Genomic DNA, 124,269 nt, shown 5'->3' with positions numbered 1-124,269 from the left:
ACACTGGCTGAATGCACATCTGACACACTCCCTTCCTTTGTGGTGCAATCCTGTGGAAGTCATTTCATTTACTGGGCTTTCAACTTCAGCCAATACGGGGGCTTCAGGGGTGGGGGTGGGGTGAGTAAGTCTGTGTTTAATCAGCCTGCCACAAACCATTCCTCTAAACAAAATCAACTATGATGTCCAGCAAAAAGATCTCTCAACAGAAGATTGAATTAAACAAATAAATGGGCTTGTCACTTTTTCATTTTTTATTTATCCTCTTGGCACGGCTGCGCCCGCCACTCCACATTATTGCTGCAAATAACAACTGTGTATTAACTTGTGGATTGCGCTGCACAGTATATCAGTATTACCAGTGTTTTAGTAGTCAATGTGTAGGCGTTATCCATTGACACTGATGAGACTGATGAGGAAAAACTGAAAACAAAAAAAAACTGAGAGAAGTGAAAGAAATGGCTCAGAAATGGATGAAAAGGCATAATCAGTTGCTTCTCTCACACAACTGTGAGTTCTTTCTCCTTTGTTTTCAGCCATGTAGAAGGGAATTAGGGCATGGCCCACTGTCCTCAGAGTGACTTTCCATCTTGTAAACCGTGTTTTATTCTCCTTAAATCGTCACCGGTTGTCAGAAACTGTCTGTGCTCAAGACGGGGCATTGACACTGTCACACCATGGTCTGTTAATCAGCCAACCTTGTTGCCTACCTCTTTCAGAAAATCTATGATCACACTGTTAGTGCAGCCTTGTGCTGTCACGGCCAGCTTTTGGCTCCGCCGCCATACGCTCACACTTCCCACCCTTCCTTCGCCTTGTGTGAGGATTATTCAGCAGCTGAGGTGAGAGTCCACTGAGAATAGGCTGTAAAGTGTCAGTCATGGTTACCCAGAGTGGTGTTGTCTTAGACAATGTAACTAGGTGAAAGTGAGTGAAGGAGATAGGAAACCATCAATATGCTCCCTGTGTAAATTGAAGAAGGTCATGATTTATGGCTCCCGGCTACAGAGTACATACATGCTGAATCTACTCTTTTTTTCTCTCTCTCTCTCTCTTTCTCTCCCTCTCGCTCTCTCTTTCGCCTGGCTCAAGGACAGGTAAGGGTGCCTTTCTCCGCAGCTCATCCCCACCACCATGCAGTCTGTGGCACTTTGTGATGGACAGCCCAGAGAAAGGCAGATGTTTTCAAAATGAGCTGAGCGCCATCTATAGGTAGTGACACCACACAGGGAGCACAGGGGAGGCAGGGAAGGGAGAAAGAAAGAAAGAAACCATCAGATATGCATCATAATGGTGCACTCTGCTACCTGTGATACTATTCATCCACCTGCCTCTTTGGATCTTTCATCACCTCATCAGTCACGTCCGTCTTTTTCGGTCTCCTTTTACTTGGGGACTCAGACGGAGAGGGGACAGCTGTGGGTTTTTGCTAAGGCCTCGCAACAGCTGCAAACCCCGCATGGCACTGCATCTGTTCAAGTCTCGCAGGCCTGTATCTCAACTAAAGCAAGTTACATTACAGTTCATAGTGGGGTTCTCTCTGGTCTTACCCTATTAACCAGTGAGCAGATGGAAATTATATGGTAGGGTGTTAGGCCTGAAAATGGACTTGCAAGCATCTTGCTGTCTCAGGCAGGCTCATACTTAAAATGGGACAATTTAAATAAGGCCACATGAGAGAAATCAGGACTGGGCTGTAAATTCATTTGAGGTGGCACAATGAACACAATGAAGTCTTCTCTGAATCTTTATTATTTATTTGGATGATTTATTATGTCTGGGCGCCTCTGACGTTGTTACTTTGCCTTTGGAGGGAGCCAGACGTAACAAATGGAGCACTCATTAGCATTTGACCTCCACATTATGCTTTGTTTACCTGCCTCTCCTCACCTCTATATCTCCTCAGACAAAATCAGGGCTTTCACAGAAAGCCACTGAGTGTGACACAGTTTTGTTGCTGGGCGGTAAAGGTAAGTACCACATTTGCATTGCAAGATTTCTCAAACAACTTGAGTATGCAGAAACAGGAGGAGTGGGGGTTAAAAAAAAAAAAAAAAAAAAAAAAAGATGCTCTGCTCCTCGGGGACGTAGCCACTCCCAGACGTTGTCGTCTAGGCTCTGGAGTCCTGACAGCTGCTTAAATCCCAGGAGATGATAGAAAGAAGTATGAACAAAAGTTACAGTAAAGAGTCACTGGCACATCCTGAGTGTGTGAAGGGAGGAGACTGGTGTGTTTGGATTGGAAGTTGCTCATGACTAATTGTTTATGGGCAGAAATGTCATGAATGCTGTAAAACATAGAATATAGAGCAGCTTGTGCTTTGCTTTTTGTCAGTTGTGCAATGTGATCACACAATCTGGTTGTACAATTCAAAAAATAAAAGATTCAGCATTTCCAGGTTCCCATACGCAACCCAAAAATTGCAACATTTAAAAAAATGAAATGAATTTTGGTCTATGTAGATGTTTTATTGTGCCTTGTGCCTCATACAACTATGACAGAAAAGAGAAAGCACTTGATATAAGCTGCTGGTAATATCAAATAAAATGTAAAAATGAATTAAATGTAGCTGACAAATAAAGAAAAAATCATTACAATTGCAATTATATGCTGTGTGCAGTAATAACATTTCCACGTTTCATGGGCAAGCAGGTCATGCATCCAGTATGTGTAAAGAGAATCTTAAGCAACAAGTAATGGCGAATTGGCAAACGTCCACAAAAATACACTCACACACCACACACACACACACACACACACAGTATATTACCAGACTGGGGGGTGTGGCAGGATGCTGTGTGTGCAGTAGTTAATTGCGCAACGAGAAACTGTTCTCTAATTTATTTCTTGCCTGTCCATACAAGAGTGATCATGAAACCCCATTCATTTCACAGAACACAATTTTCATATTTAATGAGCATGACTCCAATACAATTACAGTAATTAGTCAAATCTCACTCACGGCCAATGGAGCTCGCCACCATTATTAGTGGATCTTATTAATGATGTTGCACATGTGGTGCTCATAGGGTAATTGAGGGCATGTGTGGGTATGGGAACAGGGGTACTGGGGATTTGAAAGCAGTGGTGGTGTCAGTATGTTTTCTGTCTATATTGGGCTTTATGTTAAGTGGAGGTCTGCTTGATATTAACTTTGAGATGTTTAAACATGATGGCAGGCAGTGCTATTGATTTAACAACATGGTCAGCTGCTTCTTTTTTTTTTTTTTACCTTGAGCTTTAAACAGGATAACTTGAATTCTACACAGATTAACTGTAGTGAAATTCAATCACTGACTTTGGAGAGACACATCACTCAGCTGCTCCGTTAGCTGACCTGAAAGCTTGCATTTTACAAGCTGCTTTAAATAATTGCATATCAGTTCGCAGCATCACCGCTGCACACTGGACCCAGGAGAATCACAACAAAAAAGACAAAGGGAGAAGCTGGAGAAAGAAGGCCATTTACTGTGAGTGATGATACTGCAGTGTCTGACATTTTGGAGGGTTTGTGGAGCTTCTCTTTCCTAGACTGATCCTTATTAAACCTACAGTGTACATACGGCTGTGTTGTTTCTGCAACAAGAATATGCAGCATCGAGTGACACACCTCCCCTGATATGGAAGGTGTGCAGATTTTTCTTTGTATTGGTATGTGCAGCTGGAATGAGAGGATTTTTTAAGTGATATTACATACAACTTTGATTAACTTTTTACATCTCATTTATTTCTTTAAGGCAACATAGCAGTACTTTGTATGCACACTATCACGAAAGTTACATGTCTTGTGTGTTTCACGTGCTTTGAACCAGTTAATGTCAGGGTTGATGCGTATAAGGAAGCAATAATTTTAATCAAAGAAAGTGACTTAATGGCCTCTTATCCAATTAAGGGCAGTGTCACCGCTGAGTTAATGAGTGTGACGCCGTAACAGAAAAACCTCTATTAACACAACATAATTAGCGGAACATAGTGGAATTAGACAGCAGCAGTGACAGTGCTTTGGTGTTTTTAATAATTAAACACTGGAAAAGACAACAATTAAGCCAGATCTTAAAACCCTAGTCTCATTCAAGCCAGAAAGGACATGTATTGTTTTTTGGGAAAGCCCTTGAGACGGGGGCCCGCTGGTGTGTGAAGTTTGACTTACAGTTCAAAGACAAGAGCTGAAAGTGAGGGAGGTCATGACAACGGGGGGATGAATTCAAAGAGGCCAGAGCACAGAGAGCACTGTAAAATTTACAACATTATTTCTGCCTTTGGTGCTCAGCAGAAAACATGAGGGCTTGGATCTGTTGACTTTACTTGGAGCAAATTTTTAGCACAGATTAATGTCCCATATGGCAGCATGTTGCTGCCATCGTAACAGGAAACAAAAGAACATTAAAGGTAATTGGTGTCTTGTCATAACGACATAATGTTCTCATTATAATAAACACTTGATCAGAGTTGTATTTCTTATTTTTGCAGTTTTGTGCTGCTATAATTCCAGATTTCATTTAAGTTTCTCTTTATTAACCTTTAGATCAGCTACGACTGACAAACATTCTGGTCAAGACTAAAATATCTTCTTAACTAATCGATGATTTGCCATGAACTTATATAAAGACATTCATGGTCCCCTCACAATTGTAACTATGGTGCTCCTTACTTACTCGTCATTTGGTCAAATTTCAATTTGCATGTTAGTATTGTCATTGTCAGTATGTTAGCATACTAATGTTAGCATGTAGGAAGAAAGCACCATTGTGCATAAAAACAGCCTCACAGAGCCACAAGCTTGGCCGTTCACTTTTACTTGTCCAGAACCAAATGGAAGACTCACAAAGTTAGCACCTACCTGGTGAACACAGTAAACAAGCATTTTTTTTCTTCTTATTATTTTTAATCAACAATAGAGCCAGAAATTTTTCTCAGGAGTTTTTTCTCAGGAGTTGGTGGAGACCAAAAGCAGAGCTGAAGTGAGAGTGAATTAGACTTCTTTTTGCCAGAAAAGTAGCCTCAAACATGAGATGAATGCTAATGTTGCTAACACATTTGTCATGCTATTACCTGGTGGGGTGACATGTCAGTGCCTCCAAGAGGCCAAGAAATAAATCATTACAGGTTTGAATTTAAAAAGTACTTGACATTGACACTATTTTTTTTACATTTGTTTATGTAAATTAATTCTCCTAACAGGGCCTTGTTCAGGACTCAGTGTCAGCGCTAATAGTGAAGGGTTGTTGGGATGCATCTTAGTCTGAACCACCCGATTATTCTCACTGCAGCATACTGGAGGGCAGGCCTTATTAGTGATGTGCTAATGTGACATTAATTGCTTTTACTTTTTCACTCCATTAAGAGGCTGCTATCTGTTTCAGGAGCCTGGCCAGATGGTTTATCGGCTCTGCTCTGGCAGTGGTGTTGCTAATGGACTGAAGCACGGAGCTGTAAAATAACGACAGCAGCAACAGGCGACCATGAGAAGTGCCCATAATTGAACAGTAAGTGCAGAGGTACAGAGCACCTGTCACATTGTAAAAAAAAAAAAAAAAAAAAAAAAAAAAAAGCAGGAAAAGTGATTTGAACACTGGGTGGTTGTTTGATATTGACTTTCACTCAAATATTTACCTGACAAAAATCAAGAAAAGGAATTTCAGGGAATAGAATAGCTGAACAAAACTGAAACCCTTGACCTCAAATTGATCAAGCCTGTTTGTTTAAAGTATTTTTAAGCTTTTGTTGAGGAGCAGTGACAAATCTTCATCCAAAATATTGGCAGTCATTGACTATATGCTGGAAATAAGGCCATCACATTGAGCAGTAAAGCCAAGACCAGGGTCAAATGCTAAATAAGTGGAAACTGGCACAGGAGACACCCAGGGGAAGCCTCTTCCTCTGTGTCCTTATTCTCTTCCCTCTCTGTCCTTACTCTCCAGTCCACCCCCACCCCTCTACCTTTCCCCTACCTTGATGCCAAACCTCCATGACCTAGGCCAAGATCAATAGCACAGTTTAAAGAGGATGGACTGTGTAAATTGAGACGATAGATTTTGCCGATGAGGATGCCTTGACCACTGATGGCCTCTGACTGGTGCGGTAGCATTTGATCAAGTCAAACATTGATGGCTGTCAATACATTCAGCACAGAGAGGTTTGGATCCTGTCAGTGGGACATCAAGATTTGAAATGAATCGGGTTTGGGTCCAAGATGAGTGGTCAATTCTCAGATCATTTTCTGTTTGAGTGTTATAGTTTGGGGCCATTAGGGACCCGGAGTTGCAGGCAGGTATTGGCAAATGGGCATCCAATAACAACGTCCCATGGGTGTTCATTGTGCAGATTCACCTTTTTCAGTTCCCAGTGGCTGATGTTCACACTCCTCCTGTTAACATGCTTAATATTAAGAAAAAACATTAAAACAATTGCTCAATTAATTGTTTAGTTGCTGCTTTTATCTGTTTTACATCATTTAAAATTTTATATTTACATTCATATTTAAATTTTATGTTTTAGCTGTTGGTCAAACCAAAGAAGACAGAATAAAGAATTTGACATATTATGCTGAGACTTGATTATGAGATCTACACATGGAATAGCAAATCACCCATTCCAGTTAAGATGCACATTATGGCTGGTAATGGGTGTGTGAATCTGAGGTAAGGACCTCTTCTCCATCACTTTTTGATCACAAATGTTTTTCATGTTCAAGTGTTATAAGGAATTAGTGTGTGATTTGTGCACAGAGTTCTTTGTGACACTAATTGCTGTTTCAATTTTTCACATTATTATTATGGATCAAGTTGGAATTCCCCACATATAACCTAGATGTCATACAAATTAATTCATTATATGCAATATTCTTCTTTGCAGCAGTTTTAATGGACCATGTGTATGATTATTTATATAGTTTACAACTTCTCAGTGGGATGTCACATTAATTGTGCCCATCCCATGGCAAACAGCCTCCAACCTCCAGGTGCAACTCCCACTCAGAGGGCTGAAACTGGAATTTCAAATGGGAACATTTGGAGTTTCACAACAGGTTTTTAGTTGTATAAGAACCCTTAGTGACATTTTGACATCAGGAGAAGGTCAGGAAACAGCAGCCAAATTACATTAAATTTGTTAGGTTGATATTAAAAAACATTCCAGCTAAAATCATACACAGTATACAGAGCTATGCATTTATCACACTTACTACTGCATGTGCATCTGTGTGTCTGGAATTATTGTGTGTAGAGAAAACTCTCCAAATGTTTTATAAAATCTAAAGCGTTAATTGATTGTTTTTGTTATTGTTGTTGTTGTTGTTTTTCACGACTTGTCCATCACATAGTTAGGAAAGCCTGTCAAACACACAAAACAACAAAAAATATAATGTTACTGAAGGAAGCGTCTGTGGTTTAGCTGAAGAAGTTAGTTTCACTGGCAAGAAATTCCTGCATATTGAAGGAATGGGCTAAGAATGTAAGCTACATAAGTGCATAAAAAAATGCTGACCCAATACACTGACTGAACGGGTGAAGTCATGGTGTAATCCATCCCAGCAGCACAACTATGAGCAAGATTTATATGTTTTTTGAATGTGGAAACCGACCTATTTTACACTTTTGTATAGCCCACATGAGCAGATAGCATCTTGGCATCGAGGTGAATATTTCTTCACTGAAAACACAAACATTACTCACCTACATTTACACAGTATGCATATCAAACATCACACTTTGTAAATGTAGAATGTGTTAGTCATAATTCTGCTTATCTCCCATGTGTGACAGTTTAGTATATATACACCAACCCATTACCGCCACTGTAACTTATATGCAACAACACAGTCTGTTGAACCTGGAGCCAGCCAGCTGCTCATATTAATCAAACAGGCCACTTCCCTTTATCACACAAAGCAAATAGTCATAAATGCTCTTATCAGCCTTTCTAATAGTGTGGATGTTACAATCAGATTCATGGTGGCATAAACTATTACATTTCATAGTTATCATATCGAACGATCACTTCTTTTTCATGAGCATCATTTATAACCGTCAGACACATTGTTGCGTAATGAAATTCAAAGCAGCCTATCGGCTCGAGGGATCTCACACTCTGTTTACTTAAATTTACATATATTTATGTGGATTTTGTTTTTCCACTACAGGCGAACAGGCATGATGAATGTACAGCTATGGTCCCGCTGGGACATGTGGTTCCCTGCAGAACTGATCTGTGGTCAGGCAACTTCTATACTTTACTGTAAAGTCCAACATTTTATTTCAGTGGTGCCTCTTCATCATCTCAACGTCTACTGACAAAGAAAGACTCGTTTCCTCAGTAATATAAAGATGACATAATTTCACCAGTATCTAAATATAGTAACACACAAATAATGTCAGGGTTTGTAAAGTCAGATGTTTTTAGTCACAAAATATTGAAAGAAAATGAGATTTTAAAAAAAACTTTTCTATTCACAGCAAAAACAACAGCTCTGTAGCCAGGTATCAGCAAACAGAGTATTTTTTATTTACCATCCTGTGAAAGACACTGCAGCAATCAAATGTGAGGCAAATTGTCAGACCTTTGCTTTGTGTACTCCCCCTTTAATTTGGAGCACTTTGATTAATCAATTAATATTCCTTTCTCAAGGTCTTTTTATAAACCTCATCATTAATAAAAGCAGACATTCAATTAGCAGCCAAATCTTGATTGCCAATTTTGTCATAAGTCGCCCTCTCTATGCTTTTTTTTTTTTTTTTTTTTGGTTCGTTATAGTTGGGAGTATAGTGTGGGTAGGAAGAATTAACTAATTTCATTAATCTAATTGTCATCGCTTTCAACCATCCCACTAATAAGTACAAATTAATATGATTAATCAATTTGACGACATAAACTCATTCAATTACAGTTTTTCAAAGGCAAGTGGGTGTGTTGGGGTGATAGGGAGGTGCGGCGAGTGAAGGGAGGTGGGCGGCTGAGCAGCTTGCTCTGTGAGGATCCCAGCCCACAAAATTGAAGTCAAGTCAGGCAATTAGTCATTGTGAATGATAAATAAATGGTGATGAAATGTGGAGGGCAGATACTCTACTAACTACAGTCTGATCTGATTTGAGGAAATTTGTTTTGTTTTTGTTTTTTTAGTAGAAAAATAACTAGAATACAGACCATAAATTATTGACTGTTTCAGTATTTTAGACCAAACTGTCTCCATCTGCTTTTACCCCCAAAACAGATCTGTTTTCAGTAGTTTCATTTTTAGATATGATATCATGCAGAACTGTCTGCGTCTGGTTATGATACATGCGCAGATAACAGCTGAGAAAGCACAAGCTCAGTTTCAGCATATTCTTACTCAAGTTTTTTCATTTTCTTCCCTTGTTTACTGAACCACAACTGGAGTTAGGCATGAACTGAATGAGCACAATATACAGTAAACTAAGAAATTAATATAAACAGTGCTGTAATGCTGCATTTCGAAAACTGTGGCTAGGCATTTCTTTTCTTTTCTTTTTTTCCTTTTCTTCTCTTTGAGAGTAGATTACTGCTCTAAATGTATTACATTCTGTGTGTAGTGTATTATACTATATGGTTTAATGTGTACTCCTGGAAAAGTACTGGTGATGGTCACAAAAACAACACCAGTGCCAGTTTCCATATTTTATCCATAAAACAGAAGAGTTATTAGTTTGTGTTGGAAATGGTCACTATGCATAATATCTTCCATAACAGTGAGTAAAATCTTTTTTTTTATCTGTTGAGAAACACTTAACAGGCAAAATAACTAGATTTTTGGCAAATCCAGTAAATTCAGTGCCTTACAAATAAAGGCTCAGTTTCCATCACATTGCTGGAAGAATCATATAAATTATTTATATAGCACATTTAAAAACAACAAGAGTTGACTTAAAGTACTTTACAATTAAGTAGTGTGGGGATAAAATCAGTGCAAGAGAAATGAAAGATTTAAGAATATCTGAATAAAACCAACAACAAACTAAAATACAGTAAAAAGACATTAAGATAAAAGATCAGGAGGAAGTGGAGAAGAGCACAGCATAAGTTGAATCATTAGTTGTATTCTCAGTATATTAGATCAATCCTACTTTGAATTTAATAGACATTTTTCACAGCAGACAGTCTAACTTCTCACTGTAAGAGAGACTGGTGTCTATAACATTAATGATGAATCTGTTCTGCTCAAGTGTTCGAGTCAAGCCGTACAATCTGACAGTGAGGCAGCGTTAATGATATCTGGAAGCAGCTAAACTGAATTCAGCCATCATTCATTTTATTATTTACACTCGTGCTTTTCTTACTTATCTTAAAATGTGTTTGATGAAAAAGGCCTGTGATAAAGAGAGCTGTTGATTGTGGTCTTAGCAACAATGTTACATGTCATAACATAGACTTAAGACAGCCACAAGCAAAAACACATCTAAACACTATGTCTGAGGGTCACATGTTTAACCAGCATTTGCAAGGTCATTGTTTTAGATGATTTCCCTCCTCCTGTGTGTTCCTCACTGTGCTGTAGTTGTCCAAATCCAAATCAGGCTCCTAACTAAGATTCAAATAGTATGAACTGCTCCAGATTGATGAGTCTGGAGCCTGTGTACTCGGAGCAGCTGCTGAGGTCTGATTTGTATATTTCAGATCTACTGCGCTGAGAGGAAGATGTGCTGGCACAGCGCTTTGGGTGATGCCCTTTAATGCGCTCTATCTTATCGGCCCAGCATCAACCCCCCCCCCCCCCCCCTATTCAAACCACAGTCTGATTGAGCAGGGTGATGTTGTTTGGGTTTTACATTGGGAATAGTTTATAGAGGCACAGTTTCTAATTTGTGAAGTGAGGTACCATAGAGGAGACAATTAGACCAGGGTTCGATTGGCGTAGAGAGGCTTGGATGCTGACAGTCAAGAGAAGGCTTTCAAATGTCATACCAATTAATCTATCCAGCCATCAAACAATATTCTGGAAACAAAGTCAGGGGGGGCGATCAATCTGCATCACTTTTCTCCTCACCGGGTTATGGGAAAATTGATTTGTCAAACAAAGCATTTTGGAAGCAGTGCATGGACTTGTTCGGGATCCATTAGCCACCATTGAGCATTTTGTTTAACATAGGATTTTCATCACAGAGAAAATGCAGTGTCCTCAATACTGTGAGCTACAACTTTACGATTTCTGATTTCTTTGTTCTTGCTTAGAGAGCTTTTGAAAGTGCTGATGAAGATTGAAAAGGGCTAACTTCTAATGCATTTGAAAACTGTTATTTACGTTGTTTTTTACACACAGGCATATATGAACATTGTGACAGTCCTCCTCAGTCCTTCATCCCTCCCCTCCAAAACAGCACCAGGCATTAGTACCAAGTATCAGTGTTATTGTACACTGTGGGGCTATCCTGCCATCCTATACAGTGTGGCTGCCCTAAGCTGTAGCATGAATTCCCTGTGCAGTGTATTGTTCTAAGACAGAACTGTATCACATTGTGCCCGTCATGCTGTTTTAGAGGGGAGAGAGCTTCCTCTATGGGATTTCACCACCCCCATCCCCTGATAATGTATCTCTCCCTAAAGGCTAGGCCTCCGTGACCTTGTCTTATTCATCGAGGGCGTCTTAAGCGAAAGAACTGAATCCTGAATGGGCCATTTCCCCTCTTTTAACACCCCTTTAATGTCATCAGTGAAATATGAAGTCATTAGGCGATATTAAAACACTGCTGACAAACTAATTAACGGGAGACATTAAACAGGACGGGCTTGATTAATCCGCTTTAACGATTCTTTTTAAGTGGTTCTGGTCAAAATTAATACAGATTTACTGGTGATCTTAAGACAAAAAATACTCTTGTGTGTATCAGACCTCAAGGGCAACCTAAAGTCACTGGTTTTTTACCTCCCACTGCAGCACCCCCCCCCACCCCCCCACCCCCATTTCTAAACACAAACAAAAGTCTGAAGTCACACAGTTGTTCAGACAACAAACTACTATAGGTTGTATGGGCACACACACTGTTGGTCTATCCTCACAGATTTTTCAGTTTTCTGATGTACTGTTTCATATAGAATTTACAGTAATCATGTTGTTATGTTATTGTTATGTTGTTAAAATAAATGCATTTTTGAATGAATGAAATTTAGTTGATTTGAATTACTTTTTTAAAAATAACTTTAATTATTATTATTGTTGCTGCTGCTGCTGTTGTTGTTGTTGTTTCAGTAGTCAGTAGTTCCTTGTTGAGTACAAATGTCTTTGTAAATGTCTCCCTCTTGTGGTAAAATTACAGATCCAGGGTCAGCTGTTGGGCATCATGTAATGTATTTAGTGTGGGTGGCCACGTAACAGAGTAGTCAGTCAGTCCCTTTGTATATATGCATTTGGTGAATTAAGTAAGAATAAATATTATTAGCATAATACATCAATTGGGACAGTAGACAGTATAAACACGGCATAACTGATGTAGAAGACATGGCTATCAAAGGTGAATGACACAGCTACTGCTGCTACTGAGCTGATAAAAAACATCAAGAGTGTAAATGTGATACGTTTTTTCCCTAAAGAAACCTAATTCACTCAGCATTTTATCACTAGTGTTCATCAATGTATATGGCAAGCACAAAGAAATCTTATAGAAGAAAATACAGAACTGAAAGCACGAGAACGGTGAGTTAAATAACAGCAATAATAAATCAAATAATAATGAATAAATTAAAGAAGTGTTCTCAAAAATGCTCTTCTAAAATGACTGTGCAGGCTATATATTTTTAGTTTATCAAATGTGTAAAGCCTGGAGGAAAAAGGTAAACATTGGATATGTTATTTGAAAAACAGCATTCATGTATAAATATTTTACATTTATTTTCATATTTCATAACATAAATCATAACTTATATGTTGATATGAGCGGAAGCGGTCACCTGAGGAAGTGCGACGTGTTTCCGTCATCAGTGACGTGCATTAGCCGTTCCTCGACACTGCTGTGTGTGAACGTTTTTGTAACATAGGCCTGTTTTCATAAGGCTAAAAGTGCACATTTATATCTTTAACGAAGAACTGTTTTTAACCATATAAGTGGTATTTAGAATTTCTATCTAATGCTGCCTGGTCCAGCCTGGAAATGAAAATGTAGCTATCGATTTTACAAAAGGTAGGTCAACGTTAGCTGTTAGCTTTATTAGCCACTCAGGCCCGGCTGTATATGAGCACAAAGGCCGTGCACACCGCCTCGCTTCCTAACAATGTACCCCTCCTGGGGAAATTATGGTGGACCTCAGTCGCAAAACTATGGAGGGCCTGGGCCTCGTAAGCAACCGGGTCCCGGCCACGTCGGACCGGCCACGGGGTTCGGCAGCTTCGAGGCCCCGTCCAGCGGCTCGCTGTTCTCCAGCCTGCAGGAGCAGCACCTCCAGCAGATGCAGCAGCTACAAATGCTGCACCAGAAACAGCTCCAGTCTGTGCTACAGCACGGCAACAGTGCTGGATCGTATGGTGGTGGGTATTCAGGGTCACCGTGGCATTCAGAGGGCCCAGGACATTCAGACAACAATGCTGGTGCTCAGTCCTACTATAAACAAGACGATACTCCGGCTCAGCCGACGAGAGGCCCCGCTGCTCCCAAGCAGGGTCACCAGCAGCCGCCTCCGCCTCCACCACAACCGCATCCCACCGAGCCTCAACCGGGTCCTCCTCCAGAGCCTCCTTCATCAAAACCACCGGAGAACAGCGGCGCCCCCAAGACTAAAGAGGCCAACCAGAAGGATTCATCCGCAACAGAAGACGACAAATCCTTACCTTTGCAGGTAAAGTTCTGGATCACTTTGTTTTGAAATGTTTGGGTGCTAAATCTGATATCATTTGTTCATTGTTATTCATCTGTTATCACGTTCGTTGCTCTAACTATAGCAGAACCTACAACTTAAGAACACTTGAGCAAACTTTATTTAATTGATGTTACTTGAAGTGACCCCCTTTCTGGGCTCTCTTTAAGTGTTGCTTGATGGCATTTATCTACCATTGGTCATTATATGTGCCTGTCCCTGTCCTGTTATGTTGGTGGGATATGTCACTCTTGTGCACACAAACACAATAACAAATAAAAAGTTCATTAAATAAACAAATAACAACTTGGGTATGCTCAGCATACCCAATTTAAATATAGATATCAAGTGGACTTGCTGACAGCATGTGATCTGTTACATGGTTTGTAAAGGCCCTGTGTCAAGTGTTTATGTTTTTTCTGTTAAATAAATCCCTGGAAGTTACTGAACTAAGAATAGGGCAAGGTTCCTCACATACTCTGACACGTGTTTGAAATTGTTTCATCCAGGAACAACAGCAGCTTTGGTACAAACAGCATCTTCAGAACCTACAGAAGTTGAAGCAAGAGAAGGCCAAACAGAATCACAAAGAGAGTGATGGTTCTGTGTCACAACCCCTGAGCCAAGCAGTTCCTCTTCCTCCATCAGAACCACCAAAAGGCACACCCCCTCCACCTCCACCAAAAGACGAACCCCCAGTACCACCTCCACCACCTGTGGATGCAAAGGTAGGCAGTCCTAACATGGTAGAGAGATGTTAAGGTAAGCAGTCAAACTTGTTTTGGTTAAATGGGAATTCCATTCATTTTAAACATCAAAGACAGTTTTTGCATATTGCAAGAATACTGCTACATATGTGGTAAAACTTGTATAAGTTGAGTCAATTTGAGCTGGAGCTGAGGACTTGACAATACCAGACCTCTGTAGCCCACTCCTCATTTCTGCTTGACACGAAACAGCTTGAGGATACATTTGCTGTTTCTTTCTTAATATGCCTGAACCTACAAACAAACCGTTGAGTTGCATTTTGGGTAATGTAGATGTCAGGTTTTGACAGGGAAGAAGAATGTGTGGAATAAAAGATGATGATATCAACTTTGATCACTTTTTAAACTGTCCATCAAAAGTTCTACATTGTTGTAGCATGCTAACTAGTGTCTTCATAAATGAAATCAAATGAATCAATGCACAAGACATAAAACTCTAATAAACCAGTGTTTATTCAAAGGCTGCACATCCGGTTTGTGACAAAAATATTACTGGGCTTTGATTGCTGTAGTCAGTGATGGAAATTTTATCATAACTTAAAAATTAAACAGTTCGCTGTTTTAATGCATTGTAACAGCAGCTAGTTAACCATGTTTATTTATTATTATTTTGGCTTTTTAGTTGTGAGCTAGGGATTCATTTTTTCTGTTAAAATGTTTTTATTAAATATTCTCAGCTCACAACACTTCAAGAAAATTGTAGCAATGTTGTAACTTCTGTTGTCTACATATCTAGTAATTGCTGCATTTTTGTGTGTTCTATAAATGGAACAATGCTGCAGATAATTCTGTAAAACTGTAAATTGGTACAGATTATTCTCATTTATTGGCCTGGTTTATGAACTACTACTTAATGAAATGATATGAAAAGTGCCATAGTCAGCCTTTAAGAACATGTCAAATCCTGTCTTAAACCAAGTATACTAAACAGATCCAATTATCAAGACACCTAAACATTGTTTGTATTGTTTGCATGAATTTTCAGAGTGAAAATGTGGGAAAACCACCTACATTGACTGATACAGTAAGTTTCAACACCCACTCTCCCATCACCATCATATCCATAGATGTGTAACTCCAATTCTTGTGATAACTGCCATGCCATGAATGTGTGAAACTCACAGGACTCAAGCACATTCAGTCTTCTTTCTTCTTGTAATGGTAATTAATGACAGTAATAATGACTGTGCATTGAATGTAATTGTCTAGAATCTAGACTCTAGATTGTCTTTAATTGTTTAGGCACGCCCACTTTGCTGGTTGTAATTACAGTTATCTAGATTTTTCTTTCTTTTTTACAAAAATATGCCGTTTTTAACATATCAGTGTCCAATGTCAATTAATGACCATACCATAATTCGTGCCACATTTCTGTGCTTGACAGTTAAGGATACTTGGTGCTGCAAAAACAATTTGAGCAGTACTCAAAAACCACTAAGGTTTGATACCCGGGGCCTGTTAAACCAAAGTAACACACTGAATGATTGTGTATTATGTTATCAGTGGTGCCTTGCCTCCATCTCAGAAATTTGTCATCACAAACTACCACACCATATCCCATGTCAAAAATATCCTTTGGGAGCCATGCTTTGCTTCAATTTCATCACAGCTTTAAATATTCTGAGTAGACAATAAAGTATGAATTTGTATCTGAATCTTGCCTTGTTTCTGTTTAAAGCCTGAAGCCCCACAAGACCCAGCAGAGGCTGCCCGCCTCCAGCAATTACAGGCTGCAGCAGCGCAGTGGCAGCAGGTGCAACAGCAGAGAGCAGGTATACAATACCAGGCTCTCATGCAACATCACGAAAAGCTTCAGCAAGTCCTGGAAAAATATCAACAGTTGATTCAGCAACCTACAGACCTTCAGGTGGGTAAATTGTAGTTCCTTTGACAGCTACAATCTGGCTGGTTATTTTCCCTGGTATTGAGATGACCTGTACAGAAAATGAAAGGTGTAAAGAAAGCATAGTATGTTTAGTCAATCCAAGAGATACTCTAAGACAATGTAAGAGCTGCAACAGCTGGGATCTTCAACCCCTGCACCATCGAGAAGTTTTCATTCTTATGTGTAATCTCTCAATACCTATTTTAAAGAGTATGGTCTAGACCTGCTCTATATGAAAAGTGCCTTGAGATGACTTTTGTTGTGATATGGCGCTATAGAAATAAAATTGAATTGAATTGAATTGGTTTCTTTATTGTACATGTACCTTTTAAGATAAAACCTTAACCAAAAATTAATGGTATCCCCCTTTCCTTAATGTCCTTTGTTGCAGTCAATGTCTGCTGAGATGCAGCTGAGGCACTATGAAATGCAACAGCAGCAGTTCACTCCTTTATTTCAAGACTGGGATCGCTCATTTTCCCTGTGGTATGAGCAGTTCCAGACCTATCCCCACAAAGACCAACTGCAGGACTATGAACACCAGTGGAAGCAGTGGCAGGAGCAGATGAATGCCACCAATGCCCACCTTCAAGAAAGGGTGGCCACTCTGACTGCCATGGTGCCATTTGCTGCAGGCCAGTATAATAGTGGAATGATAGGACAATATGGCCAGTTCCCTGGACAAGATATGCAAATGCAGCAGCAGTCGCTGAGCCTGGGTATACAGCATTCTCCAGTCGCTGCTGGTCCCAGATCTCAAGGTCCACGGCCCACTGGGTTTGGGCCACAACAGGAGACACCTGCTGGACCCGCTGTGAGAGGAGGTGGCCCTGCCGGCATGGGAGTCAGACCCCCAGGTCCTCCAACTATTCAACCACCGAGCTTCAACAGTGTTAGAGGTCCACGGTCAGTAGGGGTTGTTTCATACTACTGTGTGGTTGTCACCTCTAACTTTAAAAAATACATCACAACATATTTGGGATATGGCTGTCATTTAAAGAAAATATCTAGTTTGAATAAATTGGAACTGACACCTAATTCAATCTGTATCCCACACTGCCCCTGTCACTCTACCCCACCCAGTATAATCTGTATTCTAGCATATCAATCTTGCTATCTTATTGATGCTTGCTGTCTCACTAGTGATGACTTTTTACGAGCTTCTTGATAGAGTACTGAGAACATTGGTGAAAAGGATAGGCAGTCAGACAAGGTTATACATGACATGACATTGACCTACTTGTTTCTGGCACCCCTGTTACCTCACTTGGGTGGCAAGCTAGCAGGGGAGTCCTCAGATTTGTTATTGTTCCAGAGTAAGGCAGCACGTCTTACAGAGTAGGTAAATGGTCTTTGTTGGTAATTTTGTCATCTGCAGTAGAGAAGAATGATAGAAGAAGAATCCAAAATACTTACTGTGCTTCTCAGACGCTTCATTCTCATAATTATCCAATTAGCACAGCTTAGTTAACTGATTTATCAGTAGGATGTGCAGTAGGTGAAGTTGAAGGTGAATTTCAAGAGAACCTTTTGCTGAACAACAAGGTAAACTACTTCAAACAGTCTGATGAGCTCCTAGATTGTAAATATTAAACTCAAATCTGTCCTTACAGCTTGAATATTAAATTTCTTCCCATGTTGGAAAGAATGTTTTTTTGAATTTTGGATAAAATTTTTTGTTGTCTTTCTTCTCCCAGACCAAACAACCCTAGGTTTGACCAGCCACAGCAGCGCTTTGATGGTCCCCCAAGGTTTGACCAACCACAGCAGCGCTTTGATGGTCCTCCCAGATTTGACCAACCACGACAGCGTTTTGATGGTCCTCCCAGACTTGACCAATCACGGCAGCGCTTTGACGGTCCACCTAGATTTGACCAACCTCGATTTGGGCAGCAGCCGCAGAGATTTGAACAACCCCCAAGGCACCCTGGCCCTCCACCTCGCTTTGAACGTCCACCTGTGCCCCAGCAAAAACAACAGCAAGGTCCCCAACCTAAACTAGATGCAGCCATTAAACAACCTTCCAGTACAGAATCCAAGACTCCAGGAAAATCAGACACGCAGCCACAGTCTGAAAAAGTAGAAAGTGAATCAGAACCAGATAACAAAGACAATGGTGAGGACTTGACAGATGACAACTTGCTTGGAAATGAGGGTTTTTTTGTCCAAAGTGACCCAATTCCTCAGACATTAAACACAACGTCAGAGGAATCAGATGCAAATAATGCTGCTGACAAGAGTGAAGGTCCCAAACCTGTCAACAGCAAGCCTCCAGTAACTGCTTCTTCTACTGTGGCATCAAAAAATACTGCTGTTCAGAATCCCCTCAAACCAGATGGATCATTGACAAACAACAAGCCTCCAATGGTTCAAAAGCCTCCAGGAATCCAACAGGAGCCACAGGCTTCTGGCCAGATGCAGTCAAGACCAGAGCCTCCAAGGCCTCAGCCTGGTAGAGGACGAGGCCAGCCCCCAATGCCTGTCCATGGGCGAGGTCGTGGGCAGAGGGGCCGTGGAGAGTTCAGGGGACCAAACACTGTCCCGCTTGGGGAGGAGGTGGGAGATATGTCCTATGACTACATGTCACCTCAAGAGAACATGGGGATGCCAGAGGAGCAGCAAGAATATCACTGGGAGAATCCTTCATATGAGGAGTTTGGTGGCGAGGAATCTGAGGTGCCCCCTGAAGAAATGTGGATGCCAGAGGAACATCACTTTGCAACAGAAGAAGAATATTATGAACAGCCCATGGGAGGACCCCACATGGGGAGAGGAGGTCCCCCAATGATGAGAGGGGGTCCCCCAATGATGAGAGGAGGGCCTCCAATGATGAGAGGAGGTCCACCCATGGGTAGAGGAGGTCCACCCATGGGCAGAGGAGGTCCACCTATGGGTAGAGGGGGACCACCCATGGGTAGAGGAGGTCCACCTATGGGTAGAGGGGGACCACCCATGGGTAGAGGGGGACCACCTATGGGTAGAGGGGGTCCACCTATGGGCAGAGGGGGTCCACCTATGGGAAGAGGGGGACCACCTATGGGAAGAGGAGATCCAGTGGACAGGCACTGGGAAGAACCTGAATCAGTGGAGTACACAGAGGAAGATGACCCTTACTGGGGAGAAAGAAGACCTCCAATGAGAGGAATGAGACCTCCGTTTCCACCTGGCAGGGGTCGGCCCCCACGTGGTCATCCTGGTTTCTTGCACCAAGGACGAGGACGCCCTCCTCACCCAGCACATGGGCCAATGGATCGTGAGCCATTAGGTCATGGTATGGACACTGACAATGCTGAAATTGATCCAGCAAGGCACCCCATGTACCATGGACATGACCCTCACAGCCATCCATTGCATCCCGATGTAGGAAGAGGCAGGCGTCGTGTGCCACCACCACCACCCCACGAAATGATGGATCCTATGGAGGAGCCACTGTACGATGAAGGAGTGGAGCGAGAATTAGGGTGGCAATCGGCACATGGCAGAGGCCACCCTATGCCTCCACATGAGATAATGGATAGGGGAGGAATGAGGAGGAGACCTATGGGTCGAGGATTAGGAAGAGGTATGTGGCGGCCAGGTCCAACCCATGAGGAATATGAAGAGGGATATAATGAGGTTTATGTTGAGGATTACAGTCATGGGGAGGATGAGTATCGCTGGAGGCCACCACAGGACCGTCCTTCTGATGACTATCGGCATGAGGCTAAGTATTATGAGTCGGAATGGGATAGAGAGCGTGCTCCTCCTGAGAGGGACTATCCACCCCGCATACCTCCCCCAGAGCCCTACAGGGATAACCGCTGGTTAGATGAAAGGGAAAGGGGTCATGCATATCCATATGATGAGCAAGACAGGGGAAGAGGAGAACTTCGAATCCGTGAATATAGGGATGAGCCACAGTACCGACAGGAAGAGCCACCATACCCACCACCACCTTCAGAATGGGATAGGTCTTCTAGACTACCTCCACCACCAGAGAGAGGGTATCCTCCTGACTATGAAGATCACAGACCTCGCTACGAGGACCGCAGAGAAGAGCCTTCATTGGATAAACTTCCACCTCCACTCCCTACTGCGCCTGTATCACATTTACCAGAGACCTCTGCTGAACCAGCACCACAAGGAACAAGTGGAGCGAATGTACTTGCTCTCTCCCAGCGTCAGCACGAGATCATCTTGAAAGCTGCTCAAGAGCTTAAACTCATTAGGTAATTTCTAGACATTAATCATTGAATAACACATTATATAATATTAATTATATATTAATCTTATATGTTAGATTCACACAAATGACATTACTTCGCTCTTGTGGCATCTAGTCAGTGTTGTATTATTTTCCAAGATTTGAAATATCATCTCCATCTTCCATTCTTTTGGGTCTGCAGGGAACTGCAGGAAGGGAAGACCCCCGGTCCTGAACCTCAGCCTGCACCAGCTGATGTCATGTCTGAGCTTCCTGCTGGTCTTCTTGGTCTGGAGATCCCACCGGATGTCAGGAATGTTTTGAAGGTAAATGATAATCACTAACACTTAACTAAGTTAGCCTCATTCTAAAGAGAGTGTTGCTGTAAGAATTGGTCATGTAAGCTGATTCAAAACACGTCTGCCACGTGGCATATAAGGAGCAGCGTGGCCCCTAGAGGACACTAGGCAGACTTTTTGTTTTACGTTACCTTATATTCACTAATTCTATTTTTGTTAATACTACTACTTTGCAATATTATACCTAACTGTTATATCTATAAAATATCAAATCTGTTATTCTCAGGGCATGTCTGCAGCTGCACAGACAGCTGCAACTGAACCCATGTCTTGGGATAAAAAGCCTGCTGCTATAGATTACCAGTCAGTCCTCCCTGCTGCACCCACAGCTCCAGTGATTCCAAAGACTGTGGATTATGGGCATGGACATGGTATGAGCAGTAAAGACAAAAACATTTCTTCATTTTAAAAGATAAAACAGGTGAAATTTTCAGATTTTGTTGCTGATATTAACACTCTTTTCAGAGCCTGGTGCTACTGTTGAGCGGATCTCTTATGGTGAGAGAATTGTGCTGAGGCCTGACCCAATGCCATCAGACAGGGGTTATGAGAAAGGTGAGTTTCAATACAGTAAAGCCTATATTTTTCTACTCAAATAGAGCTTGCTGTTGCAATTTGCCAACCACTGTTCTCTGATGAACAATTCAACTCTCTTCCTAGAACCTCTCTGTCCCAGAGATCCTTATAGCAGAGACCCCTATTATGAAAGACGACCAGACCCTTACATGGACCGCCGGGAGTACAGTCGAGAAAGGGATCTATACAGAGAAAAACCTCCACTTGAATATGATAGAGAAAGATTTGAGAGGGAGCGCTATCCCCCAAGAGAAAGAGATGACAGGTAACATGTTTCCACAGTGCCCCTGACACCCTATGTTTTTCCAAACTATGGGGAAGTGTGCTGCTTCCTTACATGTGTAATATTCTTTTCTGTTTGTCTGTTTTTGATCCAAGCACACAGTCCATGGTTGAAGAGAGGTACTATATCACATTGTGATACATTGTGATTAGTCATCAGTGTGTGCGTTTGAAAACAAGAAATTCTGTTGAGGAAATTAAACTTGATAACCCTCCTCTTCTGTGTAGATCTCCACTGGCACCTCCTCTACGCTCAGCATACAGGGAGAGAGAGCGGGAACTTCGAGATAGGGACCGCAGTGGCAGTCGTGATCGAGATGAACATTATGGAAGGCCTGGCTATGACAGACCTCCATATGAGCGTGCTGGACTTGACCGCAGTGTGCCTGAGCGTTACGGCCATAACTCCTCGCCTTATGGTATGTTGGCATCTGCTTAGAAACATCTATTCACATACCACAGCTGCATTTGAACCTTTGCATAATGCAATTTAGAGAAAAACTTAAACAACAAATAATATCATACAGTGGACAGAAGAAGTTATCCAGAGGATAGAGGGCCTCCCACTGTGCCACCTCTACCACCTCCACCTCAGCCACCCCCACGAGTCGAGAAGAAGCCAGAAATCAAGAATATTGATGATATCCTCAAACCGCCTGGCAGATTATCTAGGCCTGAAAGGGTACTAATTACTGCTGCAGTGTTTGTTGATATAACAATATCACATTATTAGTTGACATAATATGAAGTTCTCGTTCAAATTATTTAATTTAACAGATTGTCATCATAATGAGAGGACTTCCAGGAAGTGGAAAAAGCCATGTTGCAAAGCTCATACGGGTGAGTGGATTTATATCAATAAATCACAGTGTAATGTAATTATAATCTAATGTAACTGAACTTTAAGCACAATATAAATTAACAACAGCAACAATAATCATAGAGCCTGTTAATGTTCTCCCAAAAATGTTTCTTGACTTAATAAATGGTATTACCTTTATAAAAAAGTAGACATATGAAAACAATGCTTTTCAATCTCATTGACGATATTAAGGACAAGGAAGTCGATTGTGGTGGTGCCCCACCGAGAGTTCTCGTTCTGGATGACTATTTCATGACGGAGGTTGAGAAAGTTGAGAAAGACCCAGACACGGGCAAGAGAGTCAAAACCAAGGTGAGTCTGACATACAACCATAACAGAGTGGTATTTAAGTATTCAGTTGGACAAAAATGAAATTAAAATAAAATGTTTTGCAGTTACTATTAAATCTTACAAACGATGTAACACAAAAATCTGTCTTGCAGGTTCTTGAGTATGAGTATGAGCCAGAGATGGAGGATACCTACCGGAGCAGCATGCTTAAAACGTTTAAGAAAACTCTGGATGATGGCTTTTTCCCCTTCATCATTTTAGACACTGTTAATGACAGGGTTAAACATTTTGATCAGTTCTGGAGCGCAGCCAAAACTAAAGGCTTTGAGGTGAGTTGTGTTCATGAATGAGTCAGAAAAAAAGTTGTTCCAGTCTGCCCTGTGTTAAAGAATAACTGCCATTTCTAGACAAGGCAGATCAAACTAAACCATTTTTAGATAAATAATACTCAGAGTTTCTCCACAATAAACTTACACGGCGTCAGGACTCAAGTTTTTAGTGCAAATAATACTTTTAAGCTCAGAGACCATATTGACAAGCCAAACCTTTTTGTTTTTTTGTTTTTTTTACATAAACATTGAGTGCTCTGCATTAGTGTGTAAAAGGAAAATGAAAAAACTTTGTCGGCTGAAAGTAGCTGCGCCTTGAGCCCGTCCTTCCCATGTACTGTTTCCCAACGTGGTTAGTAACTGTACCTCTTGCGGGGATGCGATAGCTTTGTTCTCTTCTACAGTGTAATGCTCACATGCTGCACTGCCTTTTGCCTGCTTCATCTTGCCTCACATTTAAGTTTTCTTGACCTTTGACCGCTTCTTCCTCTGTCACATTAGTATTTTGTTTGAAGTGGTATAAAAGTTAATTACACTGCATGTGAGCTCCAGAGAAATGAACCTGAAATGAAACAAACATGGTTAACAGTTAACTGATAAATGAATTTAAATGGGTAATCAACATCCCTTTAAAGACGTTTTTGTTTTGTTTTTTTCAAGGTGTATCTGGCTGAAATCACTGCAGACACCCAGACTTGTGCAAAGAGAAATGTCCATGGACGCACGCTTAAGGATATAATGAAGGTCTGTAATATCAGTTGGTGCTCTCAGTACATTTATGAATGTCGACTATCGTGAACACATATTAACTGAGCATTTTGCACACAGATGTCCAACAACTGGGAGCCTTCACCACGTCATATGGTGCGCTTAGATGTCCGGTCCCTGCTTCAGGATGCTGCTATAGAGGAGGTGAGGTCTTCAAGACTTGACGGTTTTCAAAATATTATTGTTCTCTGTTATTAACTGGGCTAAACTAACCTGTGTTTGTGTTATTAGGTTGAAATGGAAGACTTCAATCCTGATGATGAGCCCAAGGAACCCAAGAGAGAAGAGGAAGAAGAGGGTGATCTGGTAGGACATGAAAAGTTTAAATTTATAGTCACACAGTTGTTAGACTCATCTCCACTTAACTTGTATTCCCATCACATCTTGTACAGAAATTTAATATTAGCCAGTAGTCTATTAATCACATCATTGTTTTGTTTTACACCAATGAAATCAACAAAATAGGTAAAATTCCTGTTAAGTTATAGGTTAATTTGTTAAAAAGTTATTTTATTTCTTTCTTTATTTTTATGTTTATGTGGTAATTGGTGAGAAAAAATAGAAGGGAGCAAGATAGAGACAGTTGAGTAGTTTATCATCAGTCAAAATACAGTAATGAATCAGTCCAAAATATAATTATAGTTACATACAGTTAAGTTACAGTTCATTAAGTGGGAGCAGTCGTAGGTGTTCCTGTTCAGGTTTTTTTCTTTCAGCATTGGCTCAGATTTCATTAGTAATGTTTATTTGATTATTTAGATTAAATTTGAATTCATTTTTATCTTCACATGAAGGGTTTTAATATGAATATGGTTGCTGTAGTGCCACCAAAAAGAGTTCCCAAACTTCAGTCTGCATCAGTTTGAATGAGGCTGAATCATTCTACTCAGTTTACATTTTCTTGAAAGGCACATTTTCTCAAAAAACATTAAAACAAAATATTTAAAAAATGAAAATATCATAATTGAAAAGACAAGAAGAAATGTCTGTCTGTGTTTTAAAAAAACAAAAAATAACAAAAACCTTTTGCTGTGCCAAGCACTCTTAATAATCTGCTATTGATTTTTTTCTGATGAAATCTTCTTATTCATCTGCCAAATAGATTTCACAAAGATGAGGTATATATTATAGATATATGAGTTGGTGTTTACAGTAGCATTTATCATTAAACATTTGAGTGCTATAATTACTTATCCAGCTCTTAAGATGTTGTACAACTATACCAATGAAATTTGAACAAACTACAGAAAAGAACATTTTACAAAGCTATCCTGTTGTTGATAAAATCAGTGATGAACTTCCTGATATCCAAAACATTTCAGTGTAAGATTCTCCTCAGTTGTGTCTCCACCTTTAAAACTGTAGCATATTTTGAAAGTTTCAAATGCATCCTATGGTACTACCTTATACGGGATTGTCTCCGTATGGAGTCGACAAAACTCGTGACCAAACTGGACGGCTGGTCAAAATGTCATGACTCTGTGATCATGATGTGTCATTTTAGTAAAATGACAGAAGTAAAACAGCGAAAACAACAGGCCAACGGCCTTGTACACGGTTTCCTAATAAGCAAGCACATATTATGAAAGAAATCACTATATATTGTGTTTCTCCTGTGTCCTAACAAATCATGTTAAAGAGACAAACCAGGTCCTTAAATTGTATACTTTCTACTTTCTACGCAGAGGTTATCGAAACAGTCACTGGTAGAAATGACTCTTGATAACCTAGTTTAATGTGCTTCAACTCAGAGTGCAAATTAAATGCATCATCAGTGGCAATGGATCTCGCACATGAGAGTACTGCCTATCTACACCACAGTCACAGCTGGGCTGGCAGTGATTCATCTTAAAACACAAAAACTTGAACTGATTAAAAAAAACTCATCTAAAATGTCTGTAATACATTTTCACCCATTAATAATGTGGTTCAGAATGAACTACAAACACACACATGTATATATAAATATATATGTACATATATATGCACATACACACACACACACACACACACACACACACACAATTTTTACATCCTCCAGAAACTACTTTACTTTACTTTAACTAAAATTACTATTATTATTAGCTGTCAGTGAGCTGCAAGTGAGCATGCTTTTGCTCTTTATAGTTTACATTAGTGCTGAGAAATACAAAAGACAAAGAGATTCATCCTGTTAAGGTTCTAGCAGCAGTGCCTCACGGCACCATACATCTGTTAATATGGTGCAGCACTAGCATTGGAAATGAAAATGCAGCAGGAGACCATTTTTCCTTCAAAATCACATACTTGAGCTCTGCACTGACTTTGTATTTTTATGTTTTTTGTCTTCCTTACATGCCTTATAAAAATGTGCCAACTTTCTGTAAACACAACCACATTTCAAAAGTTAACTGAATTGTATATAAGCATTTTTTGTCTAAAAATCCACTGTGAATTAAAAAAAAAGAAATTTCTTTCATTTGTGGTATTCCTAAGGGCTAGAGCTAAGTGTGCTCATGTAGTTATGCACAATTAAAACAAGTCCACCAGGCTTGACTGCTGAAGCCATTACAGTTTCTAATATCCAGATATAATAATGCCACCAAAAACTTAATGAGGGTTTCTAACACCTCCAGTGTTTGAATCCCAAATAAGAACATGGCAATCACCAATGAACTTGAGGAAAGATTTATTGATTGCTAAGTCAAGACTTGTTTGTTGTTTCTGATTGTGTTCATCACTGTCAGGACTGTTTAAACACCATATTATATAGAATGTTACACTTGGTGAGATACTTCTATTGCTCTGAATTTTGTTAATCCATATTTGGATATGTATTTATAAAGAAACACAATAATTTATAGAAATTACATTATATCACATGCCACAGTGGTAATTGACTGTTTTAGATTGTATTAAAGTTTTTCTTCTTCTTTTGTTGTAAATCTTTCCTGACATCTTAGCTAAACAGTTGTGGATGAAATCAAGGAAAACTTACAACAAAAGGAAGGTACAGAAGTCAGTTTATAATCTTACATCAAGATCTAATGTCTAAAGCCCCTTTTAAACCGAGATCCTGCTATGATGCTATGAAAATTATGCCGACTTTACTCATTTACACTGAAGCAAGTCGCTTCAGTGTAAATGCCGCCACCCGCATGAATTTAGATGGCATGTCCAGTGTTATAGATTACAAAGCGTGACATGTAGCACAACTGTGTTTATTCAGCTCTGTAACTACCTCTACTGCCGGCATAAAGGCGGAACAACAACGTCCTGCCATTCTGTGTTTGTACCTTTTATACAGAACAATGAGTCTGGATAAATGGGTTATATTCCTGTGTGGAACAGGCTGCGTAAAAGGGGCTTTAGCCTCAGCCTCATTGGTAATTGGTGTTGTGGACATGGAAATGAAGGTAGACACATTTTCAGCTTCATTAAAAGATAAAAGATCACCTCTAAAATAAACTGATTATAGTCTACAAATTTCACCAAATCAAGCTCTCCCAAACCTGGACAAAATAACTTTGATGTGTCTCCATGTATAAATAAAAAAATAAATGTTCATTGTTTGCAAAAACAGACATTTTATATTGCTTTAGATGATGCTTCAGATGAGCAGAAGAGTCATATAAAGATTTTAAGTCATAACAAGAAAATGGGCTATAATTGCAAGCTTTATTTTTATCTCCAGAACAACTCTATCCAGGGACCGAGGACATGAAACACTCCATCTAATGTGTGTGGACCTGTGGTACATGTTTGGTACTCGCAGGACAAAACACCACTGTGTTAACAGAAATATCTCTATTAATCCTCCTTGTTGAAAAGGATACTATATGCTTCACAGTAAAAACTTACAAATCCTTCTGCTTCTAGTATTACATTAAAAACATAATTTTTTTTCTTTTTTTTCTTGAAAGACAGGGGTAGTGGTGCTGCACCATGTTATTCTGCTGTAGCACCATCATTCCTCCCGAAGAAGAATCTTAAGACACGGTAGTCTTAATTTACCACACCCTGTGCCTATTGTGAAGTGCTTTACTACACAGGACAGGCTGTGGAACAGGGCATTTGCAGCAGTCAGTTGCACGTTATCCAGCCTGAATTTAATTATTCTTGCTTGGTTTGTTTTTGTTTTTTTTCAGTATTCTTCAGTCAAACTCTGTACTGAGAAAGTGTGTTATTATGGTAAATAATCTGAGCAGACCTCGGCTTTTGGCTTGTATAGCAACAGGTTGCCTCCTTTTATTAGCCTTATTTATCATTTTGTATATTTAACTCTGAAATCCAGAGCACCTGAACCTGGATTAAACCTAAGTTTGCATTAGTGTATCACTTTAAAAAAAATCAAGATTGAAAGAATTCAAAATAAGAGTACAGCAGTTGCCTTTTATTAAATCGACAAATGGCCTTATTTTTATTTGTGACTTTGCCATCCACAGTGTAGAACCTAAAATACTTCCACATGCTGCTTCTCAGATGATTTGGTGTTGTGATTATCCAGTCAGGACAGCTCTGCTCACTATTCATATTTGTAACAGGACAACACTGTATTACCATAAGCTTAATTTACTGATAAGTCAGTAGAACATGTAATAAATCAAGTTGATGGAGTGCTCTCTGCTGGATCACTAGCAAACTACTTCAAATGGTCTGATGTGCTTACAGAGACTGCAGCATACATTTTGAACAGGTCATTTGCAGTTCAAATATGAACTTTTCACCCACATTCAAACGAATGTTGAAATTTCAAATAAAAAGTGACAGCCCGAGTGTCTTTAGCAGTCATGTTTTGTTTTTGTTATTCATCAAGTGGAGTGATACTGGTATATTCTGCCTATATTTACCCAGTATGTAACACTGTTACAGAAATAATTACACGATACATCTTTAAATATACCAAAGAAAAACACTGACTTGCTTAAAGTGGTTACACAGCAAACATCCCAGCAGGTGTTTTCACCTACTCACCTGTATCTTCCAGGAAAGCTTTGTTCATCTTCAACCTTAGCACAGATCTAACTAGGAATAATGATTAAAACATCTGTGTGGGTGCACAGAGCTTCAAGGTTTTACACAGAAATTTAAAAAAAAATCTTTTGTCCAGTGTGGATACATCCTAAAAGAAAACCTAACTGAAATGGTAAAATAAACAAAGCACAACAACAAATAAAAAAAAGAGTAACTAAATAAATAAATAATGTGTCATATTTTTGTGTCATATTTTATCAAACTCATTAGCTAGCACTTTCCCAATATTCAGGAATATTACCTGGATTTTTCAGTGTTTAAAAGCAGACTAAATGTTATCTAGAGCTGCTGTCAAAGCAACAATTCATTCAAAGCAGCGGTGTCCACCCCATCAGTATACCAAAAAAAAAAAAAAATATATATATATATATATATATATATATATATATACCAGTATATTTTTACCAGAGATTTATACCAGTATTTGTTTTCTTAGAGAAGCAGGAGGAGATTAATAATGTTGTGATAAAACTGCTGTTCTGAACAGAACATGTGAGCAATCAAATCACTAACATCTTTGTTATTCGAACTGACAGGTTTTTACCACAAACAGTCTACAAAGTATAAGGAGTTTAGGGGGAAAACATCATGTATATATGAACAAAGACTGAGTCAATAAAAAAACTAAACAGATTTTATCAAAGAGACTGACATAGGTGAAACGAGTGAACATGTTGTTGTTAATGCAATTTAAATCAGCTTCACTCATTTTATGTCCTGTTGAGGCTCTGTGCTCGATCATGTTACTGGGAGTAAAGATTTTAGCAGGTTTTCATTCATAGCTGAGCTTATCTTTGAAAAATGAACCTCAACACCACCGGTATAAAAAAGTGGTGTCTCTTTAATTGAACAGTTGCGTTACATGATCATAATGTTGTCATAACGTTGCTTTGCTCTCACAGTTTTATCATACAGGTATCTCAGATAACCTCTGTGGTAAACAAACTATCCTGTACGTATTTGAATATATCAAAAGTTCCTGTAAAAGCTGGTCTTAAGGGTAAAATAACAAATGTAAGAGGAGTGTGTCCTCATTAAGGAACTGGCTGGTGCTGAGAGTGGGCTGTCAGCATTTTGCTGTTAGCTAGCCAGCCAAATTACATCAGAGTGCAGCTTGACAGCTGAAGATTGGAGGATTGGTTGGGAAAAAGTGATGCTATGTCACAAAAGCACACGCTGTGCTTTTTGTCCATGATGTGTTGTTCATTTGTGTAAACATTTGAGCAGCAGTACTGCAGACTTGTATTCAGGGCCTTTGTTCTTTATAATATTAATTGGGAAAAAATGAGGAAAAGGTGAATGTAAAATGAAATCACGTGATTGTTAGTTCACACAGACAAACTACATGATTGGGGGTTGAACAGCTAGTCTGAGTGCAGATACAGGTTTGTTTGATGATCTCTGGCACAGACTTTGTGTTCTCCAAAGCAGAACACAGCTGTTGTCCATTCTTACTTTCCTGTTGCATGTGACCAAGTTAGTTTCTATCAACTTTTAGGATGAAAATGTTTGTATGTCAGTGTTACATTATGTGTTCTAACTAGATGATATTTCATGCAGACTCATCTTTCAGTTGTCTTTGTTTATCTTTTTACCTCTGATAAACCAGTCTCCTCTCTTTTCAGCCAACCCCTTTTTCCATGCTTTCTCTCTCCTCCCCTTCTCTCTGTATCACCCCGATGTTTAACCATTGCAGTGTTTCTTTATATAATACAGGGCTACATTCCAAAAAGCAAATGTGAGATGGACACGTCTGAGGCTAAACTTGGTGGGTATTCCCATTTGTTAAGTCTTTATTCTATCAGTGATTGCCCGTCTTTTACCTCTGTTATATAGAGGTACAAGCCTGGAGGTATTGGTTTGATTTATGATATTTTATAATTGTATCTTTTTATTATGTGTATGAGTTACGTTTTGTATGTAATGACCATGTCCATTAGGAGAGATGGTCCATCAGTGAATCACACAGTGATTACTGTTGCCAGACTTTAGGCGCACAGCAGAACAACCCAATGCTGTTTGTGTTGTGGTTCTAGATTAAAAGATGCTGTTTTTAACTCTTAGAAAAACATGTCTTAATACATGGTTGATAATACTGTGAAAACAAAAAGCTCAGGTTCTGCATATGAGGCCAGAATGGGGGACATTCGCCTCCTTTGCCATAAAATTATTTTTAAATCCAATGCGCTAGAAATATGAAGGAGAAACTGCTAAAACAAATAATTCTAACTGACTGAATTTGGCTTTTCATGGATTATTTGAGTGTTAGCATGATGATCTTAAGGTTTTTATAAGAGGCCAGAGGTGACCTGAACAGTAATCTTCATTTATACAGACAAGTTGGATGGTCTGGGGAGCAGTGGGAAGAGGAAGCGTGAAGGTGAACACACGGCAGGCCTGGAGGATTACCTTCAGCTGCCAGACGACTATGCCACACGCATGTCCGAACCAGGAAAGAAACGGGTAATTTGACACGCTGCACTACAAAGATGTAGCTTTGGTCAAGTGTATTTATTTGTTTGTGAGGCAACACAGATTTTTAAAAATGCAACAATCCAAGTACACCAAGGTTGTTTTTGTTTTGGAAGTCCACAATTTTGCATAATGCTAAATGTTAAATAATGTAACTGATTTACCTGATACCATGCCCTGGTTGTTCTCCTTTTTGTTTAGGTTCGATGGGCTGATCTCGAGGAGCAGAAGGATGCCGATCGAAAGCGCGCTATCGGCTTTGTGGTGGGTCAAACTGACTGGGAGAGAATAACGGATGAGAGCGGTCAGCTGGCACAAAGAGCTCTCAACCGTACCAAGTATTTCTAAGAAGATAATCTTATCCCCCTTTTTTCCTTCATTGAAAGGTAGGTTTGTTACTCTTGTAAAATATTAGGATGGCTGTAATGTTAATGCTGTTAAAAGTTAAGTCAAAAGAATCAAAGCAAATAATAGTGATTGGTTTCCCCATTCTACAATTTAAAATATCTCCATAGTAATACACTTTTAATGATTTGTTGAGGACATGTTTGACTCCTTTTCTTATTGTATGCCCTCTATTGAAAATGTATGATCAGCAAGTTCATAAATTCAGTTGAATAGAAGTTGAGATCCATATGCAATGTTACATCCCCTCTTCTCTCACCATTGTTCAGCAAGATATTTCCTTGAAAAGTATAGTTAATAGTAAATAAAATGCTATGAGTTATTCCTATGTAAACTGACATCTGAATGGGAGCATATATTTTACTGATTAAATGTGTAATGACCTCTATCATGACATAACTACACTTGTAACAGTCCTCTATGCTGTATAAAGCAGTGATTAATAAAATCTGCCTGATTATACTTGAATTTACAAGACTTTAATTTAAAGAGAAAAATGTCTTTACTTATACCTCACACACATCTGTCTTTTGCCAAATTATCAGTGATTTATTTTTCTTTCTGCAGGTGTCCAGAATGTGAAAACACCAAAGCTTATGCGTGGTGGAACGTGAGACTCATCAAGGTGTTAATCACCAATAGCACCGATATCAAACTCTTGGTCATTCATTGATATGTATACAGTATATATTTTTTTCTTTATTTTAAAAGAGACACTGTTCACCAATTAATTTGTAGTTTATGATTCTGTGCTACTTCAGGTCATGTTTCCTGTACGCGGTCATGTTTCTTGCTGTTTTATACACTTAATATTTTATGTACTGTATACCTGTAGCACTGTTTTTTGGTCCATGCATACTTGAAGAAAGACAATAAAACTTTCACAAAATCACCATCTTGGGGAGTCTTACTGGAGGTTGTCATCTGCGGTTCGTCAACAAGAAGTCCTGCAAGTGTTTTCTCATTGGAGGCAGAAAGTGTTTGAAATGATCAGATCATTTACAGCAATGGTCCGTTGTATCACTTGTGTTGTCCTTGTTTTTATAGGATGCCTGTAATCAGGGTTATCACAGTAAATGGTTAAGTTAGGAGAATAAAAGAAAAAGAATAAATGGCATCATGACATACTTGCGATGTGGGTTGTTTTTATGTACATGAGAAATATCCAGTCATGTCTACGTTGGCTTAGACAATTCACATGACAGTTACAGGGTACAAGGCTAATTTCAGTGTGTAACTTTATTTATCGTATCTCTTTACAGCTTTACACCTTTGTGAACTGCTTCCCAATTCCATAATGGTAGTGGTTTTTGTTTTTCGTTTAAAGCAAACAATACTGAGAGGTAATTGCTGTTAAGAGGATGCTGTCATTTACAAGTTCCTAAAAATTTTAAATCAAAGCAGTTTACTGTTGTAACAAGTATGTGCTTGTTGCAGTATTTTCTTTGGCTCAGTTTGTTGCTTGAATGGGTTTGCAAGTGTCAGAGGATGGGGTGCAACACAAGTACATGCTTCCAGGACCATCTCACTCATGGACACTTTGCACTTAGATTATTAATATATCTCTATCTCTTAATAGATACAACGTGTATTACCATGGCTCATAATTAAGCGGGAAGGTAGTATGCAAATGAAATGCTTTATTTTTGTACAAGTGTCTCACAATTGAGTTAAACTTTTAATCAAGCTGAAAACAACTGGCTGCAAATTTATCTGTGGACTACATACAAGTTAAAAGGCTTGTGTTTAGACAGTATATCTGCAATGACTACTTAGTGTGATACATTTTAAATAAACAGTGGCACATTCAACATGTATTAGTTGGCAAATTGCACAAGTATGCCCAGAGATGTGAGTTGCAATCAAAAAGTTCTGAGACTGTGCCTTTAAGAAGTAAAAATGTACCTGATTTAAATTTGGCTGCCATCTCCTTCGAAGAGGTCACCTTTTGCAGCTATACACCACTCCCAATGCTCTTGGTGGGCTTGGAATACTTCATGGAAGTCCCATGAAGTAAACACATCAAGCACCATTGTTGGACCTCCCTCACTGTCTCAAAACAGCAACCCTTCAGTTTGAATTTCATTTTGGGGAAATCTGGCCAGTAAGGTGGGTGGAGAGCAACTACTGTGTTGGTGCAGCCAAAGAAATCTTGCATTTTCAATAGCACGTTGTCATAATGGAGCACCCAGTTGCCATCATGCCATAGTTCAGGTCATTTGTGTCAAATGTTTTCCCTTATTGCCATAGAGTGGTGCAGTTGAACTCAGCATTGACAGTTTGATGCTAAGGGACGAATTCACACAACCTTGCGAATGTTGAAGAAAGCAACAAACATGCTCTTCTTTGTGCTCCTGATGTACCCTCTTTGGTTTTGGAGACCACGGGCTCTGCCATTGCAGAGTCTGCTGTATGGTCTCCAGATCATAGTCATAGACCCAACTTGTCACTGGTGATGATCTTTGACATGAACGTCGGGTCATCTTGGACCTGCTGACGGAGATCCTTGCAGACTTTGACACAGTGCTGCTTCTGCTCCATGGTGAAACCACAAAAGCACACCTGCTGGTTTATTGTTAGAAGTAAAGCGGAATACTGACTCCCAAAAGTATTGCTCACACCTCCTGCATGAGCCTTACCCTGCCAAGCACTGCTCATTCGCAAAAGGAACAGTCTCTGAACTTCTTGATTGCACCTTGTGTGTTGGATTGTCTTGCTGTTGAGTTTTTTGAGGAACTGTGTTCAATGCAAATGCCTATGTGCACATTGCATATAAATATTAAAATGAATCAAGTTCAGCCTCACAGAGTGTGATTATCACGGTCAATGAATGCCAATATAAGCAACTTTTTTCCTACAAATTTTGCACCTGAGAACCTGAGAAGCCAGAATTTTCATACATCAGAAATTTGCATTTGGAGCACCAACACTGAAGACAAGGATCAGTTATACATGAGAACACAGCGCCACTGATGAAGACTGTTTGATTTGAACAGTCAACTGCACTATGATTTGGAATGATTTAAATGGATCCATATGGTACGTATGGAAGAGCAAAAGAAACAGCTCTTTTACCAGTTTGTAGGGGGTGGGTGAGATATTAAACATGAATTACTGATTCAGTCATTTTAGAATTTATGTAATTTCCATTTTATATACACTGTACATAGATACAGAGTGGCAATAATGACCTCTGCTGAATATTAAACATTTTTTCTGATGTGGTGTGGACATTATTTTGTGCTTATTAAAGATAAATGCATCTTAAAAACTAACTGTGTTGTCTGTTGCACTTTGTGAAAACTCTGTTTCACAATTGTTTATCCATCCATCCATTACCTATACCACTTATCTTTAAGGGTTGCGGTGGGGCTGGAGCCTATCCCAGCGAACTCTGGGCAAGAGGCACGGTACACCTGGGACAGCTCGCTAGTTCATCCATCAGCACGGTCATACAAAGTATGTATTATTGCTATATAATATGGCTGGATATAGCAAAATACATATTATGACAAACTACCTCATGATGCAATAATAACATCTGGTGTTGACTATCAGTCTGCCACATGTATGGAGACTGGAGATGTGCCAGCATGTACTTCATTTTCCAGATAATCTGATTTACAATGTAGTGTGCTATTTTAAAAAAAAGGCAGTTTGCTTATCAAGGCATGTGTAAGTCCAAATTGTGACCGTAACCTTTTTGACACGTTGTCCTCTGGTTGGCTCTTATCCAGAGTGATGACTGTTAAATTCAGCTGGTACATCACTGTCCAGTTTACAGATCACCTTGTAGATTGCTTTCTTCCAGGACGGATCACGATCTTTGCCCATTGAAATGGCAATGTAAAATTCTCTCAGTGTAATCTCGGCAACCTCAAGGAATCTGTCAGGGACCTGCAAATCCACATGAGAAGATTAAAAAAAAAAGTAAAACCCTTATATGCGTACTGTTTCATTGTCATTGTGCATGTGTTTGACAAGGCAAGTAATGTAGATGTACTTTGAGATAATCAGAATCAGGCTTGGCAAATGAACGTAAATAACAGGTCAGTTTTTACTCTGCCTTTTTTACCTTTAAACTTTTTTTCTGTTTTTATGTACTTGAATAATAATAGCAATTTCTGTTGTAACTCGGTGGGATACTGAGCTCAATGGGAGCTGTATATTGGGTTGCCAGGATTAAAAACTGCTTTACTTTGCCTTCAACATTCAGTTCACTGTTAAAGGCCTCCCTCTGAGGAGACACAGCATATGTGTGGTATAACTCTCCCTTCAATTTGTTTTTAATACCTGTGCCCACGAAATGTCCTGGATAAGACAATTTGTTGTCGACCTCTGGTGTTGACAGTATTTCAAAATATGTCTTTGAAATTTCTGTACTTCAGTTTGTTGTTATTTATATGCCAATAGTGAGCTGATACTGAACTCTTTTTTTTTGTTTCCTATGTTTTTAAGGCCATTTTTGCCATAGTGGCCTTAACATGATGGTGATGTAAAGTTGTAAGTCACTCTGATGTTAAAGGTCCCTTTTTGCAGTTTTGGGCTTTTGAGAGTTGTGAGACAAACATGGTAAAAACTATGATTATTAGTCCAAAACAGTGGTCCTCGATTGCACTGGGAGCATGTCCCCTGACGGACAATTTGAAGCTTTGATGAACCAAAGACAGCATGTGGCAGAATTCTGCAAACTGACCAATCAAAACATGTGAAATGAAGCCAAATACACTGGTGCAACGTGCTGTATGTGCCATTATTGATTTAAGTTTACAGGGTACAGAAAATAGCACACAAACCAAAAACAATGGCCAAATCATTAAAAGTTTGTATGACTCTGGCAAAGAAGAAAAGGAGGAAACCTTGCAGAGCTGCAAACCTTAATAACATGCTTCTGCTCTCTCGTCAGATTAAGACCAAGATTTCATTAGACACATCTCACACAGTGTGACAGGCAGTCAACTGCCACAATCACTGGTGGCGCAGTCTAAAGATGCCTTAAGTCAAGCAAGATATCATAATAACCAGCCATGATTCCCTGTTTCCTCACCACTGTTCATGCTCCCCAGAGGATGAACACTTTCTATTTTAGTTCAACTGTATTGATGACATATGAATGTTTACATAAATACCATCAAAGAAGAATCTAAAGCCCTAATGCTCACCAGGTTTTTTAATGCCACTAACAGGTGACACTCAGTAAGAGATAGGGTTGCTTTGGTGGCTATGTAACAAGTATTTATGCTTTATGCGCTTTATGTGCAATGCAGCCATGGCTAAACACAAGGGGAAAAATGCAAACACAAAATGGCGGAATGTCATGCATAAAAAACAGACTTCGGCTCCTTCTCCTAAAATGACAGCCACATGGATTTTTTCAGAGCTTTGACTGTTTACATTGTGAGAGGGGGAACTGGTTTGAGACAAAGAGGGCAGCCTGTGTTTTCATTCCATCTGACATGCATGTTTGATTTCAGCTCCTGATCCCATATGAACACACCCAGCATCAGTGCAGGGTGTGAACACACCCAGCATCAGTGCAGGGTGTGTTCATAAGTATATGTGAGACCAAACAGGGTCTCAGTGCAGTGATGACTGTCACAGAACACACAAAAAGAATATCAAAACTGTTTGATGTGGCATTGACAGTGATTATACTGAAGTAAAACTTTAAACATAGGTTGAAGTATATAGGTTACTTTGGCATTTCACCCCCTGCTATCCTCTCTCTGTCCTCTCTGTCCCTGCAACTAACTTTGGCCTTTTTTGAATTTTTTTATTGCCTTTGTAGATTTTTTCTCTGGAATCTTTGAAGCTTCACACGCAGTAGAAACGTATCTGCAAGGCTTGAAAATCAATTCAGTTTCCTTTAAAAGATAAAAGGAATTAGAAGGTATTAGGAAGATATGTCTTAAATTTACAGTTTACAAGTCTTAATAATTTTGTCCTGCCTGCAATAGGTTAATGTTAATAAATTGTTTTATAATCCATGTGCCGGCTGTCTGGAGACGTTATACACCAATAAACTACAAGCTAAAAAGTAATCAATGTGTATATTGTGACAGCAGATTGTGTGAACAAGAGGCTGTTCAGTTCTTTATGGAGCTGGGAAGCTCAGCAACTCATAATGGACAAATGCCAATTTTAGAAAAACTGTACATGAACTTACACAAATCAATAATTCTTTATTGGGTTTTAATTCATCCATTTTCTGATGCTTAACCAGGTCCGATTTAATTAACACACTTCATTAGTTCTATCATTACTCATTACTAATATATAATACTAAATCATTTGCAGCCATGTCATCCCTGCTGGTTTTTCATTATACTTTAATTTTTTTGGCAGAAACTCTTCCTAAATGTGCAGTGCTGTTTTACCATATTTCCATAATATATTTAATTTTTAAAAGAATTAAAAAGCAATATAATGTTGCACAGGCACTCCCACACTTTCACTGTTTATCCTAGAAAGTGAAAATAGTAGAAGTCGCTATTTAATTAATACTCGATGTGACATTGATACTTCACGGTGTGTTTCTGTACTGAACAGGCTGAGTTGTATGTATTGTATGTATTAATCAACTGTGTTCATCACAGTCTGACAGTGTCAACAAAAACTGAACATTATAGGCATCATAGATAATTGTCTTCATGGTAGGACAGTTGTATTGGATTGCCTTGGATTGTACAGGTGTGCCTAATTAAGTTGACACCGAGTGTGTGTCACCACATTGAATATGTAGCAGTCTGTGTGAAAGAAAACACAAGTAGCCTGGTTTACATGTTGACTGACCAGCTGTGGTCAATGTACATATCAACATGAACAGTGTTCAACTGCATTAAAATTCACAGATTACAGAGAAGATGCTAATCACAGTGACACTCACAATCATTTAATTACAGCTTGTACCCATGCATATGAATACACAGCCTCTGTGTTCTTCCCTGTTAACACTACATCTGACGGCCTTGGATAATTAACATCAGATTAGGCTATTTTCTGCTTGTGTGTTCACTAATACAGTGGAGACTTATTTACTTGTTACTGACTTTATGAAGTTATGACTAAAAAATAGCTCAATGTGAGAAGGTTTCTTCTCATATTGTTATGTTACTGATGAAACCTGAGATGTCCTAATCCTGAACATATCACCTCATCTCTCTCTCATTTTATTCTCTGTCTACTATTTGATGAGCCAGTTTTGTGACTAGACCTAGTTCGAGACTACTGGAAATATAAAATATAAAGTACAACACACACACATCCAACAGAATTAAATTATGTGTGACTGCACATGATCAAAAAATGAGACAATAAAATTAGTTAAAAGCTTCTAAGAAAAATCAACTAACTGAGTGACAGTTCAGGATCCCTGACTATTAGCTGCAGCTCATCTGTAGGAAGATGATGTGAATACTTTGTTCATTCAAAACAATAAGTAATAACAGCTGTTAAGTTTCAGGTACAGCTCACCTGGAAGTCGTTGGCTTTGTTGTAGTGCATGTTTAGAGCTCTGAAAAGTTCTGATTCTCTCCCCACAGTCAGACCCCTCACGTCGGTCACCCCTTCTATGAGAGCGTGGCGGGCGAACTTCTCCATCTGGATGTAGTAAAACTCCCTGAAGTTACTGAACCACTTGATGAGCTGAGAGGTGATGCAGCGTGTGAACTGAGGACGAGACATAAAACAGGTAAGTAATGATGATGAAACATGAACATTATTAAAATCACATTATTGTTTTGTCATTTGATAGACTTAAATTAATTCATCTTTAGTGTGTTATATATGTTTTATGTTGTACATTTTGTAAGTTACAAAGCAAATAAAATATGAATAAACTGTATTTTACCATGTCATTGTGTTTCTATTTTTATACTTTTTTTGTTGTACAGAAATTCATTGATGATGTAATGTTGTTTGCTGGTGAATGTAAAACAAAAGTGATGAACTTATTCTCAGAAATGGCAGGAAGCATCATGCCTGCTAAACTGCAGACATGATGCTTTCCCAAGATCATGATTGAAGCTATACATCTGTAAATAGTAAATTATTACTGATTTATTATTTACTGATTTATAAATACAGTCTATTATAATGACACTATTATATGTCTCTTCTCACCTGCACATCATGGAAACACATCTTCAGCACTAGTGAGCTCGGGTAGCGAGTGTAGAAGAACATAAGCTTTGCTTTCTTCAGATGATTTGTGGTCAAACCCTCCTGAAATGCACCAGTGTTAAGGATGAAACACACACACATACACTCTACACATAATGAAACAGTCTGACCTTTCTCTGTTAATGAGCCTGCAAACACTTTCTCTGCAATTTTCTTCCAAGTTCAGAAGATCAAAGGGGGCACTTATTGGATTCTGTAAGGTGCAAAGTTGCTGTCTCCTTTTAAAAAGAGGTAGAATTGGTGTTGATGAACAGACTCATTTTATAGCTCATACCTGGACTGGTGACAAGGTTTGTGACACAGTTTGTTATTTGAACCTCAAGTGGGCAGAGGAAGAATTATTACTTGTATATAAAGGCAGCTGCTTCAGAAGCTTCAATAAGGAAGGAAATATCAGATGTTTTCTGTCACTGCTGATTGTTACTTAAAGGTACGAGAGAGACTAATAAAAGATCAAACTTGTAAAGGATACGTTCAGCATGTACAGGTTGTTCTTCACCGGGCTCTCAGGCTCAATCTTGACGTGAGGGAGGCACAGGCTTTCTAAAAGCATCGGATCCACTGACACAGTGTGAGTCTGTGGGCTTCTCACAGATCTGGAGTTTACCTTTGATCTCACTTTGACCGAATTCCAATGTGCATCAAACATCTCAAACTTTGTTTGGCCGACTTCAGAGCGTCCGTCTTGCAGGCATCTCAGGGCGTGTTGATGGGCGATGGTGGTGTGATTGTTCTGATCATCATGCAGAGCAGCGTCTGGATGATTTTGAGCTCTCACTCTGGGCTGGAGGGTAAGCCTGTCCAGTCGAGGCTTTTGCACAACCAGAGACAGAGCTTCGGTTTGAACGTCTGGGACTTGCACCTCTTCATTCCCACAACATGACAGACTTGTTTTTTTATCTTTAGCCACTGATGACTGAAGAGGGCTATCAGTCTCTACACTCCCCTCATCGTTGGGTGAGCTCTGTAAAAGTGGCATACTTTTGAAAACAGAGTCAACACTCCTGCTGACAGCTCTGGACAATTCATACTTTAAAACATCTGCCATTAGCTTTATTCTCTCTGGTTTGGACTGGAAGTAGTTAATCAGCTTCACCTTTTTCCAGCCTTGGTATTTTCTACTTCTGCTGCTCTCAGACTCACAGTATGAATCTGTGAATGCATCCCTCGGACATGTGTCAGGAGAATCATTCCATGTGGGATATTTCTCCTCTTTACTACTGTCTGTGGTTTCAGTTACCTCACCCGTGTGGTTAAACTTTGTTCTGAGCTGTCTGAGGTGCTGCTGCTGCTGACTCTCCAGCTGCTTCCTTGCCATCAGACTCGTGCTGCTGGACCCACTTCCCTCAATGTGCTCCTGATTTAAAGGCAGCTCTCCAATCCTTTCATTTTCCTCCTCCTCGCGCTGATTAGTCGTCCCATCTGCGCAGTGCATGCCAGGAGAGCCGGTCATGCCTTTGATGATGTTCTCCACTCTGGCACGCTTCGCCTGATGGCCACTGCTTAGGTTCCAGTCATGATGACCGCAAGGGCCGGATGCAGGGGACGGGTGCCTTCTTGTGGTGCCGTCTCTGGGTGGATTGAGCTCCAGCTGGCTAGAACAGATCAAACTTGAACCTTGAGCTTCAGCACCGCTGTAGTAATCACTCTCTGGTAGTATTTTTGTGCTCTCACTGTCTTTGTGAAAAGAAACACCTTGTGCATCTGAGTTTGACGGCACAGGGTTAGGTTGAAAAGAGGAGAGATGCTCTGCACTACAGCTGTCAAGGCAAATGTTGCTGGAAGAATACATGACTTTGCTCCAAACACTTGGATCCATGTTTCCTAGGATTAAAAAACAGCAATGGAAAGAAAAACACTAATTATTTGTATGATGTAGGTATTGTAGGAAATCTTAAACAGTTACAGTGGTTCCTGGATCCTGCAAGGATCTGAGTTGCTTTTCAAATAAGTAAATGAATGAAAAAATAAATAATAAAATAAAATATTACATTACGTTTATCTGGCTGTTTATTATGTGTGTTCAAGTGAACTGAATATGTTTCAACTTTAAAATATTAACCCGTAAACAGTTATGAATATTGATTATTAATATTGTCCAAAATCTATTTTTAATGTGGTCTCACATGCATTATTTTTTTGTTTATCTGTATTAACATTTTAGTCTGTCACAATTTTCAATTCAGAATAAAAGCCAAAGGTTAAAATATGCCTCTTGAATCTAAATATAACTTGTACCTGAGATATTAAAGGTATTAGCTACAGTTAAAGAAAGTCATAACCTACCTGTTGCCAAAGGAGACCAGAGGAGGCTGCACGTTTGTGGCTTGAAGGAGGAGAAATGACTGTTATTTGTACTGGTCCAGCTGAGAGAGTGCCTCTCCAGAGACCAGGAGGTGTGGTCAAACCTGCCAACCTATCCCATCAGTATTTACCTCATAATAACAATAACTATACTATTTGAATCGGGCAAACCACTGTTAATGAAAGAGGAAGAAAAGGTGATCTAATTAAGTTATATACAATTTTTCCTCTAACCTTTTGGAACAGTGTGGTTGTTCCTGTTAGATTTGTAGATTAGAAAGAATTTTAAAAGTATACATTACTCCCCTTAATGAGGTAATGGTACAGTCCTGTTAAATAGCTTGTATTGTTACATTATCATGTGGGGAAATTCCTTTTATTTCACCCTTTTTACAATATTTGACACATTTTTTGTTCATGCTGTACAGTATAGTTTTTATCAAGCCCCAGCTCCCGCCGTTCGGAACTACAACCCCCCCCCCACCCTACCCCGGCCAGCCGCGGTGGTTCCTCCTAGTGGGACCGCCCCCGAGCCTGCGAGCAGCGAGCCGCCGAACACCTCTCCTTCAACGGCTGGCAAACATCAGGTACAGCCGCCAGCTGCAGCTATGTTATCACGATCCCGATGTGTGTACCGGACGCTTGGCCGTTCCCTGTCAGCGGTGAGTCAGGTAGGCTTTAAAAAAAATCATTGAATTGAGCATGTGTGTGTTAAACTCTGAGACAGTTCCTGCTGATTATAATACACAACTGACTGTTGACTAGCATACCGCAGGCGTTAGCTTGTGGAACAGGGCCTCGGCTACCAAGGACAGACAGATACAGCTTCAGAGGGAGCTCAAGTCTGAACAGAGGCTGAGAACTATATCACATTAGTTATCTGACTAATGAAGAGGGAGTTATATCTGACGAAACTTAAAAAAGCCGCAGTTAGCGTTAGCTGTAGCCAGCAAGTCACACCAAACTAGCTAGCTAACAAGCTAGGAGAGCAAACCTTCTACCCTCTGTTAGCTAGCTATAATTAGTGTCTTTTTATTTTTAGTTTCTCAGTGGTTGACTTTACAATTCAAGCCCCAGTCGTGACAGCTTATGTTAGCATGTTACGGTGCCTTGTGGTTGAGGTGACCTGACAGAAATAGCACATGTCATGGTTAGACATGTATGTGCAGTGCCCTCTCAAGTTCAGCTGTCTTGTCAGTGCAGGACTGTTGCAATACAATAGTAAATGTCTCAGTAAATGAAGGTTGTAATGTTCAGTGTTTGTGGAAGCTGTGTTAAAGAGACGATGGTTCAGTTTAATGTTCATCAGAGTATTATTGAATTGCACTGAATTACACAGAGAGGTGTTAGAGTGCATTAATATGTTATGCTAGTGGAGGTATTTCAGGCGATGTAGCCCTCCGCTGCGATATAACACTCTAGAAAACCCATTGAACTACATAGTGAGGGTACACACAAGTTTTAAAAGCAGGGTTGAGATGGTTAATCTTTTGTCTTTGAGTCACCACAGTCAGTATTTACTGTTGAATCTGTTTAGAAAACGTATCACTTTTGCTTGTCTGTTTACAGTCAAACTGAGCGAGACTGCAGTGCCACAGCAGACTAAAACATTTAGCTGTTTAACCTTGTGTTCAGTTCAGTTTAGGAGAAAAGCAGGTTATGGTTTGATGCTCATATTTGACATGTGGTTTTAATCACAGTTGGGGGAGGGCAATAGATCTAAATTACACTAATATAATTTTAAAAGCTCCCAGTACAAAACAAGACAAAATTCACAAACACATCCAGATAAGTACTGGTCAAGCTGACTTATTTATTTTTCATTTTATCTCTTCAGGCCAATAATGTGCTGGTCCGACAAAGTGTATCAGGTAAGTGTACCTCTACACTAACTATGAAGACCAGTCCTTCAGCTGGGTTTGAGAACCTCAACAGTAATGCAACATCTAAGACCGCTGTCTTTATTCTACTGCTCATGAATAAACACGCTGTACAAGTGGGTCATCCAAAGCAGAATCAGTAGTGCTTGTTGAATGGCTGAGATGCCTGAGGAGCGCACAAGTGGTTAACTGCAGCTTTCAGTGAACTCCACTCATGTTTGAGCCTCAGGAGAGGCAGTAGGTTATGGCTTTTAAAAAATGTTCTTTTTTCTGTTTCTCTTTTCTTTTTCACATTCAAGGCCTCTCTGTCTGCAGTCGGTTAGTTTACAGGAATTCTCAGCCGTAAGTCCTCCCTTCCATTTTGATGTTTGTCTTTGAGCGTCTTTCAGGTAAAAACTTCATCTGTAGAGAGCCTCTAACTAACTATATACTTACAGCTGTACATTATAATATTGGTCAGTATTGTGTGTGCCTGTTAGAAAAGTTATTTAGTGCCGAAATGATCAATCAGTTAATTGTTCCAATGTGAGTATTTTCTGCTTTCCTTTGTTTTATATAATTGTAAATGAATTATTTTCAGTTTTCTGATAAAAATAGATATTTGAAGATGTCATCTTGAGCTTTTTGTCAGAGTCTGACATGACTGTGGTCTGAATTTTTGTGGACTAATAGAAAAAAAAGATGAATTAGCAATGAAAGTAATCATTAGTTACATCCCTCAAATAATTTGAAGAATTTATTTTCATTGCATTTATTCAAAAAACAATTATTGCTGCTTCTTTTTTTTTTTTTACATTTAGATGTGAATTTCCATCATCAGCAAATGTCTTCCACATCAGATACTTCAAGACATCTGCTGTTCACAGTACGTACTGCAACAGCTCTCAACATTTTGGATTGAACGCAACTCTGCTCAGTGTTTAACTTATAGTAACAGTAGCGTCTGCCTTTGTACAGGGGATGAAGTAGTCACAGTCAAGACTCCTGCATTCGCAGAATCTGTTACAGAGGGAGATGTGAGGTGGGAGAAAGGTTGGTATTTGTCACTTATGATAGGTCAGATATTTCACAGGTGTCAGTCTCCTGTATTGTAATCACATTTCTGCACATGGAAAAACATTCTCCTCCGTTGTCTATGTTTCAGCTGTGGGCGACTCCGTGACAGAAGATGAGGTGGTGTGTGAAATTGAGACCGATAAGGTATGAACAAGAGAAAACATTGTTCTAAAATGATCTGAAAGATTAAAAAAAAAAACGTAAATGCTGTAAGAAAAAAATATGCAAAACATGTATTTTATACTCTCAGACCTCAGTACAAGTCCCTGCTCCAGCAGCTGGTGTAATTGAGGAACTGCTGGTGCCCGACGGAGGGAAGGTAGAAGGAGGAACACCGCTCTTCAAACTCCGGAAAGGAGGTGTGCTTAATCGAACACCACTTATCATTTTATCACTGAAGTACATGAACCTGAACCTGAGTCCTGTTTTATGTTTTCCATTGTTGGTGCCAATATCTCAATCAGTTTTTATCAGTCAGTACTGTCACCAGCACAATATATTTTTGATAAATCATTGTGTTGAGTAGAGTGCTGTCTTGACACAGTTGTATTTTATACATTACTGCTGTAGCTGTGCAGCTTAGAACCTAATCTAAATGGATAAAGATTTACAATTTTAATTGTATTATGACAGGACTGTGTCAGCAAAATGTGTGTTTTCCAAATCATTAGACCCTTACTGTATTTGTCCTTATTTACTTCTCTCTCCTCAGCTGCTGCTGCCAAAGCTGCTCCCTCTCCGGCTGCAGAGGCACCAGCTGCTGCAGCTGAAGCCCCTCCACCTCCTCCAGCTCCAACCCCCACAGCCATGCCTACAGTGCCCCCAGTGCCACCGCAGGCTGCCCCAGCCAAACCTGGTTTGTTTCCTTCTCTATTACATAAATCTACAGAGAGCATTTATGTATTTATTATAATGTGTATATGTGTGTATCTGAGCAGAAAGTGTTTTTCCCCTTTCTCTCCTCTCTAGTTTCTGCCGTCAAGCCCACTGCTGCAGCTCCAGCTCCAGCTCCTCCAGCAGGAGCCAGAGGAGAAAACAGGGTAACACACATCGGTGATAATGAAGTTTTTTGCATGGCCTACCAACAAGGTACAGGAGATGGTTCACAGATCTTTTTGTTCTCTTGCTGTCCAGGTGAAGATGAACCGTATGAGGTTGAGGATCGCCCAGAGGCTGAAAGAGGCTCAGAACACCTGTGCCATGCTGACAACCTTCAACGAGGTGGACATGAGGTGAGACGTGGAAGCTCCGGAAAAGATCATTACAACTTTCTGTGTCACATTTACATTGGCCTGAACCTTAGCCAGTCAGGGTTATAAACCTCAATATAAAAGAACCTGGTTCACATTCAAAGCAGAAGTGTTTTCACCTCAGTGTCACATGTGATCACAGGATATATTTGACTGAAGGTACTGTTTTATAAAGATGTTTCCCCACTAAACAAATTTTCTAATATGTCATCACTTTTACTTCAGCAACATTCAGGAGATGAGGAAACTCCATAAGGATGCTTTCTTGAAAAAGCACAACATCAAACTGGGTTTTATGTCAGCGTTCGTGAAGGCTGCAGCTCACGCTCTGACTGACCAACCTGCTGTCAATGCTGGTAAAACAACACAGACCTACGTCCAATTTTTCTTTTACTTAAAATTGGACTTTTTAAATTATAGTGCACATAGCAAGAAATTATAGTTTGTTTTTTGTTAGTTTATTTTTTGTATTAACTAAATGTTATTCCCAAAATGTTTTTTACCGCAGTTATTGATGATACAACCAAAGAGATTGTCTACAGGGATTATGTGGACATTAGTGTTGCTGTGGCAACTCCAAAGGTAGAACTTCTAAATTTAAAACAGTAAAACATTTTTGTGTATAAACCGTTGCTGTTAGACACTGACTACATCTGAATAACATTTATTTTTGTAGGGGCTTGTTGTACCCGTGATCCGTAATGTTGAGACCATGAACTTCACTGACATAGAAAAAGCCATTAATGCACTGGGAGAGAAGGTAAAAAGTTTTATGCTGTAGTTCATAACCAGCATCCTGAGATTATTGAATTGTTTTTAAATCTTTAAGACTGCTCCACAATTCTGAAAATAATAAAATCATTTGTGATGTGCACGTCAGGCTCGTAACAATGAACTTGCAGTTGAAGATATGGATGGGGGCACGTTCACCATCAGCAATGGTGGCGTGTTTGGCTCCTTGTTTGGTACTCCCATCATCAACCCTCCCCAGTCTGCCATCCTGGGCATGCATGGCATCTTCGACCGACCCGTAGCCATAAATGGCCAGGTGAGAATCATGTGTCAATAGATACAGATGGCAAAACTTTTTTTTCTGCACTTCAAAAGAAAATAATGAAACAAGCTTAAGTGTGTGACTTGGAAAACAGTTGTCATTCCCAAATGATCAAATACCAGGAAGTCATTCATTTATTCCTGCACAGGCAATGATCATACATACTAAAACACATCTATTTGTGAGTAAACTCTCAAACCACTTTGTGCTTTGTCAGGTTGAAATCCGACCCATGATGTATGTGGCACTGACGTACGACCATCGACTCGTTGACGGCAGAGAAGCGGTCACTTTCTTACGCAAGATCAAATCTGTGGTGGAAGATCCGCGAGTGCTGCTTCTGGACATGTGATGTTTGTGGCACCACATTACTCTTGTTTTATAGCTCAGCTGCATAAAATGAACTCCACAACACAAAACACGCACAAAGTCGCACAAAATCGGCTACACAACTATTGTTGTCTTTTTAACTGTTGTGTCACACTGCGGGGGTGGGGGTGGGGGTTATTAAGGCTGTGGTCCAACACTCACATGGAGCTTAAATATGCTGACTTATACTTATCCGTAGAGAGTAATTTAAAGTATCTACCTGCTTTAAATCAACAAACCAAAAGGCAAAATGATCGTTGGCCATCTTTTGTTAGTAACTGTTGCGCTACATTTGGATTTAGGAAAGAAAAAGCACAGTCACAGTTACATGTCTTAGGACAAAAATACACAGGCAGATAATACTGAAGATAACTTGCATATGGGTATTTTATTGTACCCATGTGTTCCTCAGATGAACATATGAAGCAGTAGATAAACACTCGCTGCATCCTTGTCACAGTTGCGTAATCATGAAATACAAATGGCTTTTCCAGGCAAGAGTTGGCTACAAGACTTTCTCACCTGCTCATTAGTCGTTGCTCCTGAGCCACTTTTTCCACAGCCGGGCAAAACAGAGCTCACTCATATTAGTTCAAGATGTTTTAATGTCAACACAGGACTGAGAGATTTATTTGGTTCACTGCTAGTCATTGTTACTAGCTGCAGTCTAGGGAAGAAAGGATCAGCGAACTGGAAGTTAGGTTTTCAAACAGAACACGTGTATATCAGTGCCATGCCTTTGAATCCATGTCGACTGTTTGATGAGCATGTGGGTAGAGGTGACTTAGTTCAGTTATATTCCTGCTTTGCACACTCATTCATGTCCTGTATCGTTCTGATTTGTGTTTTAAACTTTTCTCACTGTTGTCAGGCCGTCAAAGTCTAAAACTGTTGATCAAACAGACACAAATGAATTCACTGTTCATTAGCAGAAAATACAAAACACAAACCGGACACTATTTGTTTTTTAACATATATATTCATATATTTACAGTATGTATATGTTGGGAGGAATGTTCAAAACGCACAATTTGGCAGCAGATTTTTATGTTTAGCTCCAATGTTAGAATTTTCAATGTGCTATCCTATATATAAAATACTTGTATCTATTTAAAGAAACAATTTTAAACATGAAACATCTCAAGAGTTTTATGTACTGAAACTTGTCCTGCACATTTCCTTCACAGACTTAATACATCACGCTGTATTGCCATTAGTCAATCATGATTCTCTTGCACTGAAACTATTAATTGATTTTTGATTTTCTGTCAATTGACAAAACAGCTGCAATTATTGATAATTAATTGATGATTTCAAGTAAAAATGCCACAATTTTCCCAAGAAACAAAACAAGACAGAGGATCACATTGACTTCAGGGAACTGAGAATGATGAGCATTTTTACCTAGTTTCTGAAGTTGCATAGATCAAATACCAAGCATACACTGCACCAGAAATACTGTACATTTCACCTTAACGTTCATCTACTAAGAACAGAGTTTGTCTTTTTCAAAGTAACTTGGAAATACGATAACAGCAAAATAAAAGCACCAGGCTGAGGCAGGGAACATCTTCACGGTCGATCTTGGCCGAAGCATTTTATCTCGTGCCAAATCTATTTGCTCTCAAATTCTCTGCTGCAGATGAATTCTGTGCCAAAGACTGATCTTCAAAGCCTCATTAGCCGGCCTACCGCTCGGCTCTTGAGAAGCTCAAAATAATGGGATCATCTCTGACAAAGTCTTGAGGGTTGCTTGGCCCTTTCTGCCACTTCACAAACACAGGCTCAAGTGTGTGCAGCTGTGTATGATACCCCTTCAGTATTTCTGTTTACTTTAATAATCACAGGGGACAATGGCTCCTAATGTACGTCTTTGTTTCTCTGCCAGCACCTACACAAATGTCTGAACAACACTGTTTGGAGGAAAAACACAGAATTCATTATGAGAACACAAAAAACCCAAACATTAGATTACCATGAGAATACTGGAGGTCCTAATGGGCCTGAATACAGCAAACAATGATACAAGGGTTCCTTTAATTTAATTATTTACTTTTATTACCGCTCAAGATTCCATTAGCGCTTTCGAGATCATGTTAATTGGCAGCGTGTGCCAGTGGGTGCATAGATATCTGAAGGGTTTGTTGGCAGGTTTTTGTTTCGTCTTCAAAATTTGGCCAAATCTGTGAATTTCCAATTGGACTGCTCAATAAGATGTGGGTTTTAAGTCTTTGTGTCCATTCACATGAAAGATGGCCCATTAGAAATTGGCAGCTAGCTGTTTGTTTTCATTAAGCCACATCAGAGAGATAATTTACCTAAATTATTCTGTTATTTTTTCTGTCTTTTAAATAAGCTAATTATATCAATGTCATTATATAAAGAATTATATTTTTGTCCATTTGGAAAAAAGTGTGCTTTGAGTGTAAGATGACACCATTATAAAAAGCCAGAATTCTCCATTTATATTTTTATTCCAAAACACTTTCACTTCTAAATAGTTGAATAAAATTGATAAAGTTTTTGAGAATGAAAACCCTTTTCAAGTACTCTGAATATTTTTTATACATATTGTTAAACTCCTAGCTTTCCAGGGAAAAAAAGGGAACAAATTAAAGGTATAACTGCACAGCGTGTGTTGTTTTATGTCTCAAACTCAGCTGTTTAATCCGATATTGACAGAAAAGTATGAAACAGCTTCAGTAGTTTCAGTTGAATGTAGATGCTCAATGAGTAAAGCACAACCTCCAAATCAATGACTCATTACAGATGGTTATTAGAGTCAAACACTGTCCTGACCCCCACAGTGTTGCGATAATCTAAACCTGAAACGGTGAATACAGTGGAGCTTCTCCACAGAGATAAGGTAAGTCCATATGGTTCAGCATAATATATTTTTGTTAATAATCTATGTTATTAAAATAACTTTGTTGTTGGTGCACATCTCTCTGAGCCACACAGAAAATATTCTACTAATAATTAGCATCAATATGTTGTGGATAACTTGATGATAAGATACAAAATTGTTGTTTGTAGATTCAAAGAGTTACTGCGGCTCTATAACAATCAACACTAAGGGTTAAATCTATCTGATGGAGTAAGGTACGATATAATGTAAACCCACTGATGTGATATGGCTAAAATGGAAATTTCATTTTTCTTATATTTATTCATTAACAACTTTTTTTCACAGTGCAGTGAAATTAATTGAATCTGGTGTAAAAACCTAATCTTATTTTAAAGGGACTTCTGTTGATGTATTTAATATAAGTCATTCATGAACAAAAAATCATGTTGATGTATTTTCACTACAGATCGTTATATTTCTTGTTTTTAGGTAATGTCAACAGACTAAGGTGGATTTAAGAAAACTTTTTTACTAAGATGCAGCAACAAGGAGACACACATCATGGTGAGAACTTGCTTCATTATTTTACACTGGCCTCTGATGTCTAGTTCAGCAACATTTACAAAATAAGACATTACAGAAGTTGGAAGTAAAAAAGCAGTGATTTCTGCTTTAATTTTTTGAATAGTAATATTGATAAAGCTGTCTAAAATTATTTTGCAAGGCTTGAAACTGATCGACTTGAGGATTGATGGAGCAGGAGGAGGCAGACTGCTAAATATCCTGTGTGGCAGGTCATCCCTTGAACACCAGTTTTGAATGATGACCCCAATGATGAGGACAACACAGACAATAACATTTACAACATTACAGCTCAGCTCTGTTTAAGATGCTGTCACTCTGGGGGCATGTTAAGCCACATACTCAAGATACAAAGCGTATATGCAGGTGAGATAGTGCGTCATGTCATTGTCTCCTCTGTGTTTACTACTGGAGCCACCTAACAGAAACAGAATGCACTGTTGGACATTACACCTTGAGACAATTCATCAGAACACCCTTAATAATCGTACTCTGTGGGGCCTGCATAAGTAATGCTGCACATGCATATTCATAAGTGTGCTGTTTTCCTTTACAGGCTGTTTCATTCAAAGCTAACCGATGTGGCGAAACAACTAGCTTGCATCTGGCCCTATTCTTTCTCTCCTCTCGGCCCTTTGATATGGACGCCAGCTCTCTTTTTCTTCCTCCTCTTGTTCTGTTGTCATACCAGAAGATTATTTTTGGATGGAGAGAATGAGGCAGCGGACCTCGTGGCCCAGCCGCAGACACAGCTGGCAGTGCTGAGGTGGGTGCAGCTGGTTGGTGTCAGAGGTTCAAGTATTCACACTGGACAGAATTGGTTCAAGCTAAGAACCACCGTGGAAGGAGGGGAGGGGGCATCACTGACGTCACAGGATGCTGCTGTTAGGGTACACCTGTCAGTGGTACACAATACCACTGAGTTTTTGCAAAATTTAAAATTGTGCTTTTGTGACAGTGGTGGGACAAAAGTAGAGGACCTGCTGGTAATGAAAAGTAATTCTGCTAGCAAGTGAAGGACAACATCAGAATAACAGACTTGAACTTTTATTTGAAGATGTCTCATCTTTTATCCTATCTTCATCTAAGACGTGCTGTGCGTCTGGATCTATGACTCAGCAAACTGACTGCAACAAAGAGAAACAGCTCAAAGAGAAAACTGAACATGATATTGATGTCTGACACTCAACATAGTTTTCTGAAAATGTTTGCAGGTGATTTGTGTGGAATTTATTAAGCGATTAAAATATTACAACTACAATTGTCAATGATGAACTTTCACACTACAAAGTGGTATCCAAAATTTATCCAGGTTTTCAAAACACATCCAAATCTTAAACGATGTACATTCTTAGTCACCACTGGGGGTAAAGTGGAAAAGCATGTTTTCTTTTTAATATGGGTCCCAACTGACCTCACCCCATGTCCACCAGCCAAGTGAGTACTTTATTTGTCTGCATGATAAATATAGGACGTCAGCTCTGTTCGAATTATCCTACGTGCACCAGTTCACAGACTAACCTGTAGATTATGGTGGCTGTGCAGTTTTTGTCAAACTTCCTGACCAACCAGTCAAGCTGTCGCTGATCCAGAGGTATGTCAGCTGCCTGCACACATGACATCATTTTCTCTACCTTGCTTTCATACACAAGTGTATATCTGAATACTGCAGCCTAGTTAATAGTTTTCTCTGTTAGATTTTCTCTATTCGTTAGCATCATATATTAATACATCACTATCAGTGCAGTCCAGAGAAATTGTTATCCTGACCTTTATAGCGTTCCTGAAAGCAGAAGTGGAAACCATCATGGTTCCCTCTTTATCTAAAGCCTTGAAGAAATCCATGACGCTCTCATTTCGGTTGTCAAGGAACTTCTATAAAAGAGTCCAAGGCATGTTTTAGTTTTGGAAACATTTCAGCTCTCTTTCATAAAACTGTTACTAAAGCTTCTGTAGCAGAAAATGGAAAAGACTTTTAAGATACAAGGTGAAAGTTTGTATTTGTTCATATCTAAATTTCTCTCCCTTCCTGACCACAGACCTGAAAGATGTGGAGGGCAGATAGGTTCCTGGTGACTGAGCTCATGACGCTGTACTGGACATCCATAGCAGGACGCCTCTGATGGGCTTCTTCCAGCAGCTCCACAAAGGCCTCACACACAAACACTGTCTGCATTTGCACATACACAGACACGTTCGTAGCTTAGAAGTAGTAAAGTAGGCAGACATGATCATCACATATTCATACAGGATTCATATTAATACATCTTATTCATGCTGCACTTACAGAAATATCGATCTCCTCCAGTCCTGATTTTGTGTTGTTTGTAATTGTTTTGAGCAGCGTCAGAGCTCCAACATTAGTCATGGGGTTACAGGACAGCTGAACAAAACACACACACACACACACAACTTTGCATTTAATATCGGTGACTGCAAAAAGTTTCAATCAGCATTCTGATGATCAAACAATATTAAATACCAGTGCTCCGGGATTCGTCCTCTCACCTTGAGGACCCTGAGTGTGTCATTGGTGGCCAGACCCTGGCAGAGCAGGGTCACAGCCTGATCATCTATGCGGTTATTGCTGAGGTCCAGAAACTCCAGTGTGCTGTTCTGTTTCAGTGCTTGACCCAGCGGCTCTGCCTCGATGAGGCCAAAACCGTTCCACGACAGCTGGAGCTGCTTCAGAGTTGAGTTCACCTGAGGTAAGAAAAATGTGACAAACAGCTGTGATAGGACACAAATCATTAAAATACACACTGAAGGCTTGTGTTTGAGTGTGTTATGTTTGTCACCTTCAGTCCAGCACTCAAAGCCACTGCACCACGCATACGAATGTGATTCCAGCTCAGATTTAGGACTTCAATACCTACATTGGTGGCTTTGAGAAAGAGGAAACAAAATTTAAACCGTTACAACACATTTGAAAATGTAATCCACAAATTATCCATAAAGTCAGACTGAAATTGAAATTCATTTTTGCCAAGAAATCAGGGTACACACACACCATATTTTGCAGGTGTGGAAATACTGAGATCAAAAATGAATGTCTATGGAGAATCAGTGTCAGTGTTAGCAATCTAAGCCACTGTTTGTCAACATGTTAACATTAGCAAACCTTTGAGGAGCCAAGCTAAGCTAATTGACCTAGCTCATTAGCTTCCACTTTTTGAGTGAACAGCACAATGGGTCCTTCCAAATTTTGAATATTGGGAATGTAACAATTCAATTGTTACATATTAATAGCTTTCATTATGTGGCAAAATGCCTTGTACCAGCATTTGTAGGTCATACAGTTTAGATTATAGAAAAGTAAACCTTTTAGAAAAATGTAAATAGAATAGTTTTTTTCTTACATAAAACATGAAAAGATTGCAAATTTCAAAAACATGAAAAGATTGCAAATTTCAGTCTGTCCCTAACATGTAATGTCTGTGTGTTGTTTGCTCCAAATTATTAGATAAATTATGAATGAAGAATTTAACATCTGCAGTGGAATTCTCCCAGTGAAGCCAGAAACGAATGACTGTACCTAACATGTGGCCAAGGTGTTCTCCTCCTGCTTCACAGAACTTGTTGTGACTGAGGTCCAGTTCTTTGACCACATAGTCACCCTGTAAGATGAGAGACAACGATGAATTGCAGCTTAATGTACGTTTGGAAATATGTCAGTCACTACATGGATCCAACAATCAATACTTTGGACTCACCTTTAAAGTATCAGCAAAGTATTTAGCAGCAGAATCATCAAATTCATTTCCTACGGGAATAAGAGGAAATTAATTAATTTACTAATCCAAAGAAAAGATCACTTTCACTCTTCATTTCTACTTTATTACAGTGATGTACAGAGGTACATGTAAAAAAAAAAACCTTAGAGGTAAAAGACTTAGTTGAGCACCTGAGAGTTTGATGGATTTGATGTAATAATTGTCTAACAGCATTTTGGAGATTATGTCTGCTCCTTCAAGGTGCAGCTGGTTGTTGGAGAGATTCTGAGGTAAAGACATTCAGTCATTTTTGAAAACATTAGTCCAATCTCAATAGAACTGTACCAGTACCATTACTCTGACGTGATACTTTTAGAATAGTTACTAGACTCTGAATGCTGATGTTTGTTTGAAGCATCTCCATCAGATAGCGTGTCCCCTGTGCCTGTAATGCGTTGTCCTCCAGTTCAAGGTTGGTGATGTCAGTGTTGAACTAAAACACGAAAAACAATTTGGAAGTAAAGGTCCGATCCCATCTCTTTCTGTCTACATTTATAATCTCCACTGAATTTTTTTTAATGAGAAGCTATGAAACGGTTGAGGACTCTTACCTGCAGAGCTATGGACAAAGCTTTGGCCCCCATAGGTCCCACACCATAATGGTTTAGATTGACATTGGGTTCATCCACGAGATGGAAGAAGGAGGAAACAGGAACGGTTCCTGTCCGCTGGCAGGCCTGCAGGTACAGCTCTGAATGGGGCAAATTCTGTCTCTTCTTTGGGGCATCTGAAAGGAAGTGGGACAAAAAAGGAAAAAAGAAAGAAGACAGTAAGGCTTACCTTTTAATACTCAAAATACAGAATTCAGTACTTTCCATGTTTCATGGCAGTACTGACCAAAGTATGGACCAGTATCGATGATATGGCCTAAAGTTATTTACCAAGTGTGTGAATCTGTCACATTTTTGTCACACATTCCCAGCTATATATAACAATAATTCATAATAATATCATTAATTAATCATTAAACACAACATGAACCTGGTTAGATGGCTAAAAATTGGATGAATAGACCAATTAACTAATTAAACAGTAAGTTATTTATATACTGTCCACATATAAAGTTAACACAACACCAGAGTTCTAGAAAGAGCTTTGTACATAAAATTTAAGATTTTTTTAAAAATACCCTCTGTGGCATTTTTCTAGGAAACTGACATCAGTGCACGTCACGGTTCAGCACCTGCTGATGCCCTGGAGAGAAGAGGTGAGGGGAGTTGAACACTAAGCATCTGTCATTATTGGTCTGTAAGGTCATTTTAACACACCGCCTGTTTCCAGGTCAGTGTCCCACTCTTCAGTACTGTTCTGCTCTTGGCCCTGGGTGGGACTCTCGTGGTCCTGTGTCTCATCCTGGCTTCCTGTGGGCAGGACTGACTGATCAGACTGATGCTGCTCTTCAGCTTCTTGTTCCTCTGTGAGCTGGAGAAGTCCACTGTCCTCCTCGAAATGATCCATCACCAAGAACCAGAGGTCTCCTTCAGTACTCCTGCACAAACTCCTGAGGGAGAGGAGAGGAGGTGAGTTTTCTGTAGCGGTGTGATAAATACAGAATGAAACCGCTTTTCTTGACACTTTAAGCTCTAGTTAAAAGATTGAGAGTGTTGTTAACCTGACTGCCGAGACAAAGAATTAACTAGCATTACCACTGGGTGATTTTGGGACGATTTCATGAACGTGGCGACCGTTAGAGCAGCCCAACGTCTCTCAGGAGGAAACCTTTAAATTGGACCAAAATAATTCTAATTTGAATTAATCTAAAAAGACAGTTTGACTTTTAAATGCATTTTTCTTTTTGCTAGGAGTTCCTTTAATGTTCAAGGTAAAGGAAACAACAGCCTACCTGAGCGAGTTTTGTCACCTCTGTTTTAAAATAATCGTTAAGCTGAGAACCAGGTCGTTGCTAGGCAGCGAAAAATTACAAGAAAAATACGTTTTGACGGGCGTCGAGAAAAACAACGATTTAAACAAAGACGTGAAAATAAAAAGATAAAAATGTTTGTTTTACATGAGCTGACCACGAATCAATCAGTGGGTTACAGCATAATCTTGAGTAAGACTAATCGGATGTGCTGCAAATCATGTAGTTCGCTAAAAAGTCCAGTAGGTGGAGCTGTTGACCGTATACAGTTCTACACATAATAACACCGTCTACGCTGCAGTAGGTGGAAGTCAGTGCAGTTCCCCTACAGCAAATCTTTATGCTCCATTTTCAGGTTCATCAGAGCTGTAAATTCAACTCTTTTTGAAGATGATTTATATATATATATATATATATATATATATATATATATATATATGCTCACAAGCCATCTGTGTTAAGATGAGCACAAGCAGCCGCCATAACATATATAAATATATATATATATACCACAGATGGCTTGTGAGCAAGTTTCAGGAAGAACCATATGTCTGTAGATCATTGTATTGATCATGTTTTCATACAACATAAATATTAGATATTAATTTGATTCATTCAGCAAAGTGTGAAATATTATTCAGCACGATGTTTTAGTTTCTGTCCAAAACTAAATGTCAGTCAGTGGAGTAAAAAGTTCTGTTAAAAAGTTCACTTTATGGAATGGTACAAAGCGTTCTTTAATGTAAGTAAAACAAATATTATGACACAAAAGGAAGTAAAATTAAAATTAAATTGTAATTTCATAACAATTAGGGAGAGGTGTTAAAGTAGGTGATAAAATCATCCACACCACAATGCATAAATAAGATAAAAATAAATGCTATAATGTGTTCTGTCAAAGACTCAGCAGCCATCTGCTCTGTCTGCAAATGGGAGACATTTCTCCTGTTGAGCTCTGAACAAAGGGAGCTGCAATAACTCAGAGTGGAGGAAAAAGCATGAATGATTTGGCTATTACTGAGTTTTGTAAATGAAAGTAAAATCCCTGACTTTGGTAATATGCCTCAGCTGTTAGAAAACATGATTGCACAACATTTGTCATTTGATGCTTGTAGTGTCATGACTGGGAGGAAGAAATAAAATGACTTGACTTGAAAAAACTAAGACAGACATGAGATAGTACACATATGGAGTAGAAAAAAAGGCATGCTCTTTCTTGTAGTTAGAAAATAAAATTTAATCTATTCAGGGTAACAGAGTCATACATAGCAGATACAGGTCCAGAACAGACATTGAAATGCTGCTCAGCTGAAAAGATTTCTGCTTGTTTTCACAGCTGTTTGACAGCGCAACATGACAGAGACAGACTGGAAAGGTTGAAAAGACAAATCACATCAAGTGATTAACAAGCATTTCATATATGTTTATGTATACAAAGCAGTATAAAACAAGTACAATAACGGACAGACAACAAGTCCAAAAAACAAGGGTGTAAACATTTTGTGTATATGTGCTTTTCATGACGCCAGCGTCACCACAAATCGGATCAACCGGTATCTGCCATCGTCAAGGCAGGGTATAGAAATCAATATTACAAAAACAAAAAAACTCTACTCCGTGTGGTGTACTTGTATTGAATATTGTATCCTAAAAACTCTACACCTGTATATTTCAGCTAGCATACAAAGGAAAAATGCAGAACACTAAGCCTTTGTGGGCCTCTGCACTGAAACAATGCCACACAGTTTACTCAGGGCTTTTGTAACAGAGCACCATATTGATATTAGTGTGTTTCCTCAGTGTTGTTTCCGGTTGTACTCTACGGTTTCCATTGGTCCCTTTATGTAGAGATGGTTGAAGTAACAAGTAGGCACAGCGCATTAAGTGTGGACAGCAACTCTTAACGCAGAGATGAAACTGGTTATTTCCAGTCTTCCAATGGACAGAGCCAGCTCATTTATCGGTACTGAGGATGCCCTACAACCTCGGGTCCTTGGGCAGAGTCTCCAAAAGTCTCCAGCTTGGAGCTCAAGTGCTTATTTAGAAATGTATTGCCAGTTATATTTTCATTTTAATGGCTGCCACGGTGCTGCTAGGTTGGGCTTCAGGGATTGTGCATCCCTGGTTTCCTGGTTTCATTTGGTGTCAGTGGACAGCTGTTCCAGCAGGGGGTTGGCCTCACTCTCAGGTGTTTTGACGCTGTCGGTCCTCACAATGCAGGTGGGCCGATGGAGGTTGAGCATCACCATTAGCTGTTGCCTCTCTAGACGGAGCTCCTCGATCTGGGCCTTCAGCTCTGAGTTCACCATCTCCAGACGCTCTGATTCCTAAACAGAGATTAATGATGAATTATTGGATACTACTTGACAAGTAAACAGTTCAGAGTTCTTCAGAGTTGTTTGGGCATGTGCAGTAATCCTGATTATGGAACCTGGCTTGAAACATGAATGAGCTGCTCAGGTTAACTTAAATCAGGTTATTCTTAGCTACCACCCTCAGTTGTTCTTCTTCTGCTCATCAGTATGCAGTGCTGTGTCATGAACTCACCCTCTGAAGGAAGTCAGTCCGTTCCTTCTTTTTGTTTCGGCACCGTGCTGCTGCTACTTTATTTTTCTCACGTCTCCGTTTTCTTCTTTCCTCATCTTCATCCATCTGCAAACACAAAGTATTGTTAATATAAGACACAGGTATTACATGGCTCTATATGGAAGAAAACCTAATGATTATAAAATATAAATTACGTAAACCTACAACCCATAGCAGTGATCACCTTGATGGAAAAACAACCTCAACAGTCATTATTGTTTCAATCACTAGGGGGCAAAGTCTGGTACTGTACTTAAATTAATCACATGGTTATTTACTGACAAGAAAATGATAAAAATCTGCCTCGATAGGAGGCTTTGAAACATTCTGAAGCCAATATCTTCCTTCTTGTTTCTGCCCAAATAAACATCTTTCACACACCCTGCCTCTGCACTGTTTCCTCTTTTCTCTTCTTTTCTCTTCCTCCTCACCTCTGTCTTGATGGCCAGCGGCCTCTTCCCCAGCCTCCCCAGGAAATGTAGCGGGGACAGCATGGAGCCCAGCTGGCGGAAGTCGGCCAGCTTGAGTTGATCGGTGAGTGTGGTGGCCGAGATGCCCGCCAGCGGGCCCAGGCTGGGCAGGGAGCCCGCCGCCAGCGAAGGGTCAGGTATCTGTCCCGGCATCATGTCCGACCCGGCGACCACCGCCGCTATGAGGGGAGAGAGAGAGAAAAGAGGAGGAGCAGGAACAATTAGGACGAGCGAATCAAGCCTAAAAAGAATTTGCTGATGGTGGAAATTCAACTTTTTTTATGCATACACTGGAAAGCAAAGGGTACAAACCTCTTAAATATTCTACTTTTTATTGCCCTCGAGCCTAAAAAACCCGAATGAGTTCACATTTAATTCTGTAAAATGTGGTTTAAAAAACAAGCACTAAAACACCCCACTCCCATTAGTCAAAAAATGTATTTGATGGTAACATAAGCCATAAAATTATAATTTTCTTTCATTATCATATTGCAGCCATCTGACAGTTTCTTTTATCTTTATTATGATATTTTAGTGCAGGCTTTCCTTCACAAAAAGATTAATTGACTGTCTTCTGTCCCTGTAATCAAACATCTTTCTAAATACAGGTTGCCGTTTCCAAGAATGCATTCAAACGTTGACAGCTTTGACAGCTGTGTTATCTTCTTAGTCAGCAGCCGGTGAAAAAACAAACTTCACACTGTCAGCAGCTACACAGTCATCTCTGTCGCTTCAAATGCAAAGAGAAGCCATGAACCCCCTCAGTCTGATCACATAAACCAAGGGCTATCTTCTACACATACGCCTCTGATAGTTAAAATTGTGGGTTTTCATCTTGAATGTTCATTCGTTTCTCGCAAAGAGGATTCAAAGGATATCAAAAGCATTTGTGTCAAAACAAGAGTGGGTAACACTCATGCATTCCACCACCACCCTCTTTCAACAATTTTGGGTAGTTTAGAGGGTTTGACCACAGCACTTTTTGAATGTAATCAGGGAGGAATGAGGGGCAGAGAGGAGAAAAAGGAGAACTTGTGCAGGCCTAAAGGAAGTGGCTGGAGAATTAAGAGGTCTCTCTAATTACTGTAAGACCAAGAGTTGGAAAACTTCTGATGGCCAAATAAAAAACAAATGTTACAGATGGGAACAGTGTAACATGAGCCGACTCTACCCTGCCCATCCCTGCGATCTCCGAGGAGAGGCAGAGTGAGAACAGAGAATTTCAGAAAAGTCTGACAAGAAATTGTTTCTCGTACTGTCCAGTAATTTTGTAGAAAAATAAATAAAAGTACGTTTTTTAAAAAATGTCCAGTATGTAGATGGGTAAAGTCTGAGTTATGGAGGAAAGCACTCAGCTGTCACTCTGTATTTTCTGTTGATGAAATGCTACACTGTAGAGAGACAGAATCACTGGGTGGATTAAATCTGCTTTTGACAAAACCCCTGCATGACTGATACATACTTCACTACCTTTGGCACTCTGTCAGAAGGTCAGCTAGGATTACCGCCCAAACCCAAAGCTACGATGACTTTCAAAATGATTGATGGTAATCAGTGTGACTTCTACTTTAAAAGCTTAATTCACGTTTGCCTCCTGAGTGTTCAGCCGAAGCCTAACCTCTAACAGGTTGGGCACAAACTGAACAAAGCCCCTCTCATATGAAACCAACAAAGACGTGTATTGTGAGGTGCTGCAAAAACAGCTGACTTTGCTGGTGGGTGACTGGCTGACAGACCAGCTGTATTGTAAGTTATACCAAGTTTTTCTTTCTTTGCTACTTTTTTTTCTTTTTTGCAGGGGCTAAAGACTTGCTCTATTACAAAAGCCATAGAGGAGGTAATGAAAAAAGCAGGGTTATGTAACTCTATTCTAATGTACTCCACCCTGCTTATGGGCTGGTCTCAGTGTGTTTTTACAGTTGGACTGGGGTTTACTGTCGTGCATGGCAGGGACCAAATCAGCTCACTTTTAGCAAGAAGAAATCAATTCTGAGTGTCAGTAGCGTTGTTTCTCTGCTAACTGGTGTAGCCACAGAAATATATATGTCCCACACTGCTTATAATTATTCTTTATACTGTGTCATCTACTTTATAACCCATTAGTTTAACAACCCAGGGGATGAGTAGCAAGTACAGAGCAAAACAGTAAAGCTAAGTCCAAAGCAGATGTTCAACCATAAACAGTTGTTGTCACTTTTTGTCGCTTTGTTTTAGGGTGGGATTACTACATGTAGCATCTAACCTTCTTATGTTAATGATCTAAGACGTCAGATGTTACAGTACATCTAAAGGAAGGTGCAGTACATCTGTGGTCAAAAGTCTTCAAATGTCCATACGCCTCTGTTCTCTGCCTCCTTCAGTCTGCATGATTTATCCACTCCAAGGACAAGTCAGTGTGTGGAGCCAGTGTCCAATGAGGCATTTTATTATTTAAATCCTGACTGGCCCCCTCCCTCTCTCCCTCTTTCTCTCCCTCGCCTCCTTCACTCTCTCTCCCAGTGTATGTATACTCCCATTTACACTGCACTTGGCAGCAGCCTGTTGTTTTTGCTGGAGAGGAAAAGAACAAGACAGCCCTGGTAAAAATCTCTCTCAGACAAAATTCTCTCTCTCTGAAACTCCCAGGAGAGGCAGAGGAATGGAAGGTGCCAAGGCCTTCTCATTCTGCAGAGAAGCTGTCTAAGAACAAGGCAAACCATATGGCAGCTAATACCAGGGGTGAATGAGAGCGAAGGCTGTTAAAAAAAATAGTCAGACAATGGTGTAAATCGTTGGACTGAAGTGACTGAACCACTGCATTTATTATTAAGGCTTTGACAGAGCAGTGGCCTCTAAACTTACATCAACACATTTGAGATTACTTAGTAGCACAGATGTGTCTCCCTGCATCTACACATCTGTATATTTTACAAAATCAATGGGCCAACGGGAGTGGGAGACCTCAACATGTGACTAAAGAGTCTGCCTTTTTTTTTAAATATATTGCTCATTGCTGACCAATAACTGCTCTGGAATTCAAAAGATGCAATCCAAACTAACCCCTGAGCCGAGAAAACAGCCACAGGAACTGAAGCGCCCATTAGGAATGACTGAGCGAATCGCTTTCAGAGCCAAAATGGAGTCCAATATCCAAGCTGGCCAGACACTCAGGACCGGTTTACAGACTGGGATTAGGCTTCATCCTGGACAAACATGATTTTTCAATGGAAACCAATGCTGAAAAAATGAGTTAATTCTGGAATAATCATATTTTTTTGTCTATTAGACTGGCTCTCATACAGCACATTGTAACTGAACCCTGCTCAGTCAGACATATTGCAAGGAAAGCCCCCATTCCTGTGTATGGCTTGTTGAAACATGCTGCTGAGGCCAGACCTCGCCACACACACACAGATGCAGGCATATACTTCAGTACGTAAACATACATAAACCTCATATTTGTCTGCATGACATCAGATCGCACAAATCAAAAAACCCACAGAGGTAATTTTGCCACAGGCCTCCAAAACAAAGGTAACATAATGTGTGAAGCAAGATGCCTATCAATTATGAGACATAAAAGTGAGCTACATGCCATTCCAGACAATTTATAGTCCTGTTGTAAACTACAACACATAGCAGACTCTCAACATGCCTCTCTTTTGAGTTAAAACTTGACTTTTAAGTTGAGTATAAAAGTTTGCTTTATGTTTAATCTGTTCCGTCTCTTTCAACCTGCCACACAAGTGTCTGAAAATCCCCCTTGCAAATTCAACACCCCGTCAAGCCTCGAGACATGAAACCCCAAAGAAGTCTCATCTGTACAACACAGGGAAAGTTTGCTGATGCATGTCTCACAGGGCGTAATTATACCCAAAAGCATGAGTCAAAGTGATTTTTACATTTTTCAAAATAGGGGTATTTTTCTTTTTTTTCTGTCAGCAGCAGCCTGCAGCCGAGGATTAGTGGTCAGCGTTTGATGATGCAACGCAGTTACTGTGCTTTTGCAGTCGAGCAGAAAAGCCAGTGCCACAGTTTTTAGGGCCCACACTGGCCTCAAACAAAGACACCTACACAGCCCAGCGGCAGTGTGGGCACCGCAGCCTCTCAGGACTAACTGAGAGGAGACAAGCTGAAGCCAAGGGCGGGGAGCAGAAATGTCATGTATTAGTTATGAAATATAGGGCCGTGCTCCAATGCAGGTTCTGGCTTCGGCCCAAAACTAATCTGACTGCATGTGAGCCGTGGATAGCTGGAGGTGTGTGTGAGGAGACAGTGTGCATGTGAGGGCTCCTATATGAGATATGTGAGTGTGCAGGCAGTCAGTGTGTCCTGGTATGTATACATATATATGCACAATCCGCTGGTTGCTTTGCTCACATACTGTATCTGTCCTCAGCTCGACCAAATGTGTCCATTTCCTGAGCCATTCCTGAGAGCAATTAGCAGCGCTGAGGAATTCAGCCCCTCACCGAACGCCAGCAGCACGACTGGAGGCCCTATTATCCCCATCCCCTATAGAGACGGTGAAGGAGAGGTATGGGGGGGTTACAGGGGGGATTTCAAAGGCTGCTCATTATCTTTATATACTGTTGCTTTTTAAAAAGGAGCCCACTAGCAGCTTCATTCTACCAGCACAGTCATTTTGGTGACTGAAAGCAGGAGTCAAAAGTATTTGATGGCTAATTCATCTTTCCCTGAGACTTTTTTGTGCTGCCAGACTACTCAACTCTAAATCACTGGATCATGGCATTACGGGAAAGACATGCACGCTTTCCAAGATGCTATTTGACCACTTTTTGTCAGTGTACTTTATTTAAGTCTAATTTTCGACTAATAAGGCGTTGCACAGCCCACACATCAACATCTTGCAAAACTCTTGCAAATAGCTTCTACAGCTCTGACTCTACACGAGCGCTGAAAATGAACAATGAGCGGCGAGGCTTGGGCCAAGGCACACTCTCTGAGTGTCTGGGCCAAGGTCTCAGCGATCATCATTACCGTCTGCGTTCAGTCAGGCCGTGTGTTGAGTTACAGCCTTTCGCAATCCTCTGAGGAAACCAGGGAAGTTGGCACCGACTTTCCTCGAGGACAGGACAGTCCAAATATACAGAATCAACATTCCTCCAACCTCTCATTATATTTTCATTGGAGGGACAAGACAGGACGCAGGCACAGGAAGAGAGGAGACACCATAATAATGGCTGTTGTTCTGATCACGCTGCGGTCATCTCTGGCCATTAAACTCGAGGGTGATCGTGTGCGTGGGAGTGGAAGTGATTATCACAACAAAAAATTAGGATCCCTTTTCATTGCAGCTTTCATTTCTCTTTTGACTGTTCTTATGGGCTCAACAGCTGCCACAAATAGAGGGAACCTTTCGAAATTCCTCATGTGAAGATAGCAAAACCTTTTCCAAAAACAATTCAACCAATTATGAACATTTAACCTCACAATATTGTCAGCGCTGATGATCAGTTTCTCCTCCTCATTACAGTTTGGATGTCTCAGCGGTGAGCGAAGCTAGAGTGCAGTGCACACAGAGGTTATCTTTTGTTCACAATGAAATTACACAAGAGAGCAGGAAGTTTAACTGTTGCATTTTATTGTAGACTTCAGCCTGAGAATGAGAAATGTTTCAGGCAAATCCAAACACAAAGCACCTGCAGATACGCACAAAGCATGAGGACTGTGGCTGCCTTCATTCAAACATTAGTATGTGATCATTGGCTGGATTCCTGCTCAGCTTGCTCCGTGCCATTCAAACAGTCACACATCTATATTCTGCATCTGGGTGGTCCTGGTTGAATTATTATATTGTTACTATTTTTCTCCACGTTGTAAGTCAGGATTAGACTTTGCATGGCACAGGGCTTTGGCTTGTCTCAGACATGGATTAAATGAATCAAAATACAAAATGCAGACTAAAGCCATTTCAAATGTATGGAATTCACATCTGTGACAAATCCAAGGCAAGTTACTGTATGTGTAATCTGACCATAAGATATTGGTCAACCAAGTATAGAAAATTAGATTTAATGCCCCCTGTTGAAGCAATCACCACTATTATGTAACATGTGGTTGTCACTTTAATGCCGTTTCATACTTTGTACTCTGATATTTCCTCATCTGCCCCACGTCAAGCAGACGCTTGCTCTGATTAAACAAGCCCCAGTGTCTGCACTGTACAATGTGTTCAATCCTTTTGTTGCTCTCAAAGGTTGTGAGCTTAGGGTTGACATTTAGTGACGACACTGTTTTTTTTGTTTTGTTTTTTTTTTCAAACAGAGAAAACTGACTTCAAGTCCAAAAGAAATTAAAGAAATCTGGAAATCATAACTATGTAGAGGCCTTTTAAAAAGGAGCTTTTACAGTGCTCTTTTTTAAATAAAAACACAGGCTTTAATGGCTCTTCTCTCAGTTACATCTGTGGACATTTGGGTGTTTGCTTCCACATTGTACATCTACTCTGTCTTGACACACTGTTTTTACAAAACATGTGGAAAGGCTTATGGGGACTACAATGTGATACTGATAATGTGATACCCAGAGCAGTGAATAGCTGCTCCCCCAGCATTAGTATTAGTATCACTGAGGCTAGCTGTTGCATAGTTGGCTCACTTGCCTGCAATGCGTCTGCTGTCTATTCAGTGTAGTGGGGTGCAGCTTGGCAATTCATGCTCTCCAGAGACGCACTGGAAGGCATTTCTACTTAAAATAAACCCTGTGCGCCCACGTCCAGCCTCTCAGCCCTGTCGGCCTTGCGCTGCTTGTCGGCTCGCCAGCCCTTCCCCATTAATCCACTGCAGCGTTCCATTTATGCAGAAACCATCCTACGGATGTGCCCGGGCAGGCGCTGGGGCATTTAAACCCTCTGCAACGCACGCTTGTTCACTTAGACACACGCAAACACAGATCAAGACACAAAGGAAACGCATATATAAAGAACACACAAATAGTTTCCCCTGTGTGGCACATAGCTGTGCGAGCAGGCACTGCACCAGCTGAGGAGAATGCACTCACTATATAGGAAAACACTGAACCTATGAACTTGCAAGTCTCAAAACCAATACACATGCACATGATCTACCCTTGCCAGTCACATTTCCCATTTGATGACTGGCCTTTAACCTTCAGGCCAACAAGGTCAGATAACTGAAGCTACCTCTGGCTTAGATAAGAGTCACACAGTGAAGTATTTGGTAGTATTTGAAGTTTGGTATTTTCTGGCTCATCACAACAGCACAGCTAAAACAAATTACTGTTGTGATGATGAAGAGGGAGTGTAATACTGGTCTCTGTTTATCTGGTAGTACACAAATACAAAGAGGTTCCAGTAAAATGCAGTTAAACATACTGAGCATGAGCACTGTGATGGGCCAAGGCAAAGATTACAAATACACAAGCCAATCTGAGCACACATTCTTGGCTGTACTCACATGCTGCCAAATACACTTCACACTTCATTTACATCACTTATGTTTCAAGATGAAGTAGCTATGCCAAGAGAAGTTCTTTTAGTGCAGCAGAAGGTGATACTCAAGAGAGCATCCCTGGTGAATTATGAATCTAAAACTATTGTAAATGCATAATACTTACTCAGAGAGAACTTGTCAGTCGTCTTCTGTCAATGATGCAACTGTGTTTTGGACGCTGTACAAAGGCAATAAGATCACTCTTATTATTCAAAGTAAAAGTTATTATCATAAGCAAAAGTACCAAACAGTCACTGGTTCCTGTTTCTTGAATATGAGTATTTTGTGCTTTTTATTTCTTTTTTCAAATTATTTAAAGACATTATCCTGAGGTAGATACATTATAGATACATTAATTTATACCAAAAAAAATCATGTTTAACAGGAGCCCAAAGCATTAGTATTTCTCTATCCATACCCATACGAAACCCCTTTATCATTTAGCAGTCATTGTGTAAATCTGGTATTCTCAGTTTGTTATCTGTTATTGCAAAGTGTTGACTTTGAAGTTAAGATTTGAACTGAGGTAAATGATCTAGATGAACTAGCCGAATACAATGACACAACGGTCCAGACAAATGGCATCACCGTGCAGCTGTACCAAAGTTTAATTCACGTGTTTCTTTCGTGTGAAATTATAAAAACCTCGCAGACTCGGTGTAGTTCCGCGCACCGGGCTGACGTTAGCTTAGCCAGCAGTTACTTTAAAAACCCCACTGCGTGCGGCGTGTATAGCGTTACATAACTGTCTCCACAAGGCTAACCGACACTTCTGCTGTTTAGCAACACTGAAATGAAGAATCCCGAGATGAAAATACCTCCCGTCCAAACACAAGCTGGTGTGTAACTTAGCTAACGGGAGTCTGTAAATAACGAGCTGTAAAGCGACAGTTGCTACAACAGTTGTAACAACAACGTATTTAACGGCTGTGGCAGCAACAAAACTGGCTTCAGCGGTAACAGCACGGAAAACTTTAAAAGTAATAAAAACCTCGGACTTTTTTACAGCCATTCAGTGCAAGTACGTGCTCATATATTGATGTTAAAAGGTACCAATACCGCACTAAAACTAATACAACAATCTAAATTCAGTGAGCGGAGTCTCTACAACGTGGTGAGAAAAGTGCTAAAAAAAAAAAAAAAAAAAAAAGCAAATACGTAAAGCCTGTACTAACATTAAGCTAACAACTAGCACAAAAACAAAAAGCAAAAGGCAAACAATGGCACCACTCAGCTCGACGGTTCGCACTCAGACTTACCTGTTGTGCGTCCAAAATCCGCGGTAATAACAATGGGACGGTGCGGGAGTCGGGAGTCGGATGTAGGTTTTGGGGACTAGCTGAGGTCGTTGCATCAGCCCGTTTAAGTACCAAGCTCGCCTGTGAGGGCTGTGGAATGCGGAACTGCTGTCCCAGACGTAAGCATGGTTGAAAATAATGTAAGAGGAGGTGCCGAGAGACTACAGAGGTTTTGTGTTTGCTCCACCCCTAGCAACCAAAAAACACATACACAGACAAGGACTGGAGGAGAGGAAAGTTTTCAGCAGAGAGGGAGGACAGACAGACAGAGACAGACACACATGGGGAAACACACGCCTACAGCTATAAACGAGTCAATAAATAAAGTGATGGCTATAAACACACATACTCTTGTCTTAGCTGCAGGTGTTTTATTATTTGACAGAAGGTGGAGGGGGTGTGAGAAAATGGAGCCCTTGCCAACAATAAAATGCTTATAGCTGTAAGTCCAATTGGTGAGCTGTTTATAACCTGTGATACAGTATTGTAGCAGTGATGAAAATCAAATCTGATAAGAGCATTAGGTGCAAGACATTTGAATACATTAATGTGGTACTGATTCCAATCTTTTTGGCATGTGGCCTCCTTAAACAAATCAGTCTCTGTTTGTGACCTCTCATCACAAGTTGTGATTTCTCTTTCTTTCATTTAATGTACGTCTCACAGGAGATAAGCAAAAACATTTGAGAGTGATCATTCTATTTTACCTTTAATTATCTAGTGACCTCCCTCAGATCTGTCTTCGGTCTCGATGGGAACCGTGTAGTGTGGAGGATTCACACCAGGTTATTTTACCCTGCAGCACATGCTATTATTTGTTGCCTTTATAAGAAGTTAACTCAATTTAAATCCATCAGACCAGACTGCTTGTGATTATGTAAGTATAATGAAGGATGTGGTTTAGTGCCTGAGTACTCTCAGAAGACGTTTAACGTTTTAAATAACTGTAAAACCTGAGAATCAGAAAATTACACAATGTAACAAAATTGTTACTTTTTCTTGTTCCTGGACAGAAAGTGTTATTTCCTAATTGCTTTTGCCTAAAGTAGATAGGAAAGACCTATTTTTCTCTTCAAACTTTTTGTGACCTGGCTAATGAAATGTTTAAATTTGGAGCTTAGAATTTTCTGGAACATTCATGTTACATAGTGTTATGCATTTAAGTCTGGTCCTGTTAAGAATGGCAGCAGTCTTAGATTGTTCCTCTCATGTCAAACCACTATCTGACGTAGGCCACTGCATAATGAAATAAAACCTGCCGCCAGTAAATATGAGAACAGCAACTACGCATCTGCAGTTCTTTTGCAGATAAAGCAGCAATGATATAAACATGTGCATGTTAACTTCCCTTTTTTCCCATTTAAAGATAAGTCATCACTTCCTGTTTTTCTAGAGGAAAAAAGTAGAATTAAAAACCCTGTTATTACAATTATTATTACTGTTAAGACCCATTTAAAATTTATTTCACTTTGATTCCCCTAAAGTCATTAGTCCCACAGAGTTGCCTTCAGATGTTTGCACAGCTGGTAGAGGAAGTTTAATGCAGTAAATCTTGCAGGGTATTCGCACATGTAGCTTCAACCCGCTATAAAACCCCTGTTTAAATGCTCCTTAATTAAGATGTCACTTGATTCATAAAACTTAATAACTACAACACACGTGCACAAAGTCATGTCCAAGTATTTCAGACAGTGGGTTCCAGAAAGTTCCAGAAAAAAAAAACTTCATGTGAATGCCTTCTCCTTCTGCTTCCCTCTAGTGTGGACAGATCTAACTACATCCCACTGGACTGCTCTTATAAACCTAAAGTATCTCTATTCACAGCACCATATAGAAACATACAGTTATACTCACACATCCCTATATATTTCACTCTCTAGCTTTACATTTTACTGTCGTGTAGGGTTGTGCATGGCAAGAATGTATTGTTTGGTTATGATATTACCATGGAAATAAGGCTAAAATCTGCACCACCTGTGGATTATAAGACCAAATTCACACCTGAGCTGCAACCTAATCCAAAAAATATCAAATTTGAGGTGTTATCCTCAAATTGCAATTAAATATCATATCATTTTAATCAAGTACAACTTGTGCAAGAACAGCCTGTTCCCCTGTGAGCCTTTTATTATAGCTCATGTTTTTTTGTTTTTTTTTTATCATTACCATTATCTAAGGCACAGTTTGGTTTTACGCGATGCCATCTCAACTGTTCCACCAAGAACAAGCAGCTGAGTTATTAAAGGCTCACCAAAATACCCCACTCTGTTCCTTTTTTTAGATTCTAATTTGGTTCTGCTGTGATTTATGTCTCACATATGAGGGGAGGTCGGGGAGCGGGTGGGATGGGGGGGGTGCAGCTAGTGCGTCACAGTCACTCTTAACATAGATGACAAATTTTAGGGGAGACATTTTGGGGCTAGTAAAGGAGAACTGAACCGACAAGCAGACGCGTTTCATAAAACAGGACGTCGCTGGACGTCGGTGATTAAGACGAGGTTTTCCCTTTTTGTAGGTGTATAGGCTTTCAGCTGAGTTCCTCTGTGCCTGCAGGAAGGCGGCCAGAGATGTCAGTCAGTCCACAAACACACATGGTGAGGGCCCATTTGGCACTTTAAGCCTTTAAGAGGGAATTGTCCCTGCCAAGAACAATAAGCCATGATAATGACACTATGAAAAAATATTCCAGTCTAGATATTCAGACCAATTATACAGAACGTGTTGAGTTCTTCAACAAAATGTTGTTTTTTAAGATATCCTTTAAAGAGATACAAGTTGTGAATGTGTAACGATACACGGAAATGACTGGAAAACGTGGCTGTTAGGGAAACTCAGGGTGCGACAGTGACACACTGTTTAAAGCTCGCAGTTAGTTTGCCCTGCTTGAAAGTTCATTTCAACATATATATATATCAAATTTGTTTTTGTCTGTTCCAATCCTGTAGAAAGCCTTTGCATTAAAACTTCATCTTGTGTTTCCAACAGCTGCCCAGATGATGAATGGAGAGGGAGTACAGTTTGTGGTTTTGCAGCTTTTCCAAACTCATGCAGAGTTCTTGGTGTGTGGGCGTCAGAAGTCAAGGTAAAAACAATGTAACTGGTTTGTTTTTTTCACAAGCAAGCACTATGTTTTTCTGTTTTTATAATACCTTGTTTTAGAGACGGACATTTTAAACACAATGCTAAAACATGAGCTTTGCATTCCCAGTTGAATAAGATGTAAACATGTCACTCATGTTTTCTTATTTTCTTCAGAGGATCAGCCTTGATTATGATCTACCCATTTACAGTTCAAATGTTTTGTCGTAATATTATCCAAACATCACATATTTGGGAAATACCCAGCGAACCAGACACATCCAGACATAATCCTGACTCATCATCCACCTCACTGCAGACTTTATAGACAAACTTTATTTTTGCCATTGCTCCATTTAATACACTTCCTTCCTTCCTTTTTTTTTCTTTTTCCAAATAATCTCAGACAGGTTGTACAGTAAATCACGTCAAAACACGTCTAGCAACACTGAAAAGATGCATATTTTCGGGTTATTTAAAAGTCTGGTTATTTAAAACTGTATGATAGATGCCCTGCATTTTGCCATTATGGGAATTAGATTTGGAAATGGTGGATTACTACAGAATGATACTTCCCATTTTATGACTACAACATTTTAGGGAGTATGTCATAGTTTATTCAGCAAACATTAAACTCTTCAATGATCTTCTTAGAGTCTAATTTGTGCAGATCGAGGAATTAATGAGGGCACATCCGCAAAGACACTAAAACAATAACATGCGCAAAAATACTATATGATTAATACAAAATCAGGGTTTTCAACTGAAACATATATATTTTACTATGAAACATTCTTTCCTATCATTTACATGAACATGTCAGATTTACAGTACATGCCCTCCTTAATGTATTGAGGCTGTGGCAGGCTCCCTGCTGACTCTGCTCACAGAAATCAATCACTTAGTGCACCAGTTGTGTGCCAGTGCTGACTTAAAGCCTTCCTCCTCCTCCTCTTCATCTTCATCTCCCTCTCACGACAACAGGCTGTCAGCTATCATGCCAGCGCCCCCCCACCACCACCACCACCACTGATCCTGTTTCCATTTGAGTAAAAGCTCCCATTGATACTGCATTAGTGCTGTGAGGAATGGATTCATCATTTTATGTATCAAAGTCTATAAAAACGTACATTCCCTTTACACAGAGGAATGAAATCTGCAGTTGTATTCATGTTAATTTAGTGGTATTATAGCAATGGAAAAACAAGTGAGTCATTTCAAAATAAAGCACAATAACAGCACAAGATCTTGTTTTTCCTACTGTATCACTGGAGGTGCCATCTCTGATTGGAACCTGACTGTGTTGTTTGAGTTTGCGTACATATCAGCACCATCTCTGGCGCTGGTGCAAGGTTGTTCTCTCATAGCATTACTCATGTCAGGTGACCCAGCCTTCCCAAACCCCGTATGACATTGATTTATCCATGCAAATATAGCACTTCCTTGGGAATATCACGGCAAGCAGGAAACAGAGTGGTCAGGAGGTGTATGAGGATGAGATAACAGAGGTGGAAACAGTGAGCAAACAGCAAATAATAGAAGGATTGAGATCTGTAACCAGGCAATGTGAGACATATTACAGGGTGTTGATATTGTTGGGAGCAGCTCCAACCTGAAACATAACTGCACTGAGCAGGGAGACTGCCCTTCAAACCTCTCCATGTTGTGTATTTTATTAATTAGTAATATCAGGTCAGTGTCATCACATAAACACACATTGTAAGGACACAAATCTAAACAAACCTTTATTTAAAAAAAGACCAATAAAACAAAAAAGTATGGAGACTAAGCTCAGATAAATCGAAACAACTAATAAGCTAGCAGTAGCTCAGTCAGTCGATACTGACTGTGGAGAACCTGCCAGTTTCCAAACATGCAGAATATGTCAGGCTGAATGTGGGGGAAATGTGATTAAAGTGATGCACAGGACCAGATGGAATAGTGCGACCACGGAAAAAGCAAAAAGCAAAACATGGCCTTGTGTTTGAATATTTCACTCTGTAAACATCATATAGCTTCATTAAAGAGCTGCAAATACATGATACCTAGACAATGACATCAGACACAGTGAAATAAGATGATTTAACATCCCTGAAGTTAGCTGAGAGGAAATAAAAGGGGAAATTGGATGTTAAGAAATCAAACAACAGTATGGTGTTAATTAGCATTTAAATGCTGATTACACATCATAATACATCATATATATGCATAATATATCATATATTATATATATATATTCTGCTACATAAGGTATTTTGAATATTTGCTGAAAATATTTTTATCATGATCAGCTGCACTTTTACTTGAATTCAATTTTGAATGTGGTACTTAAAAATTATGTATTTTTATGATGGTTTCTTATCTTGTTTTTCAAAATAAATAATAAGTACTTCCTCAAGTGCCAGATTAACAGCAGCCATTAGTTTCATTCCCTGCCTTAAAATAAAAACTCTTCCCTTCAGCTCACATCTCCAACAGCAGGATTGTGGCTTGATGGTTGGTCATGAACAACTCTTGGTATGTCACATTTTACATCTCTGAAACAGGCCGAGGAGGTGAGAAGCATCATGCTGCTGGACACACAGAGTCTGACAGAACAAGCGGAGTGGACAGTGAGTGAGTCAGAAGACATCAGAGCTGTTGACAGGCCCATCCATCATCACTCTAAAATAGCAAGGTACCAAGACATCACGCACAACTGATTAAAAACAGGGGCATTTTAGTGAAGGGAATAGTGGAACAAAGTACCCTTTGCCGCAACATGGGAAAGGCCCTCAAAGGGTGTAAATTAAAGGTTTATTAGAATTACAAATAAAACACTGACATATTTTTTTTTTTACATCTAAAACAATATTAGAGCCTCTCAGCCAGAATGGTTTGATATTGGTTTGTAATGTTACTTGCAAGCTAATATTATAATAGTTAGATTAATACCAATGGAGTGGATCAGCTGTTGGTCCATGGTCACCATCATGTCATGTTACTGAGGATGTCAGACAAGACACTAAAAGTCGTTTCAAACAGTCTTTTACGGCATTTATTTCAAATTCTTTGTGGTGAACAGTGTTCCTCAAATAACTTGAAATATGATCGTTTTACTGTAGTGGTGTGGTCAGTTTTACCACATCACTGTCTGTATTAAGACAAGTAAATCAGTTTGCTAACAGTGGTAGCAGGCTCTGGGCTTGTGTTTTCAGTTTTAATACTGGGAATATCTGTTTTGTACAGACTATTTGTGTTGTGCCTTTAAGTTAAATCACAGTTCACAGACTGAAAAGGCTGAAACGGCTGAGATTTCTGATTGTACACTTTCTTGTACACTTAAATACAGGCGGCCCTAATAACCACTACAAATATATGTTTACTTGCTGATTCAGTTATTTGCACAGGCATGAGAATGGATATTTAAAAGAGGAGGGAGGGCCCACTGAGACTGCACTGGGTATATTGGAGGATAGGCTCTATTGTTTTGGTGATTTTTGCTGCTCGCTCTGTAGCTCCCCCTACTGATGAGAACAACAACTGCACTCCTCTCACAGCTACTCAGGCCAGAGACTTTTGAGAGGCCTTTGCCCATGAAAAAGAGATACGCTGTACTGTATGTTGTAAAGCGTTCAACAAAGGGTTACTGTCATGCGGAAATGAATAAAATGTCATCCCCTGGGCTGGATGTGGTTACATTAAGTGCATCCACTGATGTGCTGTTGCTGCCCTGAAACATTATTTGCTCGTTTAAGACCGACACCAAACAGGCTGTGGGTAATAAATGCCCCCGTTTGCTGTTCCGAGAAAGGCTTTGGCACCGTTAAATTACTTATTAGTCCAACTACCATCATGCACGTGACGATAAAGTTTCGTCTGTCTGCTCGGTCCTACTTCGACTTTTTCCGGTAACACGCTACGACTCCAGCCCCGAAATATGACACCTGTCACCATGGAAACAAAACAACTGCAATCACCCAAACATGGTCAAGGGAAGTGAAACGATACGGCAATCGCGTGTTGACGTCACGCAAAGCACGCACTGTGCTGCTGTGGAATCGGATTCCCTTGACCGTGACAATAGTAGAGCTGAGAGCGAGCTATGAATAAATAATAAACCTGCTGTTTCTGCTGCACCCACTCATTTTAAACACGATTCAGTCCCCGATGCTTGAACTTTATGTAACGCACGATCCAAAAATAGACACATTGACATCTGCATGCACCGATACAGAGCTGAAAATATTCTTGACCCTCTTCTTGTCTGTCTTTAATAAGTTTTCTAAAGCATATCGCATAATCTTATATCTGCAGGCGCTGTTGTCACGGAATCGTAAATGTTCAGTTTTTTTTTGTTTTTTTTTTAATCTCAAAAGCTGACTTTCAAAGTTCATTCTCGACCTTGGAGACAGAATTTTAGAAAACATCTCATAACAAGGTCCATTTAGTAGCTGTTCTGGAGCTTTTGATCACATCCATTGGTCTTCTTTGGCAGATGTTGTTCTCTCAGTTGTTATTGAATTGTAAACTTTCACATTTGTACCTCCTCATCCATGTTAGCCCAAAACCCAAGGTTCAAAGTTCATTCTCACCCTTGGAAATAGCAGTCAAGAAAACATCTCACCGTGAAGTCCATTTAGTAGCTGTTTTGGAGCTTTCAGTCCCATCACACAATCTTCATCAGCAAAAGTATTTTTCTCAGGTGTTATGGATTTGCTTTTTTCTCTGAGGACTTCTGAGGTTCTCATCTTTTAAGTGTCTCAAGTGGTCTACTTGTGTACTTGTGTCTTCAACTGCTGAAGAAGACCATGTAGTATGACTGAAAGCTCTAAAACAGCTACTAAATGGACCTTGTGGACCCAGTGGTGGTTTATTTAAATCAATATTCCTGACTGAATAACAATAACAACAAATTGTATGCAGTTGTCTTATTTTATTTCCAGCATTATACAATTTTTTGCATCTGATCATTTTTGATAAGTAAAAAAATAAACTATGTCATAAAATACATCTTGATAAAATACATGACATAATATTTTTACATGGGAAACTTAAAGGAAAATGTCACGTCAGTGGACACCTTACAGCGAGATGTTACATCTATACGCTACACATTAGTAACCCTTCTTTTTTCACTTGTTACAACACAACTTTGTCAACAGTGTTACATACACAATAGGCTACTGAGCATGATCTAACTTCACATCACATTTAGGGATTTTTAAAAACACAAGATACCACCTCTTCTTGGATTACAGATGACTTGTATTTGCATGCATTTTTGACACCAGCACAAAGTCTCATCCCGGAGCGTGGAAGAAGTCGACCCTGTTACAACCACAGAAAACATGTCGTCTACACAACCTTTGATGTTACGGTCTACACAACGTCAAAACTCACACTACAAAAGATTATTTGAGAAAGATCATAGCTTGCTGGCTGGTTAGAATACAATTACAGTATCGTTGCATAACTTGTTTGCATTCACAAGGCCAGAAGTGTTGGAGAGTTAAGACTATCTTTCATTAACTCAGACGCACCGAGGCTGCCTTTGAGACTCTCACAGCCCTCGGCCAACGAATCGATCTCAGAGTAATTAAAGGAAAACACTGTGCGGTAATTGCTACAAGTGGGACTGGAAGACATGACTGGTGTGTTCAAAGATTCAAGGTCATTCGCCACGGACTTGTACAGGGTTTCCCAGTCTGAGAGGCAGAAGGGGCCGCTCAGGTCTATGTCAGGAACGGATGCAGCCGTCTCAGAAGTCACTGCCATCTCCAGGCTGGGCACCAAGTCATCCAGGTCATCTCCTTTCAAGTCCTCCAGAGCCTCCTCTTCGGCACTCGAGCACAGGAGGATGTTGGAGTTCCCCAAAATGGCCGCGGCGGGGATGCAAGGGACGTCGTCCATGTCTTGACTGATGGCGGCCTCTCCAATTGTCGCGTTGCTCTCTGGTGTTTTTCCATTCTCTAAGATAGACAGCAGCTGTGGGGAGGCCGGGGGATCCTGCAGCATTGTGTCAACATCATCTTCATTATCGTCCTCCTCCTCATCATCATCCTCATCATCATTTGCAGGGAGTTTGCAGGATGGTTTGTGGGAGGCTAAGACCTGCTCCAGTCTCTCCTTCTCCTTCAGCAGGTCGGCTATCTCCATCTGGAGGGCAGACTTCTCCTCCTCGAGCTTGTCAGTTTCCTGAGGCGAGGAAAGACAAAACCAGAAAAACAGGACTCGGCATGAGGGAAGCATGAACACAGAGCTGCCCTATGGTGCTCTGCAGTCTTCCCCGCTGTGCTCCTGTGATCTTTAATGACTAGTGACATGTCATACAGCACTGTATATGCCCTCAGCTTTGGAGGAAGGCATGTGTTGACGTGTGGATGCTCTCTATATGGCTTCATAAAACAGTATACTTACAGCCTGTAGAGTGTCTATGAGCTCCCTCCGTCTGTTACGACACTTTGCTGCAGCAATTTTGTTCCTCTCCCTCCTGATCCTCCTCCTTTCTTCCTCCTCTTTGGAAGGCTAAAAAAATCAATCAGATATAGCCGATTTAAATGCGTATCCAGCTAAGTCTTGCCATATCAGCAGTTGGCTTTTAAACACCATTTCACTGGCCAAAAAAAAAAAAAAAAAAAAGAAAAGAAAAGAAAAAAATCGTTGCAGTGTATGCTGGGAATACTGATCTGGTCGGTGCAGACTCTCTTTCAGTTCAGGCGTTAAAATGCTGCACCACTGGCACGGTCTAGCCAGCCACGTGAACGCGCATTTTATGCAATTTCCCATCCCATTCATAAACAGTGTGTCCTGTGCTCGTTACTCCAACAGTAATTAGGACTCGCTGCACCAATTAGACATAATCCAATCACCCTCTGTGCTACTCCCTGCAGTAATTCATTCACACTACTCGCTACTTTAATTTTACTTTAACTGTAAAAAAAAAAAACACACACACACAATTGCGTCTTCTTCCACGTCCTATTTAAAATATCGCGATACGTCAATTTTCAGATTAACCTTTAAGGAATCTTGGGGTGGAATAGGAAATTACTGAAGAACACATACAGACTCATTGATTGATTGACTGACTGATCGATTGACTGATTGATAGGCTACCTGTAACTGTGACATTGCCTCACCCAGCCATCCACCCACCCCTCCCTCCCCACCCCGTATTCCTCGCGTACCTGCTCTCTCTGCCCTTTCCTGCCGGAGGGCTTCGCCTTGTTTGCACCCGCCGGGGAGGACAGCTGGGTCGCCGCGTGAGTTTTGGTCTTCGCGCGGCCGGACGACGACGACGGCGAGACAGATGTGATGACCGACGGCTGCACCATCCACCTCAGATCCGGCGAGGTTGAGATTGCAGTCACGGTCGGAACAAAGGAGTCTGCTGCACCGGCCTCACTGTCCTGGAGAAACCCCCGCCATACACACACACACAGAGTCACACACACACACACACACAATCACAGAGACATACATATGCATGCAGTTAAACGGCTAATTTAGCTTATCTGATGAATACGCAGCTACGCTCATGGCTGACCTTTAGATGTGCATAAATGGTACATCAATCATTTGAGGAATGGCAAAAAGACGAGGATCAACACTGTCTGTGTATCCATCAGAATCAGCTACACGTCCATTCATCAGAGCCTTATCACTCATTTTCATCATCACCATCATCTTCATCACTCTCAAATGAAAGGTCACCACCAAAACATGTAGCCTGCGTGTAGACAACAAGCAATATCCTTTAAATAAGACATGAATTTTACCGCGCTCGTCACCCACAGATGCATGGACACTGTACAGATTACATATGTGTTTGTACAGAATCATTTTCAGCGCGTGACAGTAATCCTGTCAAATAAGATGCTGTCTATGAAACGCACTTGGATGTGTGTGAAGAATTTGAGGAATGCAATCTATGTTATCCTGCTGCATCAATTATCCTGCAAAATTTCATTTTTTGAGACGATTATTTTCTGTGGATGCTCAGATCCGCTTGTACCTTGGCACTGTCCACTGATGATGAAAGCGAGTCAGGAGGATGCAGGCTGCACCCAGGGGTGTCCCCGCCAGGCGATGCTGTGCTACAGCTGGACGATGAGTCGAACTCACTGCTGGAGTCTGGATGCATGTTGTCATCTAAAAATCACTGCATAAAAAGACAGAATAGGGTTTTTGTTATCTATTTTAATACAGCAAACTAACAGCTAAACGCCTTCTTATATTCCATTTGCCAGGTTCATAAATGGTAACTGTGCAGATAGTGGAGAGGCCCGCCTTTTATAGTGAGCAGGAATTTTATGAATGAAATCTGTGTGGTGAGACTGAACCATTTCACAGGAGGGAGAGATGAAGGACAAAAAAACGAGCAAATGTTCTCCAATTCCACATTTAAATCCACGAAATGGCCGAACAGCAATATTAAGCAGCCTTTTCATTTTAACTTATTTTATTTGCTCAAATATTGAAAAAAATAGCGGACATGCATAAAGTGACACCCCCGCCTCCGAGAGGTGCCCATCGCCATGAATGAACTACGTCATTTCATGTATGCAGCATCTGCATCATATACATTATGTTCCCTTTATGTTCCCTTTATGTTCACGAGCCGTATCTTGATTATATTAGTGCATTCATGGCAACAGACATGTTTCTCCAGGTGAAGGGGAATGATGGCTAAGTAATATATGAATGAACATTATTAAACAGTGGGCCTGGTGTGTTTAGTACTTCGTGTGCCCCCCCCCCGAATAGCTCAGGTCAGAACAATGCTGGTGCAACAATATTATAGGAACAATTGCCCCAACGTATCATTCGGAGCAATAATACGAAAGCCAGTGGGATTTAATTAATGCATACAGCTTCCAGCACATCAGGCTGATTACTTATGAGCTGCTAAGTAAAGTGTCATCCATACATCACACGCTGCTTTTCACCTGTCTCTGCATACGAATGGAGCTCCAGCAACAGAATTGTCGCTGTAGTAAAGCAGCCAATCGCTGAATGGACCGGTCGAACCATATATGGTGTTTCCGGGGAACAGGGGGCGCGCTGTGGCGCACAGAGAGCGCGCAGACGGACGTTTGGTTGTGTCTGCGTGTGTGTCTGTGCGTGCGCGCGCATGTGTGCGTGCGTGTATGTGTGTGTGTGTGTGTGTGTGTGGGGCCCACTCACTCAGCACTCACAAAAGAAAGTGAAACATGAGCTAAAACGTTCGGCCGTCACGCATTGTAGCTGATAACAGCGTCATTAGCTGACCACACATACACTACTTTTTAAGGACATGAAGAGGAGGGCAAACCCCTGCAGTTGACCCACCTCTGGTGCAACAATAGTATTTTATGCACGTGTACAATAGATCTTTAAATGTATTTATAGGTTACTAACATCACACTAAAGGGTTGATGCAAAGACCTGGAAATATTAACCATATGCCTTTACTCACTGGTTGATTTGGTGGCTGCTTCCTTTGTGATTATCACCGATGAGACGACAGCACTGTTTCTGTTCCGTTGTGTTAATGCAGTTTATTATGCAAGTCTCACTCCCTCATAGTCTAAATCAGCTCCTATAAGAAAAGGGCTTGTATAGGCTTGATATTCTATATTTAGCTCTCAGATGACCTCACAGATCCACCAAAGTGAAAGGGGATGGATGCTGAATAGAAAGGGGGGCCCCTCACTCGTGTTCAAGTGGGGCTGCGCTCCCGGCTGCTTCCCGGCAGTCGCAGCCCACCCTGCGGGGCTTATTTACCGGCACTTCATTAGGTGGTCAGCTTGAACCTATTCAGTCGCTGGCTGCTCAAGACCAGAGGGGTTCAAAGGTCGGGCATAACTGCAGACACCCCTCACTACAGCTCAAAGACGTGTTTTCTTCAAAGCAACTTGAGCGTGAATGTGCACAGACCGTTTAATAAACCACAGTTTATTTTTAGACTCAGTGACATCAGCGTTCAAAGTTCATGTAAAACAGGCGAATAGATCATTTGTTAATTGTGCTGTTGTGAATAACATCACTGCTGCTGTATGTGATGAAACTTGGGCTAAAATTAACTGACTCGGGGTTTAAAGGAACAAAAAAAAAAGAAGAGTCATTCGCCTAAAATCAAACCTAAAATGAATACATTACATAAAATAGCCTACAAGCTGAGTGTGGCTGTAATCCACTTAAAATGACATTACCTACTTTCCCCAGAATGTAAATTACACTATGTGAAGAAGATCTCATCCATAAATTAATCTTTCTCTGTGTTGCTGCAAGCCAATTGATTTAATGGTATTTGGTGTTATTTTTCTATCAATATTATTTTTATTATGGCCAAATTGTAGAAACAAAGTAGCACACACGCCAATCTTTAATCTTTAAATTGGTTTATTCTTTTCTCCCTAAGAAGTAAAAAACATTGTCCAGGACAAATAGACTAGGTCAGCATGGCTGGGAAGCAAATCTTGCCAACCAGTCAAACAAAACAGTTAAACAATCCACAGGATAAACGGGTTGTTTGGTGTCCTGTTTCATTCTGCGCTGCCCGGGCTCCGCAAGGAAGAGCGTCGTCTGAGATCAACACACCAGACAGAGCTCTCACTCTGACATCGTGTCCCGGAACCAGACGTTTCGGGTGAATCGCTGACGTAATGACACATTCTTGTATGGGCGACACTGAAGAGCCGGGTTTTGTTTTATTTTGTGGAGTGGTTTGTCGCCACAACAGAAACGATCTTTGTTGCCATGCAAATCGAGGACGTCACTGACGCGAAGGGGTGGAGTGTTGCTACGGCAACCAGGAATGTTAAACAAAACAAAAGCGCGGGAAAGAAAACACTACTCCTGTAGTCTATATTGATGAACTTCGACACAATAACACTATTATCAACACGTTATGGCTTTATTTATAGCATGTTGACGCGTATAACACCTATTTTGTTTTTAACAACAGAATTGTCTGTAGCATGTACACTGTTTAGAGAAATACTACTAGAGAAAATACTACTGAGTATTCCTAAATGGCTCTATAAAGAAAACAAGGAAAACTTAGCAAAACTGTTTTGAATGAACATCTGACAGTTGTGATAAGTTTTGCTCTTCCTGTTTTTGTTCTTTGCCCATATACAACTTTTTATAAATAGCCTACTAAATCAACAACAACAAAACTATCAGCATAATGTTGACATTAGCAAAAGTACTATGGGATTTTTGTGATAGTTCTATAATATACTTTTTTATTAAGGACTGATTGACAGGAAAAAGTGATGTATAATCTTAATTAGCGTATTTGTAGAAATGAAAATATGTTCTAAAGCCAGAGAGTAATTCAGCTCAGCAATTAATTTCAAGAGCAATATGTCTAGTCTAAGTGCCTGGCTCAGTGTCAAACTGCATTTCACTCTTACAGCTCGGTATGACAATCACAAAGGTCAAGGCGTGAGGATTCCCTTTACTACAGTCTCAGGGGAAGACCTTTTGGGGCAAGTATACACACACCTGGGAAAAACAAATCGCTGTCGTGGAAAAGTACACATCAGAAACCAGTTATCAGCTGGCTCTGCAACTAAACACACCCTTTCTTGGATTGAACACTAAAGGTACAAGCACTGCCTGAGGGGACAGGCACATACGCAACTACCTCTGCTATGACATGCATCTATCGTACTCCTGGCATATGTTTATATAGAGCTGTTCTGGACCACATTCAAATTAGAAACATTCCTTTGTCGCCTGCCAATAAAAAATATTCCTAGAGTTAAAGTAAAAAAAAGAAAAGAAAAAGAAGCCTCAGGTAACCAGCATAAAGAGTTACATTTATTCTTACATAATTTTTATCTCCAATTTATCAACATTATTATTATATTATTGACTTATTCTTTATACTACCCTGCATTTCACTGCTTATATTGTATGAGCATGTGTCAAATCAAAAACTTTAAATCTTTGATGCTAATAGACTTCAAACACAACAGCAGTACACCTGACACTGTAAATGTACTGTTGTTTTCCAGCCTCAGTGATAGCTGTCAGTCTGCTATGAAAATGCATTTCAGCTCATCTAATTAAGAGTGGTAAAAATAAGACTGCTGTGGTCATATTGTTCATATTAATGATATGGATAATAATATTTAAAATAAATATTTAACAGGAAAGTTTAAAAAAAATACACCAGCAGCATGTGGTTCAGTGCGTTTGTTTGATACACTTAGTTCAGAACAAGTGAATCTGCATGTTCAAATTTATCTTTGATGCACTTTGATGAGTAGGATGTACTTTTGCTGACCATTATCCCAGTTCTTGAGTTTTCACAACAGACTCTGTGTTTGTTGTCTTACATAACGTCATGTCGCTGTCGGCCAATCTCGCAAGGTGTATTTCCCAGCAAGGCCCTCCCCTTCACAGGATGCACCATATTTGGAAAATTACGTATTGGGGATCCCGTTTCTGGAATATTCCATTTCTTGAAGGTAAGATTAAAAAATATTTCTAAACGCCACATTTTACCTATAAACAGCATAAAGAGGCGTTGCATATTCAACTTTAAACATATTCAAACCAAGTATAAGCAAAACCGAGCGGTATTGCTGCGTTGTCAAGTCGGTGTTTTGGTGTTTTCCTCCCCTCGGTGTCGAGTGAGGAACACTCCCCTTTTGTCGACGTCATTCGCCGTCTTCTCGAAAGTATAAAAGCGCTCCGTGTTCCCAGAGTTGACAATCAAACTTTGAGTAGCAGAACAACGAGCAGAGACAACAGACCGGAGCAGCACTTTAGAGATTTTCCACAAACCTACTAAAAGGGATTTCCTCGTCTCAAGTTCACAGTCCCCCTCTCAGTAGAGTTTGTCTGGATCTTCCAACGTCTTGTTTTTTGGGAACGATGATGTTCACCGGATTCAACGCGGAGTGCGATTCTTCCTCCCGCTGCAGCACCGCTTCCCCGTCCGGGGACAATCTGGGATACTACCCGTCACCGGCGGGATCTTGCTCCAGCATGGGATCTCCTCAGTCTCAGGTACGTCCAGCCAAATATTATTACACTTTTATTACAACATAGGCTATTTAACATTTGAAATGTGTTGTTAGTTGGCATGCAAGGAACAAAAGAGAGAAAGCTCGTTTTTAGCAAGCGAATTATGCTCATAAAGCTTAAACATAAAGTGTGTGAATAATAAATGTATGAGTTAAAATGTAGACCGATAAATGATTATAGCCTCTGCTGAGTTGTGCTTGAAATAGTCTGTTGACCTGCGCTTCACACAATCCAAGGCAATTTTCATTCATCCACCTGGAAACTCCATAGAGAGAGTGTAACGTCATAGTTGACATCATATGGATATTTTTAAACCTTCCAGCTTTTTATAGACCCCCTGCTTCATTCATACACATCCTGCAAATGCTAAACCCCCTCCCCACCTCCTCTCCTCCTGAAAGTATATCAAATGTGCTGAGGATCCTCTTGCTTCATTCCTTCCAGGATTTCACTGACCTGACAGCATCAAGTGCCTCCTTCATCCCCACTGTCACGGCCATTTCAACAAGCCCAGACCTGCAGTGGATGGTCCAGCCTTTAATTTCCTCAGTGGCCCCCTCTCACAGAGCTCACCCCTACAGCTCCAGCCCCAGCCCAGCCTACTCCAGACCAGCCATGAGGTCGGCATCCAAGGCTCACAACTCTACCAAGAGGGGCAGAGTGGAACAGGTAATTATCATCCGGCCATCTAACTTCAGCTGTTACCTAAGAAGCAGTAACTTCCTTGTCAAGGTGTGTTAAGCCTCACAGAGCTCGAGTTTTTAACTTTTTCTTTCATATTATGTGCAGATGACAGCTGAGGAGGAAGAGAAGAGAAGAATTCGCAGAGAGAGAAATAAGCAGGCAGCAGCAAAATGCCGCAACAGGAGGCGGGAGCTTACTGACACACTGCAAGCTGTAAGTATCCCACAGATTTACCATCATTTATCAAAGTGTATTTCTCACCACAGCTAATAAGTGTTATCCAACAGCCAAGTTAACACCAGTTCCTCTTTTCTTTATCCCTTGTAGGAAACTGATAAGCTGGAGGATGAGAAGTCCAGCCTGCAGAATGATATTGCCAATCTCCTGAAGGAGAAGGAAAGGCTCGAGTTCATTCTGGCTGCCCACCAGCCCATCTGCAAAATCCCCTCAGAGCTGGACACAGATTTCCCCGTGGTCTCCATCTCCCCTGTCCGCTCCTGCCTCCCCACTGAGGCATCTTCCCAGCCACAGACCACCATCCCCCAGGCATCCACCATCACTTCCAGCCAGCCAACCTTCACCTCAACCTCCAACTCAATCTTCTCCAGCAACAGCAGCTCCATCCTCTCCACCACCACCGTCTCAGACAGCACGGTCAAGATGACGGACCTGGACTCCTCCGTCCTGGAGGAGTCTCTGGATCTGCTGGCGAAGACCGAGATGGAGACGGCGCGGTCGGTGCCAGAGGTCGACCTGTCCAACTCCCTCTACACGACTCAGGACTGGGAGCCTCTTCACGCCTCAGCCAATAACAATGATTTTGAGCCGCTGTGCACACCTGTAGTGACCTGCACTCCTGCCTGCACCACCTACACATCTTCTTTCGTGTTTACCTTCCCAGAGGCAGAGACCTTCCCCACCTGTGGTATCGCCCACAGGAGAGGAAGCAGCAGCAACGACCAGTCCTCTGACTCCCTCAGCTCACCAACCCTGCTGGCCCTTTAAAAGACTCTTCCATAGACAATAGTACTTCCTATCAAGCACATTCTCTTGATGTATGAGATAGATGTGCAGATCACAGGGCTATGGAGTGGACATGTACCAGGAAGCAAATTATTTCAGAATTTTATTTGCCTTTATCTTGCCTATTACACCAATGTAGCAAGTTAAAAAGCATGTTTCAACTAATACCACCTAGTCGTTTTATGAGTTAATATATGATTTTATGGTGCTAGATAACAAAATTTGTTGTAGTATTGATGTGTGTTCAGAGCAATAGTTATTATTGATCCAGTTTGTTTTCTGGTTGATGGAAAGTGAGAGTAATATGTGAACTGTTTGTGAAACTTTAAAACTGACGTGCTTTGTCTTAACCATGGTCTGAGTGGTCTATCTTCATATGAAGTTTTCTGTGAAAACATTAGTGGTTTTAATTTATGAAATTTCAATTTATTTTTTTACACAGAGAGAATAGATGAATGTTGTTTGTAAGAGATGTAAATAAAAAACATAGTGATATTTAAATTCAATTCAGTTTGTCTGGTTGAATCTTTTATCATTATATGCACACACACATTCACACATATGCGTTTTTTCTACAGATGTATAACCAGCAGGCGGATAGAACAGCAGCTCCAGTGGTGTTCAACACAGAATTAAAATAATGTCTAAAATTAGCCTCTATACGGGATAGCAGTATTTTTCCTGCACCTCCACTGGCTCTATTTATTGTTCCGTCTGTTGCCAAGGTTAACTATACGTCAGGGCGCTTACGTCAGTGCGTTCTTTCCATTTTTTTAATTTGCAAGCCCAGCGCGATGACGTCGGACTTCCGTGGCCAAATATAGAGTGTTAGGAGGACTCGCTGCCGTTTCTGCTGTTGCTGCCTTTACAGCCTGCCAACAAAAAACCAAGGCAATACGGGCCGCGCGGTCAGACACCATTTTCCGCTTAAGCACGGACATGTTGGTATCTGTCTCTGAATTTTCCCCACAGAGACGTTTGATCTGGTCAATGGCATGTCTGTAAGAAAGAGCAAAAACGTGATGTATTGCGTCCCCAAATCGAAGCGATATGATATGACCGCCGCTGCACAAACATACGCACACATACGCTTACACAAGGGAAATCGCAAGAGGATCTGAAAGCAATATTTTGACCACGACCTACGTTGCTTTGATATGTTCTTTTTCTCTCGGACGGTTTAAATTCGCTAAGCATCACCTCCCACGTGCAGTCAAAGACGCACATACGAGTTACAGCACAATGCAATTAAAATAGCCCTCAGAAATAATTCAGAAAGGCACTAGACAGCAGCAGCCTGGTCTCTACCTAGACTAGCTGTGGTTGCAGATGGACTGTGGCTCGCAGACAGCTGGACATGAGGTGTAAAGTGTCTGTCTGCAAAGTGGTATTTTTATTCAGCCTGTTCCAAATCCTATTTCCCACCAGACAGTAAAAATCCACCTCTTCTGGGAACACAGCCGGGCCAAGAGTAACACTGATGTTCCATCATTACATCAAAATGTCTGGTTTGATGAAGAAGTCACATGTAAATGGCTAAATTGGGAAGATGTGATCTAGAAAGATAATTTACTCATAGTCTGGCATATTTTCCATTGGTTGTTAATGTAGTACATAAACAACTAACTCAAGATGCACAGTACTGTATGAGACAATTCATAGGCCTATATTTAATGATTTGCAGAATAGGGCGTACATACAGGACCAGTTACACACCAAGGCAGTTTCAAAGTGCCTCTTTGCTTCATCACAAAAAAAGTTAACACAACTTTTCTCCCTCATTATCACGGTCATAATTTAAAAAATGTAACAACCTTACATGTTTGAAGGTACTTTGGGTGCATTATTTCAGCTCATATCCTCATGGTTCAGGTGCATGTAAGGTTCTTAAAAGTTGTTAGTTACACACAACTGGTCTGGCTCTGTCATATTATTTGAATTAAACTAGAGTTATCATATTGTGACAGTCTTGTGCTGCTTTTCTGCTGGGTTTAACCAAACTGATTCCCTCTCATCATATGAGGTGATTTCTTCATTTCCTTATTTTGGTGGTAAATTTTTACAACATTCGGTAGCTTTGTCAAAAATTATGCCATTTGTGCAAATGCTTTTGTCACAAAGTTAGCGATGAAATCCTCCCAGCCTCTCCCTTCTACTTGTCATTCTTTCACCTCACTTGCTCATTCCACCTTTTATCAATATTGCACCATGTAAAGAATCATCAGAAGGCGGATTGCCTAATGGCCTTTAACAGGAAATGCGTGGTGAGTGCGCGTGCAGGACATGCTGGATGGAAGACTACCACCGTACAATAACTGACTTATGCTGACGTTTGAGCTCTTCCAGTGTGGACACACCCTTTTTTGCAACACAGCCGAGATATCAGCAGTTGTTACTCCGCTCCATTTCCTGTATGGATACAGGCCCTGCTCCTCCAGAATAAGACTTGACATGAATCAAAAGATTAAAATATTTGATAATGTTTGAAAATTTCACTTTCAAAATGCTTGGATTGAACCTTTTTTCGAAAGCCTCTTGTTTTGTGAGCACTATACTGTTGCATAACACTTGAATTCTGAGTACCTATCTATTTTCTTTTGCACTTAAGCAGAGCCTCTTTCTCCTCAATAAAGCCTCTATGTGCGACCATGCAGCGCCTAATAACTCTTTCTATTAATACCTCTTTGCTGGCCCCAGGGAGATGGGGTAGCAGCAGAAATAGCAGGTGCCTATTGCTTCTTTTAACATCAGCATCAACAGCAGTAAAATTAGACCACTATGACGCCAACCTGCGTCGGTTCTGCAACCCAGGGGAGGAACCAGGCAGTGTACGCCTGATAGAAAGAGGAGGAAACTGAGGCAAAGGGAGGAGGAGGAGGAGGAAAGGAGAAAATGATGAGTGTGTGAGGGCAAGCAGGGAGGGAGGCAGACAGAGATCCCTGTCTTGGTGTAATTGTGAGCACAGTGATGATGAAACAGCCGAGTTCGCCTCCATGCCACGACGACAATAGCTCGGTTTGGCTGGGCTCCATGTTCACAGAAACCTCATCCCCTGATACCTTTCTTTTGTCGAGAGAGGATATAAAAGCTGTAAGAAAACACAAATACCTTGGTGTCTTCCCCCTGTGGCTAAGAGTCTGTCTGAGTGACGGTGTGCCACAGTTATTCAGTGGTGCATATACAATGATGCCAATGTATATTTTACTGAAGCAAATAACAAAGCACGTCTGTTCCTTTCTTTGTTTTACCATCATGGGTGTCAGAGTGACTCCATCTGACACAATGAAATAGGCTTTATGACACAGTCTGTGTGTTCATCTGTGGCCGTGTATGACAAATCCAAATTGGGTTTGCACTTAGTCTCGATGCTGTTTACTTATCAGCATATGTCTGCTTTTTGTTTGTATTTTAAGTATATAGAAGTGATAACAAGCTCAACTCACCTCAGAGAATGATAGCAGGTAGCTGAGGGGTGTGCAGACACTTGCATCAGCATGCATGCTCATTTAAGGAAGTATTCTACACTGGAAAGTAAGACTTTCATAATGACATGCAATTTTGAAACAGTGCCCAGAGGTGATAAAAATTCAGTCATTAGATAGATTACTGAAGTAGTTTTCCAAGTGGCTTACAGACAGCATCTGACCCCTTTAAATATTTAATTCACAATGAATATTAGTCTTGAAAATGGCTGAAAATTGTTACAGACAAAGTGAGGTTCAATGAGCAGGTGTGACATTCACATTTCAGTATAGTTAAAATGTTCATTAATCACAGGTATATCAATACAAAGTTTTGTGGAATTCATTTCTAGCTTAAAAGCTCTGTAGCACACGGAGGAGTGTGTGACATGCTATTCTTAGAGGTTATTTGACGCACTAAGCTACAATACTGGAGGGATTTCTCTCTCCAATAATTACTGTTCACTTAGTGCCAGACTCCCCACTCAGCAGTGTGTTCTCGTCTTGTCTCGTGGGATTGGTAACAAGGATGTTTCCCTGGAAACTGGACAGCTCTATCATATGTAATTGGGTAATCCCTGAGCTGCTGACAGAAAAATAATAGCTTTTGGGATTTTGAAAATATCCCAGCCAACACAGAGCATGATATGTCTGTTTTGTAATCCGGATTTACCAGTCACAAACTGGATGGATTATTATGCAATTACGGTAATATGAAAGATGTTTTTAGGTGAAAATCCATAAATATCAATAAGCTAATTGTGACCAGTTAGAAGGACAAAATGAAAAGAGTTGATTTCTAATCTTATAAAAGCTATATCCATATATTTCTGTGGGAACAGTTTTAAGAGGTGTACAGTGATATAAGTATATCAATCATCGCTCAGTCAGCTACAGTATAAGACTGTTGTATGAAGGAGTTTACAAGGTATGAAACAGGGTCACATGATTACTGTCATTACAAAGTTCATCCTAGACTTGTGTGCTGAATTTTCTCACTTGTTATGCTGAGTATCTGAATACCACAATACAACAGACCATACTCCTCACTAGTGTCAAGGACCTATTTCATCAAATAGGTGAAAGCCCCTGAACAATTTTATGTGATCTTCACAGTGTTGAATTTCCATGTTAGCACAAGTCCTCCCACACTGTGTCACTCTGATTAGTCTCAACAGCTTTTATGACCCATTAGAGGGCCCAAGGTGTCAAATGTGCTGTAGTCTATGCAAGCGCCCAACCAGAGTATTATCAAATCAGACACTTTGTCTGAACTCAAATGAGTTTTGTGTTTATAACTCTAACTCAGTTGTGGCTCGTATCCTTGACAAAGTCTGAAATGACATGAGAGCCTGTGGCTGCACAGTCCTTACCCTAGCTGCTCTCTGGGCCGTTCAGAGAGCTTAAAATACCCTATGCTTAAAAAAAAAAACATGTCATGTATTTACACTGTAAACCTTTTCTGTCAATGTCGTCTATCTTTCTCCAGCTGTTCATTAACACCTGGTCATTACTGTTGCATTGAAGAAGTGTTCCCCATAGGTGCTGCATGTGCGTCATGCTCTGCTTCAGTTCTCCTCTCTGTTTCAGGTCCTGTCTTTAGACTGTACCAGCAGAGATCATGTGGTGTTGATTAGTTTGGCTAAATGTTTCAACAGCCTGCAGACATGTGAGGGAGCCCCACTGGGATGCTGTTGAGTTAGCAGTGTCCCCTCTGGCCTAACAGTGGTATAGGAATCTCATTGTCCACTAACTGTAACCTTGCTGCTGGATCTGCTGCATTCTCCTTTTGCCATCCTCCCTCTTACTGACAAGATGATTTGTTCTGTGTAGGGTGATCCTCACCAGTAAGATACAAGAGTAGTCAAAGGTCATCATTCCCTCTGATCTCTTGCCCATGTTAAAGACACCTGACCCAGGTTGGTTTGCTGATGAGGACAATAAGATGTAGTTGAAAGTTTTGCTCTCAGATCCTTCATCCTCATATTTTTCAAACGTTGTTCTCCTGAACGTTAAGTTACAGGCCACACACAGGCACGGCTGGAATAAAGTGGACCACTGCTCAGACACCAAGGGGTCCCAGAAACAGGTTCATCCAGCCACGCACGCAGTTTGACCTCATCATGAGATCTGGAGTCGGAGCGTAGTTCTCCCTCCAGGCCGGCGGAGGCGCTCGAGTGTTCAGTGAGGCCGGTTGTGTGAGTTGGAGTTCGGCGTTAAGCTAGTAGGCTGGCACGGGCTGGTTGGACGGTTGGTTGAGGGCAGCCATGGCTCGACTCGCTGTGCTACTGCTGTTACCGGTTCTTATTGAATCGGTATTTTCAATTTCTTTCTTTTTACCGGTCAACTCAAGAAAGTGTTTACGGGAGGAGATCCACAAAGACGTCCTCGTGACAGGGGAGTATGAAATAAGCGAACAGGCGAACACCAAAACTAATCTGAAGGTGAGCACAGACCTGCGGCTAGCTGCTGCTAACGTACCCAGTTTATATTGAGGCCGAAATGGCTTCATTCTGTGACCGTCTGTAATGTGAGCCAGCAGGTGAAGTGAAATTCATCAGCTTATATTGAAGATAGTCTCCGCTGTTGGCGAAATGCGGCTGAATTTTGTGACAACTGTTGTTAGCACTGTAGCTAACTAAGGCCCGGAAAAACTCGCCTTCCTGGTTTCTGTAGCTAATTAGCTAGTCAACGTCAGTGCTACATTACCGAGTGCTTTAGAGTAATTTGCATTTTGACACAAAGTCACATTTCTCTGACACCAGTGAAGGGTCGTTGTATCACCGACTGTGGGTGTTTATTTCTCAGCTGCCCTGTGCTAATGCTGTGTGAAAAAATGCCGTCAGAGTCGTCGGCTCGGCTCTGCTGCTGTTACACGTCAGTCTTACCGTCCATTCAGCTGGCAGGCACGAGCTAGCGACATTAGCACATTAGCGATTAACATGTCAACGACAGCTTATATTTAATGTTGTTTAACTAAATATCATCCTAAAACCTCCTCCACTCATCATTCAGGAGAGCAAGTTCTCACGTTGTTATTAACCCTTTGTACCCCTCATTAAAATATCGCTGAAATAGTTTTAGAAAAATACATGTCTACATGTTGTAACAGCTGCCAAAACATCATCATCAATGTTTTACTGGTATTAACAGGCTGTTTATTGGTATTGATGAATGATTCACGCTGATTTGAATGCAGTTTATTGAGGCTGTGACTTATGGTTAGGGTGATTAATATGTTGTTTAATCTGCTCATTTTTCATATGATAGTTTAATCTTTGAAATGTCAAATATTATCCTTCAATAATAATTCTTAAATTGTCTGTTTTATGTTACCAACTTTACGTCACCATCATTTAAAACTGAGAAAAGCAGCAAAACCTCACATTTGAGATGCTGGAACCAGAGACTGTTGGACTTTTAGTTGACTTTGTTTTCTTAGAGAAGGACTGATGTGATTGATTTACAAAACTGGTACTGATCAGTTTTCTGTCAATCGATCCAGCACATCAGTAAATATTTATATCATTATTTTCTTAAATTTTGTAGATCACAGATTCCTCCAGCCACACTCTTTACTCTAAGGAAGATGCAACAAAAGGAAAGTTTGCATTCACTACAGAGGACTATGACATGTTTGAGGTGTGCTTTGAAAGCAAATCACCCTTGGGTAAGTGTGTTATCTTGCCAAAATCAGTCAACTTACAGACACAAGAATATCCTCACCCACCTAAACCGCTCATTCCAAAAAGCTGTTTCATTATTTTTCTTTCACTGAGAGATAAACATTAATATTAAAGCAGTTGTTGTTACCAGTACACACAGAATTTGTTTGTCTTCATCATCAACTAAGGTCTAAAGTCTGTACATTTTGCTCCACTTTGTGTAAATAAAATGTGAAATGCCACATGTAAATTTGTGGAAATGCAACCATGTGTCGTGTTATGGATTGAATTGCAGAGTAGTTATCAAGGAAATATAAAAAGATTTTGTTTTCTCATCAAGTAATAATGGTTTGTACCAAAAAAATTGCTTAATGGCATAACAGGTGAAAAGTTTCTTATATGGTGTGTAATGAAGGCCTTTGTAGAAAAACACCAGGTTTAAGCAGCACTGCGAGTGACTACAATTTAAAATGTTAATTTCAGTTAATTGCAGATTATGTTAAAAGCTTGGCTCTTTTTGATCAGGAACTGGAAGAGTACCCGACCAACTGGTCAATCTGGACATGAAACATGGTGTGGAGGCCAAAAACTATGAAGAGGTAAGTTTCAGAGTCTGAACGGTTTGCTTGCTTTAGCAGAATGATAGACAGTGTGGATGAATAAAGTCAATCTGGTGCTCAACTGGGTCAGTGGATACAGGACACTGGTCCTGCAGCAGGAGTTTCACCACATTTGTTCACTAGCAGCCAGCATTCTTGAGGCTGATGGAAGTGCTAAGGGGCGCATAAATCTAAATACAATTTAAACTTTGGGTCGAAGTTCTCCATTTGACCTCTGATGATGTGCAGATCGACCCACTTGGTTTAAAGTGCAAATTCACTCAGTATCAGGTTAAAGGCCCTCTTTGTCAGACTATCTTGGAAACAACCCAAGTTCAGATGTAAGAGATGCAAGAGACATGCAAACCTTTCCCTGAAGCTGTTGCATAACATTGAAATAAGCAATGACTTTTATCAGATTGACAAATCGAGTTGAGCTGTGGAAACAAGAATTCAGTGTTCCAGTGTGTTATTTGAATTTCCGCCACATTAAGTGCTTGTTTCTGATAGCAGCAATGCAGATGCCTTTTGCCATGTTAGTTGCATTGCCAAGTGTCCATTGTCAAAATGTGATAATGACGTCAAGATGTTCCAATGTAGAAAAGAGGGAAATCAACGGAGGAGGTTCTTTGCCTCCACATCATTCAACAGTTTCCTTCATAGAGACGCATTGTTGTGCATTATCACTTAATATTCTTAGTGGTTCCTCTGAGAATGGGTTAGCACTTTGCCGCCTCCGGCCACACTTTATAATAAGTGGAGAAGTGATAAGACCTATGAGCTGAGAATTGCCCCCCCTCCCCACACATGGTGCACTGAACATGACGTCTTGTTCTGCTGAGTGAGCGTGTCGGTGGATGTTCAGGGAGAGCTCAAGTGGGGCCTGCCTGTCTGCAGGCAGGTGGGTGGAGCAGAATTTTTTCATGTATTCACCTACGTAGATGGGTGTGTTACTTTGAACAGAGTGAGTGTCTGAGTGTCTCACTGTTCGATGGAAGTTGTAATTGTATTTGGTAAATGTGCTGGAAAGAATCGGAGAAACTGTACTTGGCAGACTCAAGCTGTATCCAGTGTGTCTCTATTCTCTGCTTATTTGATGTCATTTGCATGTTGCCTCTCCCTCAGATTTTACTATGCTGTTTCCTAATGACCACAACGTCCTTGTCTAGTGCTGCTGCACATTTGCTTGCTATAGATTGGTTCATCTTGTCCAGACCAAAGTGAAAGACAGAGTTGTTGTTGATTTTAGTTTTTGTCCATTTACAGTTCACTCAGACTTGATACAAACAAACCAAAAGTTGTAAACGCAAGTTGTGCTGACTAACAAGGTTAACCTGCTCATTGGGCAGTTTTGGTGTATCATCAGCTCTATATAGGTCACAGAGCTCATTTCTGTGGCTGGACAGCAAGTCGCTCCAAAAGAGCACACAGTGAGCACTGTCCTAATTAACAATAGACTGCTGCATATTGGAAAGGAAATATTCTGCAGTACATCATGAGGAACAGTTGTCATAATCATTAGATATATCAGTAAATTTATTCACATTAGCTGTTGAATATGTTCACATCAGACATTCAAATCACATAATAATGCCATGGTTGATGCATTTTGAGTTTCCACACAATCCAACCACACAAGAGTTTGTTGAAGATCAAGTTGGTGCAGTTGTTTGAGAGTTCAAATGGCCTCGCTCTCAGCAGCCTAAACAAACAAGTAAATGGTCAAACAATAGAACTAAGAGTGACACCTGCTGGACAAAGTATATAACAACACTGCTGAAGTGGTAGATCCCTCAGACATCTTCTGTCAGTTCAGTAGTCTCTGTTTTGTTCCTCCAGATTGCTAAGGTGGAGAAGCTGAAGCCTCTTGAGGTCGAGCTGAGGCGACTGGAGGACTTGTCAGAGTCCATCGTCAACGACTTTGCTTACATGAAGAAGAGAGAGGAGGAGATGCGGGATACCAATGGTGAATAAACATCATTTTGCTGAGACGGCACATAAATAACCACAGGGAATGGACAATTGATCAGACTATAATTACTCTCTCTCGTTGAATGTCCTCATTTTGTTTTCTTAGAAAGTATCAGGTTTTCATTACACCAGGGAACAGGAGTAAAGATCAGTTTTGTTTCTTAGATAATTGTATGAACAAAAAGTATCGTCACAGACCAGTAAAAAACCCTTCTTTTTTCCAGAGTCCACCAACACACGTGTGCTGTACTTCAGCATATTCTCCATGTGCTGTCTCATCGGGCTGGCTACATGGCAGGTCTTCTACTTGCGGCGCTTCTTCAAGGCAAAGAAGCTGATCGAGTAGAGCGCCTCCTCCTCCCCCCCAGCTCCTTACCACGGGGGAAGCTACTTGTCGGTCAGCCAACGCATCCCAACATCCACCCTCCTTGGACTAGCTTCAGCAAACAACAGCAAGTGGGGTTGAGGGGCTCAAATTCTAGTTTTCACGGCTGTGAGAAAGAGTACCAAGGTCGTCCTCTGAAAAAAAAAAAAAAAGATTCACCTGCTTATTTGGGGGTTTGAAACATGAAAAGCGCTGTAGGGAGAAATGCACTGTGACATGGGAGGCGTATGTCATTGCATTAGTGAGATACGTCCACTCCTATGGTACTTTACACGTTTCTGTCTGCACTGTTTTGAATGTTGCAGCTTACTGAATAAGAACTTGTTCCTTCAATCGGTTGAACAGTGATGTTTGATTTTGAGCTCAGTTTGAATGGATGTGCCACGAGCGAATGTCTTTTGCCCTTCTGTTGATGTACACATTCTTTGCCATGCCAAGCAGACTAGATCCTTGGTGCCCTTTGATCAAGTGAAGGCTATTTGAAAAAAGTGGTTTGTTGTTACTTTGAGGAGAAAATTGGCAACCACTGAACTTCTGTGTAATGTCATTTAATTTGCATACATGTTTGGTAGCTAAATTTAACGGTGTCTTTAGTTTGTTTTCATATTGTAAATGCTATTTAGTTGCTTCTACAGGTATATTTTTGGGGGTTGTGAATTGTCAGAGTGATATTCTCTTATAAATTAGGTCACATCTATTAGCTCTTGCACGTTCTAGTTTTGTTTTTGAAACATCTGAACATTAATTTGTCACCAGTCAAAAGTAGCCATAAACCCAGAGCCTTGTCCTTAATGCAAGGAATTATCAGCATCATATGTGTATGGCCACGAGGAATTTAACCACCCGATTTCTATGATACAGTTCATATATAGTTGTGCAAGTTATTTTCTCGTCAGACTGCAGCAGGTCGAGGTTTTGTCGGGAAATATAAAGAAGGTTATCTAGACATTTTCTCTCACTCATGCGCCTCTCTTCTTTACACACTGGTGAATTTAATTATTCTTTTGAAATTTTCAAAGTATCACTTCCCAATTACAGTACTTGCAGATCCATCCAGCGTGCTTCTTTTCGTTAGAAATACTTGCGAGGCTTGGGTTACATGAGAATGTGGGTGGTTGCAAATATTCAGATTGTTTTTGACAAGAATTAATTGAGGCATCTGTCATGGGAACATTTTTAACAATGAACATGCGCATTGTGCGCAATCAATGATTTTTATGTTGACTGATAAATTTTGTAAATTTGTGTTGGGCTTTTATTCAATAAAATATTGGATGGATTTACATTAGTTACAGTGTAGTCCAACATGTATCTTCCAACTTGTGATGCTAACATTTGTTTTCTGAAAGGCAGTTTCAGACTTTAAAAATCACTTTACCTATGCACAGGAATAAGCTGTAATCACTCAAAAAACATGGCATCATGACATCATAGCGCTGTAATGTGACATGTATAACATAAAAAATAGCAAAAATATTTCCAAATTTCAGTTATTTAAATGACACGAAGCTCTGTTACTCTGTTCATGCTATGTTGTTACTTTAAAACAGTAGAGTTTGAAAAAATCTTTTGAAATAATAAAATGCCAGTCCTATGTATTGTCACACTGGGTAGTGTTTACACATGAAACTGCCTAAGAAGTCTAATGAAAGTCCGAACATATATATATTAAATGGGTTGAAATTTTGCTCCTTTAGCATCAACTACCAAAGTGAAAGATGTTTTTTTTTTCAGGCCTCCAACCAATGAGACCAGATTGTGAGGGGGAAACAGATTTGGACATTACACCTGCCTCCAGTTCTGCTTCGTCAGGCCGCGTTAGATATCTCTGGAAAACACTCGACAAGTAAAACAATTCTCTAGAAAACCACCCTTTTTGGTGACTTAATACATTAAATGCTTAAAAACGGCCAACGTCACAGGAATTTGTCGTAAACACCGAGAAATTGTTGCAATATGTCGTGAAACGGTCCACCAATCAAATGAGAGCACAGTCATAATTACCCGGATGTACTCCTGAACTACTTCCTCTTCAAAACATTTGCATGGTAGCAACACTCCAGTTTTAGTTGGTACTTTGACAGCGAGTCTTGTTTACAACAACCATGCCGGGCCCAGACAAAGAAACAGACCTGACGGAGAGAATTGAAGCGTTTCTGTCCGACTTGAAGCGCGGAGGGAGCGGGACGGGACCGCTGCGGGGCTCGGCGGAGACAGCCCGGGAGACGACAGCCCTGCTCCGCAGAATCACAGCCCAGGCTCGGTGGAGCAGCGCAGGTACTTCATATTGCTCTTGTTTCGTTAATTTATAGTTTGACTCAGACATTACAGCAGCACTGGAAGCTGGAAGGAAAGCTGTCGTCGTAGCTGAATAGTGTGGACATTTGTCAAATCGGCTGCAGCTGCTGCAACAGCTGTTTAAAGTGTGGTGGTTGATAATAACCATCCAAAACTTACTGAGAGACAAGAATTAACTGAAGGGAGTTACTGACAAAGGCATTAGCTTATGTGCTGAGTAGGATGACAAGGCTTGAGTTTTCTACGTGAGACAGGCCCCTAAAGTAAAAAATAAAGATTATTCACTCCAAAGGTTTAAAATGTGATTATCTCAGCAGGAGCAGCAGTTAACAGCAGTGGGTTGAACGCGTCACCAGCTTCAGCCTGTGACAGACATCTTTGTTTTGACTAAAATGTTCCATCTTTCAGGTGATCTGATGGAAATAATCCGTAAAGAGGGGAGGAGAATGACTGCAGCCCAGCCATCAGAGACCACTGGTTGGTAACATGATCAGACGAGTGCTGAAGATCATCAGAGAGGAGTACGCTAGGTGAGGAAACAGGCAGTCACAGCACTGGAAAGATTGAGGTCACTGATACATACACACTCATGGCCTATAAATATTGTGTTTGCTGATTTGGTTTTATAGGCATGTGTTTCTGGTTTTGATTTGCGTTATGAACATGTGTTGTTTGGTCTCCATCACTATGCTAGGGACCAATTGTAACATAAATACATAGATGGCATTAGTAACCTCATATATTTAATATTAATATGAGTGAATTTAACAAAGAAGATTTAACATTTAACATTTTTAAAGAGAAAAGCCAGAAATCTAGACTAATATTCTTTTCTTCAGATTATGTGAAAGCAATGTGGTTCATTTTACAGGTCCATAATTTCTGAGGAGGTTTCCTGGAAAGACTTGATTTACTTTGTTACTAATTAAAGGGAGAACAGCTTTTTGTCAAAAAGGGCTCAATTTAAACCCAAATAAATGCTAGTTCTTTATCTATTTATTATCGGAAACTTTACTAGGAAAATACAGACCCATAAAATGCAGTGGATGTGCAATAAAGTGGTGCCTTCAATATCTGTTTTGTTATACCCTGGTGTTTCCCTTTCATCTGTATGTGCTGTAGTACTTGTTTCATTGGTTCCCTACAGTTAAATAAAGTCTTTAAAATGTAATAAAAACATTTAACAGATAAAGGACTGGGTGTTGAACTTCAGTAATAACTGGATCAGACAAAATGTGGACATACTTCAACAAATCTGCTTAAGTCTGTAAAAATTAAATTGAGGGTTTTTTTGTCTGGCTGAATTGTTTGTTAACTGTTTTCCCTTCAGATCTCGAGGCAGCAGTGAAGAGGCAGACCAGCAGGAATCTCTCCACAAGCTGCTGACCTCAGGAGGACTCAGCGAGGAGAACTTCAGGCAGCATTTTGCCGCACTCAAAGCCAACGTCATCGAGGCCATCAATGAGTTGCTGACTGAGCTAGGTTTGGCTTTTTATCTTTCTTTTTAACACGCGGGTCACTTATCCAATGGTTGGTTTTAGATATTCTGTAACTAAGCTCAAGCACAGTCTGTGTTTAATCAGTGCAGTTATGGAGCTTTGTTTTTTCTCCCCGCACCATTTCATTTTCCAGAGGGAACAACTGACAACATTGCCATGCAGGCCCTGGAGCACATCCACTCTAATGAGGTCATCATGACGATTGGTCGCTCACGCACCGTAGAGGCCTTCCTCAAAGACGCCGCACGCAAACGCAAGTTTCATGTCATTGTGGCTGAGTGCGCCCCCTTCTGCCAGGTAGCTCATATGTTTATGTAGGAAAAACAATAAAGTTTGGTGTTACTGGGATAAAAGATTGTCCTAATTTTTATTTTATTTGTTCACCTCCCATCAGGGACATGAAATGGCCACCAGTCTCTCAAAAGCTGGCATCGAGACAACTGTGATTGCAGACGCTGCCATATTTGCCGTCATGTCTCGTGTTAATAAGGTATTTAACACCACTGAGGACTTTGAAACAGGCACGTCAGAGCATGTGGATTAACTTGTGTGATCTCTTTTCCTTCTCAGGTCATCATTGGCACACAGACAGTTCTAGCTAACGGAGGGCTCAGGGCCGTCAATGGGACACACACTCTGGCCCTTGCAGCCAAACACCACTCAACACCCCTGATTGTTTGTGCTCCCATGTTCAAGCTCTCGCCTCAGGTAAGAAAACAGTTTGCTCTGACATGTTCTTATCAATTCTGCTGACAGCAAGTGATAACAAAAACTGTTTTGTGTCCTCAGTTCCCAAATGAAGAGGATACCTTCCACAAGTTTGTCTCTCCACATGAGGTGCTTCCTTTCACTGAAGGTAACTCACATTTCGAATAAACTGCTTTTTGATGTCAGCTTTTAAGCTTTCAACATAAGAGTCTCTCTCTCTTGCAGAGTTTTTCTTGAGTAATTCACAGTTTAACACTTGTGTTTCAGGTGAGATTCTCTCAAAGGTGAACGTGCACTGTCCGGTGTTTGACTACGTCCCACCTGAGCTCATCACACTGTTCATCTCTAACATCGGAGGACATGCGCCGTCGTACATCTACCGACTGATGAGCGAACTTTACCACCCAGAAGACCACGAACTTTAATCGGTGTAATTAACAAATAAATTAAATTAAATGATTAATTCAGTTTTGTTCAAGTTTATTTTGATGAGACGCATGGTACGTGTTAGCTGTTGACGTGACCTGTATTCACACCCCTGATTTTTGTGTTTTTGTGTATTATTGATGGATGTCACTGAATCAGCATCTGTCAGTACTTTATCATGTCTGGCTGTGTATGAATTCATGTCACTCCTACTGATATTTTAAACCTCAGAAGTTATTGTAATGAATTGGAATAACATTAGTATGTTCCATACAGAAGTTCCTCTGACAGCAAAGTCTTGAACAATGCATAAATTACTTCTATACAACCAAAGATTAGTATTTGTTTGCAGAGCAAACTGACAACTGAATATAAGATTTTTTTAAAAGTCATTGTTCCATTTCATGTACACTATACAATGCAACAAAGCTGAAGAGTAAGTTTTTGAATATGGCCATTGTGCTTCATCCACTATTTAGAGCCACGTTGCATTAGACACAAGCCAGACCAAACTGAGACAGATGTGATGTTCACGGGATATTTTTTAAGCTTGTTGATGCAGTTACTCGTTTGTTGTATGCTGTAAATCTTACACCAAAATACGGCAGTTGTGCCTCAGTCAGACCTGCAGGACATGAGGAGCAGTGGTGAGTGTGGTTGGTGTAGTAGCTGCTGTCCTCCAGGTGGAGGTGGTGTAGGAGCAGCAGATGAGCAGGTGTGTGCAGGTTCTGACGGGAACAAGAAGATAAAGAAGCAGCGATGAAGCTGTTGTGTTGGTGTAAAGATATAACGTGTGTGTGTGTGTGTTGTGACAGTAGTGTAGAGCTGAGTGTAAAAAGACTGGGTCTCGCTGTATTACTCAGGCTGCGCTACAGCGTCTATTCACGGGCGCGATCCCACTACTGAGCGGCACGGGGGCTTTGACCTGCTCCGTTTCCGACCTGGGCCGGTGCACCCCTCCTTAGACGACCTGGTGGTCCCGGGCTCCCCCAGGAGCACCATATCGATACCGAACTTAGTGCGGACACCCGATCGGCATAGTCCGCTGCAGCACAGAGCTCCTGAGCTCAAACGATCCGCCACCTCAGCCTCCCAGTAACTTGGATTACAGGCGCGCGCCACCGCACCCGGCGAAGAAATGCAGACACTCACAGGGCTTTTGACTCTGACAACGTGACGTCATCACGGAGCACGGTGCTGCAGCGTTATCTGGTGGCGGGAAATAAATCTGCAGCTGCAGTGAATAAGACTGTTCAATCACTGCTAGAGCAACATAATATGCTTGTCTGGTCATAAATTGAGACCCTTGAACCCACTATCAGGAGCAATAACGCTGCTGTAACTAACTACAGTATACATACATATTACAGGAGCATGCTCATTAGCTTGGCTCTCCCAAATTACATATGGCTCATTTCCAGTTTATCAGAAAAATCACAAATAAAGGAATTTCACCTTCAGAGGTGGCTGCTAGGTGGGCCAGAATGGCCCGGCCAATCACCGTTTTTCTGCCAATGTTTGCTGACATATGTCGTCACTGGCAGCGACGTGTCATTGGTCACGATCTTCTGGGAGGAGCGCAGAGGGGCGGAGAAACGAAGCCGGAAAACAGGTTTAAACCAACGTTTGAACCGCTACCTCTGTTTGATAGTACTGTGAGAAAACGTCGTTACTGGAGAGATCTGGATGCTAAAACAAACTTTAATAATCGAACACGAGTGAGACTGGATACTGAACACACCTGCAGCGCGAAGGTAAGGCAAACAGTGGCTAGTGATAGCATTAATGTTATCTAGAGCGTTGGCATTAGCGGCGAGCGTTAGCATTAGCATTACCTTGTAATGATATCGTTCATTCCATTTCAGTCCTTTACATCGTATGGGTAAGAGTGTGTTTGTGTTTCTGTGACTTAAGCGTCCCTGACATGAGTTTTGCGTCTCTAACTGGCTAACATCTGTTTATGGTCAGGTTCTTTGTGGTTGTTTTGCATCGTATTCTGTCTTTGTAGTTTTGTGTCCGTTCCAGGTAATTTAATGTTTCTTTGTGGTAATTTTCTGTTTCAGTGTGAATAAGCATCTCATTGTGATCGTTTTGCGACTCAATTCTTTGCCTCTTTGACTTTTTGTGTGTCTTTGTAGCTTTGTGGTAGTAATCTGTCCATAGCCATCCACTGATCCCCTGTTGTGTGTGTTATTGATTAGAAATTTGTTTGTGGTGACTTGAGACTTTATTGAGCTCAGTTTTGTGTTACATTCAAGCTTGAATGCTAGATTTGAACTCTGTGCTCGTCCACAAGGGTAGGTCACAAAGTATGAGCTGAGATTACTGTTTATTATTATTATTTTAAAAATTGTTTTTCTCTAGTCATATTCTAGTAACATAATTAAAAAATGTACCTCAAAAGTGTAACTGTCACGGTTTTCAGTGTTGGTGTATTCTTCTACAGTGTTCAAGTTTTGGATGTGAACTATTCTTTATTCATGAGATAATTTGTTTTTCAAGTGTTGTGGTTGTGTTTTGCAGGTTTACTGGTTTAGCTGCTGCAGCCTGGACAAAAACACCAGCTCTCACCTTACAAACCAAACAGGTATGTGTCCTACAGATTTACCCAGTCTGAAACAAATGTGTTGATGAGCTGAATTATTGATGTCAGTGACAGTGTTATTGTTTAAATCCTTGATATTTAATGAGATTACTGTTGAATATAAGAATAATTTATTAATTGTGTCTAGTTATTCTAATTTTTAAAACTCAAGATAGTTGTCAGTTAATTTTCTGTGGAGTGAAGTATAATTAAAAATACCACAAGCTTCCAAAGATTTACTTGAGTGAAAGTTTTTTATTATGCAGTTCACAGTAATATACATGATTCATCCATGATTAGTAAACAGACAATTAATATAGAAATTTAAGATTTTAAAAGATGTTCTTATTGTGTGTGATGTGCAACAAGAAGACGAACACAGCACACCACACACTAACATATTCACCACTAACAACCAGAGTCTGGACTCTGAGAACTCTAAATCTCACATGGTCAAACAAGACTTTAGAGTAAACAAACATGATGGACGACAATGTCTCTTGTTTGTGCTTCCATCAGCTTGCTTCCTGATTGGCTAACACCCAGTTTCATGTGACGATCTACAGAGTGCGTGCTCGACTTTCGTCAGTCCCACACATCAGGAGCAGAACAAGGAGGGTAAAATCACTCTGCACACCTCACACCACAGGAAAATCTGACAAGATACCCCGCTTTACTCTTTGTCTCTAATTGTCTTTTCTTTCTGCACCCACCCCCCCACCCCCAGTTCAGTTTCACACTAGAAACACTGTCATTTTGCTTCATTTTGGCTTCTGTCAACCATATTTAGCTCAAATTTTAACCTATTTTAGAGAAACAAACATTTCCATGCACTGCTGTTGAGTGAATATCATGAGCTGATTGAGTCAGTTCTCCAGTCAAAGCAACTTCTTCTGTCTTTGTGTAGAAAGCAAATTTAACTCTTGGACTAGTTCTAATTAGTCCAGAACCAGTTAGTCCACACTCTGGTTTCGCTGTAGATTTAGTGTCTTCTACGTCTCTATCTAAAGTCACAGAGAGAAGAGACAGATGTGAAGACATTTCCAGAAGGTCAGTGTTCATTTATTCTTTTCAGTCTGACTCTGTCACAATCTCAGCTGCTGCTTGACACTTTAAAACCTCTTGTCTGGAACAAAGAGCAACAATTTTAAGCTGCTGTAAATTATCAGTTTTAATTAGTTAATTAATTAGTATTTTCAACAATGTAGTTGCAAAAAATAAGTCTAAAATGTGTAATATGTATAACAATATATATAAAGAAAAAAGAAAATATAAAACATCAGTACAGAATAGAATAGAAACTCTAGTAAGTATAAAACTTTTAAATTGAAAACCTTTAAATATTAAGTATAAAACCTGTAAAAAATGTTATAAAACAGGTTTGATAAAAAAGACATCAATAAGAATTAAGCATGAAACCTGTAAAAAATTAAATTTGGAACCTTAAAAAAACAAGTATATCAAACCCATAAAAGGTTAAGTACAAAACATGTATAAAGCCTTTAAAATATATTTAAAATCTTTAATAAATATATTTAAGACTAAAACATAAGTATGAATCTTTTTAAAAAGTAATTAAAAACCCTTTAAGAATATGTCTGAACAATGAGTGTAAAAGTATACAGCCATCAAAAATGGATATAAAACCTTAAAAAATATATTTACACAATATTTAAAAATTGGTATAAAAAATTAAAACATGACATTTTTCTTAAAATGCAATAAAATGATTTGTATAACATTGGTTTCAAAATAGAGAAATGCAACTCAAACGTTTAAGAAGAAACTTTTAATGATTTTATTCCAGACATTTAACAAATCACAGCAAAGGTGATGCCATTTCACCACAACAAAACACTGTAGCTGTAATGTAGTTATGAGCACATTTTCCCAAGATGAACATGTCTACTAAGTATCTTTGTGATCATTTAACTACTTGTGGTACAATTATTAATTAAATAATTGTTAATTAAATAATTGTATCGTAAGCAGTTGAATGTTTTCACAGGTGTTTATTGAAGACATATTAGTCTTGGGAAAATGTGCCCATGACTACATTACAGATGGTAGAGAAAAACAAAGTGTTTTCACTCGAACAACAGGAAACCAACACTTTACAGCATTTGTGATGGTGGAGGTCTTATATGTAATAACAGCTTTGTAACACTTTTGTTTCTTTCATTTACTTCAGGTCTTCAGCTGCTGTCGTTTTCTCCTCCTGCAGAGACAAGAACAGGTTTTAATCACAGAACCTGATCAGTAAATCTATTTTTCTTTTCCTAAACTGACCTTATTGATTGAAACAGTTATTTAAACTAAACTTTTTACAACTCATTCAGTATCACATATATTAGTATGTTTTTCAAATTATTACAGTCACAGTAATAACTAGAAATAGTTCTGAAAAAAAGAACCTACTGTAATTGTTACATAGTTATCTCTAAACTGACATTTTGATAGTCTTGGATGCAGATACTGTCCTGATATTTTACTAAGTTATGCCAGTTTTTTGGGACAACTTACTATACTGTGACATTTTGACCTTCGCAGTCACCAAAAACCACTTCAAATGACATAAGACGTGCCCCTGAGTGACTTTGAGGTGAAAAATCTGGACCTGGAATTTTGACATTTTTTCACCCCAAACGATGACCCGCCGCCTGTCGCAGACATCAAAAATTGTGGTGTCAACTTTGTCAAAGAATTCACTCAAAACCTGTCCAAATCCACTTCAAATAACATAAAACATGCCCCTGAGTAGTTTTTAGGTGAAAAATCTAGACCTGAAATTTTGACCTTTTTTCACTCCAAACGATGACCTGTCGCAGACATCAAAAATTGTGGTGTCAACTTTGTCAAAGAATTCACTCAAAACCTGTCCAAATCCACTTCAAATGACATAAAACATGCCCCTGAGTAGTTTTTAGGTGAAAAATCTAGACCTGAAATTTTGACCTTTTTTCACTCCAAACGATGACCCACCGCCTGTCGCACACATCAAAAATTGTGGTGTCAACTTTGTCAAAGAATTCACTCAAAACCTGTCCAAATCCACTTCAAATAACATAAAACATGCCCCTGACTAAGTTTTACATACCCCAGAGTAGTTTTTAGGTGAAAAATCTAGACCTGAAATTTTGACCTTTTTTCACTCCAAACGATGACCCGCCGCCTGTCGCACACATCAAAAATTGTGGTGTCAACTTTGTCAAAGAATTCACTCAAAACCTGTCCAAATCCACTTCAAATAACATAAAACATGCCCCTGAGTAGTTTTTAGGTGAAAAATCTAGACCTGAAATTTTGACCTTTTTTCACTCCAAACGATGACCCGCCGCCTGTCGCAGACATCAAAAATTGTGGTGTCAACTTTGTCAAAGAATTCACTCAAAACCTGTCCAAATCCACTTCAAATAACATAAAACATGCCCTGATAGTCATCCTGAGTAGTTTTTAGGTGAAAAATCTAGACCTGAAATTTTGACCTTTTTTCACTCCAAACGATGACCCGCCGCCTGTCGCACACATCAAAAATTGTGGTGTCAACTTTGTCAAAGAATTCACTCAAAACCTGTCCAAATCCACTTCAAATAACATAAAACATGCCCCTGACTAAGTTTTACATACCCCTGAGTAGTTTTTAGGTGAAAAATCTAGACCTGAAATTTTGACCTTTTTTCACTCCAAACGATGACCCGCCGCCTGTCGCACACATCAAAAATTGTGGTGTCAACTTTGTCAAAAAATTCACTCAAAACCTGTCCAAATCCACTTCAAATGACATAAAACATGCCCCTGAGTAGTTTTTAGGTGAAAAATCTAGACCTTAAATTTTGACCTTTTTTCACTCCAAACGATGACCCGCCGCCTGTCGCAGACATCAAAAATTGTGGTGTCAACTTTGTCAAAAAATTCACTCAAAACCTGTCCAAATCCACTTCAAATAAGATAAAACATGCCCCTGAGTAGTTTTTAGGTGAAAAATCTAGACCTGAAATTTTGACCTTTTTTCACTCCAAACGATGACCCGCCGCCTGTCGCACACATCAAAAATTGTGGTGTCAACTTTGTCAAAGAATTCACTCAAAACCTGTCCAAATCCACTTCAAATAACATAAAACATGCCCCTGACTAAGTTTTACATACCCAGAGTAGTTTTTAGGTGAAAAATCTAGACCTGAAATTTTGACCTTTTTTCACTCCAAACGATGACCCGCCGCCTGTCGCACACATCAAAAATTGTGGTGTCAACTTTGTCAAAGAATTCACTCAAAACCTGTCCAAATCCACTTCAAATGACATAAAACATGCCCCTGACTAAGTTTTACATACCCCTGAGTAGTTTTTAGGTGAAAAATCTAGACCTGAAATTTTGACCTTTTTTCACTCCAAACGATGACCCGCCGCCTGTCGCACACATCAAAAATTGTGGTGTCAACTTTGTCAAAGAATTCACTCAAAACCTGTCCAAATCCACTTCAAATGACATAAAACATGCCCCTGAGTAGTTTTTAGGTGAAAAATCTAGACCTTGAAATTTTGACCTTTTTTCACTCCAAACGATGACCCGCCGCCTGTCGCACACATCAAAAATTGTGGTGTCAACTTTGTCAAAAAATTCACTCAAAACCTGTCCAAATCCACTTCAAATAACATAAAACATGCCCCTGAGTAGTTTTTAGGTGAAAAATCTAGACCTGAAATTTTGACCTTTTTTCACTCCAAACGATGACCCGCCGCCTGTCGCACACATCAAAAATTGTGGTGTCAACTTTGTCAAAGAATTCACTCAAAACCTGTCCAAATCCACTTCAAATAACATAAAACATGCCCCTGACTAAGTTTACATACCCAGAGTAGTTTTTAGGTGAAAAATCTAGACCTGAAATTTTGACCTTTTTTCACTCCAAACGATGACCGCCGCCTGTCGCACACATCAAAAATTGTGGTGTCAACTTTGTCAAAGAATTCACTCAAAACCTGTCCAAATCCACTTCAAATGACATAAAACATGCCCCTGACTAAGTTTTACATACCCCTGAGTAGTTTTTAGGTGAAAAATCTAGACCTGAAATTTTGACCTTTTTTCACTCCAAACGATGACCCGCCGCCTGTCGCACACATCAAAAATTGTGGTGTCAACTTTGTCAAAGAATTCACTCAAAACCTGTCCAAATCCACTTCAAATAACATAAAACATGCCCCTGAGTAGTTTTTAGGTGAAAAATCTAGACCTGAAATTTTGACCTTTTTTCACTCCAAACGATGACCCGCCGCCTGTCGCACACATCAAAAATTGTGGTGTCAACTTTGTCAAAGAATTCACTCAAAACCTGTCCAAATCCACTTCAAATGACATAAAACATGCCCCTGAGTAGTTTTTAGGTGAAAAATCTAGACCTGAAATTTTGACCTTTTTTCACTCCAAACGATGACCCGCCGCCTGTCGCACACATCAAAAATTGTGGTGTCAACTTTGTCAAAAAATTCACTCAAAACCTGTCCAAATCCACTTCAAATAACATAAAACATGCCCCTGAGTAGTTTTTAGGTGAAAAATCTAGACCTGAAATTTTGACCTTTTTTCACTCCAAACGATGACCCGCCGCCTGTCGCACACATCAAAAATTGTGGTGTCAACTTTGTCAAAAAATTCACTCAAAACCTGTCCAAATCCACTTCAAATAACATAAAACATGCCCCTGAGTAGTTTTTAGGTGAAAAATCTAGACCTGAAATTTTGACCTTTTTTCACTCCAAACGATGACCCGCCGCCTGTCGCACACATCAAAAATTGTGGTGTCAACTTTGTCAAAGAATTCACTCAAAACCTGTCCAAATCCACTTCAAATAACATAAAACATGCCCCTGACTAAGTTTTACATACCCCTGAGTAGTTTTTAGGTGAAAAATCTAGACCTGAAATTTTGACCTTTTTTCACTCCAAACGATGACCCGCCGCCTGTCGCACACATCAAAAATTGTGGTGTCAACTTTGTCAAAGAATTCACTCAAAACCTGTCCAAATCCACTTCAAATGACATAAAACATGCCCCTGACTAAGTTTTACATACCCCTGAGTAGTTTTTAGGTGAAAAATCTAGACCTGAAATTTTGACCTTTTTTCACTCCAAACGATGACCCGCCGCCTGTCGCACACATCAAAAATTGTGGTGTCAACTTTGTCAAAGAATTCACTCAAAACCTGTCCAAATCCACTTCAAATAACATAAAACATGCCCCTGAGTAGTTTTTAGGTGAAAAATCTAGACCTGAAATTTTGACCTTTTTTCACTCCAAACGATGACCCGCCGCCTGTCGCACACATCAAAAATTGTGGTGTCAACTTTGTCAAAGAATTCACTCAAAACCTGTCCAAATCCACTTCAAATGACATAAAACATGCCCCTGAGTAGTTTTTAGGTGAAAAATCTAGACCTGAAATTTTGACCTTTTTTCACTCCAAACGATGACCCGCCGCCTGTCGCACACATCAAAAATTGTGGTGTCAACTTTGTCAAAGAATTCACTCAAAACCTGTCCAAATCCACTTCAAATGACATAAAACATGCCCCTGAGTAGTTTTTAGGTGAAAAATCTAGACCTGAAATTTTGACCTTTTTTCACTCCAAACGATGACCCGCCGCCTGTCGCACACATCAAAAATTGTGGTGTCAACTTTGTCAAAAAATTCACTCAAAACCTGTCCAAATCCACTTCAAATAACATAAAACATGCCCTGACTAGTTTACATCCTGAGTAGTTTTTAGGTGAAAAATCTAGACCTGAAATTTTGACCTTTTTTCACTCCAAACGATGACCCGCCGCCTGTCGCACACATCAAAAATTGTGGTGTCAACTTTGTCAAAGAATTCACTCAAAACCTGTCCAAATCCACTTCAAATAACATAAAACATGCCCCTGAGTAGTTTTTAGGTGAAAAATCTAGACCTGAAATTTTGACCTTTTTTCACTCCAAACGATGACCCGCCGCCTGTCGCACACATCAAAAATTGTGGTGTCAACTTTGTCAAAGAATTCACTCAAAACCTGTCCAAATCCACTTCAAATGACATAAAACATGCCCCTGACTAAGTTTTACATACCCCTGAGTAGTTTTTAGGTGAAAAATCTAGACCTGAAATTTTGACCTTTTTTCACTCCAAACGATGACCCGCCGCCTGTCGCACACATCAAAAATTGTGGTGTCAACTTTGTCAAAAATTCACTCAAAACCTGTCCAAATCCACTTCAAATAACATAAAACATGCCCCTGAGTAGTTTTTAGGTGAAAAATCTAGACCTGAAATTTTGACCTTTTTTCACTCCAAACGATGACCCGCCGCCTGTCGCACACATCAAAAATTGTGGTGTCAACTTTGTCAAAGAATTCACTCAAAACCTGTCCAAATCCACTTCAAATGACATAAAACATGCCCCTGAGTAGTTTTTAGGTGAAAAATCTAGACCTGAAATTTTGACCTTTTTTCACTCCAAACGATGACCCGCCGCCTGTCGCACACATCAAAAATTGTGGTGTCAACTTTGTCAAAGAATTCACTCAAAACCTGTCCAAATCCACTTCAAATAACATAAAACATGCCCCTGAGTAGTTTTTAGGTGAAAAATCTAGACCTGAAATTTTGACCTTTTTTCACTCCAAACGATGACCCGCCGCCTGTCGCACACATCAAAAATTGTGGTGTCAACTTTGTCAAAGAATTCACTCAAAACCTGTCCAAATCCACTTCAAATAACATAAAACATGCCCCTGACTAAGTTTTACATACCCCTGAGTAGTTTTTAGGTGAAAAATCTAGACCTGAAATTTTGACCTTTTTTCACTCCAAACGATGACCCGCCGCCTGTCGCACACATCAAAAATTGTGGTGTCAACTTTGTCAAAGAATTCACTCAAAACCTGTCCAAATCCACTTCAAATAACATAAAACATGCCCCTGAGTAGTTTTTAGGTGAAAAATCTAGACCTGAAATTTTGACCTTTTTTCACTCCAAACGATGACCCGCCGCCTGTCGCACACATCAAAAATTGTGGTGTCAACTTTGTCAAAGAATTCACTCAAAACCTGTCCAAATCCACTTCAAATAACATAAAACATGCCCCTGACTAAGTTTTACATACCCCTGAGTAGTTTTTAGGTGAAAAATCTAGACCTGAAATTTTGACCTTTTTTCACTCCAAACGATGACCCGCCGCCTGTCGCACACATCAAAAATTGTGGTGTCAACTTTGTCAAAGAATTCACTCAAAACCTGTCCAAATCCACTTCAAATGACATAAAACATGCCCCTGACTAAGTTTTACATACCCCTGAGTAGTTTTTAGGTGAAAAATCTAGACCTGAAATTTTGACCTTTTTTCACTCCAAACGATGACCCGCCGCCTGTCGCACACATCAAAAATTGTGGTGTCAACTTTGTCAAAAAATTCACTCAAAACCTGTCCAAATCCACTTCAAATAACATAAAACATGCCCCTGAGTAGTTTTTAGGTGAAAAATCTAGACCTGAAATTTTGACCTTTTTTCACTCCAAACGATGACCCGCCGCCTGTCGCACACATCAAAAATTGTGGTGTCAACTTTGTCAAAGAATTCACTCAAAACCTGTCCAAATCCATTTCAAATGACATAAAACATGCCCCTGAGTAGTTTTTAGGTGAAAAATCTAGACCTTAAATTTTGACCTTTTTTCACTCCAAACGATGACCCGCCGCCTGTCGCACACATCAAAAATTGTGGTGTCAACTTTGTCAAAAAATTCACTCAAAACCTGTCCAAATCCACTTCAAATAACATAAAACATGCCCCTGAGTAGTTTTTAGGTGAAAAATCTAGACCTGAAATTTTGACCTTTTTTCACTCCAAACGATGACCCGCCGCCTGTCGCACACATCAAAAATTGTGGTGTCAACTTTGTCAAAGAATTCACTCAAAACCTGTCCAAATCCACTTCAAATAACATAAAACATGCCCCTGACTAAGTTTTACATACTCCTGAGTAGTTTTTAGGTGAAAAATCTAGACCTGTAAATTTTGACCTTTTTTCACTCCAAACGATGACCCGCCGCCTGTCGCACACATCAAAAATTGTGGTGTCAACTTTGTCAAAGAATTCACTCAAAACCTGTCCAAATCCACTTCAAATGACATAAAACATGCCCCTGACTAAGTTTTACATACCCCTGAGTAGTTTTTAGGTGAAAAATCTAGACCTGAAATTTTGACCTTTTTTCACTCCAAACGATGACCCGCCGCCTGTCGCACACATCAAAAATTGTGGTGTCAACTTTGTCAAAGAATTCACTCAAAACCTGTCCAAATCCACTTCAAATAACATAAAACATGCCCCTGAGTAGTTTTTAGGTGAAAAATCTAGACCTGAAATTTTGACCTTTTTTCACTCCAAACGATGACCCGCCGCCTGTCGCACACATCAAAAATTGTGGTGTCAACTTTGTCAAAGAATTCACTCAAAACCTGTCCAAATCCACTTCAAATAACATAAAACATGCCCCTGAGTAGTTTTTAGGTGAAAAATCTAGACCTGAAATTTTGACCTTTTTTCACTCCAAACGATGACCGCCGCCTGTCGCATACATCAAAAATTGTGGTGTCAACTTTGTCAAAGAATTCACTCAAAACCTGTCCAAATCCACTTCAAACAACATAAAACATGCCCCAGAGTAGTTTTTAGGTGAAAAATCTAGACCTTAAATTTTGACCTTTTTTCACTCCAAACGATGACCCGCCGCCTGTCGCAGACATCAAAAATTGTGGTGTCAACTTTGTCAAAGAATTCACTCAAAACCTGTCCAAATCCACTTCAAATAACATAAAACATGCCCCTGACTAAGTTTTACATACCCCAGAGTAGTTTTTAGGTGAAAAATCTAGACCTGAAATTTTGACCTTTTTTCACTCCAAACGATGACCCGCCGCCTGTCGCAGACATCAAAAATTGTGGTGTCAACTTTGTCAAAGAATTCACTCAAAACCTGTCCAAATCCACTTCAAATGACATAAAACATGCCCCTGAGTAGTTTTTAGGTGAAAAATCTAGACCTGAAATTTTGACCTTTTTTCACTCCAAACGATGACCCGCCGCCTGTCGCAGACATCAAAAATTGTGGTGTCAACTTTGTCAAAGAATTCACTCAAAACCTGTCCAAATCCACTTCAAATGACATAAAACATGCCCCTGAGTAGTTTTTAGGTGAAAAATCTAGACCTGAAATTTTGACCTTTTTTCACTCCAAACGATGACCCGCCGCCTGTCGCAGACATCAAAAATTGTGGTGTCAACTTTGTCAAAGAATTCACTCAAAACCTGTCCAAATCCACTTCAAATGACATAAAACATGCCCCAGAGTAGTTTTTAGGTGAAAAATCTAGACCTTAAATTTTGACCTTTTTTCACTCCAAACGATGACCCGCCGCCTGTCGCACACATCAAAAATTGTGGTGTCAACTTTGTCAAAGAATTCACTCAAAACCTGTCCAAATCCACTTCAAATGACATAAAACATGCCCCTGACTAGTTTTACATACCCAGAGTAGTTTTTAGGTGAAAAATCTAGACCTGAAATTTTGACCTTTTTTCACTCCAAACGATGACCCGCCGCCTGTCGCACACATCAAAAATTGTGGTGTCAACTTTGTCAAAGAATTCACTCAAAACCTGTCCAAATCCACTTCAAATGACATAAAACATGCCCCTGAGTAGTTTTTAGGTGAAAAATCTAGACCTGAAATTTTGACCTTTTTTCACTCCAAACGATGACCTGCCGCCTGTCGCCGTCACCAAAAACGGTGATGTCAAGTTTTCCCACAAACAAAAAAAAAACAAAACGTTTTTCAAATGACAAATTTTCACTCAGTTTTTATGTCTTATTATATATTTTTTTTTTTTACAATTTATGTTGCCTTATTATACTATGACATTTTTTGATGCTGTACTAAAATTGGACATTTTTTCTTCTATTTTGGATTACTATAATTTCTGCATACTTTTATATTACACATTACTTTTACTGTTACCTCTAGTATTAGATTACTTTTCACATTTCATATTCCTTTTTTTTTTTTTTTTTACAAATTTATGACATCTCTGCAATCATGGATGATGTCATGGATGAAGTAGTGACAGTGACAGGATGAAGTGGAGGAAATCAAAGAGAAAGATACAAAGGAAAATGATCAACTCACTCCAATATTGTATTTGTAGAATTTATATTGTTTTATATGGTGTTGTCTAGTATGTCAGGCACATACACATAATTAAGAATTTCTGATCATGTACAATCAAACTGAAGATATATTGCTTTTCTTATTATATATTACTTCTAAATTCACAGATAACTTTTACTGTTGCAAACTACATCTAGTGACAGATTACTTTCTCTTACACTTTACTTCTGATATGGCTAATTACTTTTACATTACTTATTATTTTATACATTATTTTTATATTGCAGATTACTTCTATTATTACACTTTTCTGATACTTATTGCTGAACATAAACAATTTAGTGTCAGTGCTCTGTGTTGGACAGTTGATGTAAAGCTGTTTGTGAATTACCTGGAGGCCTCTGTCCTGGTCTCAAAGAACTTCCTTGTACAAACACACTCTCTAACCCTGGACTACATCTCTGCAATCATGGACAATGTCTTATATTGTGTCTTATAATCGTAGATGATGTCTCTGAGATCATAGACGGTGTCTCTGTGATCATCGACAATGGCTTTCTGAATGCGAACGTGGATGAAGTGGTGACACCTGGAGGAAATCAAACAGAAACATACAAAGGAAAATGATCAATACACTACTACCTATTCCTCATCAACAGTTTAACCATTAAAACACAGATAAATATTCAACATTACAGCTGAACCACAACATTTTCCAAACACTGAAGGGCAGTTTCAGAAAATTGACCACTGACTATCATCACCTCCTGAAGACTCAACAACAAATACTTGGGGAAAAGTAAAATTATTATTATGTGTCTATCAACTAATCACTGAAACAATGATGTATGTCACTGTGAACTGCACAACAATAATAAACACTGTCAGTTAAGTAAATCTTTGAATGCAGGATTTAACTTGTGTTGTTTATTATACTTCAGTATTCCACCACAGACGGCCACATACATAATCATTATTTCACATTTCAGCCTTTGACACCATACCATACTATGACATTTTTTCACACCTTACTATACTATGAATGATATCTTATGGTTTTTGACGCCTTGTGTTGGACAGTTGACGTAAAGCTGTGAATTACCTGGAGGCCTCTGTCTTGGTCTGAAAGAACTTCACTTGTACAAAGACTCTCTGTGATCTTGGACTACATCTCTGTGATTGTGGACTACGGCTCTGTGATCGCGGATGTCTCTGCGATCATGGACAATGTCTCTGCTCATGGACGATGTCTCCCTCATCCTCAACAATGTCTCTCTGATCATGGACCATGTCTGCGATTGTGGACGATGTCCTGGACGAAGTGGTGACATCTGGAGGAAATCAAACAGAAACATACAGAGGAAAATGATCAATACACTACTACCTATTCCTCATTAACAGTTTAACCATGAAAACACAGATAAATATCCAACATTACAGCTGAACCAAAATATTTAACATCTTCTGACCATTTTTGATGCCTTACTTTACTATGTCATTTTTTCACACCTTACTATATTATGACATTTTTTGAACATTTTTGATGCCTTACTAAATAGTGCTCTGTGTTGGACAGTTGATGTAAAGCTGTTTGTGCATTACCTGGGGGCCTCTGTCTTGGTTTGAAAGAACTTCTTCATTGTACGAAGACTCTCTGTGATTGTGGACTAGGTCTCTGTGATCATGGACAATGTCTCTGAGATTATGGACAATGTCTCTGCGATCATGGACTATGTCTTTGTGATTGTGGACGATGTCTCTGATATCATAGACGGTTTATCTGTGGTCATGGACAATGTCCCTGATCGCAGGCAATGCCGTCAAATCGGTGACCCCCGTCTCCGCCAATTCTATCGCAAGGTCTCTACGAAGCATGGACAATGTCTCTGATCACGGACAACGTCTCTCTCATCTTTGACAAGGTCTCTGCGATCATGGACAGGGGGCGATGTCTCCCTCATCCTCAACAATGTCTCTCTGATCATGGACCATGTCTCTGCGATTGTGGATGATGTCCTGGACAAAGTGGTGACATCTGGAGGAAATCAAACAGATATATACAAAGGTAAATGATCAATACACTACTACCTATTCCTCGTCAACAGTTTAAGCATGAAAACACAGATAAATATTCACCTTTACAGATGAACCGCAATATTTAACAAACATTTACAGGGCTGTTTCACAAAATGAACAGTTGTCTGTCATAGAACAGACAGAACCAACAACCACAAATATATGGGAGTAAAGTAAGTAAAGTAAAATAATTATTGTGTGTCTATCAACTAATCACTGAAGCAATGCATGTATGTTACTATGAACGGCACAACGATAATAAACACCATCAATTAAGTCAATTTGTGAATGCAGGATTTTTGTTTATTATACTTCAGTAATAAGTCTGATTATTTCTTCCACCACAGTCACATACAGAATAATTTTTTCAAAGTTCAACCTATTTAAATTGTCTTTGTGTTGTGTTGTTTTCATTCAATCAATAACGTGAAAATTTTTAAGTAAATAAGTGTAGAACTGGTTGTTACCCACAAGTTTTTTTGATCATGTACAATCGAAAACTGAAGTTAAGATATTTTTCAGTCCCATTTTGACTGATCCTTAACGATAACATTCCAAGACAGAAAATTCTGCATTTGTTAGTTCTGATGTATTTGATGTTGTTTGGTGAGAAGATGAGGAGAGCTAGTCAATTTGTCCACACAAAAAACATTGAACTATTCTGATACATATTTCTTTTAAACCAAGAATGCCAAATATTTGCTTCAAGACAGAGGCCTGAGAGGTGAGAATTTAATAGTTTTGTCATGTGATAAATAGTAAATGCAGTTGATTAAGCTGGGATTTACCCAGTGACACTAAATGAAAAAAACTCAAAGCAGTTGTTGATATTAATAATTCAGCTCATCAACACATATTTTTCAGACTGGGTAAATGTTTCGGACACACACACGTACCTGTTGTTCTGTAAGGTGATGTTGGTGTCTCTGTCCAAGCTTGAACAGCTGAACAAGTAGACCTGGAAAACACACATACAGCACTTGACACTGATTAACTAATACGAAATAGTAATGGAAACTTTTTACCACTACAACCCAAACAGTGTGGGAGAACACAAAAACTAAACACTAAAGCCTTGACAGTTACAAATAAAACTTGACTGACCTAAAGGATAAAAGCAATGTAAATCACAGAGTCAAAATGTAGTTTGCAAGCCTTTAACACCAAACTGTGCTCAATCCAGCATCAAGTCCAAACAAATGTGTGACGAGATCTCGCGCTATTAAAACATGACATGGCAAGGTGAAAATCTGTTTCATGACGCCGTATCAAGCTGCCACTAGCATAACCAATGAAATTATGTTGTGTTCCAGTTGTGCTTAGAAGTTGGAATATCTGAGTTCCTAGTCAACCGGAACGTCCCATGAAATCGGATTTCCAACCGAGAAAGTTGGAGCAACCCACCAACCCCGACATAAGAATCCAAGATGGCTGCTTCTTACATCAATAGTAGTGAACACTCCACTAATTTTACTGTTTATGGCTGTTCTGTCTTATTAGTTTCACATTAAGTCAGTCATACACGTAGTACTGTTCAGTTTGCATCTGTGGACACATTGCTGCGCTCTTTGTATGAGCATTCATATATTCATAACTGAAGTTAAAGATAGCATTAAAATCTCTCGTTCTCGTGAACCCAATATATATAATAGGAGTGTTTCAGAAAATAGGCTGTTTACTGTCACATATCACAAGAAAAAGCATCATATCCTTAAGAACCAACAACAAACAAACACGCTCTTACCCACGCGATAAAAACGACTGAAGGTCAGAGCAGTTCATTAAAAGAGGCTAATGCTAACGCTCGACGCTACCGTAAATGCTAACGCTAGCCACTAGTTAGTTCGCTCCTTTGCCTTACCTTCACGCCGCATGTGTATTCAGCGTCCAACCTCACTCGTTTTCGACAAAAAAAAAGCAACTCCAAAGCTTGTTTTAGCATCCAGGCTTCGGTATTTTCTCACCGTACTGACAAACCAAAGCAACGTTTCAAACAGTTTGGTTTAAATCTGTTTTCCGGCGTCGTTTCTCCGCCTCTCTGCGCTCCTCCCAGAAGATCGTGACCAATGACAACACACGCAAGCCAACAACGGCAGAAAAAAAAAAACGCCAGCTGACTCTGTTCCGCCTAGCATTGCTTTTTGGATTTTGGCACTACTGAAAGCAGGATGGACTTGTTTGTTTGTAAGATCCTTGAAACGAAGGCAAAAAGAGAAAGCTTGTAGGAAAGTTTCTGATGATTCAAGGTGGGTCTAAACGGACCCACCTTTTACTAGAACAGAGGAAGCAGTGTCAGAAAGGTACATGTTATATAAGCCTTGGCGTTTTGATTCAAGTTTAAATGAATGCTGCCCTGAAAATCAAACACTGAAAATAATGTTTATAATTGATAAATTACAATTCTGCAGATACTTGGATCAATGACCAAAAGAGAACGAAACTATCTCCATTAAAACACTGAATGGAAAAGTGTGTTCATGAGTAACTCGACAGGAAACTCTTTAATGTTTATAGTTTTAGTTTGTCTCCACCTGCAGGACTCCACGAAGATAAACCCACAATTTTGTTGTACTTAACTGTACAGTGACAATAAAAGCGTATTCTCTTCCATGAGGAGCAGTGGTGAGTGTGGTTGGTGTAGTAGCTGCTGTCCTCCAGGTGGAGGTGGTGTAGGAGCAGCAGATGAGCAGGTGTGTGCAGGTTCTGACGGGAACAAGAAGATAAAGAAGCAGCGATGAAGCTGTTGTGTTGGTGTAAAGATATAATGTGTGTGTGTGTGTGTGTGTGTTGTGACAGTAGTGTAGAGCTGAGTGTAAAAAGACTGGGTCTCGCTGTATTACTCAGGCTGCGCTACAGCGTCTACTCACGGGCGCGATCCCACTACTGAGCGGCACGGGGGCTTTGACCTGCTCCGTTTCCGACCTGGGCCGGTGCACCCCTCCTTAGACGACCTGGTGGTCCCGGGCTCCCCCAGGAGCACCCATATCGATACCGAACTTAGTGCGGACACCCGCTCGGCATAGTCCGCTGCAGCACAGAGCTCCTGAGCTCAAACGATCCGCCAGCCTCAGCCTCCCGGTAGCTTGGATTATAGGCGCGCGCCACCGCACCCGGCGAAGAAACACAGACACTCACAGGGCTTTTGACTCTGACAACGTCAGCGTCAACGTCGCTTGGGCAAGCCTCTGATCAAAGTCCATCATCAGACTAAATGTTACAGCTACTGCAGACACAAACACAATCTGCGGAGGACAGAAATAAATATACAGTGAGTCAGTTTCAGACGTGTAGTTAACTTTTAAAGCCTGAATCTCATTCGCTAAATTTTACCGACGATCGATCGAAGTAGACGATCCAAATTAATGGCTCATGTAGTCTAGTCTTCAAGCTCTTTATCCTTAAAAAAACAGTGCATCCTACGTTTCATTTACTTATTTTATTTAGTGCTTTGTGCCTCTTCAGTTGATAACAACAATGTGGCTAAAACATTCAAAATCAGACCAGAATATCTAGGTAGACCAAGAGGGACACCCCAAGAAAAAAGCCTGTCACTCACTTATACTCACTCACCTGTGAATTTTAAATCCACAAATGAAAAGATAAGTTACAGCTTTTTTTTTGGTGAGGAAATATTCTTGATCTTACTTTTAAAAACCCTCAATGAAAATACCAGCAACATGACTCTAATCTCACTGATAGATAGATAGATAGATAGATAGATAGATAGATAGATAGATAGATAGATAGATAGATAGATAAGAGTGTAATTGTAATATTTAACCACAAGGTGACTCTCCACCCTGCTTTATTTGAAGGTGTGACACAGCTCTATGAACTGAAAACCACTGTGAGTTCTGGTGTGTCTGCCAACTGTGACATGGTGTTGAGTGGTTGGATGTGAAGGCTTGCAGGGATGAGGGTCAGAGGGGACCATGTGAAGGGTTTTGGCACCCCGCTACGGTCTGACAGAGAGAGTGCATTGTTCTCTGACCCACATTTCTTGACCTGGAACTGCAGGAAAAAAAAGGTCAGAGTGAATGGACGCTGTAACATGTCTTCACTCTCCACTGCCCCACACTCTCTGGTCAGACCATGACATCATCCAACTGTCAAACAACATTTCACGATTATTAGCTCTGCTATTAGGCAAGATCAAGACGTAGAGCTGCGGTCAGTAGTTTAACGTTCTGTGTCTGGCCTCAGTTTCTCAGAAACACCAGAAAATTCTGCATCTGGCCTGTGTTACACACACTGTGGCTGTGACTGCTCAGAACTCAGAGATTATTGGTAAAACATCCAAAGAAAGTTGGTTTTTGGTTTCAGTCTGACACTTACATCCTCGCACCTATGCAAAAAATTTTGACAGTCTCCTGGTTAAAGCTGCTACCTCCAGGTGCTGAACAACAATTTTTAAAAATTATATATTGACCTACTTTTAATTATTTTTTGATTGTTTGTTTGAAAATAAATAAAAAGCAAAGTGCAAAAAAAAAAAAAATCAATGAATGTGAACTGGTGCAGATATTAAAAATTTTTCAAGAAATAGTTGAGGAGAGCCGCCCCAGACATAAAAAAAAAGCATTGAGCATTATTGCTTTGTTTAAACAATAAAAGGTACTGTGTTTAATCATTTACAAACAAATCCAATGATTTCCAGTTTAAGAATGTATTTGTTTTAGTTGCCACCATGACTAAGTAGTAGTTGCTGTTTAGTGGTGCTTAAAAGTGCCAGAAAATCATTTATTAATGCTAATACAAGTGAAAACTATGAAGGTGGGAGTAAAAAAAAATAACCCAAGGCTCAAGCTTTCTGTTATTGTTTCCTGGAAAAGGAAACAGTCATCTATAAAAGACACTGCTGCACTGAAAACTGATGTGTCAAAAAAAATGTTCCACTAAAGTGATGCTTTTAGTTACACAGTCATTGTTAAGGCTTCACTGTATATTTTCTGTCATTATCTGTTCCTCCCAGTTCTGACCTGTCCTGTCATTCTCTTTCTGTCCAGCAGCTGTCCTCACTCAATTTCCCCCATTGCCCCAATCACCTGATCCTCACCTGTCAACATACCTGCTTCTCATCCCTCCTAATCAGCCACTCATATGTGCTCACAGTCACCAGAGTCCTCTGTCGGAGTGTCAGTGTTGTTCCTGCTCTGAGTGCCTGCCTGGTCCCTTTCGAACTTGTCTCTGTAAATCTCTGTGTTTCTGCTTTTGACTCCCCACCTTACTCACTAGAGCCACATTCAGATGAGACACAAAGACACATTAATGTGTCTTTCTCTGGCCTGCAGGCTCATTAGCATCTCAAACACATCCAGCGGCGCCATCACATTTACGGGCGTGTCTCTGCGAAGTCTCGCCTGTCATTTCTCTGTGATCATGAGCTCGTCTTGGTGTGTAGAGGAGGAGGTGGAGAAGGTGGAGGAGGTGGAGGAAGGAGCAGATAAATCTCTTTCTGTTTTTCATCACACCAACTTCATTCTTCACAGCCCTTTGATGGGACAGGGGAGCAAACCTGGGTGGAGTCTGGAGATTTATGGGAGACAGAAGTGTGCAGGCCATTAAAGCCCAGTGGCCTGCTAATGAACAGTCACTGCAATCACACTGACAGTACAGTACGTGTAGAGCTCATCGATCCAGTGTCATCCTAAGGGACGTGTAAGATGTAGTCTGACCCTGTCACATCAAATCAAAACTCATGTTGGATTATAAGGTGTTGTACATCTGACCGTGGGCAACAAGTTATTGTGCAATGGTTTAAGTTTCAATCAGTCAAAGCAGAAATGTAATTTAACAGATCAAACACTGCTGAGTAGCAATTACTACATCAGAGTTTGGGTGGTTCAGCTACCAGCTACCACCCTACCCCCAACACACAAACCATCATCACCCCCATATCCCCCTGAGTACTGACGTGCAGCCGCCAGCCCCAGCTGTTGCCCAGTGATGCAGCGCTCCAAACTGTGGCATGTTGTCATCAGTGTGGCGGCGTCTCATGGGAGAGCAGAGACGAGTGCTGTAATTAGCGGGAAAACGAGGCCAGCGACAAGCCAAGTGGTCCTGCAGGGTGGTGGTGGGGGGCCCCTGGAGGCCTCGGGGGACTTTAAGACGCGTGGCTAACCTGTGGGGCACAACCTGTGGCTCTGAGTGCTGATTTTTAATGTTGTTAGTAACACTGTTGCTTCTTCTACACTGACGAGTCAAAGCATCTGCTGTGAAAAAGGCTTATAGATCAGGACAATAACAATGACCAAAACGACCAAAACCAAAAGATTTTTTTAAGTGAGCAGGTGTGCTGTCTGTGCCCAATGTGCAGAATAATGATACAAAAATGAATTCTGGAAAAGTACATTAACTTATTCTCAGAAGCTAAAGGCTTCAGTGTCAAACTAATTTCACTTACTTTTACTATTGATATGGGTAAAAGTTATCTTGAAACCAAAGATCAGTTTATTCTAATGCTGTTAAAATATAGTGCAGTTTAAACAAGTTGATTAATCAGTTAGATGACTGACAATAAATCAGTCAGCAACCATTTAAATTGACTCTGTTATGCAAAATACAACTTTTTCCCTGTTTTATATAATCTTAAATGTAATATTTGGGGGTTTTGGGCTGTTCTTTGGAATAAACAAGAC

General features: G+C 40.1%; 9 protein-coding genes and 2 long non-coding RNA genes across 19 annotated transcripts; 6 read left to right on the top strand and 5 right to left on the bottom strand.

Moving 5' to 3' along the window:
* Window positions 1-12,921: 12,921 nt before the first annotated feature.
* Window positions 12,922-39,833, top strand: ylpm1 (YLP motif containing 1). Of its 2 annotated transcripts, XM_018694577.2 has the most exons (22): window positions 12,923-13,780; window positions 14,308-14,526; window positions 15,551-15,589; window positions 16,244-16,432; window positions 16,842-17,356; window positions 18,148-20,658; window positions 20,836-20,959; window positions 21,219-21,363; window positions 21,458-21,547; window positions 21,653-21,833; window positions 22,079-22,269; window positions 22,378-22,532; window positions 22,628-22,690; window positions 22,905-23,024; window positions 23,156-23,332; window positions 23,993-24,076; window positions 24,161-24,244; window positions 24,332-24,406; window positions 30,830-30,881; window positions 31,449-31,576; window positions 31,787-31,971; window positions 32,558-33,117. In XM_018694577.2, the coding sequence occupies exons 1-21, from the start codon at window positions 13,220-13,222 to the stop codon at window positions 31,931-31,933; spliced, it is 5,850 nt and encodes a 1,949-aa protein (XP_018550093.1). In that variant the 5' UTR covers window positions 12,923-13,219; the 3' UTR covers window positions 31,934-31,971; window positions 32,558-33,117. The 2 variants fall into 2 exon arrangements, with proteins under 2 accessions (XP_050927836.1, XP_018550093.1); XM_051071879.1 differs by lacking the exons at window positions 30,830-30,881; window positions 31,449-31,576; window positions 31,787-31,971; window positions 32,558-33,117 and adding an exon at window positions 39,532-39,833 and having other exon boundaries at window positions 12,922-13,780.
* LOC108895681 (prospero homeobox protein 1) lies at window positions 33,256-42,727 on the bottom strand. 2 transcript variants are annotated; one of them, XM_018694579.2, is made up of 5 exons: window positions 42,458-42,727; window positions 40,644-41,995; window positions 40,112-40,213; window positions 39,464-39,658; window positions 33,256-35,887 (listed from the first exon to the last, which is right to left on the bottom strand). In XM_018694579.2, the coding sequence occupies exons 2-5, from the start codon at window positions 41,988-41,990 to the stop codon at window positions 35,720-35,722; spliced, it is 1,812 nt and encodes a 603-aa protein (XP_018550095.1). In that variant the 5' UTR covers window positions 41,991-41,995; window positions 42,458-42,727; the 3' UTR covers window positions 33,256-35,719. The 2 variants fall into 2 exon arrangements, with proteins under 2 accessions (XP_018550095.1, XP_018550096.1); XM_018694580.2 differs by lacking the exon at window positions 42,458-42,727 and having other exon boundaries at window positions 40,644-42,165.
* A 251-nt stretch (window positions 42,728-42,978) lies between these two features.
* On the top strand, window positions 42,979-49,220 carry LOC108895607 (dihydrolipoyllysine-residue succinyltransferase component of 2-oxoglutarate dehydrogenase complex, mitochondrial). Of its 2 annotated transcripts, none has more exons than XM_018694482.2 (15): window positions 42,979-43,146; window positions 44,313-44,346; window positions 44,655-44,697; window positions 45,156-45,220; window positions 45,313-45,387; window positions 45,500-45,555; window positions 45,662-45,770; window positions 46,124-46,267; window positions 46,381-46,451; window positions 46,546-46,643; window positions 46,887-47,017; window positions 47,170-47,243; window positions 47,338-47,421; window positions 47,542-47,709; window positions 47,933-49,220. In XM_018694482.2, the coding sequence occupies exons 1-15, from the start codon at window positions 43,084-43,086 to the stop codon at window positions 48,065-48,067; spliced, it is 1,350 nt and encodes a 449-aa protein (XP_018549998.1). In that variant the 5' UTR covers window positions 42,979-43,083; the 3' UTR covers window positions 48,068-49,220. The 2 variants fall into 2 exon arrangements, with proteins under 2 accessions (XP_018549998.1, XP_018550000.1); XM_018694484.2 differs by having other exon boundaries at window positions 42,981-43,137.
* Window positions 49,221-51,658: 2,438 nt separating this feature from the next.
* LOC108895609 (leucine-rich repeat-containing protein 74A) lies at window positions 51,659-57,399 on the bottom strand. Of its 3 annotated transcripts, none has more exons than XM_018694485.2 (15): window positions 57,131-57,399; window positions 56,934-57,006; window positions 56,556-56,788; window positions 55,839-56,014; window positions 55,613-55,720; window positions 55,419-55,512; window positions 55,228-55,277; window positions 55,050-55,131; window positions 54,313-54,398; window positions 54,023-54,217; window positions 53,802-53,897; window positions 53,556-53,684; window positions 53,285-53,389; window positions 53,036-53,121; window positions 51,659-52,637 (listed from the first exon to the last, which is right to left on the bottom strand). In XM_018694485.2, the coding sequence occupies exons 3-15, from the start codon at window positions 56,743-56,745 to the stop codon at window positions 52,595-52,597; spliced, it is 1,440 nt and encodes a 479-aa protein (XP_018550001.1). In that variant the 5' UTR covers window positions 56,746-56,788; window positions 56,934-57,006; window positions 57,131-57,399; the 3' UTR covers window positions 51,659-52,594. The 3 variants fall into 3 exon arrangements, with proteins under 3 accessions (XP_018550001.1, XP_018550002.1, XP_018550003.1); XM_018694486.2 differs by having other exon boundaries at window positions 51,659-52,641; window positions 57,131-57,398; XM_018694487.2 differs by lacking the exons at window positions 56,556-56,788; window positions 56,934-57,006; window positions 57,131-57,399 and adding an exon at window positions 56,471-56,551.
* Window positions 57,400-58,360: 961 nt separating this feature from the next.
* Window positions 58,361-69,082, bottom strand: LOC108895612 (jun dimerization protein 2). Of its 2 annotated transcripts, XM_018694492.2 has the most exons (5): window positions 68,918-69,082; window positions 67,783-67,836; window positions 60,166-60,383; window positions 59,696-59,800; window positions 58,361-59,475 (listed from the first exon to the last, which is right to left on the bottom strand). In XM_018694492.2, the coding sequence occupies exons 3-5, from the start codon at window positions 60,358-60,360 to the stop codon at window positions 59,284-59,286; spliced, it is 492 nt and encodes a 163-aa protein (XP_018550008.1). In that variant the 5' UTR covers window positions 60,361-60,383; window positions 67,783-67,836; window positions 68,918-69,082; the 3' UTR covers window positions 58,361-59,283. The 2 variants fall into 2 exon arrangements, with proteins under 2 accessions (XP_018550008.1, XP_050927835.1); XM_051071878.1 differs by lacking the exons at window positions 67,783-67,836; window positions 68,918-69,082 and adding an exon at window positions 64,568-64,698.
* LOC127142661 (uncharacterized) lies at window positions 64,581-74,812 on the top strand. The gene is made up of 3 exons (XR_007813619.1): window positions 64,581-64,720; window positions 71,942-72,038; window positions 74,581-74,812. It is a non-coding gene; the product is annotated as an uncharacterized LOC127142661 (long non-coding RNA).
* A 2,098-nt stretch (window positions 74,813-76,910) lies between these two features.
* Window positions 76,911-81,621, bottom strand: si:ch211-153j24.3 (protein c-Fos). 2 transcript variants are annotated; one of them, XM_051071877.1, is made up of 5 exons: window positions 81,474-81,621; window positions 80,031-80,177; window positions 79,204-79,425; window positions 78,434-78,541; window positions 76,911-78,211 (listed from the first exon to the last, which is right to left on the bottom strand). In XM_051071877.1, exons 2-5 carry the CDS (start codon window positions 80,157-80,159, stop codon window positions 77,501-77,503), a joined length of 1,170 nt encoding a protein of 389 aa, XP_050927834.1. In that variant the 5' UTR covers window positions 80,160-80,177; window positions 81,474-81,621; the 3' UTR covers window positions 76,911-77,500. The 2 variants fall into 2 exon arrangements, with proteins under 2 accessions (XP_050927834.1, XP_018550004.1); XM_018694488.2 differs by lacking the exon at window positions 81,474-81,621 and having other exon boundaries at window positions 80,031-80,291.
* Window positions 81,622-84,715: 3,094 nt separating this feature from the next.
* fosab (v-fos FBJ murine osteosarcoma viral oncogene homolog Ab) lies at window positions 84,716-87,255 on the top strand. Its single transcript, XM_018694490.2, has 4 exons — window positions 84,716-85,024; window positions 85,487-85,711; window positions 85,832-85,939; window positions 86,054-87,255. The coding sequence occupies exons 1-4, from the start codon at window positions 84,890-84,892 to the stop codon at window positions 86,729-86,731; spliced, it is 1,146 nt and encodes a 381-aa protein (XP_018550006.1). The 5' UTR covers window positions 84,716-84,889; the 3' UTR covers window positions 86,732-87,255.
* Window positions 87,256-92,420: 5,165 nt separating this feature from the next.
* Window positions 92,421-98,118, top strand: tmed10 (transmembrane p24 trafficking protein 10). The gene is made up of 5 exons (XM_018694561.2): window positions 92,421-92,654; window positions 93,760-93,880; window positions 94,401-94,474; window positions 96,314-96,440; window positions 96,670-98,118. The coding sequence occupies exons 1-5, from the start codon at window positions 92,478-92,480 to the stop codon at window positions 96,789-96,791; spliced, it is 621 nt and encodes a 206-aa protein (XP_018550077.1). The 5' UTR covers window positions 92,421-92,477; the 3' UTR covers window positions 96,792-98,118.
* A 721-nt stretch (window positions 98,119-98,839) lies between these two features.
* Window positions 98,840-101,798, top strand: eif2b2 (eukaryotic translation initiation factor 2B, subunit 2 beta). The gene is given in 9 exon segments (XM_018694553.2): window positions 98,840-99,107; window positions 99,537-99,604; window positions 99,606-99,658; window positions 100,459-100,610; window positions 100,761-100,924; window positions 101,022-101,117; window positions 101,198-101,335; window positions 101,417-101,483; window positions 101,603-101,798. Coding segments are annotated over 9 exon segments (1,068 nt in total). The 5' UTR covers window positions 98,840-98,935; the 3' UTR covers window positions 101,761-101,798.
* Window positions 101,799-106,119: 4,321 nt separating this feature from the next.
* On the bottom strand, window positions 106,120-120,765 carry LOC108895673 (uncharacterized). Of its 2 annotated transcripts, XR_007813618.1 has the most exons (5): window positions 118,528-120,765; window positions 117,158-117,590; window positions 116,658-116,886; window positions 115,947-116,144; window positions 106,120-106,563 (listed from the first exon to the last, which is right to left on the bottom strand). It is a non-coding gene; the product is annotated as an uncharacterized LOC108895673 (long non-coding RNA). The 2 variants fall into 2 exon arrangements; XR_001962996.2 differs by lacking the exon at window positions 106,120-106,563 and having other exon boundaries at window positions 114,957-116,144.
* Window positions 120,766-124,269: the final 3,504 nt, after the last annotated feature.

This window comes from Lates calcarifer, linkage group LG7_1, assembly GCF_001640805.2.
Source record: "Lates calcarifer isolate ASB-BC8 linkage group LG7_1, TLL_Latcal_v3, whole genome shotgun sequence".
In the NCBI taxonomy this organism is placed as follows: Eukaryota; Metazoa; Chordata; class Actinopteri; family Centropomidae; genus Lates; species Lates calcarifer.
This window is presented reverse-complemented; position numbering and strand designations above follow the sequence as displayed.

Coding starts and splice junctions, on each gene's coding strand:
- ylpm1 (XM_018694577.2), top strand. CDS start 13,220: ATGTACCCCTCCTGGGGAAATTATGGTGGACCTCAGTCGCAAAACTAT. Junction 23,025..23,155: donor GCAAGAGAGTCAAAACCAAG/GTGAGTCTGACA, acceptor TCTGTCTTGCAG/GTTCTTGAGTATGAGTATGA. Junction 31,577..31,786: donor CCGAACCAGGAAAGAAACGG/GTAATTTGACAC, acceptor CTTTTTGTTTAG/GTTCGATGGGCTGATCTCGA.
- LOC108895612 (XM_051071878.1), bottom strand. CDS start 64,613: ATGGCTCAGGAAATGGACACATTTGGTCGAGCTGAGGACAGATACA. Junction 60,384..64,567: donor TCGAGCTGAGGACAGATACA/GTATGTGAGCAA, acceptor CTCCCCTCATAG/CGGCGGTGGTCGCCGGGTCG. Junction 59,801..60,165: donor CGCTGGCCATCAAGACAGAG/GTGAGGAGGAAG, acceptor TTGTGTTTGCAG/ATGGATGAAGATGAGGAAAG.
- si:ch211-153j24.3 (XM_051071877.1), bottom strand. CDS start 80,159: ATGCATCCAGACTCCAGCAGTGAGTTCGACTCATCGTCCAGCTGTAGC. Junction 78,542..79,203: donor GGAAAGGGCAGAGAGAGCAG/GTACGCGAGGAA, acceptor TGATTTTTTTAG/CCTTCCAAAGAGGAGGAAGA. Junction 78,212..78,433: donor TCATAGACACTCTACAGGCT/GTAAGTATACTG, acceptor TCCTCGCCTCAG/GAAACTGACAAGCTCGAGGA.
- fosab (XM_018694490.2), top strand. CDS start 84,890: ATGATGTTCACCGGATTCAACGCGGAGTGCGATTCTTCCTCCCGCTGC. Junction 85,712..85,831: donor AGAGGGGCAGAGTGGAACAG/GTAATTATCATC, acceptor TATTATGTGCAG/ATGACAGCTGAGGAGGAAGA. Junction 85,940..86,053: donor TTACTGACACACTGCAAGCT/GTAAGTATCCCA, acceptor TATCCCTTGTAG/GAAACTGATAAGCTGGAGGA.
- LOC108895607 (XM_018694482.2), top strand. CDS start 43,084: ATGTTATCACGATCCCGATGTGTGTACCGGACGCTTGGCCGTTCCCTG. Junction 46,644..46,886: donor TTCAACGAGGTGGACATGAG/GTGAGACGTGGA, acceptor CTTTTACTTCAG/CAACATTCAGGAGATGAGGA. Junction 47,422..47,541: donor TTAATGCACTGGGAGAGAAG/GTAAAAAGTTTT, acceptor TGTGCACGTCAG/GCTCGTAACAATGAACTTGC.
- tmed10 (XM_018694561.2), top strand. CDS start 92,478: ATGGCTCGACTCGCTGTGCTACTGCTGTTACCGGTTCTTATTGAATCG. Junction 92,655..93,759: donor ACACCAAAACTAATCTGAAG/GTGAGCACAGAC, acceptor TAAATTTTGTAG/ATCACAGATTCCTCCAGCCA. Junction 96,441..96,669: donor GGAGATGCGGGATACCAATG/GTGAATAAACAT, acceptor TCTTTTTTCCAG/AGTCCACCAACACACGTGTG.
- LOC108895609 (XM_018694485.2), bottom strand. CDS start 56,745: ATGGATCATTTCGAGGAGGACAGTGGACTTCTCCAGCTCACAGAGGAA. Junction 56,015..56,555: donor CACTGACCTGGAAACAGGCG/GTGTGTTAAAAT, acceptor ACTTCCTTTCAG/ATGCCCCAAAGAAGAGACAG. Junction 55,513..55,612: donor ACATCAGCATTCAGAGTCTA/GTAACTATTCTA, acceptor TCTTTACCTCAG/AATCTCTCCAACAACCAGCT.
- LOC108895681 (XM_018694579.2), bottom strand. CDS start 41,990: ATGGATCCAAGTGTTTGGAGCAAAGTCATGTATTCTTCCAGCAACATT. Junction 40,214..40,643: donor ACAACCTGTACATGCTGAAC/GTATCCTTTACA, acceptor GGTGCATTTCAG/GAGGGTTTGACCACAAATCA. Junction 39,659..40,111: donor TGTGTTTCCATGATGTGCAG/GTGAGAAGAGAC, acceptor TCTCGTCCTCAG/TTCACACGCTGCATCACCTC.